Source organism: Pinus tabuliformis, chromosome 3_1, assembly GCF_031772625.1.
Source record: "Pinus tabuliformis cultivar Carrire ecotype Pingquan chromosome 3_1, CPIR1, whole genome shotgun sequence".
Taxonomy (NCBI): Eukaryota; Viridiplantae; Streptophyta; class Pinopsida; order Pinales; family Pinaceae; genus Pinus; species Pinus tabuliformis.
Window position 1 is genome coordinate 34,511,714 of NC_142301.1, and position 144,179 is coordinate 34,655,892.

At 38.3% G+C, this 144,179-nt stretch overlaps 2 protein-coding genes across 3 annotated transcripts; one reads left to right on the forward strand and one right to left on the reverse strand.

Annotated features, from left to right (window-relative positions):
- Window positions 1–27,334: 27,334 nt before the first annotated feature.
- On the reverse strand, window positions 27,335–93,476 carry LOC149185639 (aluminum-activated malate transporter 9-like). 2 transcript variants are annotated; one of them, XM_089410749.1, is made up of 6 exons: window positions 93,082–93,476; window positions 92,796–92,885; window positions 92,392–92,661; window positions 92,083–92,219; window positions 91,758–91,904; window positions 27,335–28,061 (listed from the first exon to the last, which is right to left on the reverse strand). In XM_089410749.1, the coding sequence occupies exons 1-6, from the start codon at window positions 93,392–93,394 to the stop codon at window positions 27,450–27,452; spliced, it is 1,569 nt and encodes a 522-aa protein (XP_089266875.1). In that variant the 5' UTR covers window positions 93,395–93,476; the 3' UTR covers window positions 27,335–27,449. The 2 variants fall into 2 exon arrangements, with proteins under 2 accessions (XP_089266875.1, XP_089266874.1); XM_089410748.1 differs by having other exon boundaries at window positions 92,748–92,885.
- Window positions 93,477–98,899: 5,423 nt separating this feature from the next.
- On the forward strand, window positions 98,900–99,526 carry LOC149185640 (uncharacterized). Its single transcript, XM_089409101.1, has one exon. The coding sequence runs from the start codon at window positions 98,900–98,902 to the stop codon at window positions 99,524–99,526; it is 627 nt and encodes a 208-aa protein (XP_089265227.1).
- The last annotated feature ends 44,653 nt before the right edge of the window (window positions 99,527–144,179 follow it).

Below are 144,179 nucleotides of genomic sequence, written 5' to 3' on the forward strand. Positions count from 1 at the left end.
GATTGAGGGATTGAGAATTGATTGTAAATCCTAGATTAGGAGTCAGTTCATGATTTTAGGAACAAGAAGGAGATTTAGGAAATTTGTTAAGGAATTCATGGATCTAAACCAGGAATTGGTTTTAGAGTCCTTATGTATAAATGTAAGCCTACAGGTAGAGTTGGAATAAAGACCATTGATATTAGAAAATTAGGCCAGAGAGACAGAGATCTCATTCTGTAATTAATTATTTGTATATATATATATATATATATATATATATATATATATATATATATACATATATATACAGAGATAGATTAAATCTGTATAAATGTGTGATTAAGTGTCGAATGATAGATTGCATGCATCAAAGAATTGCATATGTATATTTATGCAGGCGAAGTGTAGTGAACGCAGAGAGGCGGAATTCAGTGAATGCACAGAGAAGAAGAGAGTAATACAGAGGTTTGAAACGGGCCATTGAACCATTCGAAGGACCAATTGGAGGCCGAAGAAGACAGTGATAGAAGAAATCATGAGTTTAGAGCTCAAGCAGAAGTGAAGTGAAGGTGGAAGGAAAACCTTTAGAAAACCCGGAAAACATAGAAACCCTGAAGAAATGCACAAAAATCTAAGTAAAGGAGAAGGGCGGAAGAAATGGAGTACGGGCGAATCGTAGCCATTAGATCTTTAATGATCAACGGTCGGGATTAAATCACATCGGTGATTGGAGAGATCTCGCCATCGGACGATCATCGGGCGCAAAGTGATCGAAGTTTAGTTGAGAAGTCGGACCTGAAATGTATTAGGTTAGGTTTTATAATTCCATCGGGTCTGAAAGAAGTGTTAAGTGTCGGGCTTGTTACCAACCCGAAATGATTATGGACCATTGGATCTGCTAGGCACAAATCAATGGCAGAGAACTGTTGGAGCAACTTTGGAGATCAAGAGCGTTAATGACCGTTGGATCAAGAAAAGGATCAACGGTGGAGATGTGATCGGATCACAATGTTTTATAGACCGTGGCTTTAATACATGCGATATGCAATTGTGTGAAGGGCCGATAGGGAGATGAAGCATCGTTAATGATATTTCAAGTCTGAAAGGATATGCATTATCGCATATCGGTGGAGACAATGGAACTTGTGTTAATGTGACTGCGGAGGATGCAATTGTCGATAGGGATAAAGGTAAACCTTGGAAATTGTGGAAAGTCATACGGAAGGCGGAAAAGGGTATGTTTGCATAGTTTTCCTTTGTAAACGGCTTTATAAGGAAATTGCGCCCAATGAAGGTTTTTATGTGTTATACATATATTAACCGATGTTTTAAGAGGGTGGTTATATATATATATATATATGCAGCCGATAGGTTTAAAAAGGCTTAACTAAGGTTTGGATGGGTTTATAAAGTCTCGATAGCCCCGATAATGAATGTTTAAAGGTTTAGGAGGGTGTATGTGTTCTGATAATATCCCAATAGGAAGGAATTAAGAGAAGGCCTTTAATAAAGTCCAAATTGAAGGCTTAAAGGGCAGATTTACATTCCGATAAGTAGATATTGCCTAAGAGTTAGGCATTGATGGGTTAGTAATGAATTATTCCGCAAAGTTTGAGGAAGGGGCCTTAAACCTTAGAATTGATGATTTAACTCCTTAGTGAGTTAAAACTTCCTAGGATAGATATGTATATGCAAGATCATGCATAATGTGGGTAAAGCAGGGGAAACCCTGCGTCATTTGGTATCAGAGCATAGTTGTTATTAGAACAATTGATAGCAGAACAGAATAAGGGAATTCTGTAGAAAAGGATTTAGAACAAAGTTGTGTTTTAAGATGTATATGCAGGCAAGGAAGGATCAGATTCTAATCTGACAGAAGGTAGACACACAGAGATAAAGTGTAGCAGAACTTGCAGATGCAAGAAACGGAGGACAATCCACTCAAAGTATAGGTAAATGGTGAAACAAGATCATGCAGAGATCTTGGAGGTGAGATGACATGTTTTGTTTGATTTGATTTGAAGATTGGAGGATGTGTGGATTTTATATTGATGCATAGGTAACAGCATAAGGAGGTGAGAAGGTTACAACAATAGCCTAAGAGCAAGGAGTGCTCAAATGATTCCAGAGGAAAGAACCAGAGTGATGCTGAAAGACTGAGCTCAGAGGAGAGAAGCTTAGTGAAGCATATGTAGCAAGGAGGAGACTTGTTACTACAGAGATATTGTTGCAGATCACAAAGGTAATTCCACAAAGGATGTGGGTAGAATTTCCAAGGTAATGAAGGAAGCTAGTAAGACTTTCTAATTGAAAGAAGAAGTGGTCAGAACCAAGTATTTCATGGTGATTGAAATACAAGAGGACAGTTGTGTTCTTGAGGAGGTGCAGATGAGTTGAAGCCTAAAGGAGTAGAGAAGAGTGCTCAAAGGAGGTTCCAGAGATAGAGAACCAATTTCTTGCCAAAAGACTGAGTGAGGAGAGCTTGGTGAGGTAAGTTGCAACAAGGAGGACTTGTTGTTGTAGAGGCTTTAGTGCAACTCATAGTGAATGAGTGAGGAACTCATAGAAAGAGGAAGATGGCTACTGATAGTCATAGTAGAGGTTCTGAGGAAGACCACAGCAGAATGGAGGTGAAGAAAGAGGATGCCAAGGCAAATGGCAAGAGGATGAGTCAAGAGGAGCTTGACAAAGAGATGGAAGAAATGAAAGAACAACTCAATGTATTGATGATGATACTTGAGGAAAGTCAGAGACAAGGTTGGATATTAAAGAAGAAGCTAGTGAGGTGGCATAAACTACAAAGAAGGCTACAAAAGAAGAGAAGTCAGCAGGTGAATATGCAATTAGCAGAAGAGTTGATGAAGCTTGAACAAGTACTGGGTGTTCAAGTGAGATCTAAAGAACTCAAAGAAGCAGAGTTGGAAATGGAAGTATCCATTTGTGAACCAAAGCAGGGTGAAGTTCTGGGTGAAGTGAAGACTTGAAGACTGAAACTTCAAGTGAGGGAAAAAGATCTAATGATTTTAAATCTGATAATTTGTTTATGTTTATAGGTGAGACATGTAAAGAAGGACAATTTGCTGATATTGTCATAAAGAGGGAAGAAGACAGGCAGAATCTAAATTCTGTTTTAAAAGAGGAAGTAGGAAAGGATATCAAGCAATCAAGCAAAGGACTTGATGAGATTGAGGAGAAGACCATCAAAATATTTCTAAGTCATGTAAAGGGCTTGGAACAGCAGGAGGAATTGGTGATTGAATCATCAAATGAGGTCATGATGTCTTGTGGTTTTACAACTGACAGGTTGTGTATGAATGCAGGTATTGCAGAAGATAAATCATTTTATGGAAATGACTTGAATGAAGTTGAAAATTGCCAGGTAAAGTATGATGATGACTATCTTTCAAATGAAGATCAAGTTGAGTTATTACAGCAAAAGGAGTTCATAAATTCCATGCTTAATGGAGGAAATATCTTCAGTAGGGATGAGACAGTTGTGTCCTATGATAAGAAATTTGCTATTGAAGAAAATAACGAGGAATTGATTTTCTTAAATGATCAAAAGGAGAGTGATGAATAGACATATGAAACTATCAAAGGGATAGAGGATCAAAATTTTATTCTAATTGGGAATGAAGAAATAGTGTCAATAAGTTATGCTTGTGACAAAGGAGAAGATAGTGAGGATTGTATAGAGATTTTGGAAGAAATTCTAAGTGAAATGAAAAATTTGTGGCAGGAGTTAAGTCTTTTGGAGAAAAGGCTAGAAGACCAAAAAGTAAGTGTTCAGGTTGTAAAGTCAGAATTGAATGAGAAGGAAGGAGTTCACTACAGTGGACAAAGGTAGAAAGACATCATAGAAGCAGATGGTGTGGAGGAGAGACTAGTTGATAGTCTCATGAATTCTGCTGAGAATTCAAATCAGCATACTGATGTGCTGATAGAGGAGGAGAAAACAGAGCAACAAACTGAATTGTTGCCAAAGGGAGATAAGGCACAGAAGCCTTATGATTTTTATTTTAACAAGTGTTTTATGAATGCAGGTTTAGTTGCAGATGCTGGAGGAATTTTGGTACAGATGGGCAGCCAAATAAAAATGGAAGAAGAAGACTCTATGGAAGAATTCAATCCATGGAATAGAGGTGTTCAATTGCTGGAGAGAATGCTGGACAATCATGATTCAATGCAGAAAGAGATGATCATGAAAGAGGGTAAGGATGTAAGGGTGGCAGTAAGGAACCAACAACTACATGGTGGAAGTAACCAATAGCAGTTTGAAGAATTGGTGGACAGCAGCAACAACCTGAGGCAGAAGGAAACAAATAGCAGTAAGTGGCAAAGTATGAACCAGTCCAAGGATGTGCTGGACACAGAAATTGAAGAAATGTGGTAGCTAATGATGAAACAGGCCATAGGGAGGAGAATGATAGCAGCAGGAAGGATGATCAATCAGAGTATGAACCTGATTGACAAGGAGAGGAAGATAGAGCAGAAAACAACAGACATGCAACAGCAACAAAGGAACAAAGCATTTGGACAGTTACAAACTAAAGTTTGGGACCCTGGAGGGTTTATATCAACATATGAAGAACATGATCAGGAGATCATGGAAATTTTCTACTTTGGGAGTCTGATGCAGGAGCATCCAGCCCAAGAAAACTCATTGTATTCTAGTAGACATAGGGGTATTGTGTTTTCAAGGAAGTTGGGTTCCTAAGAGTGAATTAAATGTAATTATTAATGTTTTGAGTGATTTTAATGAGAAGCTAGAGTAGGGAATTAATTGAATATTGTGAGGCTTTATTGTAAATGTTCTCGAATGTAGGAGAACATGAGAGATTTAGGATAGTTGAGAGATTGAGGGATTGAGAATTGATTGTAAATCCTAGATTAGGAGTCAGTTCATGATTTTAGGAACAAGAAGGAGATTTAGGAAATTTGTTAAGGAATTCATGGATCTAAACCAGGAATTGGTTTTAGAGTCCTTATGTATAAATGTAAGCCTAAAAGGCAAAGATAGAGGTTAGAGAGGTTAGAGAGGTTAGAAAGGTGAGATATTTGGAGTGATTGTAAGCCTACGGGCAGAGTTGGAATAAAGGCCACTGATATTAGAAAATCAGGCCAGAGAGACAGAGATCTCGTTCTGTAATTAATTGTTTGTATCTATATATAGAGAGAGAGATTGATTAAATATGTATAAATGCGTGATTGAGTGTTGAATGATAGATTGCATGCATCAGAGAATTGCATATGTATATTTATGCAGGCGAAGCGCAGTGAACGCAGAGAGGCGGAATTCAGCGAATGCACAGAGAAGAAGAGAGTAATACGTAGGTTTGAAACAGACCATTGAACCATTCAAAGGACCAATTGGAGGCCAAAGAGGACAGTGATAGAAGAAATCACGAGTTTAGAGCTCAAGCAGAAGTGAAGTGAAGGTGGAAGGAAAACCTTTAGAAAACCCGGAAAACACAGAAACCCTGAAGAAATGTGCAAAAATCTAAGTAAAGGAGAAGGGCGGAAGAAATGGAGTATGGGTGAATCGTAGCCGTTGGATCTTTAATGATCAACGGTCAGGATTAAATCACATCAGTGATTGGAGAGATCTCGCCATCAGACGGTCATCGGGCGTAAAGTGATCAAAGTTTAATTGAGAAGCTGAACCCGAAATGTATTAGGTTAGGTTTTATAATTCCATCGAGTCCGAAAGAAGTGTTAAGTGTTGGGCTTGTTACCAACCCAAAATGATTATGGACCATTGGATCTACTAGGCACAGATCAATGACAGAGAACCGTTGGAGCAACTTTGGAGATCGGGAGCATTAATGACCGTTGGATCAAGAAAAGGATCAATGGTGGAGATGTGATCGGATCACAATGTTTTATAGACCATGGCTTTAATACATGCGATATGTGATTGTGTGAAGGGTCGATAGGCGTGGACCCGATAGGGAGATGAATCGCAGTTAATGATATTTCAAGTCCGAAAGGTTATGGGTTATCGCATATCGGCGTAGACAGGGGAACTTGTGTTAATGTGCCTGCGGAGGATGCAATTGCTGATAGCGATAAAGGTAAACCTTGGAAATCGTTCAAAGCCATACAAAACGCAGAAAAGGGTATGTTTTCATAGTTTTCCTTTGTAAATGGTTTTATAAGGAAATTGCGCCAAATGAATGTTTTTATGTGTTATACATATATTAACCAATGTTTTAAGAGGGTGGTTATATATATATATATATATATATATGCAGCCGATAGGTTTAAAAAGGCTTAACTAAGGTTTAGATGGGTTTATAAAGTCTCAATAGCCCCGATAATGAATGTTGAAAGGTTTAGGCGGGTGTATGTGTTCCGATAATATCCCGATATGAAGGAATTAAGAGAAGGCCTTTAATAAAGTCCAAATTGAAGGCTTAAAGGGGCAATTTACATTCCGATAAGTGGATATTGCCTAGGATTTAGGTGTGGATGGGTTAGTAATGAATTATTCCGTAGAGTTTGAGGAAGGGGCCTTAAACCTTAGAATTGATGATTTAACTCCTTAGTGAGTTAAAAATTCTTGGGACAGATATGTATATGCAAGATCATGCATACTTTGGATATAGCATGGGAAACCCTACGTCAATAGCGCATGGGTCGTCTCACGTGAAGTGATATTTCCAATGCAGCCACTGATGCATTGGTTGACCCATGTCAGTGAAGGCATGGTTGACAAAAAACACACTTGTGCAAACCAACAGATGCAAAAGATACAACAACGAAGACAGACACACTCCAAGCTCACAAGCGTCCATAGAACAAAAATGAGTGAAAGTGCATGATATACAGTGTATGGACATACCATGATGTTATGTGACACTATGTGAAGATGTTAAGCACGCAGGTACTCTTGACTGTGACATGCAAGCACACGTGAGGAAGGTATACCACTTACGTTGCGCAAGTGTTCTTTCTGAGTAAGATTCCTCCAATGCATGAGCGATGGTATCGTGTAGTTCGAATGGAGGAAGTGAAATATGAGTGTTGGATTGTTCTTTATTGCATATAGATGAGTGATGAGGAGCCTTGGGTGTTTAAACAATTTCCTAATCAGAAGTGAAACCAACCTCCAGACAGCAAGGACCTGACATAACCATCGGCTCGGGCTAAAGTGTCTCGACAATCTGGGGGGGTTTTGACTTCATTTTCAGAGGGATTGTCATAGACCAATGGCTTAGACGGATTAACAACGAGTGAATCAACATCGTGATCAAATGATGAGGTAAAGATATCATGACAACCAAGATCAGAAAATTCAGCATGTTAGTTGACGTCCTCATGATTCTATGAATCGCACAAAGGGTAGATGAGAAGAAAGAATGTTCATCCTCTGTGTTTCTGGAAAAGATAGATGAAAAATAAAGTGGATGTTCAAAGAATGATTGGTCCTCTCCATTGCCAGATGATGGACTGACATCCGGTGTGTCCTGCGAATGATGAACAATGAGTGCATCCATGGAGGGAGATACACATGAAAAATCCAGAATGGCAGGATCACCAAGGATGCCAGGAAAAAATCAAGGAGGTACGGAAAGACAGGGATGGTCCTCTGTTGTCGGTGAATGTTCAAGCTCCCAGTCATTCTCTTCATGAATGCTAGCGCATGTTGGTTATGCAACACCAACTCCGTCGATGGATCGGTCCTCATTCAAAACAGGTTTAGAATTTGAAACGGAAGAACACAAGACAGTGCAATCCGGAGGATGATCAGAATATGAGGACGGAGGTTGAGGTACAAAATACATGTGAAAAAGGTATGGGACTCACAACCAAGTTTGCATGAAAATCGGAAGGAGTGATGTCAGGAGGACATGATGGTTCAATGAATGTGTGTGCATGTCGTCCCACATCACTCTCCAGTGGTGGTGATGTTTGATGAGGGGACGACAGACAGTCACTTGTGACAGCAACCGTGTCTATCTGGGATTGTGCAGCTACATCACTGAAGTATGTTGAGTGGGGTTTGAGCTTGAACTTCTTCTTGGGATTGACAGATTGGATAATGCAATATTCAAATCTATCCATGAGATACTGAAATTTCATCTGACTTTTCGGGGCTTCAAACATGAATAGACGGAAGCGCTCCAAAAACTCCATAGGTGATTCATCCAGGGCCATCTGTTGTTTTAGCATTTTTTTATCAAGTACTTCAGTATCAAAATGGTGGAAAACAAATTCGATTAGATTGTTGAACTGCTTGAAAGAGTGCACAGAGTTATGAGGTAGTGTGTCGCACCATTGCAATGGGTGGTCGCGAAGTGTGTGTGCGAACAATGAACATACCTCTTTTTCATTAAAATCTTCCATGCCCTCCATGAGCACATGGAAGTCATCTAAGGGCTCAAGCCAGGCCACTTTGCCTTCACCATCATACGTGATTTGTGAAAAGTGATCCCAAAACTCCCTCTCGACGTGAAAGATATGTCCATTAGACAGACATTTCGGAGGGAAAACTATAAGAAACTCCATGATAGATGTGTTAAGACTCAAAAAAGATGATGAGGACTCAACTTGTCATCTAGCTGTCCCGCTCGACGTGAAAGATATGTCCATTAGACAGACATTTTGGAGGGTGAACTATAAGAAACTCCATGATAGATGTGTGAAGACTCAAAAAAGATGATGAGGACTCAGCTTGTCATCTAGCTGTCCTTCTAGAGCTAGAAATGTTGACAGTTTTGGACCTACCAACATGTCAGGGGATCTCCTCAGTAAGAAGTCCCAATTAGACCTCAAACCATTTGGTGTAGGAGTCCCAGCAATGGGTCGTACGGTATTTCCTTGACCATGGTTTTGCATAGAGGCAAGTAAGATGTCCTTGTTGGTAGCAAGGGTGTGACAACCGTGGCGAGTCAAGGAAGGTGCATGAACAGTTCTAACACATGGAAAGTGGGGTGAGTGTGCCCCTTAAAAACTTGTAATAGCAAACAACTTGTCAGATGGCATTTGTAATAAAACTCCGCTCCAAGTTTACATCATTGTCAGATGGCATTTGTATTTGTTTAACAAGATTAAAATTCTGCTCCAAGTATAGCATTTGTATTTTAAACTCCGCTGCTTGGTTACCTTAAGAATTCTTATGCATCACTTTACAAGCTTTCCTTCCTTCGCATGGCATCTTGGTTTCTGGCAAAAAATGTCAGTCTTCAATAATAATAAAAACGCAGTCGCATTTTTATAAAAAAGTAGTAACCATTACAATACGCAGTCTTCAATTAATACAACGCAGTCTTATCAACGCAGTCTTCAATAGATATTTCAAGAACGATGAGGTTCAGCACGCTTCCCTCTGAAATAAACGATGAGGTTCAACTACAGAGATTTCTTCCCTCTGAATTTGGGATGGACCCAGACCGCATGGAGCACGCTTTGGAACCGGGTAACTCCGTGTTTATTGATAAGAGGAAGGTTCGGCGGGCCATTGAAGCAGCAGGCATTCCTGGACCTTTGAGGACGTAGAGGTTAATGATCTATCACAGCAGATTACATAGCTGTCTCATCACAAAAACATGCAACATTTGTTCCACACACAGCTGGCCGTTACTCAGTCAAACGGTTTCGGAAGGCGCAATGCCCTATTGTTGAACGATGACCAACTCTTTGATGATGCACGGGCGTAACAATGGAAAGAAGTTTATGGCTGTACGAATAGACAAACATGCTATGGAAATAATTCATCTCCTTACTGATCAGAACCCAATACAGGTTATAGTGGATGCCATCATAAACAGTGGTCCAAGAGATGAGAAGATGCTACTCGAATGGGAACAAATCTCAGGAAAACATACGTTTCTGCAGAGGATTTTCTTGCGGGCATGGAAGATCAACCTTATGAACATCAGGTCGGTATATTTTGAAACCCAGAATAAAAGGAAATAACCGATACATTCATGGAGGGACAGCGTTGGCAGTGTATGCGCAGAGAGGGGCAGGGTTGACAGTGTATTCAGGCAAACGTTATATAAAAAATCCACAGTCTCCAGGACAGAGGCACGCAGAGAAAACGGATGGGCAGTCTCAGGACAGAGGTTTCATGAGGCAGCAGAAACCTGGCAGAGGCAGGAGTTATTTCTGGGACCTGTGCTCTGATACCATGTCAGGCCAGGTTAACTCCAGATATTACTAAGCGCAAGAGACAACTGGTGATCTTTCTCATTAGACAACTATTATTTATATATACACAAAAACAGATCAGTTCATCTTCTAGATGACTGTCCAGCTTCACCTCATCCGTTTCGGATTAGGTGTCAACACAACTTGGAAGGGAACATACGAGAAAATATGCATCACAAGATGGAAAGAAAGTTAGCAAGCTGTCCAAAGTGATGGTTAAACCAATCAGGACATTTCAATAAGCTTCATACATACTTATACAGAATAGTCCATACATGCATGCGTAAGAAAACAAATACATATATCATTTAGAGTAAAGAAGATATCTAGAATACAATACGACATATGCATGAAATGTGTTGGCTCTGTTATATTAAGAAGTGTAAGTTCCAGTCATACAATACATCCAAGTCCAACCACTATTTCTGATAGTGGAACGTTACAGTCACAATTGCCTACTCCTCCAAAGAGATATACTAGCTCTGCATAGTGGAGAAGCCAAGGCTCGTTACAATACTGTCCAAGCTTTCTCTAAGATACTCCTATTGGAAGCTTGGTTGACCAAAAGCCTCTACAATGAGTTATTAGGGATTGTTTATAGCAAAGGTTGGGGTGACCCTTGACATTCCCCTTTGTGACCATTCATCTATCCTCATGACTCTTGAACTGCTTTATGATTGTTACATTCAACTATCGACACTTGAACTTCCACTTGACAAGATGTTACATTACAATGCACATGTGCCCATGTGAGACAAAATGGCTTGAGCAAGCCATGCAAGACATCACTGACACTCGACCATTGTGGTGAGACCAACTCTTTGATATCCTTGTGATGGTGAAGGTGGTGAGCTGATACCAAGCTTGGTCGTCCATGATGGAGTCCGTGCACTCAGTGGTGACATCTTGCTAAAGCGAACTCTTGCCTCTGTTGCATCTAGGTATACTGATATGGGTCCTCCATCCAACTCATCCAATAGCATGCGCATGGTCATCCTGGGTGTGTTCGGATCGGCAACATGTTGATGCATGGTGTATGCACTGATCTCCCAGCATGTGTCGATGGTTGTGCACATCAACTAGTAAAAATACATGTTCAGCTCTAGTCGGACTTGCTTCTTGTATTCACCTCTATGAGTGTACCAAATGGGTGGATCGCATGCATGCACACAATGACAAGCATGTTGTTGAATTCCCTTACATGCGATCAACATCACTGCTCACCTTGTCTACTCCTTGCCAATTGCTGGGATGGATTCATAACTTGTACTGAAACAGTTTCATCCGTGTGCATGTCGCGCCCCCTACTGTACTAGTTCCTCCTGTAACTCGTTCTCTTATCCGTGGAGCCCCTGTTCTTCCTTGAGTTGTTGCTTCAACACATGCAACTCCTTCTCTGTTTCTCTCGCTACCTTTGCGCAATCTTCATGTCACGTCGTCATCTCATAGCCTTAATATCCAAAGCTGCTTCATCATGAGTGGATCTTATTTGAACTTGCAGCTTTGCTCTGCCTCTATGTTGTCAACGACCTTCCTCTTCCATTCGTCGCTTGTGGGTGTGTTGCCTTCTATTGTTGTTGATAGTGCCGCTCGTTGTGATGTTGCTACCATATCATCTTGATTTCCTTGTTCATGAACAACTTGATGTATTCATAGGTAGGCAAGCTCATAGACACTTGCTTGGTTGCAACCCCCGTTGTGCTCTCAACGGTGTCCTTTGACTCTGCTCTCCTAAAGGCCATTGTACTTGTGCTGATGAGAGACAAAAAACATGTGATGCCTGGAAACATAGTAAAACTCCTAGAAAGCAATCTGTCAGTCGAAAACCAAAACAAGCTTGAGGACTGACTTGTAACATACCTGTGTGATTGATCATGAAGGTTGTGCAATTTTCGCCGAGAGGTCGGGAGACTGACTGCAAAAACAATGCGAGGCATAGTTTGGGATGTCAGGAGGCTGAATAACTGCTGGAACTACACAATGCACAGTCCAACTTGGCCTGCAAAGGATTGAAACTGCGCAATGCACAATTTCAGTCAACAACGACATGTAACCAGTAAACTACATTGCGTAGTTGGGGAAAACAGAACACTACCTCCAAGAATTATGCAATGCAAGCCTAGAGGTCAGTGCTGGGCCAGACTTGTGCAATTTCTGGAGGGAAGGCAGAGCCTTCGCTTCTGGAAATGTGTAGTGCTAGCCGGGCAAGGCACGGTCCGGGCCAAGGCAACCCAGACCAGCCAACGGGTGACCGAAAACATGATAAGTATGAATGCATGATGAGATGAGTGCAAACAAGAGTGAATGATCATACATGCAAACATCAAGTGCAGGATTCATGAAATGGGAAAGCATGCATGTGTGTGAAGCGATTCGCCGCAACGATGATTGTTCATGCAAAAACAGTGTCGTGCATTCGACAGCAGTGAGATTCAAACGAAAAATGAATCACTGTTTCTACAAGATAACATACATCAAAACGACAACAAGCACTCACTGAAATCAAGAAGACAACACTCACATGAAGTGAAACACAAAAAGCGACAGAAACAGAACGCGGGACATGAAAAGCGGGCTTACCCCGAAACTACAAATCTGAATGTGTCAATGACTCCTAGATGTAATGTGGGATGTCAGAGTTGTAAGGTCAATGCGAGGAATGAGCTCTGTAGCGTCCGGTAGATGAGTTTTGATAAAATCAAGGTTGTGACGCACATGCCACAAATCTAGGAAAAGCGACGCTTGGTGGGAGGTTTCAGAAATGATCCTTGCATGTAACCTCTAGCTGATAAAAATGGATCCCTTAATCAAGGGATGCCTTTGTATGTTTCCTTAAGAGGATTCCATGCATGAAAATCAGTTTTGCTCAGTCTCGGAGGGAACCGGTCAACTTGAAGGCACATGCATTGGTCTGCGAGCTTGGGATGAAAATCTGCGCAGTTTCTGGGTTGAGCAGAGATGGTTGTCCTAGAGGGATTACACAATTTCTGAGAGGAACAGGTGATTGTCTCCCAAGATTGCACAATTTCTGGCTTGAGCAACTGTCCTGGGTTAGACCTCGCAATTTTCTCAAGGAAGCTTGTTTGACTGTATCTCGTAATTTCTGAGCTGAGCAACTGTCTTGAGTTAGAACTTGCAATTTTCTCAGGGAAGCCTGTGTGACCGTATTGCGAAATTTCTAAGCCCAACAGGCTGCCTGGCTAGATTTATGCAATTTTTGGTAGCTGTCGGCTCGCTATCCCAGAGGGATTACACAGTTTCTAGGAGCAACAGGTGACTGCTGCCAGAATTGTGCAATTTTTGGGTTCAGCAGTTGTCCTGGGATGAATTGTGAAATTTTTAAGAGGAGGACTCTCAGGAAGAATTGCGCAATTCTAGAGCTCATCCGGGTTTATGCAATTTTTGGAGGGAAGGCTGGTTCCCCTCCAGAATTGCGTAATTCCCAGAGGGAGCTACTCAACCAGCAATTGACACTAAGTCCGGAAAGCAACTTGTGAAGGGAGTGGAAGAAACTTGCATGCACATGCTGACAAGAATCTATGAAACAATTGACGCTGATGTTCTTGATAGTGCAAGACATGCTACTGAGGATGGTCGGTAGGGAGGCTCCAAAATGAAGCTAAGGAAAAATTTTGGAGGGTGGTTGTAGCCGCTACAAGAGAAAAAAAAGAGTGTTTCAAGGCAATAGGAAACCCATATTAGTGAGGTTGATCACTTTTATGCAATCCAAATACAACAACAAGAAAATATGCATGTTGTTTGCACTAAAATTTTTCCCGAATGAGAAAGCTAGCAAAGAACCAGATGATAAGGAAGTTGAATTATTTCATAAGTACTTGGTTTTGCAACAATTTGCAGATATTTTATCGGTGGAAGTTCCTAGACTACCTCCTCATAGAGGGATATATTTCTCTATCGAACTAGTGCCAGGAGTAGCACCAACATCCAAGGCTCCATATAGAATGAGAACCCAAAAGTTGGTTGAGCTCAAATTATAGCTGAAGGAAATGTTGGACAAAGGTTACATAAGGCCAAGTGTGCCTTCCTGGGGAGCACCTATATTATTTGTAAAGAATAAAGATGGAACCCTTAGATTGTGCATTGACTATAGACAACTAAATAAGGTAACCATTAAGAATAGGTACCCACTACCAAGGATCGATGACCTCTTTGACCAGCTGAGAGGAGCAACACATTTCTCCAAAATTGAATTGAGGTCAGGCTACCATCAAGTGAGAATCAAGGAAGAAGATATTCATAAAATTTCTTTTAGCACAAGATATGAGCACTACAAATCCATAGTGGTACCATTTGGGCTTACCAATGCCCCTGCCTCGTTCATGTGCCTAATGAACGAACTGTTGCGTCCTTACCTAGACAAATTTGTCATAGTATTTGTTGATGACATATTAGTTTACTCAATAACGAAAGAAGAACGTGAGAAACATTTGGTTGTTGTAACACCCCAGGCTCCATGAAAGAAGTATTGTGGTTGTTAAACTTAGTTTTATGATTTATTGCATTTATTTCTTTTATGTTATGACAATGAATGAGGCTGGAAAGCCAGATAACAATTTGTTACCTAATTTATGATTAATTAGGAATTTAGACATGTTAATAAAAATAAATTGTTTTCTATAATTAAAAGAAACAATTAACAAGAAATAGTTACACCCCTGCCATGGAAAGGGAAATATAGAGGGGAAAAGAAGGAAAAAGAGGGTTATCCTAGAGCTGGGGGAAAGACCAGTGGGAATTTGCTCATTTATAGTCAAACAAAGTGCAGGACTTGAGGCTAGACATTGGAGTCTTGAGGCCCAAGGCATCGATTGTCGTTGGATATAATCCATGTGTGAAACAGAGAAAGTGCTCGAGGGAGAGCCTAGACGTAATCGCCAGGCTGGAGGTTGGGAGGAGAGACTTTCCAGACGAATCTGGGTTCATATATTGAAAATTTTAAGACAAATAAGTATCATAGACTTTCATTAAAGGATTATTACTTTATAGAAGATTCTTTGATTACAGGAATAGAATCAGCAAAACGATTACGCAGTAACATAAAATAATAATTATGAAATAGTATATAGTAATGTAAAACAGTCAATGATCAAAGAAATCTTCCTCACACAACATTTTCTTTTAAATATTACATATACAGTAGAATATAAACAGCCAACAAAAAACGAGTCCCTTTTAAACTAAATTATTGATAAGTAAAAGATATTTTATTTATGTGTAAAATACTGACCAAAACCCAAAACGATGCAGGAACCATTTATTTTCCTTATGATTTAATTACCCTCTATAAGCTAGAATCTGGTGAAAGAGGTCATTTTGGAGGAAATAAATCAAACCTATAAATATTGATAGAAAGTATAGTAAAACCCTAAGGCGAATTCCTCTTTCGACAAAGGACAAAAACCATTCCTTAAACTACTATATTAATAAGGTTGTGCAAATGCAGTAAGAAATAAAACAACTTCTACGAGAATCAATACCTTAGAAAAAATTATGACAGCAAAGTGAAAATCAATCAAGAATATTCAAGGCGAACTATATCATAGTTGCATTATGAGGACATAATTAATTATTCCAGCAAAAAGATATCAGAGTCAAGACTCTTTATACATATTTAACTGTGTAACAAATTTATGAGTTTTCATAGAAATAGACATACGTATATAACTTAACAAACTTCAGAAACCAAGTAGCAGAGTATTCCAAACCGAATTAGCGTCGAGAGGCCTCTACTCTTTCCCTCAAGATTTAAATACTTCGGAAGGATTAATTACATTCAAACTGGAAATTTAGCCACTGACTTACGAGACTGGTAACCTAGAAATTCTAAATACAGTTCATTACTAAAACTTCCGAAGTGCGGCATCACCAACAAGTACTCAACATAATTAAGCACACTGTAAATTCATGCTAGAATTTTTGCCAGAGTAAACGAGAAACATAAACTGCAAAATGTCAAACATAGGAATCCGGGATGGTAGGTTTCCAACCTACAACAAATTGAAAAAATGTGAGTGCGCATAATCGTTGGAGACACAAAAGCTTAGCCAGGAAAGCACCCTGACTGTTATAACAGCATACCTGCAAAACCCAATTTCAAACATTATTAATTCTAGTGAGAAAGACTTATATCATATCTAACCATAATAAGTAATGTGTGGGAAGATCCAAACCTTATCTAAGTTCGTCAAGTTACAACCGAAGGCCTTCCAACTACCTTGCAAAGAACCCTTCACGGGGTTAGAAAATGCATGGGTAAGGAAAAAAAAGAAATTGTAAGTGCTTATTAGAAATAGAGACTTACCATCTTCAAACCAATGACGGGAGTCACCATTCCTCACAGAGTCTAAGAAGCTAGATGTCAAGCCTGGCCAACAAGAGCATGTATTAACCCTATGCGTTGAAAGAACTCCCAAGAAGATATAGAATATGACTCGTAATGAAGAACTGAAATGGCATAGAGTGAGGGTTCTGGATTGCCTCCCCATGGAGGATGAACAGACAAAGCCATGGATCATGGAGGCAAAGACGAAGAACCAACGGAGAAACCAGGAGCCGAAACGTTGTAGAGCAGTCAAAACCCTCACCTCCAGATTGTAAATTAGCTTCTCTTCGACGGGAGACAGTGATTTGGGTAGTTGAAAAAGCCCTAAACCCTTCTCACCGTCGGATCGCCCAGACCCAATCAACGAACGAGATCCATACCACATGTCACAGCCAGAAAGAAACGATGGACAAATGCCAGCAGTGGAGTTTCCCAGGATCAAGCTGCGTGGAGACACGCACAGAAGGAATTTAATTCCAAGTTAGGTAATAGCCTGGATGCCTCGTGGAAGGCCATGCGAGCCCTTATGGCAGAGCTGGGTAGGTCAATTGTGGGCAATTAATGTAGAATTCAATTAACAAGATATGCCATCAAAACTCATGTAGCCTCTGTGGCACGATATATGGTTTGATTTAATGAATAGACAAATAGGTAAATAATATATATAATTTTTTATATATGTGTGCTTTAGTATTAGTTGTTGCTACAAGGTATCAAATCTCAGGTTTGTACACTGAGACTCTTTGGGAATTTATATATATGTGTGTGTGTGTGTGCAATGAATGTGAGCTTTGTAATTTAACTAAGTGAACCTGTATGTGAACACAGAGATCGCCTCCATACAAGAAGGGGAAAAATGCAGAGGAGCCCAGGACCACCCAATTCACCAGGAACAAACTATGTGAATTCTAACCCTGATATTTGGATTCAGCTGGGCGAGGAGTCTCATCAAGCTAATGCAATCTTACTTGAAACTGTGCAACAACTCCATGCAGAGATGACCAATTTAAGAACAGATAATGAACGATTACGTCTAGAACAAGAGAAAATCCTCAAAAGTCTGTCCAATCGACAGAACCAACGACATCCAGACCCCAGTGCTGAAGATAGGGGGAAGACCCCAACAACTCAGCACGAAGAGGAAAACGCCGAGTCAGCCGAAAAACATGGGGAATATGAAGAAGGGCGCTGGAACAATGTTTCTGACCAACGCAAGACAAAAAGACAGAAATTTGAATTATAAGGAGAATTTAAAAAGATTAAACCATTGCTTTTTGAAGGAGAATTTGAGGAGGCAACGAAACATTGGCTCATTGATATGAGCAAATATTTTCAGATTTGCGAGTACACAGATAAACTGAAAGCTTGATTGGCAGTTTATCAATTAAGAGGTATGGATACTCTTTGGTGGGAAGAAATTAAAACAATGAGGAAAATTGACGAAGAACAAGTTACATGGAATGAATTCCAAAAGAATTTTAAAGACAAGTATCTAACTGAACGTTATTATGACGAAAAATCCAAGGAATTCCACGAGTTAAGATTGGGAACCTTAACCATGGATGAATATGTGGCATGGTTCACTTCCTTACTGCACTATGTTCCTTATATACAAGAAGAAAAGGCTAAGATTCAACGTTTTATTAGTAGCTTACCCAATTTTATGAAGGAAAAACTTGAGTTTGACTACCCAAAAATGATGGATGATGCAGTGCGGAAAGCCCGCATATGATATCAACAAATGAAACAGAAAAATGAAGGATCTAAAGGAGGGTCGAATAAGAAGGGAAGAAGTTTAATTCCAAACAAACACCCAAATTTTTTTAGTAGTAGAAATATATAGCAAAAGCCTCTCAGTAAATTCCTAGCAAGGAATCAACCCAAGGCTACTTATTTCGAAAATAGACAGTCAGAAGGGGTAAATAAATTTAGTAATGACCAACAGTCAAGACCGCCGCTACAATGTTTGGGATGTAGAGAACCCCACTACTACAAAAACTATCTGCATAAGGTAAGAACGGAACACCTAGCAAACATGCAGGAAGCATACACTATTGGAGAAGTGGTGAGGATCATGCCCATAATTAACGTTTCCCTGGATGATCATCAAGCAGAATATCAACCCACCATGATTGAATGTGAAGGTATGATTGCTAAGCAACCTGTTTTGGTTTTTTTTTATCCCGATGCTAGCTTAAGTTATGTTAGTCCTAAAGTGGTAGAAAAGTGTCAACTACAGAGCAGTAAGTTTCCAAAACCATGGCTAGTTCAACTAGCCAATGGGACAAAAAGAAATGTAGTTGCCAAAATAGAACAATGTCCCATAACAATCTCAGGATAACCCATTCATGTGAACCTTAACATTCTTCCTTTGGGTTCATACAACATTTTAATCAGAATGGATTGGTTGGAAAAATGTTGGTCCTTGGTTGATTGCAAACAAAAAACTATCAGTTTTATTTCAGAATCAGGACAAAGAAAGGAACTTCAAGGAATCAAGACCAATACCAAACTGCACCCTATTACTGCTAGTCAGTTAGGAAAATGTATTAGGAAGGGTTGTCAAATATATGCTATTCAAGTGGGATTTACCAACACCAAGAATAAAATGACCTCCTTGGAAAATATTCCTATCATTCAGGAATTTGTTGATGTATTTCCTGAATCCATCCCTGGATTACCACCCAAGCGGGATATTGACTTCACCATTGAACTAATTTTGGGTGCAACCCTAGTATCCAAGGCCCCATACCACATGAGCATACTTGAGTTGAAAAAACTCAAAATGCGGCTTCAGGAGCTTCTGGATAAAAGGTACATCTGCCCCAATGTGTCCCCTTGGGGAGGCCCCGTACTATTTGTACAGAAGAAAGATGGAATGTTGAGATTGTGTATCGATTATCGTCAGTTAAATCATTTGACCATAAAAAATAAGTATCCCTTGCTGTAGGAATTTACAGGGTAAGTTCCTCAGAAAGAATACCAAAAGGACACCGCTCACAACCAGATCTCAAATCAATACACCAGTATTTTTGACGTGGTTAAAACCCTCAGAGTGCAAGGAGGGAAACAGTCCACGGCCTGTCCCAACGTGGGTACAGACAATTTATTAATCAAAGAATGAAAATTTACATAAGCTTCTTTCATGCACGGATTACCCGAACAATGACCCTCCATGCGCTTTAAATAGAACTCATGGACCAATCGGGTGTCAAGCCACGGATCAAGTGTCGATAATACCGAGGTGAGAGTGAACCGTCGGATCACTACATATCGTGACCGTCGGATTGTAAGTTACAATATGTACAACGGTAAAGAAAGACACTTTACCTAACTCTATACCTAACTCTAAACTAGACCAAGTTGATCTTAACTATATCCTATGTGTCGGAATATCCTAACACTTGCCACGTATTGATGATTTATTCAATCAAGTGTAGGGAGCCAAACTATTTTCAAAAATTGATTTAAGATCTAGTTACCACCAAATAAGGATAAAGGAGGAAGACATCTACAAAACTACATTCCGAACTCGTTATGGTCATTACAAGTTCGTGGTGTTGCCATTTGGCCTCACAAATGCCCCAGCTACCTTTATGAGTTTGATGCATGGTATTTTCCAGCCCTATCTTGATAAGTTTGTATTAATTTTTATTGACGACATTTTGATATACTCTAAAAATCAGGAAGAGCACAAAGAACATTTGAGAATTGTGCTGCAAACTTTACGGGAGAACCAGTTATATGCTAAATTTAGCAAGTGTGACTTTTTCAAAGATCAGATCCAATACTTGGGTCACGTTATATCAACAGAGGGAATAGTGGTGGACCCAGAGAAGATCAAAACCATTATGGAATGGACCACTCCAAAGAATGTCGCTGATATCAAATCCTTCTTGGGTTTGGTCGGGTACTACTATCGGTTCAATGAATGATTTTCAAAGTTTGCTTTTCCAATGACCTCCTTACAAAAAAAGGGATGCACCTTTCAATGGACAGTCGAGTGTCAGTAAAGCTTTGAAATATTAAAACACCTACTTACCACTGCACCCGTGCTAAAGGTAGCAGATCCGGAAAAGTCTTTTGTGGTTTGCACAGATGCAAGTAAAGAAGGTGTTGACGGAGTGCTGACACAAGAAGGAAAAGTTATTGCTTATGAATCATGGAAATTGAAAGAATATGAACAATGATATTCCGCTTATGACCTTGAATTAACAACGGTAGTGCATGCACTTAAAATGTGGTGACATTACCTATTGGGGAAGAAATTTTTGTTGTTAACGGATCATAGCAACCTTACCAATTTCTTCAACCAGTCTAGCTTAAATGCTCGACAGGCCAGATGGACAACATTTTTAAGTGAGTTCGATTTTGAAATGAAGCACCTTAAGGGGAAAGAAAATCGAGTGGCTGATGCATTGAGTAGGAAGGTACATTGTATTTATGAGGTTCAGATCAGCCAAGCACGCTCAAACATTCCAGAAATCATAAAGGAGGCATCTGTCAAAGATCCAGAATACACTTTTCTTTGGCAGCAGACAAAGGAAGCTCTATTAAAAGGGGAAAAATCATATTTTGAAATAAATCTTGATGACCTCCTTACCTTCAAAAACAAAATTTATGTTCCCAACCAAAGCTATGTTAAAAAATTAATAATGGATGAGTTTCATCGGAAACCATGTGTGGGCCACCCAGGTTACCAAAAACTATTATCAGCCATCAAGAAAGGGTATTTTTGGCCCAGATTAAGGAAGGATGTTACTGAGTACTTGTCCAAATGTTTGGAGTGTCAGTTGGTGAAGGCAAAACATTAGCATCCCGCTGGTTTGTTGCAACCACTGCCCATTCCGGAATGGAAATGGGAGACCATATCATTAGACTTCATCATCAATTTACCTCACACCAGGAAACAACATGACTCGATTATGGTTGTAGTAGACAAATTGAGAAAAACCGCACACTTCATACTTGTGAAATCCACTTACAAAACTGTGGAAATCGCAGACATATTTATGAAGGAAATTTTTTGCCTACACGGTATACCCAAGGTGGTAATTTTAGACAAGGATGTGAAATTTACATCCACATTCTGGAAAACCCTCTTTTCAGGATTGGGTACCCAGATCCAATTTAGTACGGCTTACCATCCCCAAACGGATGGGCAAACTGAACGGGTAAATCAAGTGTTGGAAGACATGCTACACATGTTTGTGATGCAACAACCACATCAATGGGAGGATTACCACCACCTCATGGAATTTGCATAAAATAATCGACATCATGAATCACTGGGTATGAGCCCCTTTGAGGTGTTATATGGGAGAAAGTGCAGAGTGCCCGTGGATTGGAATAATCATGTTGATAAGCTAGCACTGGGTCCCGACATGCTAGCAAAAATGGAGGAAACTGTCAAAAAGGTTAGACATAATCTAAGGGCTGCCCAGGATAGGCAGAAAATGTATGCAGATAAAAAGAGGACATACAGAGAATTTCAACCAGGAGATCACGTATATCTAAGAGTAAATCCCCAAAAAAGTTCCTTACAGTGGAGGGGTTGTGCTAAGTTAGCACCCCGGTACTGTGGACCTTTTCAAGTCTTGGAACGAATTGGACCAGTAGCCTATAAGCTTGCGTTACCAAGCCACATTCGGGTCCACAACATTTTTCATGTTTCGTTGTTAAAAAAATATGTGTACAACCCACAACATATAATAAACTAGGAAAATATTCAATTAATAAGCTAAGGGAATATATAATTTTTTTTATAAAATGTTTTGAGAAAATTATGACCGTGAATTATGTATGTGCAAGTCGAATTGGAAGGAGAGTTTCTGGCAGAACCTCTTTGTATTCTTGATCAGAGAGAAACCACCTTGCGGAAGCGAGCCATCACCCAGGGTAAAGTGTATTGGGAGTGCTTTGGCCCGAATGAGGCCACCTGGGAAGAGGAGGGATTTATGCAGGAAGCTTATCCGGCGTTGTTTTCTTAAATTAGAAAGAACACTAGGGACAGTGTTCCTCACATGGGGGGGAGATGTAACACCCCAGGCTCCATGAAAGAAGTATTGTGGTTATTAAACTCAGTTTTATGATTTACTGCATTTATTTATTTTATGTTATGACAATGACTGAGACTAGAAATCCAGATAACAAGTTGTTACCTAATTTATGATTAATTAGGAATTTAGACATGTTAATAAAAATAAATTGTTTGCTACTTAAAAGAAACAGTTACACCCCTACCTTGGAAAGGGAAATATAGAGGGGAAATAAGGAAAAAGAGGGCTATCCTAGAGCTGGGGGAAAGACCAGTGGGAAGTTTCTCATTTACAGTCAAAAAGAGTGCAGGACTTGAGGCTGGACAGTGGAGTCCTAAGGCCCAAGGCACCGACTGTAGCTGGATATAATCCAGGTGTGAAATAGTGAAAGTGTTGGGGAGGAGAGCCTGGACGTAATCGTTAGGCTCAAGGCTTGGAGGAGAGACTTTCCAAATGAATTTGGGTTCATATATTGACAAGTTTAAGACATATCAGTATCATAGACTTTAATTAAAGGATGGTGTTACTTTATAGAATATTATTTGATTACAGGAATAGAATTAGCAAAAGAATTACTCAATAACATACAGTAATACTTATGCAATTGTATACAGTAATGTAAAACAGTCAACGATCAAAGAAATCTTCCTCACACATCATTTTATTTTAAATATTACATATGCAGTAGAATATAAACAACTAACAGACAATGAGTCCCTTTTTAACTAAATTATTCGCAAGTAATAGATATTCTGTTTATGCGTAAAATACTGACCAAAACCCAAAATGATGCAAGAACCATTTCTTTTCCTTATGATTTAATTACCCTCTGTAAGCTAGAATCTGGTGAAAGAGGTCGTTTTGGAGGAAATAAATCAAACCTATAAATCCAGACAGAAAGTATAGTAAAACCCTAAGGCAAATTCCTCTTTCGACAAAGGATAAGAACCATTCCTTAAACTATTGTATTAATAAAGTCGCGCAATTGCAGTAAGAAATAAAACGACTTCTACGAGAATCAGTACCTTAGAAAAATTATGATAGCAAAGTGAAAATCTATCAAGAATATTCAAGATGAACTATATCATAGTTGCATTATAATGACATAATTAATTCTTCCAACAAAAAGATATCAAATTCAAACTCTTTATACATATTTAACTGTGTAACGAATTTATAAGTTTTCACAGAAATAAACATATTTATATAACTTGACAAACTTCAAAAACCAAGTAGCAGAGTATTCCAAACCGAATTAGGGCCGAGAGGCCTCTACTATGTCCCTCAAGATTTAAATACTTCGTAAGGATTAATTACATTCAAACTGGAAATTTCCACTGACTTACGAGACCGATAACCTAGAAATTCTAAATACAGTTCATTACTAAAACTTCCGAAGTGCGGCATCACCAAAACAATCCTTCACATAATTAAGCGTACAGTAAATTCAAGCTAGGCTTCTCGCCAGAGTAAACAAGTAACATAAACCACAAAATGTAAAACATTGGAATCCGGGATGGTAAGTTTCCAACCTGTAACAAATTGCAAAAATGTGAGTGCGCATAATCGCTAGAGACACAAAATCTTAGCCACAAAAGCACCCTGACCATTATAACAACATACTTGCAAAACCCAATTGCAAACATTATTAACTCTGGTGGGAAAGACCTGTATCATATCTAACCATAATAAGTAATTTGTGGGAAGATCCAAACCTTACCTGAGTTTGGGAAGCTGCAACCGAAGGTCGTCCAACTACCTTGCATAGAACCCTTCACGAGGTTAGAAAATGCATGGGTAAGGAAAGAAAAGAAACTGTAAGTGCTTATTAGAAACATAGACTTAACCTCTTCAAACTGATGACATAAATCACCATTCCTTGCAGAGTCTGAGAAGCTAGATGCCAAGCCTGGCCAACAAGAACATGTATTAACCCTATGTGTTAAAAGAACTCCCAAGAAGATATAGAATATGACTCGTAATGAAGAACTGAAATGACAGAGAGTGAGGATTCTGGATTACCTCCCTGCGGAGGACGAAATGACAAAGCCATGGATCATGGACGCAAAGAAGAAGAACCAGTGGAGAAACCGGGAGCCGAAACGTTGCAGAGCAGTCGAAACCCTCAGCTCCAGATTGCAAATGAGATTCTCTTCGACAGGAGATGGTGAGTTGGGTAGTTGGAAAAGCCCTAAACCCTTCTCACCATCGGATTGCCCAGATCCAATCAACAGATGAGATCCATGCCACATGTCGCAGCCAGAACGAAATGATGGACATATGCCAGCAATGGAGTTTCCTAGGATCAAGCCGCGTGGAGACATGTACAGATGGAATTTAATTCCAAGTCAGGTAATAGCCTAGATGCCTCGTGGAAGGCCATGCGAGCCCTTACGGTATGGCAGAGCCAGGTAAGCCAACTATGGGCAGTTAATGTAGAATTAAATTAATAAGATATGCCATAGAAACTTGTGCAACCCCCATGGCATGATATATGGTTTGATTTAATGCATAGACAGATGTGTAAATAATAATTTTTGTTATTATTTTTTATTTTATAAATGTGTTGTAGTATTAGTTGTTGTTACAGATGTAGTGTTACAACTATAGAGAGAGAACAAGCTCTATGCAAAACTCAACAAGTGTGACTTTTTCTCTTCTGTAGATACACTACCTAGGGCACATCGTCTTTGAGGAAGGCATACCAGTTTACCCTGAAAAAATCAAAGCCATAAGGCAATGACCAACTCCAAATAACATGGATGAAGTTAGATCATTCATGGGATTGACAGGATACTACAGGAGATTTATTCAAAATTTCTCCGAAATCGGTCATCCCATTACAGTCTTGCAGAAGAAATGGAGAAGAATTGAGTGGACTGCACAATGTGTGGAAAGATTTGAGGAGTTAAAACAATTACTCACTAGTGTGCCAGTGCTAAGAATTGTAGATCTTGACAAGGATTTCGTGGTGTGCACAAATGCATGTAAAGAAGAACTCAGTGGGGTCTTAAGGTAGGAAGGGAAAGTAGTATGCTATGAATATAGAAAGTTGAATAAGTATGAGGAAAATTATGTGACACGTGATTTAGAACTGGTGTCCATAGTTCATGTGCTAAAAATGTGGAGCCACTACCTCCTTGGCAAGAAAGTCACACTCACGTGAGACCATAGTGGACTAAAATATTTGTTTGGACAACCAAAATTGAATGCTAGGCAAGCAAGATGGTTGGCCACGCTTAACGAATTTGATTTTGAGATTAAATACATAAAAAGTAAAAAAAACAAAATTGTTGATACTGAAAATAAATAATTATTTTTATAAATAAATAATATTTAATAATAATGTATTTATTTATTCATTATAATTAATAATAAATTGACCTAGAGGCCAAACTAATTTTTTTTATAAAATATAGAAACTAAATAAAATAAAATAATTATTATTATAATCTAATAAAAAATTGTATGGTCGAAGTTAATTTACTTTTAAGATTTTATGCTCAAATTAATTTACTTAAAATTTTGGTATATAAACCATAATTATTTGTGTCATGAAACCAAACTAATAAGTTATTAGAGGAGAAAACCCAACCGTCATAAAAATAGCGAGACGTTGATTTTGCTTAGTCATTATCACAAAATTTGTTTCCGCTTAAATTATATTGGCTTTCGTACAAGTTCAGAGTTCCGATTTGTCAAGTCAAGTGAATAAATCTTTATATTTAACTTATTTGATCCATGTATATCTTTCTCTCTATCTTTTATATAAACGTTGGCCTTGGCATTTTAGTAATCAATTTTGAGAATATAATAATCCACTTCCAATTCCAATAAAGTTAGGCACTTTATATTGATTGGATACTTGAGAAAAATAACTTTCAACAATTTTCTAACTTGATATGGATCACATAAGCCTAAACTCTATTATATAATCGATTTTTTGTAAAGGTTACATTAAAAAAAATAGATAGAACAATTGAGATCTTTGTATAAGAAGATGGCTCAGGCCTAGTAGCTTTTTTAAAGGTAGACCTCATTGTACAAGATTAATAGATAGAAACATATTACTAATAGATAGAAACATATTTTAACATAGTATTTGTGTTAGTGAAGCAAGTAGATTATACATCTTTTATTTTTAGATCATGATTAATTTAGTTAGAGTTTTTTTGTGGAGATATTATTCAGAATAAATTATTAATTTATAATTCATATTTATGAATATTATTGTAAGTAACTAATTTCTATTCTGAATGGTTCATGTAACACTCATTGCATGGAGTGATATTCTAAATAAATAACAAAAACATTAATTCCATAGTTCCAACATGATTTCCAAAATTGTACGCTTAGTAACTAAGACTAATTAAAAGATTATATATACCAAGTTAGGAAATCCAAACTTAACCAAATATCTAACAACAAACATTCACATTTACTCTGCCTACTTGCTTAAACCGAGTAAAATGGATACATTCCCACTACAAATTTCAAAAATTAATTTGAGCAGAATGTTAGAAAACTAGAAAGAAAAACATGAATTGAATTAACTAGCAGCTCACAAGTGAGCACACTGCACCTAGAGACTGCACAAACTGGAACGTACACTCTCATCTTCAATTAATCAAAGATTAGACAATAAATACATCTCAAAAGAATAAGGAGGTGAGAACAAACTCCTACAACCTCAAAAGTAATCCCAACTTAAAGAATTAAGTTACAACCATGTAACTATTTCTCCATTAATACTATATAATATTAATTTTTTTCAACTCAAAAATAACCCTTCCATTTACGTGTTATTTCCTCGACATACCCATTTGACACAAATGTTGATAATTGATCATAAAATTTAGAGTCACAACCACAAACTATCTGTTTAGATAGATATAAAAACTCCCTAATGGAAAAAAAATGGAAACATTACTTTACACTGGCAATGGCAACTGCGACTCCTCGGCTTGATTTGAGCATAAATTGTTGAGAGGCTCTTTGAAATTTGCACTTACGCTGAGAAGCTGGAAACAATTGACAACATTGCTGAGCCTGGCCACAAATTCTATCAACAGAGATGCAAATGTAGCTAAAGAGAGTTGTGCAGGGGAGCTTTCAGATTTGTTGGCATGATCATTATTATATTTAGATGACCATGATTGCTGCTTTGGCCCCAACTTCCATATTGGTTCGTTGCACTCTTCAATTTCCTTGGAAACAGCGGGGATCCGGTTTCCTCCATCCCTGCGTGAGTATATGGGGAGTTTTGACTCGCTGTGAGATCTTCCCCGCGGGGTCGCCTTCACAATAGCTTCATTGTTAGGGAAATCCATGAGCCAGCTTTCAGAATTGACAAGAAGATGCGATCGTGAATTCAGCTTTCTCTGCAAATCCATGGCAGCTACCTTTACTTTCTCAAGTATGTCTCCATGCTTTAACTTTGTCATATTCTCCATGTTATGCCCCACTTCCCTTAGCACCTTTGCAGCTTCGCTACTAACTCGCTTTAGTTCATCGCTGAACTCTTTTCGTAGCTTAACGGAAGGCTGCATTAAATAGAAACCAACATTAGAATATCTATTAGAAAGCAATCTAAATGCTGTATGAAATGGAAGTTCAACGTAAACAAATGAATAATTATTATTATGAAAAATAATACTAATTGGATTGGTTGCAGTCCATGTGAAGAGACCAATATAAATTACTAATGGGCTTGCAGTCCATGAAGAGAACAATATAAATAAAGTAATTTATGAAATCATACTATATCAAAATTATTGGTTATTCAATATATGAAAAGAAACATGTGATGCGGATAAAATTGGAAAATTAATTTTATGAGATCATTGTTATTCCATGAAAGTATACTAGATAGAATTGCAAGACAAAATTTTGTAAAGAAGGATAAAGATGGAGGAGAAAAGAGCACTTACAATCTTTTAGAAGGAAAAGGGGAGCCATCTAATTATTGCAAAGGCCATGGGATAGAACCCATGGACATGGTCATATAGATAAAGAATTCATTCCATGTCATTATTGCTAAAGATTTTTTCGTTTGGAAGGGATCGTAGGTTTATACACAATCACACAAAGAAATGAGATGATAATTTTTCCTTAAAATAAAATAGAGCATTCCATATGCCTAATATTTTTATTGGTTATATCTCAAATAAGTTTGAAGTTGATGTTTTTTCCTTAGTTTTAGTTGCTTCAATCATGCATATGTTTATTTTTTTATGTTAAAAGTAATTTCAAGAAGATGTTTAGTTCTTCAATTTTGATTATTCTAATCATATGGTACACAAAAATATTTTTTTGTCAAAATCAATGACAAGATAAAATTTAAAAATGGAACATGGAGATTATAAGACAATAGAACTTATAGGAAAAACAACATCGCATATACACATACCAAACAAGGTGACGTAAAAAGTGTTCAAGACTGCATTTTGGTTTTTTGGTATTAAGTATGATCCATTCAATGCAAACCAATTGACAAAGATAAATTAAAAAAATATTATTTAATAATGAAGTTTGTAATGTGTTTTATAAGAATATGTTTAATGAAAGATTGTTTCATTCAAAAACATCATTTTGTTGTGGTGTATATGGAACAATATGTGACATTTTAATGCCCTATGTAGTACAATAATTTGTGAATTTTTTATTGTCATATTCACCTCCATTATATGTTCTTAACCTTTGTTGTTGTTGTGTAGATTGTTTTTCTATAAAGGCCTTGTAATCCAAGAACAAGTCAAAAATATCACTCGTAAATTTTAAGAAATAAGTCAAAGTGTGTCTAGACAACAAAAGTTAATAAGTACTTGAACCTAGAGAAAGAAGGAGAAGAAAGTAGACCACATAAATCACTATGAGCAAGATGCAAAGAAGTTTATGCCTCCCAAGAGGCATGTTTTTCAAAATTGTTACAATGATATTTAACAAAAACACAACCAACACAAACATTATCTCTCAAGAAACAAGAGAAATACGAGTCACCATATTTTGATACATAATTATTAGAAAGAGTGATATCATTCATGCCAAATGAAGTCGGAAAAGTCATTATGCTTATCATATGGAAAATTGGTGCTTCCCTCAAACCAACTATGGGATATAATCCCTTTTTACACATGAATCAAATCATGACTATGGAACAGGTTCTTTTTCAACACCTTTGGTCCCAAAATAGACCACCACATGGGCCATACCTACAATATGTGCCAAAGGGCATGGATCAGCCCTTTTCACAAAACCAACAGATTCAAGCCCTTTCCAATATATAATGTGTCTGCAGGAATAATTTTAATAGAAAAATCACGAGGAAGTATTTACCTTCCACTAACTTTGGCCCGATCCTCCTCGTAAACCTTCTCCTTAGCAAAGCTCTTGCCCAACTCTGCCTTGTGACCACAACATATAACCAATTCTTAGATTCTCGGACCCCAACGTTTTTGTACCAAGATACTTTTGCCTTCCATCAATAGTTTTAGGGAGATAGACTTTCTGGATTCTACATCAATTATCGTTCTGATTTCTCATTTAGTGTTGACCCTAGACCCTCACGATTTGGAAACAAGTCATGCTTGGAAACTTCTAGGGTGACAATCTCCGGGACAAGAATTTCTTTGTTAATGGTTGCACCTTGATTTCCCGTTAACTGCTGAGCCCGGACCCAGACTTTCCACGTCATCCCAACACCTTGACCTTCCTCAATACTTTGGCCTTTCATGGGATAGGAATATTTATGTCATCTGCAGAACTACAATTTGTGTCAATTGCTGACCCTGTACCTCGACGTTTTCAAAGTGTGTGCTCTTATAAACTTCAAAGGTGATTCTTCCAGGGAATTTATTTTGAGATTTATGTCTCAACAAGGCAGTGGTGACAAACTTTGGCTTCTGTCTCTGTAGCCTTAGTTTATTCATAAAATCCGTAGGATAAAATAACTAAGTCCCAACTCTTCTTATTCACTTTGGTCCAAAAGAAAACATAGCTCCACTACATGCTTAACGCCCCTGCAACACCTCTTCTAATATACCTACGCTCCTCCTCAATCCTTTATTGATTCGAGATCATTGATGACATTGTTTTATCAATGATCACTAGTCTTAATCATCCTGAATATAAAGGAAATTTTGCATCCATGTTTACAAGGGTTTTGTCCTCCTTTATGTTAATTCTAACCATGTGTGTTCTCGAATTGATTCCCTCGTGAGCTTAATTGCAACAAGCCTGAAACACAATTGTCCTATTACAAATACAGAGGTGAATTCACATAAATAGAGGACATTTACTAGCTATAATAGAGGTTTGGTTTCACATCAAATAGAGGCATTCATAAAAAATTCTTTCATTAATTAACATATTCTGTACAAATTTACAAAAGGTCCTCTCCTGGCGTGATTTACACTAAATCGACCCTTTTTTGGCCCCTTTGGCTATACAACACCCCTCTTTACTCTCTTCTATCCTCTATGTCTTCTTGATTCCTTAAAAATCCCTAAATATCTTTACATCCACAAAATCCTCCCAAGATATCTTCGTAGAAAAAGATATAATTACATCAATATTACCTTTTTTATAGAATTTCCTAGAAACATAGAAAATTACAAATAATTAACAATTAGAGAACCAACTTCCTTAGTGAATTAAATACCCCTAGGTCTAGTCAAATGTATTTGACTTAGAGTTTGGATACTTTTGCATTATCTCCCAAGGTGAAAATATTCATGGTCTCTTGACCGTGTAATTGCATAGGCTTATTGAAATTCTCCTGGATCCCAAACTTTATGCTATAACTTTCTATTTTCCTTGCTACAATATTCTCTTTCTATATTATCCCACTACATTGTTTGCTGCACATTATCCTTTCCAGGATCCCATTTCTTGCTTTGTTGCCTACTCATAATCCTTCTGACGTAATCACTCTCATTCCACTATAGCTTTTCATTGAATGTACTTTCCACTCCATAGAAAATCCATCTAATTTACTTCTTCCTCTGACTTCATGCTTCATTCATCCTTTGTTGGTATACTTTACTTTGCAAATTGGTTGTTGTTGACTTTCATAAAAAAATTGCATGCCCATTTTTATTTTCAGCTCCTTATGCCTCTGCTCATTCTAAAAAAAAAATTGCATGCAATGTTGCATATCCTTGAGTTGCAATTTTAGTTTACATGACTACTCCAACAACCTCATATTTCGTATCTTACTAAAATGACAAACTTGCCATAATTAATTTATACCTTTATACGAGATTTCCTTCATGGTAATATGCAACTGCATTACAGGGACACTTGCAGGGTACAGATACTGGACTACGAGGGGGTACCTTATCGCTGTCAGAGGTGTCATAAGATTGGACACCTATACAAAGACTGTCGACTCCTCGCATATATCTCTACATCGGTAGCCTAACATGATCATGTTGTTGGTAATCCCGCTGCTGATCAGCGTGGTAAGGAACCTATTCGGCACGAGGAGAATCCAGAGCTGGACGCTCAGGCGGTTCGAGGCACTCACATGGAGCATGTTCGCCCCCCATCCCCACATATCACCATATCTTGTGCAGTTGTGGCGGCGACTGCTATTGCAGGTACATTCTCTTTACCTCCATCTCTCCCTTATTTATCATTTGTTTGTATTCCTTGTTCTGTGAGATGTGATGTTGTTCTTTTTATTTGTACCCCTTTTGTTCTTTGCAATTTGGCCCCTTCTGCCCCCACTTATTCCCCCACCCCCCTACCATTACTGGAGTCCCCAATCCCCTCTCTCATATGAAGCCATCCTCTGAGTCTAATAGGGGTCACAATTACAACCTTCAGTCTCTGACCCGATTTACCCCGGGGGACGATAGTGGTATTGGTATCATCCCCTCGGCCCCACACTCCAAAACCTCTCAGGGTAGACACTCTTACATGTCAAAAGCCATTTTCCAGGCTGGACTAGATGTGGCACAAGGTCGTCAACAACCCATATACAAGATCCTTAGAGAATTAACCTCCCTTCCCCTTGGTTTGCCATGAAGTGGATCTCCTTCAATTGTCAAGGTTTGGCTAGCCCTGCAAAGAAACTAGATATCTGACGGATGTTGGAATCAGAATTGGCGAAATTATTTTTCTACAGGAGACTCTTGCGGGTGGCACATAGATTATTCCCATCCTTGAGGCCATTTCCCCTGCTTGGAATTTTCTTGCACTGGATGCCCGTGGGCGGTCTAGTGGATTGGTATTGGATCACAATCCCAGGTCCATAAGATTATTGAGTTCCTGGGGTGGAGAAGGGTTCATTGGCACTGATATATACTCTGCAGAATTAGGAAGGGAGATGAGGCTTATAAATGTATATGGGCCATGTATCAACAAGGCTCCATTTTGGCAGCAACTAATCAATTATGACTATCTGCAAGTCGAGAGCATCATTATAAGGGGGGACCTTAACTTCTCTCTTGGACATGCAGAATCTTGGGGAATGAATGCTCAATTTGACACACTATCGGATGAGATCCGGTCTCTACTGGAGGATCATCATCTGATTGATATTCCCATGACCCAACTCTGACCCACTTGGTGAAATCGGAGGATAGGTAAAGATGCACTTTCCAGGAGATTGGATTGTTTTCTGGTTAAGGAATCCTTATTGGAACAACTACCCTTATATCATCAATGGGTGGGATTTGGGGGATTGTCAGATCACATGCCCATCTATCTTGAAATTGCAAGCGGAGATCGTAAACCCAAGACACCCTTTAAATTCAATTCTACCTGGATCAAAGATGATAGTTATCTCTAGATGGTCACCAAGCATTGGAATACTTGCACTCCCCAACTGGGACAATCCGCCTCTACATATTTTGCATATAAAATGCTAACCCTAAAACATAAGTATATTGAGTGGGAAAATGACAAGAGGATCAAGGATGAGCAGATCCCGAGGGACACGGAACTGGAGCTTGAACATTTGGGGGACGAGAAAAGTCAAGGGCTTGATACCCTTGATGCAAAAGAAAGACTCTTCAAACTAGAGCTAGATCGGAATAGGATCTTGAAATGTTGGAATTTCTAAGTCTAACCCATTAGAAACCCTTCATGTACTTCACTGATTTATTCCTACCTACTTGTTTTGTTAATTAAAAGTTATTTACCATGTAAATACTGGAAATAAATACAAGTACATGCTCAACACATTAAAGATCATCAATTGAAGGAAACAGAAACAAGCACACAAGTGACACCGTTGTTTTTGGACTAATGTCCCCGGAAAAACCCAATGCAGGAAAATCGGTGCAACTATCTGAGGGTGTGATTTATTAAGCAGTTTCAGAAAAAAAAAAACTGGGTGCCAAATTAGGCTCACCCAACAAAGCAAAATTTTGGTAGTAGTACCTCGCTACTTGGAAGCAGATATTCTGGCTGAAACCAGGGATAAACACTTTGGCAACTCCACAGCTCCAATCTTCCCCACGAAACCTCAGCGTCAGCCTCTAGGGACTGTGTCAGCTTTGTTTGGCCCAGCGTTAGTCCAACATCACTCTGGCTTGGTCTGTGTCAGCCTCTGGAGGCACTGCATCAGTCCTTTGGCACGCTGCATCACTCACGCTGGCCCTCTGAGGCACTGCGCAGCTCCTGGCTACCTTTGCTTGAGCCTTGGCTGGCTCTGCGTGAACCCTTCGCTGGTTCTGCGTCCCTCTCTTCGACTACTATGTTGATCCTCCCGGTGCTATCTCTGACTCTCTACTTCTGTATTCACTGCCCTCAACTGCAATTCTGATCACCCTCTCAACTTTCTCAGCAAACCCAGCCCCAGAAAGTCGAAATCTTGATCTCTTGGTGTGTTCTCCAAGTGACCCTCAAGCCTCCTCTTATACTTTTCTCGTTGACAAATAAACAACCCAGATTAAGTCCTTAATCAATGGCTAAGATTAGATATGGTTTGATACATGACTTTTGGAACATTCTAACACAGTTTTATATTAATTCACATTAATATTTTATTTTCCCTAAGCTTAGACTTAGGGACTCCATTAAAAATATTAATTATTTTAATTAGTGTGGAAAAAATCTGCAAAAAATCCCGATTTAATCCTAAAAATGCGATTTTTTGGCGACTTTTTCACAAAGGAAAAAATCGCGATTTTTCCTTATACTCCCGATTTAATCGGGAGTCGACCCAAAAAGTCTTCCTCCCTTAAATCGGGAGTCGACCCAAAAAGTCTTCCTCCCTTAAATCGGGAGTCGACCCAAAAAGTATTCCTCCCTTCCCAAGTCGCGGATAAAGAGGCCGCAAAGGTGAAAAAACCATAAATTGAAGCTTCCATCCATGCATTTTCAAGTTATTGCAATGTATTGTTTGTCATACTTCTTGCGAGCATTGCAGTCTCATTTGTAATCTGTTATTTTTGAGGTTAAGATATGTTTTTGTTTTCCAAGGAAAAACAAATCTTTATACTTCATATTTCTAGTTAGAAAGCAAAGTATACATTGGCTAAGCCTCTAGGCTTTTAGTGATCCTAACAGCCACTGCCCCTTCAAAAGATTACAAAAGTACCAAAAGGACAGGCATACAACAGTGTTCCGTAGAAATAACCCCACACCATCAAAAACATTGTTACAGTTGTTGAATGCTTCCAGAAGAAACAACAAAGAGGAGATCATGAAGATCAAATAGCAACAACCTGTCCAAAAAATACAAAACCAGTGCCTCAAAAAAGAACCCATTTTTCAGACAGGAACAAAGTACCTGTGAAATCTTGTGACAGCAAAGATCCTTCCTGCAATGAGAGCATGTTTTGAAAGGGAATCTTCTTTAGTGGTGAATTCCCTGTAAATGTGGGGAAAGGTTATGTATCAGAAGTGGATTTTACCTCCAAGAGTTTTTGAATAATAGATGCCAAGGCTGGGTTAATAATTTGACATCTATTGTTTGCTCAGAAAATAAGCAGCTTGGATTCACCGAGCGTTAATTTTCACATCTACTGTGATACTCACTGTTAATTTTCATTGGACCTACCACTTGACACCTTATTACCCAAGCAGATTACAATCTATTGAGTAATGCATGACTTATTTCTTAATACAATTAGCAGAAACAAAAATTAAAAGGGGAAGAGGATCTCAGTGACTGATTACTTGATGACTTTTAGATGACTCATGATATACATTTATTATATTTTTTGTTGATATTTTGACTCTTGAGAGTTAAGACTCGGACAGGACTCAAAATTCAGGAGTTGATTCACTATTTTGACATGTGATGTAGCATTAGACTTCATATACATATTATATACTAGCTTTCTTTACATGTTTATGTGGAAATGCATTTATTTGATGTTGTGGATACTCTAAATGTTAAAAAAAAAATTAAAAAATCAATAATTTTGTGTTTTTTTTAATTTTGCCGACTTTTTGCCGAATTTTTCAAAAAACTCCCGACTTTGAAGAGTTTTTCAATTTTTGGACCCTTGCCGAATTAATCCCGACTTCAACTTTTTCCACATTGATTTTAATATCTTCCAAACTGTTTAGAATCTGCCCAAACCCTTTCTTTGGAGATATCATGTGCCTTAGCCTCTCCACCAATTTTCGTGGCTAGAGCACATCCGATGCTACCCCAAATCAACACTCCCTCTTAGTGAGGATTGTGCTCTAGCAATACTCCTCACTAATTATCACCCTGATCATCCGGCACCGGTCCCTGTGCTGATGCTAGGCCTGCTACCCATCATGTGCACTGCTACATCCTGTAATGCTGCCCATGGCCCTTCCACTGCCAGTTGCATCCGTACTCCAAGTTCCTTTGCATCTGTCTTGCTGCCCATGGCCCTGCCACTGCCACTGTTGCATCTGCACTGCAACTCCTCTCATCATGCTGCATCATGCTGCTCATAGCACTACCACTTCTAACTATTGCACTGCAACTCAGTTATTGAGAAGCAATTGATCTCCCAACTCTGACATCTTTGTCAGGCTAGAAACACCCTTGATGCTGAAACTCCCTCTGTCACTGACAAGTGCTCCCTCTCTGACCTATGCCATGTTTATTGGAAATAATACTTGGGGGGGGGGGGGGGGGGGGCGGCGAGTGAATCAATATTATCAATTTAACAATTTTTAATTTCCATAAACAAATTGATATATGCTACTTCTGTTAATTAAACCTGCATATATACGCAACTGTGTTTAGAGAAAAACGTGTATATCTTGCAGACTTCTAGTTTAGTTATTTGATCTTAATCTATGTATCAAAACCATAAAACAGTAATCAAGTGCAGTAAACAGTACATGAAATCACACACATGAACACAAGATATAAGGTGGAAACCCAATGTGGGTGAAAACCACCTGCTGCAATTCGTCTCTATCTTCTTTTAATAAGACACTTCTTTTTACAATATTTCTGTACTGGTGCAGTATTATACCAGTACACAGGCTTCTACCTATAGAAGGCTACAACCTTCTTTCGTACTCCATCTTCTCCTGGAAGGGAGCTACAACTCCCTTAGCTCTTGTACTAGCTGATGTACTAGTACGTAGGTGCTGACCTGCAGAAGGCTACAACCTTCTCTTTTCTTCCAGGGACCACGTTTAAATTTTCAAACTGGATCCATCAATATCATCAATCAAACATCAAATGTATCTACATCAACCAATCTCCTTTGCACCAACCAAAACTGAATCAAACAATCACTTGTCTAAATGTTGTAACCAGAACACAATAACAGTAACCAGAAACCAATCCTGAACCTAGAACACTGCAGCAATAAACAGAAGTAGCTAAAACATATTTTATAAGACGTACGCTAATTCAATATGTAGAACCTGCATGCATACACTGTTATCTTAAGGCAAACCTGCGTATACGTTGTTTTTCATTACCGAACTAGCGTGTATACGCGCCTTTGCTATGTTGAACCTGATCTATAAAAGATAATTTACCCTTTTCAAATATTCAGACATCAGTTATACCCAGATCTTCAGATTTATAGATCATGCACCAAATATAACAGATCAAAATCACACAAAGATACTTCTCTTTAAGCCTTGAGATCTTGACCCATCAATAGAACTTATCCTCCTTCTAGCACTCAGGTTCCTCCTTCATTCAGATCCGGCTATGCACCATTACCCAAAGACCAGTATTCTAGATCTTGCTCTTCATAAGATATTTGATCCCTTGAGTGCCTTTGCCTAATTATCTCCTGCCTCTTTTATAGTCTTAGGCCTTACTTAATACCATGGTCCAAAACCACTTAGAACCAATACTTGGGACCCAATACCTAGGTTCAACACTTCAGACAAGATACCATGGTCCAAATACCAAGGACTAAATACCATGGACTAAAAACAAGTTTTCCCACATGTACGCGCTTTTCCTTGCATGAAAGTGCGTGCATACGCAAATGCGCCTTTTGATCGGCGATCTCGCATGTATACGCGACTTGGTTAAGAGGGACATGCGTATCTCTTTTTCCTTCATTCTGAGGGCCTGAATTGTGATCTGTCATTTGAGTGAGTTGCCACCAAGGACAACACCTGTGTCATAGTGCCAAACTTGTGTCATAATGCCAACAATCTCCCCCTTTAGACTTGATGGCAACCCCAAGTCACTCAAAGACAACACCTGTGTCATAGTGCCAAACCTGTGTCATAATGCCAACAATCTCCCCCTTTGGACTTGATGGCAACCCCAAGTCACTCAAAGTATTTCTCCCCCTTTGTCATAAAGGGAAAAGGGTTATGCTCCCCTGAGTACGTGATGAAATCTCTGCTCTGCTGTGATGTCCATGCTCCCCCTGACAGTAGGCAAGGTCTGCAAAAAGATGTTCTATAAGAAGGTCTGCAAAAAGATGTTCTATAAGAAGGAACATGACTCTATACATCATAAATGACCTTCTTATCACCAAAGACTCATACATACATCCATCTCCCAACCAAGTGGGGATATACCAATATTGACTCATCCACCCAACCAAGCGGGGATACACCAAAAGTTTACACATGATAAAAAAGAACATTACATCATCCATCCCAGGCATAGTGGGGAAACCAAAATAGGCTGTTACATGACCTTGATAATAAAAGAAATACATGACATAGAGACTAAATATCTCAGACAAGACTATGATAGTCATCAGCAACTATCATCAGCAGCATCTGTCAATCATCATCCAGACCAGCAACCATGATCTCCCTCTGCACTTATTCCACCTTAATCAAAAACAATTGTGAAGTAGACCAAGATCTTCTAAGATAATGCCAACAATGCATTATTAGAAGTAAATGCTCCCCCTGAACCTATGCCAAATGGTCTCTGTCAGACCCATATCAAACTCTTTTCATCCTGAGTCTGGCCCACTGTTTTTCTTCAAATCAACATATACGCGACTGTATCCACAGAAACATGCGTATGTACACGGATGCTCTTCATGAAACTCGCGTACAACCACTTTTCTCTGAAACAGATAAGTTTCAACAACAAGATGATGCATCAACTACTCCCAGCTTCTGTCTGAGGTATTCAAATGTCTCCCTAGGCAATGATTTGGTGAATATATCAGCAACCTGTTCCTTGGAGGTAACATACTCCAATTTGACCTTTTGTTCAATCACATGTTCCCGGAGAAAATGATATTTGACAGGTATGTGCTTGGTCTTTGAATGCATGACTGGATTCTTTGACATACTGATTGCACTTGTATTATCACATAAAATGGAGATAGGTGGAGTACAAGTGATTTGAATGTCTTGCAAAGTTTGCATCATCCAAAGGAGTTGTGTGCAGCAAGATGCGGCAGTCACATATTCTGCTTCAGCTGTAGATAATGCAATTGAGATTTGTTTCTTACTAAACCAAGATACTAATCTGGAACCCAAAAAGAATGCACCACCACTAGCGCTTTTTCTGTCATCCATGCTTCCTGCCAATCTGCATCTGTATATGCATGAAGTGTGAGATCTGAATCTCTAGGATACCATAAGACATAATTTTGTGTTCCTTGAAGATATTTGAAAATCCTTTTAACCACCTGAAGGTGTTTGGATTAGCCTAGAATCTTCCAACTATTCCCACTACATGCATGATGTCTGGTTGGGTACCCATCAGATAGAGCAGACTTCCAATCATGGATCTATAGTTTGGTTGATGTATTGTTGTTGATTCATCATTTACATTGAGGCTGCATCCTGTTACCATAGGGGTACATACTGGTTTCGAATCTTCCATGCCATATTTCGTCAAGATCTGCTTGAGGTACTTGGTTTGTGATAGAAAGATACCATCTTTGTTTTGTTGGACTTGTAAACCAAGAAAATATGTGAGCTCACCAAGGAGGGACATTTCAAATACTTTTTGCATCACCAAGGCAAAGTTTTGACTCATGGCTTCTTCATTGCTACCAAAGATGATATCATCAACATACATAACAAGTATTAGCAATTTATCATTGTCAATTTTTATATATAGATTGTTATTTGCTGATCCTTTTGAAAAACCTTGTTGATGGAGGTATTTGTCCAGACGATAATACCACGCCCTTGGAGCCTGTTTAAGACCATAGAGAGCCTTTCTGAGTCTGCATACAAGTTTTGGATCATTTCCAAGGATAAATCCATCTGGTTGCTCAATATACACTTCTTCTTCTAAGTCTCCATTACTTTGAACTTCTGAAAACTAGAAAGAGCAAGAAACATTCTTATGGCTTCAAGTCTGGCAACCAGTGCAAAAGTTTCTTCAAAGTCTATACCTTCTTGTTGAGCATACCCTTTACAAACAAGTCTGGTCTTATTTCTAATAACATCTCCATTTTCATTCAGCTTGTTTTTGAATATCCATTTGGTCCCTATGACATTCTTATCATTTGGTCTAGGAACCAATTCCCACGTGTTATTCTTTTCAATCTGCTCAAGTTCTTCATTCATGGCCTTGACCTAGCATTCATCTTTGCATGCTTCACTTACATTTCGTGGTTCGACAAAGGAGAGCAATGCTAGATAACTTGAAGCTTCTGTAATAGTTCTTCTTGTTTGAACACCTGCCTCTTTTTTCCCCAAAATTTGAGTCTCTAGATGATTCTTCTATATGTACCTAGATGGAGTCTTTTCTTCTACCCTTATTTGTTCTTCTGGTGCCTCATAAGTTTCTTCTTCAACATTAGTCTATTTTGAAGTTGAAGGATAGTCCTCTTCATATTCAAAATATTCGGTTTTTATCTACGTTGGATTGTCGCCTGCTTCATCAACCACCACATCAATACTTTCAACAATTTTTCCAAGTCTTTTATTGTAACACTTATATCCTTTACTTCGGGAAGAGTAACCAAGGAGAATACCTTCATCTGCTCTAGGTTCAAACTTGCCAAGATTTTCATCAGTGCTTTTGATGTAACATTTGCTTCCAAAAACTTTGAAGTATTTTACCGTAGGATTCTTACCATACCAAAGTTCATGAGGAGTTTGAGTGTTGTTTACCCGAACGTTTGTTTTGTTGAGAATAGTAACGGAAGCAAATGCAGCTTCACCCCAGAAGGTTGCAAGAGCTCCAGATTCATCAAGCATAGCACAAGCCATTTGTTGAACCGTTCTGTTCATCCTTTCCACTACTCCATTTTTCTAAGGAGTCCTTCCTGTAGAGAATTCCCTTCTTATTCCATGTTGTTCACAAAAGTTGAAAAATTCATCCGAGGTAAATTCCCCTGCTTGATCAGACCTGAGGCATTTGATTTTGTGATCTGATTCATTTTCAACCAAGGCTTTGAAATCTTTGAACTTTTCGAAAGCTTCGTCTTTATGCTTCAGAGTCCTATCCAACACATCCTGGAAAAGTCGTCAATGAACAATATAAAGTATTCTTCTCCACGAGGTGACTTTTTTCCTTGATGGACCACATAAATCAGTATGGACAAGTTCAAGTGGTTTACTAGCTGATCCTTCCTTCTCAGGGAAATGTGTTCTGGTTTTCTTACCAAAATTACATGATTTGCATATTGTATTGTTTGGAATTCTGATGTCAGGAAGATCGTGAACAACCTGATATTTACAAGCTTTCCTTATTTGAGGGAAGCTTAGATGCCCCAATCTTCTATGCCATAGACAGTGTTCATCATTTTTGCTTAGATAGCATTGTTGCTATCCTCCCTTGAGTATGTATAAATTATTTAGAGTTCTTATGCCTTTGATCACTGTTTTTCCTATATCAAGCTCACAAACAATACATCCATTTGATTGAAATACTACCTTGTTTCCTTGATCACTCATTTGACTAACACTCAACAGATTATGCTTTAATCCATCAACATACATAACATTTCCAGCTTTGACCTTTTCTTTCAAAAGAACAAAACCTTTATCTTTTATGAGTGCAGGGGTGTCATTTCCAAATGAGACCTTCCTTTCCTTTTCTAAGGCACTATATGATTGAAGTTTTTCTTTATCACCTGTCATATGTTTCGAACATCCACTGTCGATGTACCACTGATTTTCCTGTCCTTCCACATACAAGGCTATACCACCTCTTTCTGGTTGTGGTTCTTTCTTTTTCCATGTTTTGGGACCCAATAAATGTTGCTCCTTTTGATATGTTTGCCAAAACTTACTCCTGCATTCAGAATTTTCATGACTGAAGTTGTTACAAATAGAGCATTCTATTTCATTTTCAAGAGCATAAAAGTTATTGTAGGTTCTCTTCATGATCCCAGTCACGCTCCTTTGATTTCGTGCTTCTCAAGTCATGATGGTCTTGTAGGCAACACATTGAGCAGCTTTGTGTCCAAAGTTATGACATGAAAAACATTGGCCATTTCATCCTTGAAGTATATTGACCCCGATTTACTTGGTGATCCTTGTTCATCCTTGAAGTAGATTGACCCTGATTTACCTAGTGATCTGCTTTATGCCTTTGCTGACGATTGTCAACATCTTCACTTCTCCTTGCTGCATCAAGATAACTTTTGGAGGTGGATGGCTTCTGTGCTTGAGATGCTTCTTCAGTATATCCAAGACCTGTCTTGATTAGAGGAGAACGTTGTACTTTGATAATCTCATCTAAAGTTTTAGATCCTTTAGCAAATCTAAGATTAAGAGCTTTTGTTTTCTCAATATCTTTTCTAAGTCCCACAATTTCACATTCTAAATTTTCATTGTGTTTTTCCCTTTCCGCAAGTTGGAATGTCAGAGTATCTATGATCATACTCTTTTCTTCTAAACAGATTTTAAGTTCAGAAATTTCTTCATAGAGATCATCTTCATCTATAGCATCCAAGAAATCATCATCTTCAAAATCCTTCAAAAGTCTATAATCATTACCATGTTCATCTTCATCACTATTTGAAAGTCCATCGCTATCTTCATGTGTATAATAACTCTTCTTACTTACGTTATGTTTTCTGTTCCATTTAACTAGTTCCTTACCTTTATCAAGCTTGCCTTTATGATGACATTTGGCTGCATAGTGACCGACTCTTCCACAAGCAAAGCATTTGAAAGGTAGCTTACCTCTGAATCTTCCAAAACCCCGTTGAAGGTTCTTGACAAAGTTTTATTCTTCCTCTCCTCATTTATTCTGCCCTGACTCATTGTATTCTCCTTTTCCTGAAGCTTTGAATGCAGCTTCTCTCATGTCTGATGGACCTCCTTTTCTCATTTCGAAAGCAGTTAGGATCCCATGCAGCTGTGACATGGTAATACTCTAAAGATTCTGCTTTTCTTCTATGGTAGAAACTTTTGATTCAAACTTAGAAGACAAAGATCTTAGAACCTTTTCAACTAAAGTAACTTCTTTTATCTCTTCACCCAAGTTTTTCATGCGATTAAAAATATCATCTATATGTAAGAAATAATTAGCCACACTTTCATCATTTTGCATTCTAAGAATTTCATATTGAATTCTGAGATATTGTAGTTTTGCACATTTTACCTGATCGTCTCCTTCATAACTTAGAATGATCTTGTCCCATATTTCTTTAGCGGTTTTGAGCTGCATAACCTTGACGAATTCTGATTGAGATAGAGTCCCCAATAGAGTATTGATAGCCTTTGCATTTGTTTCATACTGCTTTTTACCAGCCGTATCTGTAGGAGTTGCTGATGGAAATGTGTATCCTCCTTCCACGATATCCCAAACTTCTGTACCAAGAGATTGAAGATAGGTTGTGGTTCTTACCTTCCAATAGACAAAGTTGCTTCCATCAAAGATTGGTGGCCTGATGGATGCCTCCCTTTCGTAGTTGCTCATGATGATAGATCTTCCTTCAAGCGATCAAGCTTCTTTTGAAGGACCTGCTCTGATACCAATTGTTGGAAATAATACTAAGAGGGGGGGGGGGGGGGTGAATCAATATTATCAATTTAACAATTTTTCATTTCCATAAACAAATTGATATACACTACTTGTGTTAATTAAACATGCGTATATACGCAACTGTGTTTAGTGAAAAACACGTATATCTTGCAAACTTCTAGTTTAGTTAGCTGATCTTAATCTATGTATTAGAACCATAAAATAGTAATCAAGTGCAGTAAACAGTACATGCAATCACACACATGAACACAAGATATAAGGTGGAAACCCAATGTGGGTGAAAACCACCTACTGCAATTCGTCTCTGTCTTCTTTTAATAAGATACTTCTTTTTACGATATTTTTGTATTGGTGCAGTCTTATACCTGTACGAAGGCTTCTACCTGCAAAAGGCTACAACCTTCTCTCGTTCTACAGCTTCTCCTGGAAGGGAACTACAACCCCCTTAGCTCTTGTACTAGCTGATGTACTAGTACGTAGGTGCTGACCTACAGAAGGCTACAACCTTCTCTTTTCTTCGAGGGACCACGTTTCATAAATTTTCAGACTGGATCCATCAATATCATCAATCAAACATCAAATGTATCTGCATCAACCAATCTCCTTTGCACCAACCAAAACTGAATCAAACAATCACTTGTCTGAATGCTATAACCAAAATATAGTAACAATAATCATAAACCAATCCTGAACCCAGAACACTACAACAATAAACAGAAGTAGCTAAAACATATTTTATGAGATGTATGCTACTTCAATATGTAGAACTTGCATGCATATGTTGTTATCTTAAGGCAAACCTGCATATACACTGTTTTGCATTACCGAACCAGCGTGTATACGTGCCTTTGATATGTTGAACATGCATACAGATCTATAAAAGATAATTTACCCTTTTAAAATATTCAGACATTAGTTATACCCAGATCATCAGATTTATAGATCATGCGCCAAATATAACAGATAAAAATCACACAAAGATACTTCTCTTCAAGCCTTGAGATCTTGACCCATCAATAGAACTTATCCTCCTTCTAGCACTCAAGTTCCTCCTTCATTCAGATCCAGCTATGCACCATTACCCAAAGACAAGTATTCTAGAGCTTGCTTTTCATAAGATATTCGATCCCTTGAGTTCCTTTGCCTAATGATCTCCTTCCCCTTTTATAGTCTTAGGCCTTACTTAATACCATGGTCCAAAACCACTTAGAACCAATACTTGGGACCCAATACCTGGGTTCAACACTTCAGACGAGATACCATGGTCCAAAACCATAGGTCCAAATACCAAGGACTAAATACCATGGACTGAAAACAAGTTTTCCCACATGTGCGTGCTTTTCCTTGCATGAAAGTGCGTGCATACGCAAACGCACCTTTTGATCGGCAATCTCGCATGTATACGCGACTTGGTTAAGAGGGACCTGCGTATATCTCTTTTTCCTTCATTCTGAGAGCCTGAACTATGATTTGTCATTTGAGTGAGTTTCCATCAAGGACAACACCTATTTCATAGTGCCAAAACTTTGTCATAATGCCAACACTGCTACAACAACTTCATGCATATCGCACCAGTGCACACCTCTCTGTGCCATCCTGCACCGATGCAACACTCCCGTGCTTCCTGCACTATTACCTCACGTTATCCTGTGAATCCTACACTGTAGCTCCATACACATCCATCTCTACTGACATCCGCCAGCTGTGCTACTCCTCTTCGGGGCTCCCGTAGAAAGGTATAATCCATGAGGTTGGGTACCTCGAGGACCATGCCCCTCATCACCTGTAGTCCATCTTACTACATCTCGATGTCTCCCTACTTCCACTCAAGTGGTGTGTGTGCACTCATGGCACAATCATCATCTGTATCCACTTCCTTCTCTGCCCTTGCTGGTGCAACCTTGGTCTCAGAGGCCTCTCCCTTGATCTTCTTCCTTGGACATTGGGTTGCATAATGACCCAACTCCCCACAGTGGAAGCACTTGACCTTGGAGAGGTCCTTCTTCCGTTTCTCCTGCTTTCCCTCAGATGGTAGGGCAACATCCACCTCCTCCTCCTTCTCGATTTTGATCCCCTTGTCACGGCTTCCCGCCTTGCTCAGCCTTTTGATCTCTTCTTGGCGAAGAGAAGCCCACATTTCCTCCCAATCTGGAAGGGTTGCCTTGCCTAGTATGATCTAGACAAATACCTCCCATTCTTCTAAGACTGCGTTCAGGGCTGTTCTCGCCATCAATTCTTGATTCGGCATGGCCTCTATGGAAGTTAGTTGATCCTGGATCTCCTCCAATCGATCGAGGAAGGGGTCAATTTGTTCTCCCTTCTGTATCTGGTATGATTGCAGTTGATTTTCTAGTAACATCCTTCTTTGCACAGAAGTATGTTGGTACAATTTCTTTAGGGCCTCCCACATCTCATTTGTCATTTCCTTTTCGATAATATCTGGTGCTACATGGTCCTTGACCCCGTCAAGAATGATGCTCTTGGCCCTCGCCATTGCCTCCTCGTACTTTATTAGTTGGGTCAACTGGGATAGCTATCGTCCTCAAGGCATAATGCTTGACACGATTCCTGTCTAGAATAGATAGGATTCTGGCCTTCCAGACTACAAAGTTTGAGGCCCCGTTGTTACACTAAAAAATGTCACCATGATTATTTACAGTTAGTATGGCTCAATCAACAGTCATGCTACCCTCTTAGGCAAGTCTTATGCCTCTGCTATCCATCTCAAACTCAAAGAAGAGAGAAAGTCTTGTAAAAAATATGTTTATCTCTGGGGACGCAGGTTCTCTCAAGCCTTACCTGCGGGGACGCTCACAATGTTCACAAAAGTTGCGTCCTTGGACGCTCTGTATGTTAAAGGACAGGTGCGTCCTTCTGTAAAAGGAAAAATGCGCGAGTTTCATCTTAAAAAATTTACTTGTGGTTACTTCTAGAACTTTCTAGAGGTCGGTTTGATGATTTGGATGCGCCTCCAGTTGGTTCATGTATCTCTATTAAGGAGGAACTTATCCCATCAATAAGGGAGCTATCCCACCCAAAGAGGGGGATTATCCCATTGATGGTGGACCTGAATAACCTCTTTACAGCACTATAAATAAAGACATTGAGCCAGAGGGAGGAGAGGTTGGAGCTATACATTTTCTTTGGGTAAATGCTGCAGGAATTAGGACTCCCATTTAGAACCTTGTGAGGAGAGATTGTCTTTGCTTGATTCTACTTGGAAGTGGGTGAGCTTTGTCAAAGTAGAGGAAAACCCTTGATGGACCCTGGGAGGAACTTGCACAACACCAAGGCCAGGTTGTAAGAGTTTCTTTGTTTCATTATTAATACAAACTGGTTTATTTTTCTCAATAGCTTGTGTTAATGAGTTATTTCATGTGTTCCTTGGTCTGCATGTTGAATATATTTTTTATTATATGAAATGCAAGTGCTTGGTAATTGTTTGATTGTTTGTGGTTGCAGGAATTGACTTGAAGGAGGAGCTCATCCGGATCGCCAAGGACGGACTACAACAACCGCGTTTTGGAATAAGGTAAGCCTAAACACTTGTAGTTTTCATGTTTTAAAAGGTATATTTAGAGAAAGATCACTCCATTTTGTCTTGTTTGTCGCTAGAGAGTTTAGACTCCTAGGGAGGTCAGTTGTGTCCGCACAAATGACTTTTTCCGCCACGACAAATTGGCGACCAACCTCGTTAAAAAATGAAATAGGTTGTAATGAGCATAGTTCCTTGTCTTGTGTCAAGCTCATTAAAAAATGAAACAAGGAGTCATGAGGAAAGTTCCTTTTACTGTGTCAACCTCATTAAAAAATGAATCAGTGAGTACGAGGATAGTTCTTTTACTGAGTCAACCTCGTTAAAAAATGAATCAGGTAGATTTTAGGTTATGTAGATAGATTGTAGAAAGTAGGGTTTTGAGGACAGTTCCTGTTACTGAGTCAACCTCGTTAAAAAATGAATCAGGTATGAGGATAGTTCTTTTCTTGTGTCAACCTCCTTAAAAATGAAACAACTCCCTTTTCAAGTTAAATATTGAAAGTAAACCTTCATTTCATCCAGCCGGTTGAATGCAATGAAGCCTGGGGGGCATGTACCTCGCTTTGCATCATTATGCTGGGGGCATGCGAACTTTTTGAGCATAGTTCCTTATCTTGTGTCAAGCTCGTTAAAAAATGAAACAAGGGTAGGTTAAATAGGTAGATTGTAGAGTGTAGTCATGAGCATAGTTCCTTGTCTTGTGTCAAGCTCATTAAAAAATGAATCAAGGATTTTAGAGCATAGTTCCCTGTCTTGTGTCAAGCTCGTTAAAAAATGAAACAAGGTTTTTTAGAGTAGAGTTTTTTGTTAGGTAGATTGTAGAGAGTAGTTACGAGCATAGTTCCTTATCTTGTGTCAAGCTCGTTTAAAAAATGAAACAACTCCCACGAGTCTTTCCAAGATCTTGAAAGTAAAGCTTCATTCCATCCACCTCATTCAATGCAATGAAGCTTGGGGGGCATGTACCTCGTTTTGCGTCATTATGCTGGGGGCATGTGAACTTATAACAAGCATAGTTTTTCGTTTCAAGCTTGCGTAAACATGAAACCGAATCCGAGCATAGTTCTTTTCCTGTGTCAAGCTCGTTAAAAAATGAAACAAATCCTCCTCTACTTGAGTCGAGAGATTGACTAGATCTTATAGATGTTAAGTATTTAGGTTAGTTATTTCAGTTTTTTACATAATTTTCTTACAGTTTTAGGTCAAGTCTTTCAAATGATCTCGTACTTGAACCTTCATTTCATCCACCTTAGTTGAATGAAATGAAGCTGGAGGGGCATGCGTTCTAGCAATTACGCTTAGGAGGCATCAAGCACAGTTTTCTCTCTGTTTCAAGCTTGTGAAAAAATGAAACTACTTTGAAGCATAGTTTTTCTTTGTTTCAAGCTTTTGTAAAAATGAAACCTATTTCGAGTCAATTTCAGTTATTTTCAAGACTCGCTAAACTCATGAAAATCCCGAGATTATTTTGCTATCTTTCATTCTCGTAAAACAAATGAAAATGTTGAGTTCTTTCCGTCTTTTCCTGCTCGTAAATTAAATTGAAAGTCGGCCATATGAGTACATTTTTATCCCTTTTTCGAACTCATTAAAATTTATGAAAAAGTGAAAACCGTGAGTACATTTTTATCATTTTTTCGAACTCGTTAAAACTTACGAAAAAGTGGAACCTCAGAGTCATCTTTTAAGCCCTTTTCTGACTCCTAAAATATGAAAAGATTGCCGAGCGTTTCTTTTACACTCGTTAAAACAGAATTAAAAGACGGTCCCCTTTTAGCTCTTTTCTGACCGCAAAATCAGGAAAAGATTGCCGAGTTTTTGTCGTTTCGAACTCGATAAGGAAATAAAACGACGTGTCCTTGATCGCTTTTTACTTTTCAGGTCAACGACACTATTATGAAAGTACTCCTTGGTCGCAAGATCAAGCGGTTCCCCCAGGTATTATTTTATACTTTTTCGGGCTTGAGGGACACAAATATACGAAAAAGTTCAACGTGGAGTCTCCTTTTGTTTTTTCAGACTCTCTAAAAATGAAAAACGCCGAGTTTCTCCTATACTGGGCTCGTTAAACTTTTACAGTAAAGGACCTGTTCAATTACAAACAGGAACGAACCACTCCTTCCTAGGGTTCGAATTTAAACTAGGTTGGACTTGTCCGAAGGATGAGCTTATAATCAAGCATATGTTATCCTCCTCAAGCTTGTTAAAAATAAAGAGGTACTTGCCAGAAATGGTGGGGGAAAAGAGAGAAGAATGAACCTGTTTGTCACCTTTTGTCTCAAAAGAAACTTTATTACCACTCTTGAACACGACACTTTTCATTCACCTGGGTTGGGAAATCTTTTACCTCACAGTTGACCAAACCACTTTGAAAGTCTTTAACCGGGTTCCGAGGATTAACTTTGAGTTATTTGTCACCAAGCCATCTGTCGTGTCGTTATGTGTTCAAGAGGTCTGCAAGCAAAACTTTCATCTGCAAAATACTTGTCATCCATTTGACCATCCCTGAGTCAGTCCTTACAGCAACATTTCTTCAACTTGAACAATGATTTCGTGTTGCGGGCTTGCCTGCAACGGGTCGCTTTCTATCGACATCAACACATTATCTAGAAAGATGACTTAGGAATCGACAGTACCTTGAAGTTTGCATGCATCAATGGCAGGTTTCTCGCCTTTGACGTCAGTTTACATCATTGACTTTCGATCAAAGGATTCCGTGAAGTGTTCGACATCAAAACATCTGTTCACATTTCACGGGTTGTGCTTGGTACTTTGAGAACCATTGACATTACTGGTGGTCTCTCTCACGCTTGTTAACAGTTTACATCATCGACTGGTAATCAAGTGGTTTCTACCATGTTCGACATCAAATCATTTAATCACATGGTTAGAATCGTACCAATTCGGGAAGTAGAAGTGAAGACCCTGGATCTAGTTTCTACCATCCAGGCTGCGAGGAGTTTTGCATTCATTATCTATGTAGACTAATCATAAACAGATGGCTGCGTCCATACTGTGTCTACAAAAGTCTATAAAAATGATGTACTGCAAGATCATTCCTGTATCAGAGTAGTTAGTCCATTAGTTAAAATTTTGAATCTGAGTATGGGAATGCCTACCTCAGTGATGATATAATCTTATACATGTATTTTGTGTTGAAAATTGCAGGTTCCAACCAGGTCATCCACAAGACAATCCTTGAAATGATAAAGCGCTTCACCCTTCCTAGAATTACAAAACCCTAATCTATTCCAGGCTTCGCACTTTAGGGGGCAATCTGTTACACTAAAAAATGTCACCATGATTATTTACAGTTAGTATGGCTCAATCAACAGTCATGCTACCCTCTTAGGCAAGTCTTATGCCTCTGCTATCCATCTCAAACTCAAAGAAGAGAGAAAGTCTTGTAAAAAATATGTTTATCTCTGGGGACGCAGGTTCTCTCAAGCCTTACCTGCGGGGACGCTCACAATGTTCACAAAAGTTGCGTCCTTGGACGCTCTGTATGTTAAAGGACAGGTGCGTCCTTCTGTAAAAGGCAAAATGCGCGAGTTTCATCTTAAAAAAGTTACTTGTGGTTACTTCTAGAACTTTCTAGAGGTCGGTTTGATGATTTGGATGCGCCTCCAGTTGGTTCATGTATCTCTATTAAGGAGGAACTTATCCCATCAATAAGGGAGCTATCCCACCCAAAGAGGGGGATTATCCCATTGATGGTGGACCTGAATAACCTCTTTACAGCACTATAAATAAAGACATTGAGCCAGAGGGAGGAGAGGTTGGAGCTATACATTTTCTTTGGGTAAATGCTGCAGGAATTAGGACTCCCATTTAGAACCTTGTGAGGAGAGATTGTCTTTGCTTGATTCTACTTGGAAGTGGGTGAGCTTTGTCAAAGTAGAGGAAAACCCTTGATGGACCCTGGGAGGAACTTGCACAACACCAAGGCCAGGTTGTAAGAGTTTCTTTGTTTCGTTATTAATACAATCTGGTTTATTTTTCTCAATAGCTTGTGTTAATGAGTTATTTCATGTGTTCCTTGGTCTGCATGTTGAATATATTTTTTATTATATGAAATGCAAGTGCTTGGTAATTGTTTGATTGTTTGTGGTTGCAGGAATTGACTTGAAGGAGGAGCTCATCCGGATCGCCAAGGACGGACTACAACAACCGCGTTTTGGAATAAGGTAAGCCTAAACACTTGTAGTTTTCATGTTTTAAAAGGTATATTTAGAGAAAGATCACTCCATTTTGTCTTGTTTGTCGCTAGAGAGTTTAGACTCCTAGGGAGGTCAGTTGTGTCCGCACAAACGACTTTTTCCGCCACGACACCCGTCCAGTCTGTCTTGGTCTCTTACCCTATTCACCGCCATCTCGCTACTCCTCTACTTCCCTCCTGGAATTCCTCGGTATGACTCCCTCTAAGCCTCGATTTCCCTCTGATGCAACGCTCCCACCATAGGTACCGCCGCTTAAATAAAACACACAATAAAACTCTAAAATCCACAATATAAGAATTTATATAACTCTCAAATATAATTTATTAAAGACATAAAATATTTACAGGAGAACTTCTCATTCCTCACTCTCACACTTCTCTCTCCTCTCATGCCTCATGGGCTCCTCTTAATTTATACAAATGGATTAGAACCCAAGTAGGTTCTAGATCCCTTAACAAACTCCAACAATATCTCTCTTGATCCCTAAAATCTCTCATCCAAATCCTAAAAATCCTCTAATTCCACTTTTAACTCAACTAATCCTCTATTCTAGGATCCCCTAATCCCTAAGATCTCTATGAGATCTTTACAAGTCTATCATCACTCATATTCTCTCATAATTGAGAATATTTACAATTAAAACCTCACACACATATTTTCCACTCAATTTATTAAAAATAAATAAATAAATTAAAAACATCACACCCCCTAACTCAACCAAATATACAATGATTTTCTGAGCAAGATGCTCCTACATCAAACTCCTGATGTAGAAAAAATTCATAGACTCTTGTCTATGAGGTCTATCACTTTTATGTAGTAATGTGACAACCACAAGTCTCAATGACTTGCTACCTCCAGGATTCCAAACTCTATTTTGTTGTTTTCCCTTCAATCTTTCTTCCTGATGCTGTTTACAAGATTGGAATAACAATTCATCGTGATTACATTCAGGTTCCACATTTGGACATTTTTCTTCCATATGTGCAATATGTTCATGTTCCAACAACATTTTCATTTCTTCAGTTTCAACTTTATTATCATTTTCTATGCTTCCATTGCACCAAATTTGTTGATTTAAAGGCATATTGTCACATTCTAACTTTGGATTATCCAACCATTCTTCTAGAAATTTTAATTCTGCTGCAATATTACTCATGTTAACATCTGAAATTATTTGATGATTATCAAAAACTTCAATTAATTGTTCACCTTCAGCATCTTTAACATGTCTTGCATCCACAAACAAGATATCCGTTTTTATAATACAAGACCTTTCGGTCTCATTTGATGCTTCAAGCACCAATCTTTCACAATGAAATTTATGGGTTTCAGCAAATCCTCTTTGTTGTGACTCAATTCCTTTGAGTCTCTCCTTTTCCAACAAAGCAATATGTATTTGTTCAAGTTCTCTGAACTTGTTGATCAGGTTGGCATTCCATTTCTTTTGCAATAGATTCAATCTAACCTGTTTCCTCATTCTCCATCCATGTCTTCGGTCTTCATTCTCTTTTCCTTGTAGCCATTCCGTTAGTATGTCAAGTCGCACTTTCAATTCCTCGATCTCTTTCTTCATCTTCTATGGTGAAATTTATCCTGTACACTATCACTTGCAACAACTAACACTTTACCAAGTTTTTTCTCTGAACTTGGCTAACGTTTCACCTCACTTGAACCTACTCCCGAGCAATCCTTGCTCCTCTTTGCCGCAAGCAACAATTGTAGTAACTCTTCAGATTGCCTTTACAATGAATAGACTTTAGGTGTTGGGCTCCACCGATCATGCACCCATTAGAATCAAAAACTCAAACTTTTTGACTTGACTTTATGACTCTTAATTTACTTTTGACTCCAGACTTTTAATTTCACATCCACTCTTCATTAGTAAATCTTTCCTTCAAAAAAATTCACCAGTCACTGCAAAATTATATTAGTTTCTTATAACTCCATCACTACAAAGAATAAAACATTGCTAAATCCTTATGTCTCCCTTGAAGGCACCTACAATTTAAAAAATGTAAAAAAAATGATTCTCCACTTACATAAATCCACTTTTCCTTTACATTCTTAAAGCTTTTCACATAAATTTGATTTTAATAATAAGTGGAATTTTAAGTGATCCTTATTTAAAAACAAGTGGAAATTGTATCCACATAAAAGTAATAAGTGGAGCATTAACATGATAAACTAAATATGGACTTGCATTCAAATGAGCTCTAAATAGGTCACATGCTACTCTAAACAGATGTTGACTATGTAAATCTTCTCGAAGAAAAGATGGTGCATGTAGATTTTCTCCAAGTCAAATACTCCATTTCTTATTTGGCTTCTTAAATAATGCTCTTCTCATGTTACGATGATCCTTACCGCTAATACACTAATATTGTAGCAGGGTCCATTAAACCTTAAATCACGCACATTAAATCAATATGCAGAACTGAATATACTTGCACGCAATGCTCCATACAACGCTAGAACTGTCGTATATCCAAGACAGATGCAACGTCAAACAAATGCAGCATTTGTAATTGCCTTCCAGTGAGCATATGCAGCATTGAACAATGTTCTTACACGCATTAAACCAACACGGGATGTGCAAAGCTGTATTATGAAACAACACGGAAGGCAACAACCTTTATAGGCCTAGACCGGTTGAAACTTTCACCATAGCAGAGCACAAAAGCCTATCTTCCATTCTGTGGCCTAACACACATGATCCTCCTCCTTAACTGCCTTACTCGCCTTCTTGACCTGCTCTCACACGCAGGCTCTCACGCGATTTATAAAACTAGCTACAAATAATTTCATTCAACTCTCAACCTGCTCTGATACCACTTTGATGCAACACTCCCACCATAGGTTCTGCTGCTTAAATAAAACACACAATAAAACTCTAAAATCGACAATATAAGAATTGTTTAGAAAATCTTCGGCAAAATCACATAATCAAACTTTTGTCGACGCGTTTCGAACCAACCAGTGTGGTTCATCGTCAGGACAAGTTCATCGTCAGTGTGGTTCATCTTCCGTTAGCTTGATAGCTGTTGGAGTCTCTGCACGCTCTATTTATTCAAGCTTTGCCAGTTGGGTTCTTCAACTTGTCCTGACGATGAACCACACTGGTTGGTTCGAAACGCGTCGACAAAAGTTTGATTATGTGATTTTGCCGAAGATTTTCTAAACAATGTTATGGATCACAGAAGTCTAAATTCCCGTTAGCTTGATAGTTGTTGGAGTCTCTGCACGCTCTATTTATTCAAGCTTTGCCAGTTGGGTTCTTCAACTTGTCCTGACGATGAACCACACTGGTTGGTTCGAAACGCGTTGACAAAAGTTTGATTATGTGATTTTGCCGAAGATTTTCTAAACAATGTTATGGATCACAGAAGTCTAAATTCCTTAATATAAGAATTTATATAACTCTCAAATATAATTTATTAAAGAAAAAATATTTACAAGAGAACATCTCATTCCTCACCCTCACACTTCTCTCTCCTCTCATGCCTCATGGGCTCCTCTCAATTTATACGAATGGATTAGAACCCAAGTAGGTTCTAGATCCCTTAACAAACTCCAACAATATCTCTCTTGATCCCTAAAATCTCTCATCCAAATCCTAAAAATCCTCTAATTCCACTTTTAACTCAACTAATCCTCTATTCTAGGATCCCCTAATCCCTAAGATATCTATGAGATCTTTACAAGTCTATCATCACTCATATTCTCTCATAATTGAGAATATTTACAATTAAAACCTCACACACATATTTTCCACTCAATTTATTAAAAATATACAAATAAATTAAAAACATCACACCCCCTAAGTCAACCAAATATACAATGATTTTTTGAGCAGGATGCTCCTGCATCACTCTCCTGGAAACCCTTATGCTAATGTTGAGATGCCCCCACTCCGATCCTTAGTGTAGCTGCACCACTGATCCAGATTTCTTGGCTAGAAACCCTCAGTAGAAACTCCCTCCTCCTTGGTCTTGCCCTGTTAGGTATTGTTCTGACTACAGTACCCCACCATCTCCACTCTGCAACTTACCCAGAGCCTCCTAAACCCTAGCAACCTGAAGGTTAGAGCTCATAGGCTCTGTACAATCCCGGACCGGAAAATCAGCCTACTCATCCAACTGTGTCAGCCCTTCTGGCCTCTCTGTGAGCCTTCCTTTGCCTCCCTCAGCCTCTGCGCTACCTCTTCCTGGCTCAATCTTGATGACGTTGGCACTACATCACCCCTTCCTTGCTGCTTCTCTGCTAGGAACCACTTCTGTCACTCGAGACAGTTGTTTTCTGCTACTGCTTCTCTACTCGGCTGATGTCCTTAGTTCTCCTGTGATCTACAACCACGATCTGATACCATGTTGCAATTTCTAAGTCTGACATGTTAGAAACCCTTCATGTACTTTACTGATTTATTCCTACATACTTGTTCTGTTAATTAACAAGTTATTTACCATGTAAATACTGGAAATAAATACAAGTAAATGCTCAACACATTACAGATCATTAGCTGAAGGAAATGGAAACGAGCACACAAGTGACACCATTGTTTTTGGACTAATGTCCCAGGAAAAACCCAATACGGGAAAACTGGTGCAACTATCTAAGGGTTTGATTTATTAAGCAGTTTCATAATACAATCTGGGTGCCAAATCTAGCTCACCCAACAGAGAAAAATCTCGTTAGTAGTACCTCGCTACTCGGAAGTAGATATTCTGGCTGAAACCCCGGATAAACACTCCGGTAGCTCTACAGCTCCAATCTGCCCCACAAAACCCCAATTCTAGCCTCTAGGGACTGCATCAACTCTGTCTGGCCCAACGTTAACCCGCGTCACTCTGGCTTGGTCTGTGTCAGCCTCTGGAGGCACTGCGTTAGTCCTCTAGCCCTCTTCATCACTCACGTTGGCCCTCTAAGGCACTCTATAGCTCCTGGCTGCCTCTGCATGAGCCCTGGCTGGCTCTGCGTGAACCCTTGGCTGGTTCTGCATCCCTCTCTCCGGCTATTGCGCTGATCCTCCTGGTGCTATCTCTGCCTCTCTGCTTCTATATTCACTGCCCCTCAGGTGCAACTTTGATCACTCTCTCAACTTTCTCAGCAAACCCAGCCCCAGAAAGTTGAAATCTTGATCTCTTGGTGTGTTCTCCAAGTGACCCTCAAGCCTCCTCTTATAATTTTCTCATTGACAAATCAACGGCCGAGATTAAGTCCCTAATCAATGGCTAATATTAGATATGGCTTGATCCATGACTTTTGGACCATTCTAACACAATTTTATATTAATTCACATTAATATTTTATTTTCCCTAAGTTTAGACTTAGGGACTCCATTAAAAATATTAATTATTTTAATATCTCCAAAAATGTTTAGAATCTACCCAAACCCTTTCTAGGTATTGGAGATATCATGTGCCTTAGCCTCTCCACCAATTTTCGTGGCTAGATCACATCCGATGCTACCCAAAAGCAACATGAAAGACCAAGAGGAAACATGGAGACTCCGTAGTAGGGTTATCTGGTTATTGTAGGGTGATGAAAATACCAAGTTTTACCATCATGTAGCTAATGGACATCGGGCTATCAATACCATTTGGCATCTGGCGGATGACGATGGCACACAAGCTAAAACTTTCCATCAATTGGCTAACCTTGGTACTTCCCATTTTGGTAGATTATTCTGAGCCCCCCTGGAGGCTAACCTAGCTAAGATCATCAGGGTTGCTGGACATTTCCCCAGATTTGTGGACCAAGATACAAGAGATGGATTACTCGCACAGGATGGGGGAATTAGAGGCCACTATTAAGTGGTTCAAGAGGGACAAGAGCCCTAGACCAGATGGTTGTTCAATTGAATTTTATATAGCATTTTTTGACATACTTGGGCATGAGCTTATCCAGATCATTGAAGAGTGTCGCACAAGTGGGCGAATGTATGATGCATTTAATTCTACCTTTATTTCCCTCATCCCCAAGACTTATGATCCTCAAACCTTCGATGATTACAGGCCTATATCCCTATGCAATTGTATCTACAATATTATTGCAAATCGCCTCAAACCCATATTATCTGAACACATATCTTCGGAGAAATTTTCATTCCTGGATCATTGTCACATTCATGAAGATGTGGGCACTGCATAAGAGGCCCTCCACTCCATTAAATCCAAGAAACTCAAAGGAATGATTCTTAAGGTTGATTTGGCTAAAGCCTTTGACTGAACCAATTGGCTATATATTCAAATGCTATTGACACATCTTGGTTGTCCTCTATCATTTATTGAATGGATTATATGTTGCATATCCAATGTTTCTTATAGTGTGTTGATCAATGGATCAAAATCATCTTTCTTCCATGCGGAAAGGGGCCTTATACAAGGATTCCCTCTCTCTCCTCTCCTCTTTCTATTGATCATGGAAGGTCTGAGCAGACTCATTACTACGGATCGACGACAGGGTAGATTGGCTGGTATCAAGATTATCCACAATTTCACCCTCACTCACCTACTATTTGTGGATGAAATTCTCATATTTCTAAATGGAACTCTAGGGGACTCCACTGCATTTGCAGCCTCCTTCCGATTATTATGTTCTGCTACTAATATGTATTGCAAAAATCATAAATCCACTCTATCAACCATTGCTTGCACTCCTTATGAGATTCATATGGCACTGCAGTATTTCCCTTTCACCAATTTACAATTTGAGGAGGGCCTTAAATATCTGGGATTCCGATTAAAACCTTCTAATTATTGGATTGTAGACTGGGTCTGGCTAGTGGCCAAAATTTAAAGAAGACTAAATATATGGCATCACAGATGGTTGTCTAGGGCGAGGAGACTGATACTCATAAAATCAGTCCTGGAGGCCACCCCAGTATACTGGATGTCACTAGCTTGGATTCTGAAGGGAATCATCAGTAGGATTCAACAACTGTGTTGTAGATTCCTCTGGAGGGGAAAACAAGAAGGGCACATATTTTCCTGGTCTAGCTGGGAAAAGATCACACTTCCTAAAAAATGGGGGGATGGGGACTGAAAAGACTAGAAACATTTGCATGCGCTCTGGCAGCAAAGATGGGATGGAATGTACTCTCTTCGAGAAATATTTGGGTTGATGTTATTTATCAGAAATACATCTCTCCCCTCCATCTACTTGACTGGCTCAGGCTCCCCACATGGGACAGGACTAATATATCAATAGTCTGGAGAGCGGTTCTCAATTTAATCGAATATGTAAGGGATGGACTAACTTGGAAGATTGGCAACGATAAATTAGTTTGTATAGGAATGGACCCATGGATCGGATGTGGGAATGCTCATCTACTGCCACAAGAGCTGATACATCACCTCTTAGATGTTGGCTACACCAATTTGGCACATATAGTAGATCATGAGCATACTGATATATTCAGGCAGGCATGGAAAGATTCTGACACACTGGGCATCCCCCCCCCCACTGGCAGGATAATTGGAAAATCTATATTAATGCATTGAAGGAATCACATGTTAGGGTAACTGATGGGGATGATGAACTAAACCTGTCCTTCTCACCAAATTGGAAATACTCCCCAAAATTTGGATACCTCCATATCTTTGCATATCACAGACCTTTTGCTATGGACTGGTGGTGGACTGTACTATGGAAGCTGAAGGCAGCACCCCGGGCCAAAAATTTTATGTGGTGCATCCTCTAGAATAAGTTTCCTACAACAGAAAACCTACTTAAACGTACCTTTCATGGACCATCTTGGTGCGTACTATGCAAACAGGAAATGGAAACAATTGATCACCTATTCCTACCCTTCCCTACCACGACCTCCATCTAGGTGGAGGTTACTGCTCAGCTACAGATTCTGAACATTTGGCAAGGTCTAGAGATTGAGGTGGCATGGCACCGTTGGTGGACAAATGCACATACTCACAGGAGTCGGAACCTTCCTGTAATGATCTGTTGGTGCATCTGGCTACAGAGGAATAATATTATATTCACAGACACTGCTCCTCAATGGGCACATGCCATCGCACACCTCATCTCAACATATCACAACTTACCGAAGGAAGCCCGTGAACCACCTACACGCAACATCTCTGCTGAAATCATAGACTATGATACCCCATGGGCTTATTTTGATGGCTCAGCGCAACAACATGGCTGTGGAGGAGGCATACTCCTCCATATCACACACTCCCATTTCTTCAAGATTCAGATGGGTTTGGGGGGAGGGACAAATAACTTTGCAGAACTTATATCCCTTCGTCATTTATTATACTTTTCTCTTGTTAAAGGATGTAGTCGATTGCAGATATTTGGTGACTCATAGATCATAATTAAATGGTTTAATCAACAATCTATTTGTCACACACACACTCTGTCATATTTTGAATGATGCATTGAGATTGGGATCACAATTTGACACTATTTCTTGCCATCACAAATACAGGGAGCGCAACAAAGTTTCCAACCTGCTATCCAAAAAAGCCTCGCACTAGCCAAGGGAGGTCTGGTTGATCAGTGAACAACAGGACTTGGACACTTACAGTTACTACCACAGACCATTCATGGATGAGCTATATTGACAAGGCCACAGGCCCTGATTTTTGAGTATTTTTGGTACAATTTTGATGTAATTATTTGAATTATAGCATATATTATGTCTATGTGTTACTGAACATTTCATATGTAATTATTCACAACAGTCTCCCTTAGATTGGATTGCCATATTTTTTAGACAAAATAGTACATATAATGGCTTAGACTACTGATACATCATATGTTGTCAACATCTTCAGCATGTAATTTTCTAAATTTAATGAAAATTATGATTTTTCCATGGAAAATAAAAAATAAAAATAAATATTCCTCCATGGTTCTACTCCGTTCACCTTTAATATGATCATCTCATGTTCTCATTCCTTCTTTAGCAAGTTCCATGCTTGCTTCTTTGTAGTTCTGCATGACCTCTTCAAAAAAAAATTGTACTTCATCAGCTGAAGTATCTCTAAGACAATTCATTGTTTTCTACACATCTTCATCCTCTTTGTGGTTTTCATTACATGTACTCATTGAATCTGTAGGTCTTCCCTTTTTACTAATTAAATGATAATTTTTTATTCTCTACTAATAGGGCATAATTATGGGTTTGTCTATCCTTACATTCCTCACTACCTACAGACACAAAACACTCATTAGATTTAAAAACATGAGACTTTGGAGTCTCTTTAGATGCTTCCAACATCCTTTTCTCATGCAACACTGAAATCTTCATGTTATTCATTAGACCTTCATTTGCTTCCTTCACTATAATAATTTTCTTTTCAACTTCATCATCTTCGATGTTTGTATACACATACTTAATTAAAAACTTATCAACCTCAGACACATCATCAAAAAACAATAACTTCTCTATTTTAGGCATCTTGTCCAGAAATAATAATAAAAATTCTACCTCGGGATTTTCTTCCATAGTTGTATTTATCCATGGTATATGGTATCCACCTTTATTGCCTTTACAAGAAAATTCTATCTTCCTTCCTCTTCCAAGAAAAGTTAAATTGTGTTCTCTTCCCAAATTTATAACAGTGTCGAGTGATTGTTCTTCATCTTTCACGAGCATCTCATTCAAATGTTGTTCTTTATCCCTACATAGAAAAAAGATAATTTTTTTCCCATCATCTGCAGCAAATCTTGCATCCACAAACCAGTTATCAGATTCAAAATCAATAGGCCCTTTAGCCTCAATAAATGAAATTGCCATCAAACCTTTATATTTCTCTTCCAAACAAATTGTGAGACTCTTAAAAGGTCTCTTCCCAACATCTTCATCACTACCTTCCTCTCCAAGGACTGGTCCCTACTCTAGTTCTCAGTAGTGAACTTTCATCTCACACTCAGTTGCTATGAGTTCTTTCTTCAATTCGGCACACAAAATGTGCTTCAACTTTACTTGCAACATATGCCATTTCACCTTCTTCTTCTTCATTGTTCAGCAATACCTCTAGTCTTGTAACAATTGCTTTATATTACTAAGTTTTTCTTTTAACTCAGCCAATTCCCTCCCAAAATCCTCATAAGACATCTACCTCATGTCAACATTTTTCACAGTCTCTTCCACCTGATTATGACTTCTCTCTAAACCCTTGGCATGAGTATCAATATTCATTCTCACTTCCTTCTTCTGTAAACTCTCCTTTTCCACTTGTGAGCTGTAATAAGCATTTTCCATCTCTAGAACAAGTCTACCTCTTGTCACTAGTACCAAGTCATCATGCTGGTCTCCTCTCTTCTTTTGGTTCTCTACAATAGAACCTATTTTTGAGCACCTCCTAAACTATCAAAGTTGTTATATTTTGTATCTTCAAATCCTCACTTCTTCACTTCCTCCTTTGAGAACTCATGATGTCCTCTTCTCAGCAATATCATCTTGTTGTTCACAATTTCTTCTCATGAGATATCTGGTTGCTCCCTCTTCCTCTATTGCTTAATCTGTTGTAATGGTTGTTCTCAATTTCTTTCTACCTGCTACTTGCAAACATAAATTATTATGACCAAAGTTAGCATGAAACATTTAAATCAATATTCATAAGATTTGTATCAGATCTTATCTCCCATTATGTATATTCCTTGTTGAATAAAATTATTTCCACGAGAACATCTACTCCAAAATTTATCCTTCAAAACAATCCTCCTTAAGAGCGCATCAACTCTTTCAATATGTCATACCTCCAAGCCTAATCTTGGTGTTAGTTTCTACAAACTTTGTCTTGAACTAATTTCCCTAACTTTGTATCTTTAATTGTAAATTTTGTATTTTAGATCATGGTTTATAGATCATTCTAGATCTGATACCATTTTGATGTTAGAAAAATACATTATGCCTATCATATAGTAAGTTGGTGCTTCCGTCAAACCAACTGTGGGATATAATTCCTTTTTACACTTGGATCAAATCATGTCTATGGAACGGTTCCTTCTTTAGTAACCGGAGAACCCACAGTAAAAACCATTTTGCTGTCAACGTTTCAAATCCCAACAGGGATCCCTGTTGGGATTTGAAACGTTGACAGCAAAATGGTTTTTCCTGATGATGGATCCCTGTTGGGATTTGAAACGTTGACAGCAAAATGGTTTGTCCTGATGATGGATCGTTGTTGGGATTTGAAACATTGACAGCAAAATGGTTTTTACTGTGCATTCTCCGGTTACTAAAGAAGATATTAACCACAGAAGTCTTAAATCCAGAACGGTTCCTTTTCAACACCTCCGAACCCAAAAAAAACCACCAAATGGACCATACATACAATATGTTCCAAAGGGAAGGGACAAGCCCTTTTCATAAAACCACCTAATTCAAGCCCTTTCCTATATATAATGTGCACGCGCGAAGAAATTTAATAGAAAAATAGTAGGGTATTCTTTACCTTCCACTAACACTAGTCTGATCCTCCCCATAGCCCTTCTCCTTAGAAAATATCCTTCCAAAATATGCCTTGTGAACACAACATATAGCAAAGTCTTGGATCCTCGAACCCTAGTTTTTTGTATCAAGACACTTTTTCCTCCCTTCAAAATTTCTGGGGGGATAAACTCTAATGACTCTCTGTCAATTACCATTCTGATTTCTCGTCCAATGTTGACCTTGAACCCCAATTATTTAGAAACAATTCACGCTTGGAATCTTCTAGTGTGATATACTCCGAGATAGGAAAATCTCCATTAATGGTTGCACCTCGATTTCTCATTAATTGTCGAGCCCGGGCCTTTGAAATTTCCACATCATCCTCACAACTTGACCTTCCACGTTGCTTTAACCTTCAAGGGGACAAGAATATTTACATCATCTGCAACATTACAATGTGTATCAATTGTCGACCCCAGACCCTATCTTTTTCAAAGTGTGTACTCTTCTAAACCTCCGCGGTGATTCTTCCAGGCAATTGCTTCTGATATTTTTGTCTCAGAATGGCAATCAAGTTATGGACTTTGGTTTTTATCTCTATAGCAATCATTTATTAATAAACTTTTTAGGTTGAAATAACTAAGTATTGACTCTTCTTGTTCACTTGTTTGCAAATGAAAACACAGCTCTGCTACATGCTTAAAGACCCTACAACACCGCTTCTAATAAACATGCATTTCTCCTTGATCCTTTATTGATTTTGGATCATTGATCATGTCATGTGATCAATGATCAATAATCTTAATTTTCCCAACTATAAAGGAAAGGTTTCATCCTTGTTTCAAGGGGTTCTAACCTCCTTTTAATTCGAACGTGCGTTCCCAAACTACTTCCCCCCTGAGCTTAATTGCAACAAGCCTGCATAATAGTTTTCCTATTACAGATATAAAGGTGAATTCAAACATTCATAAACAATTCACTCAACACTCTAATATGGGTGTTGTTTCATTAAGTCACACATTATGTACAAATTTACAAAATTTCCTCTCCTAGCCTGATTTACACTAAATCGACCCTTTTTGGCCCTTTTGGTTGTACTTGGAATTACTTTACCAATCCTCTTGACACCCCTCTCTAATTTATTCTATCCTCTATATCTTCTCGATGCATTTAGCCTTACAAATTATACAAAAGGAATTCGAACTAAAATTAGTTCAAATCCCTGATTTTATCAACTAATAATCCCTAAGGATCCCTTAGATCCACAAAATCATCCCAAGAGATCTAAATGATCCCAAGGTGTCTCTAACTCATTCAATCTCCCAAGATATCTTCCTAGAATAATGTACAATTACATCAATATTACAATCTTTATGTAATTTCCCGGAAACGTAGAAAATTACAAATAATTAAAAATTAGGGAACCAATTCCCTTAGTATGAAAGACTCTTAGGTCTAGTCAAATGTACTTGACTTGGAGGTTGGATGCTCTTGCATCACCAGCACTTGTTCAAGTCATTAGTATGAGAAATAAAAACTAAGGGAAAATGCGATGACCCAAATTGGTCAAAATTGTACAACTCAATAATGTCATCAACTATTTCAATGGCAAGGACATGATTATGATCTATTAAATCCTTATTTACAACTTGTAAGGATAAAAATCTATTATTTTACTTTTACATGAATGAGCGATATGATATATTTATAGAAGGTTGCATGAAAGAATTGGAACACATAATACATCATTAAAATAACCATTATCTACTTGAATTTTTCTAAACCCTACAACACTAAGATAACTATCATCACCAACAAATATTTGCTTGTTGTGGAAATCATTATGAGCAGGAAAAATGGCTTTATCCTTAGCCACACGATATGACATTGTAGAATCAATAAGTCACTCATCACAAGAAGTAGAGGTTGCATTAGATGAGAAACCAAAATTAGAAAGTGCATATCCATGAGAAAACGTGTTAGAAGAAGAATCACGATACATGTTATGTTTTTTCATTACTTCTTCCAAGGCCTTTATCTTTTTAAAACATTTAGAGTCCAAATGATTGTCTTTCCCAATATAATTTCAATGTATATCAATCTTCTTACTCTTTGATTTTGGTACTTTCTCACCATTGGGAGTAGAAGTTGTCTAAGATGGTTTGGGATCCTTATTCTACTTATTGTTATGAATTTGTTTCTTCTTTTGATGCTTGGTTTTATACTTTTTGGGGCCACTTGGGCCTTCTTAGATATACCTACAATGTTGTGTTAGAAAATTAGAAATGCAGAAAGATTTTCTTATCTTGATAATTACTTGTGATGAATTGTTCTCTTCTTTAGGTCTTCTTTAACTTATTTATGTCTTATTTTATCTTCTTATCATTAAGAAACTACCAAAATATAAATACATGAAGATCAAAATAAGAGGGAAACAAGATGTAGGCTCTCAGCCAGAGAAAATCCCTTTTTTAGGGGAAAACCCAACAAAATTCTCTTCTCGTCCTCAAGAACCAAGTCAAATGATACAAACAACACTCTTTGACAATAACAAGTCCTCTTTCAATCCACCAAGTCATCCTCCCAAGAAAATTAGTCAAAATCTAGTCAAGTTCTCTAAAAGTAAACACCAATAAACAAGTCAACAATATTATCGGCCTTCTCTACAACTTCTGAAATTTAGTCTACACCCTTGACCCTGCACCTTCACACTTCTACCTCAGATTTCCTCACATGTGTGATAGAAAATGAGCAGATTTTCGGTCTCTCTCTTCTTCGCTTGGACTCTCCTTTTCTTGCAAAGGAAACACCTTCCTTTCTATGTTTTTCGCACTTCTTTTCTTCACCAAAATTGTAGATCAAGTCACTTTCTTTTATTATGTCATAGTAGGTTGAATGCACTACTTATTTATAGTGGTTAAAGCAACCTTATGAGGTTGACTTGATAGCTCTTGAGGGCGACATGGTGGAGTAACACATTACCGATTTACATGAAATATTTTATCTTTCTTTGGCATAATAAGCCCAAGAAGAGTCTAGAACATAAGAACACTGACAATGACTCATGACTCAACCCTAGAAGCACTCAATGGGTACTTTGACCTATCATTATAATGAAATGAGCATGAAACACGTGCTTATAAAACAATTTTTCTTTTTATCTTTACAAATATTTTATTTTTTTCTTTTTACAAATACATAGGAATTACAACTTGTCATGAGCCAAACAACAATTATTAAGACTGATACTAGTTACAATTTCAACACTCCCTCTTAACTAGGGAGGTATTCATAATTGTTCAACTGGTACAAGGATGACCTCAATTTGAAATGTTCCAAGAAGAGTACAACAACATATACAATGCTAGATATCATCTAGGCCAAAACTGCCAAGGTATCAAATCCATCAAGGTACCATCTAGGCTTCTTGCCAAGGTACCAACTCAACATATCAAAGATCCAAGTGTCAAGACACTAATTCAAGGATCCAAGTGTCATCACCAAGACACTAATTCAAGGATCCAAGTGTCATCTCCAAGACACTAATTCAAGGATCTAAGTGTCCTATCAAGACACTAATTCAAGGATCCAAGGACATTAACTCCTCATCAGGGATCCAAGTGCCAATTACCAATACACTAACTCATTAGGGGCCCTGGTGTCATCCAAGGTACCTACTTATCACAGATCCCTTAGTGTCATCTAGATCAATATATCAATTCTAACAGAGCTTTGAACATCATCTAGGCAAGACAGCAACACAACATGATATCTAGACATCATCAACCACCCTAGAAATGGATATCAATATCATCTAGATCTCCCCCCTAATACCATCATATGGGCTCACAGCCTAAGGTACTCATCTCTCTCTCAAATAATATATATCTATAATTTCAAGCATGTTTATCAAAAATTCAAACTTCTCAGGGATAGATCGACACATCATCTACTTGTTTATTCAACAAAACATATTGTAGCTCCATGACCCCAACCAGTACTAGTACTTATTATCAATATGCTAACATAAAACACGAGGTATTCAACCATTTTTATGTTTCTTATATTATCTCATGATCCGGATCTTTTCACTTCAATGATGCATATAGAATTATATTTAAAAGAGATGTAAACATATGATGCATACACATAAAAGAAGCGGAATTCAAAAACAACCATCAAAAAACAAAGGCACAAACAAGTTGATAACAGAGTTCACCTAGTGTGGGTTACGTCTCTAGGCCTTGCTCAATGTGGGGAGGCCTCTTTCATTAATATTCATCAGAAATAAAAATGCATACAAAATACAAAGACACCTTATACCCCCACTTTCGAGGATGTCCTGAAAATGCATAACTCTGCTAAAGAAATGGACTACATTGTTGAATTCATGGCAAAAAGTCGTGAAAAATGACTGTAAACTTAACCCTTTTCTGCTTTGGTCAAAATCTAGACCCTCAGGAATCTCAAACATTCCTCAAATATTCTCTCCTGGAGATGGGAAAAAAATCCACTGCTTAGATGAAGAAATGGACAACACAGCTGAACTCCTAGCGAAATTATGGTTCAAATGAGTATAAACTTGACATGAATCTGACACCTGAAAAAATTGGCCTCTAAAGAATCTCCAAGATTCCTTATTGATTCTACATGGAAATATTTCGAGGGATACTCCCCTAGAATATACTGCCTAAAAGAGAGGTGCCCATCCTGGGCACGGTTCCTCCTCTGCTCTAGGTTCTGCATGCGATCCTCCACCTCCATTCGGTCCTCCCCCTTGGTGGGCGAATGACAAACTCAGTTTATATAAATTCCATTGGTGGATATTTTAAAGCCAAGCCCACTGGGCGTTCGGTAAGTTTGCCAATTTTTTCGAGGGATACCTGGGTTCAAACCCTGCTACCTCACATAAATGGCACATTTTGTGTTTTATGGAACCACCCGTTGGCCACGCCGGCCAGCTCGACTAGGCGGGTTCGATCCTTGCTGGCCCCGTTTTGGATGGGGTTGGCTGGGGTGGCGGGCTACCACCCCATTCTTTTAATACTTTTGTTTTTAAATTCAACTTATTTAACCAATCACTGAATTTTTTGGGGACATTAGCAAAATTAAGCAGGAAACAAATTCGCCAATTCCAACCACCACACAATGGAAAATTGTCGTTCTATTAGTGGTAGCCAAATTTAGCATCTTTCACCAAATTTAGTCAAACCTTCATATTTGTTGAGCACCAAATTTAGTTGGTTCTCTACTAAATTTAGCCAATGGGTCTAGTTGACCAAAACTTTGACTAGCCATAACTTTCACATATGATGTCAGATTTAGATGTCATTTGCACCATTGGTAATCCAAGGACTTTGATTTTTGAGCTTTTCCTGAGCCCTCTTTGATTTCTAAGTGTTTCTGGATCCACCTAGATCATTCCTCCCCATTGAGGAGATTTTGGTCCTCCAAAAGTATGAACACAACCTGCAATCTAATGTACTCCCTTATCTGCACCACAAGTGCCTTGACAAGCCACACTTCCTTCTCCTTCACCTTTGTACTTCGAAGTCATAAGTGATTAATGGACACCTATGTCCTCTACAAACCTGTAGTACATATTTAAAAAATAAATGTTCTCTTAGAAGACAAAACATGACCCAAGCAATCCCTATACTTGCCAAGAGTTTATAAGACACTCATTGGTCAATTTTACATCAAAATCATAACAGAAACCATACCCAAGCTATCAACGTAAAAGGCCAAACAAATCATCATGTTGCATTTATAAGTGATGGAAAACACTTCATCACTCTTACAATTGTTTCACAACATTTGATTTAAAAAATGTGGCCATGTTTAACTACTTAAAAAAGTGACCCATTTCTTACCCAACTAGGTGAATGGGTTCTCTTCTTGTAGTTGGCTCTATTCATTGACTAGTCTTTCTTCCTTCACAGATTCTTTCTAGTCATGGAGTACCTGACATGTGGATTTCTAATGTTTCATTGACCTTCTTTGAACACTTTTTCATAATGCATCCTTGAAGAGGAGAGCTTCTTGTGGAATCCTTAGTATCACTGGAATGTTATGATGCACTCCCATCTTCTGTTGTTGATTGGTCACTGGTTGTCTTGGAGGATTTTCCAACCTCTTTCTGACATAACCAAGTTCTGCATAATGAGGAAATTCCTCCACTTTGATAGGATTCACAATTCCCTGGCCATTTATGTCGAGGCCCTTTCGTTGATACCCCATTTTCTTAAACAATTTTGATCCAATGTTTGTAGTATGTTTCTTAAAAGCAATGAAATCATCATCATAATAAGAACATGAAATTGAAGAATCACTTTTTACCTCAGGTTTTTTATGCTGCAACTGATCCAGGTGGATATTGGTGGCTACCCGCCTATTCCACTTGGACCCTCACCATTGTTCTTTCAGTTTTTTTTTTGTCAGTTTCCTTAATTGTAGCACAATTTACTACTCTTAGCAGTTTTTTGGGTCCTGAACTTCCGGAGCCTCTTTGAGGTCCTAAACGAAGTTCTTTTTTTTTTTTTTTTTTTTTTTTTTTTTTTTTTTTTTTTTTTTTTTTTTTTTGGAAAAATAGTCAGCAGGTCAGCAGTTTTTGGGCAAATCATGCTAGCATCTATAGTCCTCGGAGAGATCTTTCCAATGAGGTATCATACATGTCAAACAGAGATAATATGACCAAGTTACGACCCTCGGAAGTTGGCTACCCAACTAACCCCAATGGGGCCCATAAACTCTTGGTGTTACATCTCCTCGTGTTAGGGTTTTGGTTGTTTATGGTTTTCTCTTATTGTTCAAATAAAAAGGCCCTTGAGCCTCATTGTAACTCATTTCAGAGGGATGTAGCGGCCACATCTCTTCTCAGAGATAAGCTATCATCACCCGACCTAGTCTTATTTCCATTCTGTTTGTAAGCATATTTCAGTATCTTATATTAATGAAATGAAGTGTTACTTATGTTGCATCTCTGTATTTATAGTTATATCTGTAATTTGTTGCGTTCTTGTTTAAATCTGGATCAGTGGTATCAAAGCGATCTGTTATTTCTCTACTTTTCTTTGCATGTCCCCAACGAGGTCTGGATATAAGGAGTTAGGGCTCGATCTGGTTGAACCTTTGCAATATCAGCCTCGCAAACCCCGACGGCCACCCATGGGGGAAGAAAAGAAAGGCAAGGGAGCAGGAGATCCTATCAAAATATTTCTCGAGGAGGTGCTCGAGAAACAAAGGAACACGATGATGGATAACTTTTCCCAAATCCTTCAACGGTTGCCCACCGGCGGCGCATCCACATCTAGCAGCCACTCTGGAGGCTTCACACCTTTTAAGGTACAAGCTAAGTCATCTAACATGGGGATTCAGGATTCGTAGTATCGGATTCGGACACGTTGACCCCCCGGAACAAGTCACGTAGGATTCATTATATATTATTTTATTAAATATATATATATATATATATATATATATTAAAAATTAGATATTTCTTACACAAATTTTAATTAATGATACAAATTTATTGATTTCAAACATAGATCTATAGCATGCATAGTACATACAAAATTCAAATACATGTCAGTGGTCACATAAATCATGATTCATAATTCATAAATGAAAGACAACTTACAACTACAAGATAGTAAGATAAACACACTGACAACTGTAGTTTTCTCATTAAGTCATCAAATCAAAATGCCAATATGACCAGTTTGGGAGTCCCTGTCAGAAGATATTGGCATTCCAGACATACATAGGTAGTTACAGAATAAGTTGATAAATACCCCTCATGTAAAGTTGTTTAAAGGGGCATATATCACTTGGAACACTAGATTGCTTCCAGTCATCTGCAATATTTCACTGAATGGCCATTGGATCACATTAGACTGTATAAAGTTTAAGCAAGTCAGGCTAGTAACTAGATCAGCTGGATGAGGATCTAAAATAAGAATTGTCAATTAAGCGTGACTCCCATCCAGACATGGATTCACTAAAGAATTGTGAATGCAAAGATGTTATAAAAGTCTTTGGATTGTTTGTTCTTCCCTATGAAGAATTACTGTTTGACATGACACTAGCCATGTCCATTAACTTGGTAACATTATTAGTTATCATTCAAAACCCACAGAATGCATGAATTTTTTTCCAAATGATGTGCACAGGCACTTTCTGTCATAATATTTTTTATCATACACTGTTCAGTGTTAGACATCAAGTTTTCATGCAACTAAGTGTGTCAATATGGAAAGTCACGAGGTTCAATCTTCAGACCATGTGACCCAGCCATCTGTTAACCTTCCTTGAGTAACGGATGTAGATTTGATTTCCTATGCTAAAGCACAGTAGCAGAATTAAACTCTAAATTCTTTCTTTAACACAGCATAATGGATGAAACCTGAGAATGTAAAATCAGTTTACGTAACTTTAAATCTAGAGGTTTAAAAGCATCAACACATAAAATTCACACCATAAACAGCGTGACTGAAATGAGGAAATGCAGCCTTTTTTAACCTGCGGGAGTCCTTTTTCGGCGAAACGAATCCTGGAAATCGAGACACGCAGACAAATCGGGACATGCTGGAAAAATTCGGGACACGTTTGGGATTCGAATAATCCTGATAATATTCAACGAATCCTATTTTGGGACACGTTTTTTGGCCGAATCGTATCTGACACGCCAGATTCTGGTTCGCCAGGCCATTTGGACGAATCCGGTTACTTAGCCTGCAATAGTTTCTTCCCATGGAGTTGACTGCTCTTTTGTTACTTTTTCATCTTCCTGATCAATAGCTGAAGTTTAAAATTATCCAATGACTTCTATAAAATGTTTGATTTTTCCATCATCCTCGAACACCTTCCAATGTATCACATTATCAAGGACAAAGGGTCTGTACCTAACCTCGACGTCAAACCTAAGAAGTGGATTTTTGGGTGGCTTAAAATTGATGGCAGCTACAACAAGTGAGTCAACCATTCTATTCCCTTCCCTAGGTAGGAATTGGACGTTGAATGCTAGGAATAATTTGTCCATCAAGTCCCACACCTCATTTCTATAAGGCCTTAGCCTGGGGTGTTTAGTGTGACATTGATTTTTCATTTTCTTTACCACTAGCTCAGAGTCTCTATCTACAGTCAGACATTCAATATTCATATTCCTTGCTGCTTGCAAGCCAAGTAGTAAGGCCTCATATTCTACCACATTATTTTTTGCTTCAAATTCTAGTTTAAATGAAAGGGGGACCAAGCTACCCTATGGAGATACTAACAACACCCCTACTCCATTACCTTTCCTGGAATTAGCCCCATCGAAGTATAGCTTCCATACTTTGCAACTGTCTTTGAGTTGAGCATTTAATTGGACTACTGAATGTACCTAAGTTTTGTCTAAGATAGATTCATCTTCTTCTAACATTAGACAAGAGAGATCACTCTCTCTCCCATACATAGGAGCATTATTCGAGCCCTCAGCTTTGGTAGTTGTTTTAATGAACCTTGACTCTCTATACAATCTTCTTTCTTCCCCTCCAAAGGTAGGGATGGTGTTATAAGTCAAATCCAACTTGATGGAACCTCCAATATTCGACCCCCAAGATCTGTACAGGAGCATGCCAAAACTTGCAGGGATATCTTCTACCATGATGTCCATAACTATGCTCTTTACTGGGACCTGGGCCAAGTTCACCAATAGGTCCTTTATCATTCCCAATCATTTTACTCTCTTAGAGTCGAAAGAGTAAAGGCCTTTGTAAGGTCTAGTTATCTGCAGGCTGAGTTGATCGATCACTATTAATGGCATAATATTATGAGAGGCACGTGAGTCCAGCATACAATTGTGAAGCAAGAGGTCATCTATTACAAGAGTAACATAGAAGGGTGCAGAGGAGGGATCTTTCTCTTCAACATGAGATCTGAAAACTACCATTGGAATTTCTTCTTGAAGATTTAAATAGTCATGTGATGGGGCTCAATTGGATGGAAGCATAAACTGGAAGAAAGAGCTTCAATACCACATCTAAGTGATCAAAATTGAAATTCTCTGCAAATGCACAAAAGATCTCTATATGTCTTTGTGCTGAGATATCATCTTCTCTGTTGAATCTCGGCAAGAGTTTGAGGTATTCTTGTGGCATGGCACTTAGAGGTTGGGGCAGGTCTAATGGAGCATATTTGTTCGATAGGAAGCCTAGGACAACTATTTGGAGTAATGGAGGCAGTGTTATATTTACCTGGGGTCTCTGTTCTATGACAAAAGATGAAAGAGTAAATAGACTAAGACTTGTGGAATTGTTTATATTGTGAGTCGGACGGCATTGAAGATACTTTTACCCTTTTCAACCTTAGGGGGAGGAGGGAATGAGAAGGAAGGAGTATTAATTGAAACTTACTCTTCTTTGACTTCTGGGGGAACAGTACTTTGTATTAGACTGCTTTTGGAAGGATATATTAGGACTCTAGGAGTAAAATCTGAGCGATGAATGATGGTGTGTTGAGAGTTGGACGAGGAAGCTTCAAGAAACGAGGAGACAATAGCATTAGTGGCAGGGGCTTTTTCCCTAGATTGTCATTAATGTCAATATGAAGCCAAGAAGCTATCAGAGCAGAGCTATCAAAGCAGAGAAGAGAAGCAAGTGTAAGAGTAGAAGATTGAGAAGCCACATCGAAGGAGCCATATCGGGAGTATCGCGTGTAATGTATGCCCAAGAAGAACCGAGAGTAAGAATTCATCAAAAGAAGCAAAGAGGAATCATAATGGGTCTTTGAATCTAGTTGAAGAATCATAGTGAAGCTCAGAGAGAATCAATGATGTAAGAATTCACAGAAGGCAGGCTCAGAGAGAGTTGAACAACGGAAAAGTGAAAGGCCAAAACCCTGAAGAAAACCAGAAACCACAGGAAAAAACACTGAAGAAATGAATAAAAGTCAAAGTGAGGAGACAGATGAAGATTGAATGCACAAGAACCGTTGGATCTCGGAGATCAATGGACAAGGTTGAAGGAAATGATCAGCCAAGATTAAATCGCGTAGACTGGTGTCAAGAAATGAACGAAGGAGATTGATTTAAGCAGTAGTGGAAGAGGAATCCGGAGAAGGCGTCGCAGCTGTCGATGGTAGAATATCTACGGTCATCGAGCACAAATAAGCTCAGGCGTTAGTCAACAAAGAAAGGCGGATTTAAAGCTATAAGTGGGATTTCAACTGAATGTAAAATGGTAAGTGGTATTTAGAGGAGAGCGCACGATTCCATTCAATGGTTGACACGTAGCAACTAGAGGAGAGAGAAAAACCGCTCATTTCGGGCGGGTAACTCTCATGCAAGTAATCCACCCGAAATCGTTGTAGACCGTCAGATTTTGGGGGTTGAAATCTACGGTGGAGAATGAACCCGATAAAGTTAAACCTCGGAAACTGTGTCCGAGTGGGTTACGTCATCACCATTGTAATACGCCCAAATGCTATATCACGTCTGCCGTATCGGAGGTTATGCATCGCAAGATATAAAGGAATGGCACACTATAAACTGTGATTGCAATATATATATAGACCCAACGAAATTATTAAAAACAACTTATAATCATATCGCATCCAGTAGGGGCAATCGGCAATCGACCATCGGCGATGTTATAGGAACGATGTATAAAATACCTCCAGAAACTTGCGATTGCGATTGAGATAGTGACGTGGCTGGTGGGACCACCCATTATATATATCTAACTACGTTAATGGGGTATCGGCTAGGTTGCGATTGTGATTGCGGGATTATTAATGTATATTGTATGAATATTTAAAAAGGGGGGCCTCTGATATTTTCTTTAATATGCAAAATTATTGTAATTTGGCCTCTCTTCCACATTAACGTGTCCTGTGAGTATTGATGGATTCGAAGAGATAGAGGAAGTCGAAGAGTAAGTGCAGAGGAAGCTGAAATATCAAGCGAGCGTTGAGGAAGCCAAAGCTCAAGCGAAGGAGGAAGCCAAAGGTCAGGCGTATCAGGAATATAAAGTAGAGAACAAGGAAAGCTTAGTGCGGATGGTGAAATGTAAGAAAAAAGGAAGTCGAAGTTCTGGCAGAAGTGGAAGGAACAGGAGGACAAAATTAAGTCATAGGTCCAACAGGGTTGGGAGCAGAGAATTACAACCAAACAGATCCAGACAGTTTACAGTAGAGGGTTGGAGCCCTTGAGGTTGGTGCCTCAGAACTGAAAGGATTGGTGTCCTGGGAGTTGGTGCTCATAAATTCAAGGTTGGTCCTTGACAAGACAGAGTTGGTGCTCTGGAGGTTGGAGCCTCACAAAGAGTCCAAGTTGGTGCTTAGCAACTGATTGAAACCATATATATCTATATCTATATATATATATATATATATATATATATATATATATATATATATATATATATATATATATATATATATATATTATTGTACTTGATTTATTGCAAAGATCACATTAAGAAAAGCATCTATTCCTGTTATCTATTTCTGTGTTCCAAATATAAATATTTTTAACTGATAAAAATAATGATTGAAAAGAAATATTGATTCACCCCCCCCTCAATATTTCCAACAATTGGTATCAGAGTGGGCTTCTTCATATCAGCCTAACAGCTTGAAGAAGGATTCTTATTCATGATGAGAAATCAAGAAGTGTCACGAAGAACTCCTATGTTCGATGGCACATATTTTGATTTCTGGAAAAAGAGAATGTCCTACTACCTAATGTCCCTTGGACCTGAAGTTTGGCATTCGGTCTTAAATGAGTACATAGCTCCTTCCACTCTTCCAACATATCATGACGAGAGGAAAGTCTATGTTTCAAATGCAAAAGCTTTAAACTCCATCACTAGTGGAATCACTAATTCTGAATTTACAAAAGTCATGAATTGTAACTCTGCCAAAGAAGTATGGGATAAGCTAATTGGCTTATACAATGGGGACTCCAAAGTCAAGAAGGCAAAGCTTCAAACTCATAGAAGGAAATTTGAAAGTCTGAAAATGGATGATGAAGAATATATTGCATCATACTTTCTCCGAGTTGCTGAAGTGGTCAACTCTCTTAAAGGATTGGAAGAAAACATTGAAGAAAGCACCATTATTCAAAAGGTCTTAAGATCTCTCCAACACAGATTTGACTCCAAAGTAAGTGCCATAGAAGAAATGAAGGATCTAGATACTCTCAAGATGGATGAACTCCATGGAATCCTCATTGCCTATGAGATGAGAAAAGGGTGCCCAAGTTCCAAAGATGCAGCATTCAAGGCCTCAAAATCAAAAAATGGGAAATAATGGAATGTCAGTAGTGATGACTCCCATGTTGAATCCGAATTGGCACAATTTGTATGAAGGCTGAAGAAAGGATCTAAGCTAAAAGGTAAATACCCTCTTATTTGTTTCAAATGTGGAAAAATAAGTCATTATGCTACAAAATGTCCTCATAAGCATGATAGTGATGATGAAGAAAATTCTAAAAGGATGGTATATAAAAAGAAAGGGTTTAATAAGAAGAATTTCCTCTCTAAGCAAGATGAATTTGTAGTCATCAAAAAGAAATCAACTAACCAATTCCCTCACCGCAAAGGAGGTAATGAAGAATCAGATGAAGAAAATGACCATGCTGGAAGCCAAGAAGTATTATTCATGGCATTCACAAATGATGATGACTCAGGGCTAGATGGAAATGTAGATGAATTGTTAATAAGTGCCATTGAAGAAAATGAGAAATTACGGTATAAAATCATTTCTCTCAAGGTAGAAAATGAGGAAACAAAAATAAGGAAAGATCTCTTGAAAAAAAAGCTCAAAGAAAAATAAGAAGCTTGCGAAGAACGTGAAGCCGAAATAGTATCTCTGAGGAAGGAATTGGAGCAAGTTAAAAAGGGTTGGAAAAGCTCTCAAATACTTGACACTATCCTAAATAATCAAAAACCTCAACATGATAAATCTGGAATATGTTTTAAAGGAGAATCATCAAGTACTAAGAATAATGCAAAAAGCTATGCCGACGTACTTTCCAGCAACCCAAAAGTAGAAAGGTTATTTCATCAAAGGCTCCTCCCAGATCCAAAGGATGAAGAGAGAGTAACTCTAAGGAAGAATGTTGATTCGAATCATGGATGTTACAATAGATACAAAACATTATTTCATCAAAGGCCCATCTCAAATCCAAAGAATGAAGCGGGAGTAACTCCAAGGAAGAATGTTGATTCAAATCATGGCTATTACAACAGGTACAAAACTATCTTTTTTGGGCATTGTTTCCATTGTAAAAAATTTGTTCATCAAGCTAGACATTGCATGGCTCGTAAGAATGACATACCAAAACTGAAGGATTAAATAAACAAACCATATGGCCCCAAAGAGCAAGGACAAATCAAGACCTACAATTATTTTGATCCCTTGGCCAAATTTGATCTGATTTGCTCATTATGTAATAATAATGGACACAATGAACAAAATTGCCCACTCAAAAGAGGAAAAGCAAGAAGTGAGAATCCTAACACGGATAAATGTGGCCTAGCTCTATGTGCTCAAAATAGTGAAAATCATTGGTTTGTGGATAGTGGATGCTCCAGACACATGACAAGGGACGAAAGGAAGTTTGTCTCATTGAACAAAACGGAAGGAAATGTATCCTTTGGAAGTGGATCTGCCAAAATTGTTGGAAAAGGATCTATTACTCTTATTAACGGAAAAGGAAAAGCTCAAAATTCTTTGCTAGTTAACGAGCTCAAACACAACCTCCTGAGTGTTAGCCAAATCTGTGATCAAGGACATAATGTTGTCTTTAGCACCAAAGGTTGTGAAATAAGGAACTCTTCCTCAGGGGAACTTGTGGCAAAAGGGGTTAGAACACCAGACAACATCTACATTTTGAACAAGATTCAAGAAGACAAATGCTACTTAAGTCAAACAGATGAAAGTTGGTTGTGGCACAAGCGACTTGGACATACAAGCTTCGATAACTTGATCAATATCAGCAAGATTAAAGCAGTACAAGACATTCCAAAGTTATTCAAACCAAATCAAGGAATATGTGGTCCATGTCAACATGGAAAGCAAACCAAAACCAGCCACAAGACCAAGGAGTTTTCTACATCAAAGCCTTTGGAGATCATCCATGTTGATTTATGTGGACCAACTAGAACTCCGGCACTCCAAGGAGAAAGGTACTTTTCTTTATTTGTTGATGACTATACTAGAATGATGTGGATATATTTTATAAAATATAAATCCGAAGCATTTGAGTGTTTTAAGAATCTTAAAGCTCTTGTAGAAAATGAAAAGGACTCAAAGATTAAGTGCCTCAGAACAGATAGAGGGGGAGAATTCACATCAAAATAATTTAAAGAATTCTGTAAAATACATGGAATTAAAAGAGAACCCTCTGCTTCCAGAAAACCCAAGCAAAATGGGGTAGTTGAAAGAAGAAACCAAACAGTTCAAGAAATGGCAAGAACAATGTTAATAGTAGTTGACTTGCAGCCAAAATTATGGAGAGAAGCAGTCGGGACAGCTTTCTATACCTTGAATCGAACTCAATTAAGACCAAATAATGAAAAGACTCCTTATGAATTATGGAAAGGAAGACTTGCTTCAGTAAAATACTTCAAGATTTTTGGAAGCAAGTGCTTCATAAAAATCAATGATGGCTCACCAAGAAAGTTTGATTCTCGGGTTGACGAAGGGATCTTCCTTGGATATTCTACACGGAGCAAAGCCTACAAGTGCTACAATAACCGACTACAGAAAATAGTGGAAATAAGTGATGTGAAGATTGATGAAGACCTTCCAGAGGAAGAAATTGAAGAACATGAAGTTGATCCTCTCATTGAAGAAGAAGAACCTGAAGAAGAAGGAAAAAATCAAGAAATACCCAAGGAAAAAGAACCATCTCAAACTCCTTCAAAGATGAAACTTCTCCAAAAATATCACCCAGAAGAGCAGATTATTGGCAATATAGTTGAAGGGATGAAAACCGAAAGAAGGATGACAAATGCACCAAAGAAAAATGATATTGCTCTTCTATCCATGATAGAACCAGAAACATTTACTCAAGCAAGTAAGGATCCTCATTAGGTAAAAGCCATGGAAGAAGAAATGTCTCAAATTGAGAAGAATGAGACATGGGAGTTGATATCTCTTCCAAAGCACAAAAACATAATAGGAACCAAGTGGGTTTTAAAAAAAAAATGAATGAAGATGGACAAATCATCATAAACAAGGCAAGGCTTGTTTGTGAAGGCTATTCACAAATTGAAGGAATTGACTTTGAAGAAACATTTGCACCAGTAGCTTGTGTGGAAGCTATCAAGATGTTCTTGGAATTTGCTTGCTCAAAAGGATTCAAAATCTATCAAATGGATGTAAAATCAACATTTCTGAATGGGGAACTCAAGGAAGAAGTCTACATGGATCAACCAGAAGGGTTTAATCTAACAGAAGGAAAAGACTGTGTTTGTAAGTTGAAAAAGGCATTATATGGGTTGAAACAAGCTCCTAGAGCTTGGTACGCAAGATTGGATCACTATCTACAACAACAAGGCTTCAAGAAGGGGGTGGTAGGAAGTAATCTCTACATAAAGACAGATGAGGATAAGTTACTAGTGAAACTTGTTTATGTTGATGATCTGATTTTTGCTAGTAATAATGATGAGATGAGCCATGAGTTTTCTCAAAATATGTCAAAAGAATTCAAGATGTCAACGATAGGAGAGTTATCTCACTTCCTTGGACTACAAGTATCTCAAACCACAGCAGGCATGTTTATATCTCAAGCCAAATATCTTAAATACATGCTTAAAAGATATGTAATGGAAGACTGTGCACCCATGAGCACACCTATGACCACAAGTTGCAAATTGAGCAAAAATGATGACTCCCCTTCGGTAGATGCAACTCATTACAGGTCAATAATTGGAGCCCTTCTATACTTAACTGCTACGAGACCCAACATTATGCAAGCAATAGGAATGGTGGGAAGATTTCAATAAGCTCCTAAACAATCCCATTTGTTGGTTGTAAAAAGAATTCTCAGATACCTGAAAGGAACTACTAATTTCGGTCTTTGGTACCCTAAGAGCTGAACTCTTACTTTGACTGCATACATCGATGTTAATTAGGTCGGAAGTTTCAATGATCGGAAAATTACTAGTGGAAATGAATTCTTCCTGGGAGACTATTTAGTATCTTGGCTCAGCAAAAAACAGACATCCATATCGCTATCTATAGCTGAAGCCAAGTATATAGCTGCCGCAGATTGTTGTACTCAAATACTATGGATGAAGGAAGCTCTAAAAGATGTCAACATAGGTACAAATCAACCAATTACCATCTATTGTGATAACACAAGTGCGATTAGCCTCAGCAAAAATCCAGTGATGCACTCAAAGACCAAACATATACCTATCAAGTATCATTTCCTTCGTGAACAAGTAGCTGAACAAAATATCATCTTGGAATATATCAATACTAAGGAGCAGATAGTTGATATTTTCACAAAACCTCTTCCTCGAGAAGCATTTGAACATCTTCATCAAAATATGGGGGTTATCTCTTTAGCATCACTTAAGTTGATTCATAAAGATGTTGTAGGAAAGGGGGAGCAGTTTGACAGGGGGAGTCCTTGTACACTCCTTTGCCACTGATGTCAAAGGGGGAGAGAAGAAGAATATTTCCATCAATGACAAAGGGGGAGATTGTTGATCTAGATTGTCATTAATGTCAATATGAAGCCAAGGAGCTATCAAAGCAGAGAAGAGAAGCAAGTGTAAGAGCAGAAGATTGAGGAGGAGCCACATCAGAGGAGCCATATTGGGAGTATCGCATGTAATGTATGCCCAAGAAGAACCAAGAGGAAGAATTCATCAAAAGAAGCAAAGAGGAATCATAATGGGTCTTTGAATCTAGTTGAAGAATCAAAGTGAAGCTCAGAGAGAATCAACGATGTATGAATTCACAGAAGGCAGGCTCAGAGAGAGTTGAGTAGCAGAAAAGTGAAAGGCCGAAACCCTAAAGAAAACTTGAAACCACAGGAAAAAACACTGAAGAAATGAATCAAAGTCAAAGTGAGGAGACAAATGAATATTGAACGCACAGGAACTGTTGGATCTCAAAGATCAATGGATGAGGTCGAAGGAAATGATCGGCCAAGATTAAATCGTGCAGACTGGTGTCAAGAAATGAACAACGGAGATTGATTTAAGCAGTAGCGAAAGAGGAATCCGGAGAAGGCATTGCAGTCATCGATGGTAGAAGATCTACGGTCATCAGGCACAAACAAGGTCGAGTGTTAGTCAACGAAGGAAGGCAGATTTAAAGCTATAAGCGGGATTTCGGGCGGATGCAAAATGGTAAGTGGTATTTAGAGGAGAGCGCCCGATTCCATTTAATGGTTGACATGTAGCAACTAGAGGAGAGAGAAAAACCGCTCATTTTGGGCGGGTAACTCTCACGCAAGTAGTCCACCTGAATCACTGTAGACCGTCAGATTTTGGGGGTTAAAATCTACGATGGAGAATGAACCCGATAAAGTTAAACCTTACTTCATCACCATTGTAATACGCCCAAACGTTATATTGCGTCTGCCGTATCGGAGGTTATGCATTGCAAGATATAAAGGAATGGAACACTATAAACTGCGATTACGATATATATATATATATATATATATATATATATATATATATATATATATACGGACCCGACGGAATTATTAAAAACAGCTTATAATCATATCACATCTAGTAGGGGCAATTGGCAATCAGCCATCAGCGATGTTATAGGCATGATGTATAAAAGACCTCTAAAAACTTGCGATTGCGATTGAGATAGTGACGTGGCTGGTGGGACCACCCATTATATATTTCTAACTATGTTAATGGGGCATCGGCTAGGTTGCAATTGCGATTGCGGGATTGTTAATGTATATTGTATGAATATTAAAAAAAAAGGGTGTTGTGTGTGGAGCATGATTGTTCAGAGGTCTTTGTTCCAGCCGGATGTATACCCCAGGAAGTTTTGTACACCCCTCCACGCGGGGGGGTGCGGGGGGGACTTGTCCCCCACGCGGGGGTCCGGGGGGGCCCATCCCCCCCGGCTGGGGGGTCCAGGGGCTAGCGGTCCCCCAACGGGGGCTCGGGTGCAGCGCCCCCGAAGCCAAAAATAAATGTAAAATTGCCTTGTAAAAGTATAGTAATTTCTAGTCAATCTGGGCCATTCATTAGGCGGATGATCTGACGGTAGAACTTATGTTTGTTTAGGGTTTTTTTTCCCTAGAAGGCAACCCCTCTCTTTGTATGAGGGTATTGTATTTGAGGCTGTGTGATAGATGTGTATTCAGTGTGAGCGAGAAACAGAGAGCTGAGACTGTGAGAGAAAACAGAGGATATTACAACGGATTTGCTGTAGGTTATGTCTCTTCATTTTGCTGGATAATAGAAAGGAAGGACTGGCTGTTCGGGGTGGACGTAGCCCAAACTGGGTGAACCACGTATATCTGTGTCTCTCTTGTTTTGTGCGTTTTCTGTGTTTATATTTCTGCAATATTTTATGTGTTCCGTTGCTCCGTAATATATAATTTTCTAACAAAGGGGGCCTCTGATATTTTCTTTAATATGCAACATTATTGTAATTCGGCCTCTCTTCCACATTAACATGCCCTGTGAGTATTGATGGATTCAAAGAGACAGAGGAAGCCAAAGAGTGAGTGCAGAGGAAGCTGAAAGATCAAGCAAGCATTGAGGAAGCCGAAGCTCAAGCGAGCAAGGAGGAAGCCAAAGGTCAGGCGTATCAGGCATATAAAATAGAGAACGTATCAGGCATATAAAATAGAGAACAAGGAAAGTTTAGTGTGGCTAGTAAAATGTAAGAAAAAAGGAAGCCGAAGTTCTGGCAGAAGTGGAAGGAACAGGAGGATAGAAGTAAGTCATAGGTCCAGCAGGGTTGGGAGCAGAGAATTACAACCAAACAGATCCAGACAGTTTACAGCAGAGGGTTGGAGCCCTTGAGTTTGGTGCCTCAAAACTGAAAGGATTGGTGTCTTGGGATTTGGCGCTCCTAAATTCAAGGTTGGTGCCTTGACAAGACAAATTTGGTGCTCTGGAGGTTGGAGCCTCACAAAGAGTCCAAGTTGTTTCTTGGCAACTCATTGAAACCATAGATATATATATATATATATATATATTTCTTGTACTTGATTTATTGCAAAGATCACATTAATAGAAGCATCTATTCCTGTTATCTATTTCTGTGTTCCAAATATAAATATTTTTAACTGATAAAGATAATGATTGAAAAGAAATATTGATTCACTCCCCCAGTATTTCCAACACGGTTGTGGGATCTCCTAAAATCCAGGATGATATTCTTAAGATTTGGATAGTGGAGTCGCCAAGGTGATGAATCTACAACCCATATGTCTTTTCTCACCTCAACAAAGAGTGCACAAATGTCGTATCCCAGTGGACAATTTCTCGGATACGTTCCCCAACAATGGAACCAAAAGATGTTGTTCATCCTAGATACAATCTTTGGATTGCAAGGAGACCAGTGCCTAGGACATCCAGATTTGGTGCATTCTTATTATTCTCTAAAGGATTTGGGGCACCATTTTGATGTCACTTATAATTTGAGTTTAGTTGGTTCAAAACAACTTCGGAAATACACAACTCATAAGTTATTTATACACAAGAGATGCACAGTGATATAAATTATCCATTAATGTAGCCAATATCATTCGAGGACTTACAACTCATTTTCTTAGATGTAGATGCGATAGCAGAAGAAATAAAAGACGAAATCCATCATATAGAGCTTGAGAGATCAAGTATTCTACACATATATGGATTTAGAGAGAAATGACAGCCAAGAAATAATGGTGGATGCTAAGACACATGGAGCGCATTTAAAGATATGACTTCCACAATCAATACAAGCATTCTTCATCAATATTTTGATTTAAATGAATCTGTATTTAAGAGGAAACACATCTAGTAGCTTCTTAACATGAAACATTTATGAAAATACTAAGTAGAAGAGACATAATGAAATCCCAACATGAATGAATCACCATAGATATTGCATTAATATTTTGTGAAACATACATGTTGAAAGAACTAGAACATTTCCTTCACAAAACGATACAAAGTTTCTTTCCAAAATTTTGAACCCTCTATTTTCACTACATGTTGCGATAAGGATTATCTACCGAAAGAGGTTATTCCTTATGAATTTCCTTGAGAGTGATTATTCCATTTTTCTTTGATGAACACTACACTATTGCAATCTTTGGAGAAGCATATTAGGGCTAGAGATAACACCTGGAAAGCTGCAAATTCATTGGTTGGGACCCTTCATTGTTGTTGAATTGAAGGAATCGGGAGTTGTCAAGATTGAAAGTGGATGGTGTCTTACTGTTGGGATCGGTGAATGGTGCACACCTTAAACCTTTCCATGGCTTGAACAATTCTGCACCAAATTTATTGATTATATGAAATGGGGATCGTAGGTAGATTTAGGTAGAGTCAGTCAATTCTTTGTAGTATATCAGTTGTGTCAGTTAATCTAGTTAGTCAATTGTTCTAGTCAAATTCGTTCAACAATAAACTTTCGTTAGATCTTTTAGTTGCAGAAGTATTCTCACCCCACCGTAGCTTCTTGTGGTCAAGGAGTCACATGTGTCAGTAGTTGTATCTGTAATAATTAAGTAATAATTCCCTGTGTCAATTCAAATTTGGGCTAAATCTTTCCCGTAATACCCCTGGCATGATCCATCATCAACTTCTAGAAGTTTTCCATAATAGCACCATAATTACCCATCAACTCCACCCTCCTATTACAATTTTGCGTCATCTAAGTCAGGGTTGGCTTAGTCGTCTTTATTGCTACCACAATTGAGACCAAGTGGGGAAAGTTACCATATTAATTAGTTAAGTGGTCTAATAAAAAACGTCGATTCGGGTTTTTCTATTTAATTTGCATGGAAATGATAAGTTTCTCATAACCAAAAGCCGAGGTGGTTGAATTTCCAAGTCTAGAGTCTGTATCTCACTTTCCCTATTCCCATCCCAAGTTCAAGCCCCCCGTGTTCTTTGTGTATCAACCTTGCTCTGCAGCAATGATGAAGATTGTAATTTTTTTCCCAGAAGTTGAACCAGATTCAAGAATTATGAAGAAAGAGGGTCTTTATGGCCTCTCGGATTCATTCCAGTTTCCAGCACTCAAGCAGGAGGTCTACACAAAACCTATAATCAAATCCGAATAAATCCATTCAATAAAAGTTACAGAGCACTTGAGGGGAATACAGAGGTAGACACTACTAAATTTAAGAAGTCTTCCAATATTTGGCACTCAAGGAGCAGCAATGCAGTGCATAAAATTCCTCATCAGCAGGATGCATGGAGGATCATTATGGCTATATAAGGAATACCCCATCCACGATGTTGACATTCATAAGCTCACAAGGATATTTGTTTCCATATCAACTGCCTTCCAAACTGTGTCTAAGAGAGGAAAGAAAACAACTGATGATAATTATTATAACAGGTATGGTACCCAGCAAGGAGGCAAGGGTGCTCTTATAGAGCCAATGAATAAGTCTAACATCAAGTTTTCCTGTTGTAGAATTATTGGGAAGCTCATGTAACAGTTTTTGCAAGGTGAATGCACATTAGACACCATCTTAGTCACGAAAGCTTATGTGCAGGGCACACAATTGAATTTGTGTAGCTTTCTACTACAAGAATCTTTTGTGCTTGTGAAGATGTGTATAAAAGGGCTACTCACTTCATTTATGGATATCTTGTTGTCACATTGGCCATGTGGAAATGGTTCCCACCAGAGGGCCAAGAGATGGCACTCATTACTGAAGACCAACCACTTGCTCTCAGGTATGTACCACGGCAGACCTATGGGGACCCCAGTAGCAAATAAATCAATGATGCCTCCTTTTCGGATGATATAAGAAGATGTTGGAAGTCACCAAGGCCACATAAAGAATCCCAAAGTCACTACTTGATGACTACTCATAGGGTATTTGGTTCGGCATCAACTATGGCAGCACTTAAATGTGGCTGAAGTGTGTCCATCCCTACACATTTTAGATGCGGGCCTAAAAGTTTATGTTAAATGAAGAATCTTTACATATCGAAGTCTCTTCCTAGGTGGGGATTGTGGGAGAAGTTCGGGAGGGGAGGCATATATACTTGTTTGGAGGAATGGTGCCCCAACCACTACCGAGAGAAACCCCTGCGGCATCAAGGAAGCAGATGGTCGAGGAGACATTGAACCCATTCATCAAGAAGCTGGAGACACAGATGCAATCCTTACAAGAAACAAGAAACTATGGTGAATCTCAGTGCCTCAGTAAGTCCATTCCCCACCTTTTCAGAATTTCACAGTCCAAGACTGCCTCTTGCTTTGACTTATAGCACTCTTATTGCTTCGATTCCTGTAATTGTGCTCCACTCTTAGTCCAAACCTGCAATTCTGAATCCTCGCCCTATTACCCCCAAGCCACCGTTCTGGCCCAAGAAGAATACTAATACCACCTCCACCCTAGTTGTTGATCTCATAGATGAGGAACCCCATTCGCACACCCCTACACCCATCATCGAGTAAAATCTACCTTCCACTTCCACAACATCACCACAGTTGCGGAATCCATTACCTCACACATTCTCCACTTCTGCCACCATCTTTGACATCCTGCCATCTGGAACTATTCTTAGTATAGAAATGGAAATGGGGGTCAACTTCATTATCCAATCAAATGTTGAAAATACAAATGGGGCGCTTACAACCCAAATTGCTACCACAAAGAGCGTTCAAATGTCTATGTTGTCTTTATTGATCAGATCAGGTCCACTCACAGTCACTGGGCAGTTTACTTCCCCTCCCCTTCACAACCCAACCACATTCTACATAGTACCCTTACTAGTTAATCCCATCCCGTCATCACCACCGTGCTCCCCCACGGTTCACATTGATCCAGAGACAATTGAACCCTCACAGAGAGCGACATCTCCCTAGGGGTAATATGAGAAATCAATTTCCAGTGGATAGCCATTACATATTCGGTTTCTTGATCCTTCGACAATGGGTCCCGATGATCTCCAAGGTTGGTCCTGAGCCAAATTATTTACTTTCATTTACCCGGTTTCACGTCAAACAGAGGAGTTGCATATCGTATTGGCTACCGAACACAAACAACAGCAGTAGCAAATCCTCTCCCTTGTAGCAAAATGCGACCATCTCCTCCATAAGAAGTAGAATCTTCAGGGTTAACTTGACCAGGTTCTTGAAAAATCCTAAGTATTATGGCCCTTGGTCGCAGATATCGTGATAGACGCCCCGGAAGATTTCTCCACCTGTACCCTTGTTGAATATTGTGATCACATCAAATCACCCTGCGCTAACCTTGCCTTGACAAATCAAGAGCTTAAGAGAAGTCTTGTTGCCACTCAAAGGGAATTACCAGATCCTGCCACTCGTTATGCAGGTTAAATTGAGTAGAAATTAGCAGAAGTGATTGGCCTAAAAGCCTTGATCATCAACGTTGCGGAAGGAGCTCAAGGCCTTTTGGAACAAGTTCATCACTGGTTTGGTTGTCTCACAAGGAAGAATCAACTTGTTTACCCTCTGCACCACCTCGCTAATCATTTATTTAATCAAGCCATGGGTATCTGAGACAAGATCTAGCAAAAGGAACTTCTGGCACAAGTGGACGACCTCGAAACCCAAATCCATCACATCAAAGATGAATCAGCCAAGGCCAAGCAGATACTTCGAGATCTTCACCACCAACATAGGCTCATTTGGAAACACTGCAACAAATCAGCAAGGAATTTGACACGTGGTGGAATACTCTACTAATGACACATCTAACCCATCCTACTGTTGAACTCATGATGTAGTTCCTTTCTCAAGAGGACACCCTCACAAGAACATGGCAGACAACTCTCAACGCATAAACACAATTCAGAAATGCATGCATCGAATCCATCCCTGAGTTGGGTCCTTCGTTTGAAGGAACCAACCAAGGAGAAGCAACCAGCCAAGGGAAAGTAACGTAGGGAGGAGCACCAGTAACATTAGTAGCACCAATAGCACTGACAAAGGATTCACTTGGGGACAAGTCAATGGACTATGGTCGAGACCTATTGGGTCCTTCGTTTCGGGAACCAATGTGACACGTTGGAAGGTTGACCATATTTTGCAAAAGATAATCGTTGGGAAGTTGTGGAGGATACAATTGGATAAGACGAAGGGATCCGTCAAAGATCAGCATTTGCGGAAGAATGGCCAGAGAAGTCAGGACTTAGGCAGCCACAGTGACGTGGAAAGGAATGCTGACAGCCGAGCAGTAGAAGTAGCCACAAGAGGAAAAAGGTGGAGCAGTCGAGGGAGAAGTGGCATTCCAAGAAAGCGCAGGGATATAAAGAAGGTCGAGGGGAAATACAAAGGAGAGAAAAAAAGGATATTGAAGTGTTGTTGCAGAGTCGTTCGAGCACGCACTAGTTTTTGTTATCTTGGTTGTGTATTGCTCTATCATTTTAGTTTCTTGTTCTGCCTATGAGGCTTTTGAGCCTGATGTAATGTTGTACTGTTGCAAGAGTTAATAGAAGAAGAGATTACAGGGATACACAAGTATTGTGTGTGTGGGTTTATTTGGCTTTTTAAAACTTTAATATGTTTGCACTTGTATGTTATTCTTTCTCTTTAGGTGCTTGATATGTTGCGATTGGATTCCTAAATGGTATAGTTCTGGGTTTACTATCATTGATATCTTCCATGTGATTCTTTTTGATACCGGATTCCAACCCTTAACTAAATAAGGTCATGGCACACCTCGAGTGAGACGCCTTATTCGTCCTAAATAAGGTGAAAATTCTAGCGTTGTGCTAGACTAAAACAAAGCTTTTGTTGGCCCCTGTGCTGAACCCAGGGTCTCAACCCTTCCACTATTTTTCCGCCAACATGATTCTATCATCGTAATGTTGTATATCAAAGGTTAGTTGGCATGTGTGGTTTGATGGGGTGGGATGGCCTTGCCACCACCCTTTTAAATACAAGGAGAGGCAGTGGGGTGGTGGGCCTCTCCCCCCATATCGTTAGCTCTTTATCCAACATCCCAACTGGGGATTCTTGACTTGAATATTAATATGGAAGAGTTTATTCATATATTTTTTTCCTTGGGAGGGAGGCTACTTAAGTTGTTAAATTATTGTGTATTCTATGCTTATAACAGTTTACTTCTTTTCTTTATTATATTCCATAGATTAGCAATCATATGTACATAAATTAAAGTGCAGATAGAACATTAAACGATCGACAAAAAACAAGCCAAGGCAAGAGACACAAGATGTGGCGGCTAGCCAGGGACAAACCCCACAATGTGTGGGGAAACCCTTTGATCAAATCTTCTTTTATCTTCAATAATTCAGCAGAGATAAATAATACAATAAATCTGATTCATATCAGTAGTAGCAAACCCTAGATCAGCAGTATCAGCATTAGCGACTTCATCATCAAACTAGGGCAGATGATATCTCACAAACCGACCGTCGAATCGACTTGATTCCACCACCAAAAGTTGCGGCTTCCAGAGGAGGTTCACATGAACCTACAGCGCAGTTCAGATGAGGAGATCTTCTAGTCCACGTAGGTCAAACTTTACTTATGTAGTTGCAGCTTCAGTTTCAGCAGCTTCCGACTTCAAACTAAGGCAGTCGATATCTTGCAAACCGTCCGTCGGATTGACTTGATTCCACCACCAAAAGTTGTGGCTTTCAGAGGAGGTTCAGATGAACCTACAACGCAGTTTAGATGAGGAGATCTTCTAGTCCACATAGGTCAATCTTTACTTCTGCAGTTGCAGCTTCAGTTTCAGCAGCTTCCGGCTTCACATGTGTGAGGGAGAGACCCTTTTCTGCGCAGTAGAGAGAGAGAGATGTGATGAGATGAGTGAGTCAAAAGGAGGAAAAGTCCTCTTATATTTATACACAATGTTGGTGTTTGAATAGATTCGATTGTTGGGCTTCTTAGCCTACATGAGCTATGGGTTGGCTTGATAATAATTCCATAATCAAAATAAATTCATATCTCCATGAATACTTATCAGAATCGGATGATCTTTATATCAATCCTACACCTCTCGATGAGAGGAATCTAATAAAAATATTATCAGCCATGAATAAGATGACCCACATGAAGTTTTTCCCTAGTTTCCAATTTTAACATAAGTTCATCTCCTTCATGAAATCAACCTTTTCATATACACTTGAGTTGCTCTCCACCTAGTCTTTTGAATTTGTGGCTAAAATGTACTTATTGACCTCTATGTAGTTCTTTAGATTCAAATATGGATGTGGTTTCCAACACTTCTTTGGTGTGATCATTGATAATACAGTGTTCACAATGGTTGATTGGATCCTTCCACTTATATGTAATGGCGGATGTCTTCTTTCCCTCGATGGAAGTACCTATTTGGTCAATCTATTTCGAGTTGTTTGGTTATCCTTTCTTTCTATCCATCTCCAAGTGTGGAAACACAACCATCATCAATAGTCGTAGGTTAAGGAACATCACTTTCCTCCTTAAGATATTGGGGAGACCATACAAATATTTAAGAAATACATATAGACTTTTGGGAAATATTTCCAACATAATATCATTTTTTAACTTAGAGTATACTCTCACAAGTCTCTAAAAAACATGGTTATGCAATGTTTACTTACAATTGAACTCAAAATATAAAATAAGATAAAAGAAACTAAAACAACAAATATTACACCACTTATATAATGAACAGATATTGAAAAACTTTTTATATCATTAAAATATAAAATAAAAGAAAAAAAAAATGAAACAACAAATACTACACCACTTATATAATAAACATAATATATAGAAACAAATTATAAATGAAATAAAAAGTCTGGCTATTTTTTCTCAAATCTTAAATAAATAAATAATAATAATAATAATAAAATAATCACAATAAAGTTGTCAAAATGCTTCAATTTTTACTATTATTACGATATCTCTCCCCCTATTATTCTAAACTATATTATGGAGTTGTCTTTAGTGCGACTTTTTGGAAGCTTTTACGGTGGGTTTTCCTGTCAAATTTCTCTAAAACCCCCCAGGAATTTATTGAAATCACAAGTTTGATGGGTAATCTTGTGCAATCTAAGTGTCCTAGAGGTTTTAGAGGGTGCTGAATCCATATATACAGTCAAAAAACTAGTTTAAATAACGCAAATCAAGATTTCACATCAAGTTTTTCCACCCAATTCGAACACCAGAAAGTCCAAAAAATCGCACTAAAAACAACTCCCTTACAACAAGAATAGAAGTCTTTTACTATTCTAAACTATATCATTACAGCAAGAATAGAAGTGTTTTATTTCGTGATGAATACGTATTTAACATATATGGATAACTGTCCTACATCACAAATAAAGTTTGCATATGCTCCAACCTCTAATTATGGAGCAGTTTTCAGATGCTCCAACTTCTAATTATGGAGCAAATATCTCAATAAGTCAAATATCTCAATTCTTTATGACTAATAGATTATATTATATATCAAGCCAGCACATCATGTAACGTGTGATATTTTTATATAGACAGTATCACTTCTTTCACACGCAAAGGAAATAACATCATTGCACCAGCGCAACTTTTTTTGCGGTTCGAAACTCTAACCTATTCTGGTTGCATTCCTGATATTATTTAATAACATACCAATGTTATTGAATGCGTAATTATAAGCGGTACCTGTATCTCTGACAGTGTGCATCCATGCAATGTTAAGGCCACCGACGCAGAGTGCCTCAGGGCACCGCCAACTTTAAGGAATTCCATCCAAGGATACTTCATCATTTTGTAACACCCGTGAGGAGGCTCCCACCGTGCAAATCCTTCCTGCACACCCAATTCTTAGGATCTTAGGATTAAACTTGCTTATATAAAAAAAATATGTTGTCTACAGTTGTTCTGAAATATAATATGTTACACTATATTTGATAAAATAAAGTTCTGTTTCAAATATTTTTAATTTAGTTCAGCAACTTATATGGTTTTAACAAATTGAAAAACATACCAATGTTTCTTCCGAAGTAGCTGAGAGAAGAGCCGAACTATAACCCTGGAAAAATGGATCTTGAGCTGCTTGCCAAGTCATGACTTCTGAAGAGAATCGTTTGAGTTCTTGTACAGACAAATAATCGTTCACACACTCTGTATTGCAACATCAACAATGTTCCGGGATAAAATAATTAGGACATTTTTATATCAGAACGCAGATTTTGGATTATTTTAAAATCAGATCATTAAACGATAACCCAATTAATTGACTTAGTTCTTTTCCATCAGATTCACCAAACCTATAATAAATTATGAGAGTATATACCTTCGATGGAGTCCGCCAAATTCATGAAATTTTTGACAATCAATTTATGGAGGTCCTCTCCTGCCCAGATGGGGTATATGCACGCGTTTACACCCAAAGTTATGGCAGCGCCAATGCCAATAAGGAGAATCCGGGTCTCTGCTGTGCTAAGAAATTCTCCGGTCTTAGTGCCAGAGTCCAGGATATAACAATAAGTCAACAGCACTACCGTGAAACAATACTCATAAGACTGCAGCGTTGGATACAGTTTTGCAAATGTAGCAAGCGAACCTGCAACCAATATGTTGAAAGAAAAAGAGTTACAATATAGAAAACATGTAGTACCTTCTAATTAGCCAATCGATCAGATAACCGACCAGTGATAAATATGCTGATTATGAAGATGGAATCCTTTAATTTCCCACCATGGGAAGCCAAGGCTGCGACAGCAAGAGCTAAACCAGCCGGTGCAAGTGTTCCCAAACCTCGATTGAAACCCTTTCTCAGTGTTGCACCTGTCAACATAGAATTGTATAAGATTTTACTGTTTTGAAACTGCTCATGGAAGTCGATTGCAGTTTTCCAAAATATTTTGAAAGAGAGAGTCATTTTCTTTATCTTAATCTGCAAATCTACCTAAAGATGTCCATTGCTTTCCACCTGAAATAACTATATGCCATTCTGAATAATAGTTTAATCAAGAAGCCATACCGACGGTGAATTCAAAGACAACAACCACCGTGAACATTGCCCAGCTGATCCCCTGGGAATCTGAGAAATTCGTGAACATAAGCAAGGAGACAAGTGCGAGAGTCATCCCCATCTTCACTGAGAATATACCGTTGCGAGCATTGCGTTTCGCTAATTCGCAGGCAGAGAAACCCCAATCTCTAAATCTATTCTTCAGTCGGTCGATCCAGCCGCTGGTGCAAGAACCTCTGGTTGAGTCCTTTTCCTCTGGATTTGTAGCTAAAAGGGGCTCCCTATTAGTGCCCAAGTAGGCAGAGTCTCCCTGTAAAGCCATGAATTTGTGGATATGCAAAAGAACAGAGAGACCCCTTTGGTTGGAAGCTGAGCGTCGTTGACGATAGGCCAAATGGTGATTTAAAAATGGCATGTTAGTATGAGCGGTACAGTGAATATATTCGTCAATACAAAATTAAGGATAAATTATTAAATAATTCGAAAGCACTATATATGTGTGAGACAATTGTACGTAATTTAAAGTCAAATGACGAGGTGTATATAGATCCAAATTCATATAGACGAGGAAGCACGTTATATAAGTTTTATATATATGATCATAGTATTTTAAATTTAAATAGAGTGAATATATTTAGTAATATAAAATTAAGGATAAATTATTAAATTAGTATATATTTATTTTAATTAAGGATTTAAATTTTTCAAGTGCAATTTTTTTTATCAGAGGATATTATTTAAATGTTTTGTATGGTATATAATTTAAAGTAAAATGATGAGGTGTACATTGATCCAAATTCATATACAGGTTATACATATATATAAATGAGAGACCATTGTATGTAATTTAAAGTGAAATGGTGAAGTCTCCGGTGTCCCAGCGGATTCATAAAGTCCTCTGTCCGTTCTGAGTCGGCCTTACAAGAGAACATCCATCATCTTTTGCTCAGAAGTTTCTCTCCCCCATGCTATTTGACATTTTGACGGTGGGGTTTTGTCCTTCTCTGTCATTCCTCAGCATGCTAGTTGACCCTCGAACTTAATCTTCCTAGTCCTTGAAGCTTCCTTTTTGAGGTTTCGACACCTTTTCCCTGTGGTATCTTTAATTCCATATCTAGCTCTGTCAGTTGTTATCTGACATAATCTAGGGGAAGTCTTCTCGTTGTACTTTTTTCTATAGATTTCCCTTTCTAGTGATCTTTTGATCCAGGTTCAATTGCAGAACGTCCCCTTTAGGCTACGATTTCAAATCGCCTCTGTGCTGTACTTCCTTTCCAGCACCTTCTGAGCATTCCATTTGTTTCTAGGATGTCGGTTGACAGTGACTCTCCTACCACGCAAGCTCTTTTCAGAGCTGCTATCGAGGCTGAAAATGCACGTGAATTTGCCAACCAAGACTCCAGTTGGCATGCCACGGTGGACGAGATGCTTCCTTCTCACTTTCAGGCCTATTCTCTCCCTCCTCGACCAATGCCAGATTCGGACAAAATGGATCCAGACTCTTCTAAATTTGGTAAAGCGCATGAAAAGGCTGAGCACTTTAACAAATCCTGGAACCCGGTCAAAACGATCCCTCCGCCAAAGGTTGTCTCTGTCACGAGTGCTACATTGTCCGAACGCATTGATAGCCTTCAAAAGCTTGCACTGATCGGGAAATGGCATTTCCCGGAGATGACCGAGGAAGAAATGAGAACATGGCTATCTACAAAATGGACTCCTCTGATTGGATACACTCCAGTCATATCTCGGCTGATGAAAGATTGGTTCTCCTTTCACTTCCTAAAAGCATCGGATCTTGAAATTATCCTTAATAGACCTTGGGTGTTTGGCAGGAGTTTCTTGTCATTATCTCGGTGGTTCATGGGCTTCGACCCTCTTAAAAACACGCCATCGAATTGTATGATTTGGGTAAAGCTTCCCAATCTTCCGCTGGAATTATGGTCGGTTGAAACCCTCACGGAGATTGGTAACTCAGTTGGTAAATTTATTTATGTTGACCCCTGGGTCAGAGGTGAGAAGGATAAAAGGATTGCTTGGATTTTGATTGAAAAACCTTACAAAGGTGGTTATCCGGATCATATTGAGATAACATGGGAGGGCGCCAAAATATGTCAAAGACTTGACTTTTGGGGCATCCCCTTTCGATGCTCCCTCTGTCATCGAACAGGACACCTCATCAAAAATTGCAGTCTCCGTTTTAATCGCAAGCCAAAGCGGCGCTCTCTCTATAGGGGTAGAATCTCCGGTGCTGATTCTCCTTCTGAAGATGCAGGTAACCTCGACAATCACGCACCTTCACAGGTCAAGGCCTCTCGCTATTCTCAACTCAACTCTCATGATCAGCCCGATGTTCCGCTCTCATCGGATTTTGAATGTCCTCTTATCCCCGAGCCTCTAGAAGAGAATACGGTGCCCTCTCCTCCTCCCATGAATAAAGGGGATTTTGTGGTGGGTTCTCACCCCATTCTGATAAACTCTTCGACACCCTCTTCTGTTACCCCTCCCACAGGTCTGTCTAGAGGTAAGGAGCCTATGCCATCTCCTACTCCTTTTAATTCCCCGACGGAATCTCCGGTGAATAAATCTGATAGTGATATTGACCTTCTCCTCCAGAGGAATCCATCGGTTCTTGAACCTTTAACCATTCATAAGCCCTCTTTTCCTTCTATCAGCCCCAACTCCACAAAAAATATCACCGTTCGAAAAAAGCAGAGAGGAGGAAGTCGTCACTTCAAGGGCAGAACAATTGTTTCCGATCTTGGTATCACAAACCTTTCCCTAGTTGAAGTTCCAATCTTAGATTCTGCTGACTCCCAGCCGCTTAGAGCATGTATGGCTGGTCAGTCTTCAAAATGACATTCCTGACTTCTTTGAATATCAGGGGATTGGGCGCCCTCCCAAAATTTTTGGCGCTAAAAGAGATTTTTGTTTCGGCTCACTCCCATATTATCTTCATTCAGGAAACAATGCACTCAAGCAAGGTTTCATTAGCCTTTTTCAGAAGAATGTTTCCGTCTTGGCATATGGTTGCTTCCGAAGCTGATGGTATGTCTGGCGGTCTGGTAGTCTTGTGGGACCCGACATGGGTTAAAGCTAAAGCATTTAAATGTTGTGCAGGCATCCTTATCTCAGCTTCTATCAGAGGTCGGCCTAAGATTCTAAACATTTTGAACATTTATGCGCCCTATAGGAACAGATCCTCCTTCTGGGATATTTTGTTTGCCTCAGAAATCCTAGACATTGAATCATTATTGATTGCAGGTGATCTTAACGTCACTCTAAATTCTGATGAATGTTGGGGCAATTGCAGGAAGAATGATTTTATGGCCGATAGACTTCGTCAAGAATTTCTAAACAGGAATCTGGTTGATGTTATTCCTGTCAAAATGTCTCCAACATGGGATAACAATAGATCAGGTCTGGCTTTCATTGCTAAAAGACTCGATCGTTTCATCATCAATGCCAGTATTATCGCTCAATGGGGAATGCCTGTTGCTAGTACAGGTAATGATTATACATCGGATCACAGACCCATCTTTCTTGAATGGAAGGATATTGAATGTAGGCTGGGCTATTCCTTTAAATTTAATAGAATTTATTTGACTGATAAATCCTTCAACGAGGTCATAACAAAAAAGTGGGAGGATTTAAAGCAATCTGAGATGGCTTCTTTCTCCACTTTCCGAGAAAAGATCCAATCTTTAAGGGAGGTGGCCAAGGATTGGCAAATCAAACAGAGGAAGAAGGATAAACAGGAGCTGATTGACATAAAAAAGGAGTTAGGTATCTTCTCAGCCTCAGTAGATTTCGATTGCTTGTCTTTTGATCAAAAAAATCTTATCAGAATCTTGGAAAAAAAGAAACAAGCGTTGCTACTAAAGGAAGAAGCATCCTGGAGGCTCAAAAGCAGAGCGACCTGGCTCAAGGACGGTGACCGAAACTCAAAGTTTTTTCATAATTTTTCAAATGCAAGGAGGTGTAAAAATTAGATCTGGAAGATTGATGATGGTAATGGGGGTTTCCTTTACTCACAGCATGACATATCGGTGGAGGCCACAAGATTCTTCCAGAAACAATACCAGCGGCGACGGAACAAGATAAATGACATTTTCTGGGAGGTTGACCTGGTGCCTATTATGTTTGATGAAGATGCAAATGCAGAGTTTTTCAAGCCTATTACGGAAGAGGAACTACATGGTGCTATCAAGAAATTCAAAAAGGACAAAAGTCCTGGGCCAGATGGCTGTCCGATTGAGTTCTTTTCTCACTTCTATGATATGTTTAAAGAGGATATGTTGGGGATGGTGGATGCTACACGTATATCTGGGAATATAAATAGCGCTCTCACTGCTACCTTCTTAGCTCTTATCCCCAAAAATGATCATTCTGAATCGTTATCGGATTTCAGACCTATTGCATTATGCAACATTCTTTTCAAAATCATCTCTAAAATTATAGCGGAGAGAATGAAACCTGTTCTCAACTCCTTCATATCCAGGGACCAGCATGCATTTTTAAAAGACAGGAACATTCTCGACGCAGTCGCCACGACACAAGAATGCTTATTTTCAGTTTTATCAAAAAACATTGATGCGGCTATTCTAAAGATAGACCTGGAAAAGGCGTACGACTGTGTCGATTGGGGGTTCCTTAGAATCCTACTGGCCAAAATCGGTTTGAGGTCTCAGGGAATAAACTGGGTGATGGCATGTGTTGAAAATGTTAAATACTCAGTTATTATCAACGGTATCCCTTCATCTTTCTTTCAGGCGGAGAGAGGACTGCGCCAGGGCTGTCCTCTCTCCCCTCTCCTCTTTATTCTTGTCATGAATACTCTCAGCACCCAGATCAATAAAGCAGTGGCTGATCAACGATGCATGCCGATCAAGATTTGCAAGAATATATACCTTTCTCATAACCTGTTTGTCGATGACATTCTTATCTTCGCCATGCTATGCAAATCAAGTTGGCTCTGTCTCAACGAGATCTTTCAAAAGTTTCAATCAGCTTCGGGCTTGGTCATAAACAGGATCAAATCCATGTTGTATCACAATGACTCTAATCAGGAGTTAGCTCAATGGATTGCCGCGTTGTTTGGTATTAATCTGGCATCAATAAAGGAAGGCTTTAAATATTTGGGTTTCTTTCTCAAAGCAAAAGGGAACCGCAAACAGGACTGGTTATGGCTGATTGATCGTTTCTATAATAAAATTTCAAGATGGGAGATGCGATTCCTATCTCTGGGAGGCAGATTTATCCTGGTACAGACCGTCCTATCCCATCTTGCGGTTTATTGGGCACATCTTTATTTTCTTCCCGCCTCTATTATTAGCAAAATGGTCTCTTTAGCTGCTAATTTTCTATGGGGAGGAAGATCTTATCATTCCAAGATCCACTTACTTAAGATGGACTCCATCTCAAGACCGAAGAAGGTGGTGGGTGGGGACTTTTACATATGAGGTCCTTTGGCAAGGCCCTCCTTTGCAAATCCCTCTATAGATGTATCTTCGGTGAGGGCAAGTGGAGTAACATTATCAACCAAAAATATCTGATAGGAAGGAGCTTGGTATATTGGCACAGGAGGAATACTCTGGGTACAAAAAGGGGGTCAGCCATCTGGCAAAGTTTCAGAAAGGTTCAGGTTTTCTTCTTGGGATTCTTAAGATGGCAAATCTCTACTGGCTCTAGCATCTATTTTGGTATTGATCCAACTGTGCATGGACTGGAATCACTGCTCACTCCCGAACTGATTTTCTTCTTGCACTCAAAAGGTCTCTTTACTTGGAATAAATTGATAAAATCTTGGTCCTCATCTTCTCCAATATGGATGGACGGAGATGATCTATGTCTGCCTCTTTCTCTTCGTCCCATTTGGTGTTCTGCTGTTAATAATCTTGCAGGTAAAGGTATCAAACAAACAGGTACAAAAGATGAGCTGGTATGGTCTATGCGGAATTCCACTCAGCCTGTTCGCGTCAAGGATCTATATGCTGCTGTTTCTACTAACCTTTCTCTGCTTCCCGCACCCATCTTTCCTTTCAAATTCTGGAAAGCGTCCTGTCCACTCAAGACGATTTTATTTTCATGGTTGATCTTTACCAACAGGAACCTCACATGGGAGGTTCTTCAAAGGAAGGGATGGATGGGTCCGGGAAGATGTCCCATGTGTTGTCAGGCGTCCGAATCAAATGCTCACATGTTCTTTCAGTGTGCTGCATCGTCCCAAATCTGGTATGATCTCTCTTTATCTCATGGTTTTCCTCACCAGGCTTTCTCATTTGTACAGGAGGGCTTCAAATGGTGGAGTGAACAACGCCTAGCATGGCGATCGTTATTCATCCTTACATGCTGGTTTCTGTGGAAATGGAGGAATGCTCGCATCTTTCAGGAGTCCAAGGCGCCCATTGCCACTGTTCTGGTCCATATATCTGCTTTGCTCGAACCTGCTGGTTAACCTCTAGTCATGGTTTTGTCTATATTTCTCTCATCGTTTCCACTATGGTTTATGTGGATCCTTTTTCACATGGATCTTCCTCTCTTTTTTTTGGATGGTTTTTAAATATTGACTTATCATGATATATCTGTTAGATATCTGGACAATTATTTTTGTAAGAGCTCAAAACTTTTTAGTATCAGACCTATCTGTTTTTATCTACAGGATGAGACGGCCATTTTATGTATCAGACCTTTATATTCTCTTAATATAAATTCATGCTGCTTTTCTCTCTGAAAAAAAAAAAAATTATATATATATAATTTAAATGTATGTGGTATAGTTTAGTTGGTTTATTGGGATTTAGTTTTATTGGTTGAAATTTTTAAGGAGAGAAGTTGAAGATAGTAGCTAACAATGAAGTTAGAAAGTTATCATAATACACACATAAATTAGCTATTTTAATATGTATATAAATTTGAGTATGATTTCATTGGTGGTGGTAGCATTTTATAAATAGGTTTATCATTCCTCCATTAACATTGAAACTTGCCATTCTCTATGTTAAATTTATTTGAATAATAATAATAATAGATTAGATTTGGAATTAAAATTATGTTTACAATTAGCTTTGAAAATCAAAGCATAGGACCTTAAAAATTTATTTTATTTTATTAATTATTTAATAATATAATTTTAATTTTATTAATTTGAATGGTTATTAAATGAAAGTAATTGTTATTATTAATTAAAACATTAAATAAGTACATAAAAAAATTTAACTTATAGAACAAAGACCTTTTTAATATAAAATTATTGTTAAATTATACATTAAATTAATATATAAGACTTTATTGTTTACACAAGAAACTTATCTAATTATGTAAACCCATTCAAACTATATAACACTATTATTATTTAGTGGGATATATATGTATATATGATGGATATTAAAAACTTGTAAACCCATTCAAACTATATAATACAGTTATATATCTATATCTATATATATATATATCTATATATATATATATATATAATATTAGTGATATTAAAAATTGTATTAGGTATAATTAATAAGCGTAATGTATTAAAAAAATAAATTATAAGTTTATAGGATTTATATAATAATTATATTATTTTAGTTTTATGAATATAAATTATATAATAGATAGTTCAAATAAAAAGAATAAGTTATTTATAATATAATTAGAATAATAAAAATATTATATATATATATATATATATAAATATTAAAAATATATAAAATAAAATTTCCTTTATACAATTTATTATTTTTATATATAGTTTTCAATTTATTATAAAAAGATTAAAAATTTTATTAAAATAAATTTATTTTTTAATGTTAATTTATAAATTATAAATATTACCAATATAAATATATTAATGATTTGTGTAGAATATTATTTTTATTGTTGTAAAAGTCGGATTCACATCCATCAGATATATATATTGAAGTTGAAATGTTCCACTTACATCAGCTGCAGCCGGAGAACACTGAGATGGGGACAAGATGGTAGGCGTGATTGATCAAATCACAAGAAAGTTGAAGTCGTCACGGCTATCACAAACTCAAAAACAACATTGTTAATAATTATTATTCAGTTTAAAATTAATATAATATAATCTAATATTATTATTTACATGTAGGTTAGTGGGATTATATTTCTTCATTGCACTCATATAGTGTTAAAGTAAACTTGGGTTAGAGGAACCAAATATGTAATATAAAACTCTAAAGTGGTTACTGATTGGATGATTATTGGTTGTAATATAAAAATATGTGTTGTTTAGTGATCAAGTTTAATAATAGGTTTAGTGATTAGTTTTAAAGTGGTTACTGATGGGATGATTATTGGTTGTAATATTTATATATGGTGTGTCAGTGATAGGTTTAATGATTAGTTTTGATTTGATTGTGTTGTTTAGTAAATTTCAAGTTTGTGTAATAATTGGTATATTATATTTTGAATATTTATTATTTTATATTAAAATAAGAAAATAAATAATTTTATTAATTTATGATGTTTAAATTAATTTTTATATTTACAATTAAAAAAATATTAAAAATCATTAAAATTGAATAATAATTATTAATTAAATAAAAGAATTCAATAAGTCAGAAAAGTTTTTACTAAAACCCATTTCCATGATATGAAATCTATTGAAATTGCTAATAAACCGATTGTTTTTTTCCTTTAACATGTATAATAGAGAGGAAAAGAAATGTCATAGTCAAGAGGGGCTCTCGAAGATTAGTTTGTCGATATGTTCGAAGTACTTGACATATAAGATACGGTACAGTCAATCCTCAAACCGTGATTATTTTCCTTCTCTTTGATTTGCCACGTATGCTATCGATCACTCTATAATCAATTGTTGATTAAATGGACAGTCACATAGACACTTTACTAAAAAAAATTAATGGTTACTTTGTATAATTTTTCTAGATAAGCCAGTGAGATTATCAAATTGTTCCAAGTCAACTCTGTTAGTGAGATATATATGGCCACATAGGATGATATTACTAGGTCTATCGGGACTTGTTTTTTCGGCTTAGTGTATATTGCTCAAATTGCAAAAGATTAGGATATTGAGATGTTTTAGTTATTTGTGAATTTAAGGTTTCGATCAGATTTCATTTTTAAATATTTTATTGTGTTTAAAGATGTTTTCGAGTTTAGTAGAATAGAGATGTTGTAATGTCTAGAAATGTCAAGCTTTGAGACAGGGCATCTAGCAAAAAATTGCTCAAAAGCCTCTGAGAAAAATTTTGCTAGAAAAAACTATCACAGATCTACATGGTGGGAAGGAGCACAAAAAGAACACTACACTGTCATCAAAGAATAATACTCTAGAGAAACTCTGAATCACAAGAAATCGAGCAAAAAAGAAACAACTCTCAAGACAAGCAGGGAGAAAGCCCCACCCAACAACAAAAAAGTGAACTCAACAACCCCTCAAGCATCAACAGTGATGAGGATTCGAATACCACACAAAATAAATCTTCACTTAACAGCAAAGCAGATCTCGTAGACCAAACTTGTTCTCCGACTAACTTCAAATGGATGAACACAATATATCGCGAAGCTAAAACACCGATGTCCCAAGAACCAGAAGAGATGAAGGAGATGCAAGATAAAGGAAGTTGGAAGACCGTAGAGAAAAAAAAGAAAGCTACAACACCACTCTCGCCAAGAAAGACGAGGAGCCAGATAATTAAAAACTAAGAAAATTATAGGTCTGATAGACCAATTTGGTCTCAGTGGATGTTAACCATCATCATCATCAAACATTGTGATTAAGTTAAATTACATTAAAATTAAATTAAAAATAAATAAATTGATTAATTAAAATTATTAATAAAACATTTGTACTCAATCAAATTGCATAAAAAAAAAATAAAAAATAAAAAAAAAAATATATATATATATATATATATATATATATATATATATATTATTATTATTATATTGATAATTATAATTATAATTATAGTTAATAACTAAATCATTATATTTTATCTTAACTCTAGATTTATCAAGGGTTTAGAAGGATCAAATCTCTTGACGCACAAACTTCTTTTATAATAAAAAGACTCAAGAAAATTGATCCCTCTACTACTTAGTAGACCCATAGTTAAGACAAATCTAGACTAATTTACCATATGAGAAATATATATATATATATATATATATATATATATATATATATATATATATTAAAATTTTAAATCCAACTTAGCATTTGAATCAATCTATTTTACATGTGTATAGAGAGTCCAATCCAAATAGGAAGTTGTCTTTTCCTTTGTGTTTTGGGTTACTTTGTTTTGAAATTTTTTATTATTATTTTGTAATTGTTTCTTTGAGAAAGGTATTATAATTTAAATAAGTTTGTTGTTCTTTATTTTTTCTTTTCCTTTTTTTTTCTAACTATTTTGTAAGATTTGTTATGATGTGTATATGAGAGAGATAAAGAGTTAGAGGGGGAAAGGAAACTAAGAAATTATAAGGAGGTGATCAACTCCAATCTTGAAAATTAAAAACATCTCTTTATCTTTACTAACTTCAAGAAAAAAATGAACATTGCTAAAATTGTTGGAAATAATACTGAGAGGGGGGGGGGGGGTGAATCAATATTATCAGGTCAATTATTTTTCATTTCATAATCAGATTTGTATACGCTACTTCAATTAGTAAAAACCACGTATGTACGCAACTGCAGTTAAGGAAACCAACATATAACCAGCAGACTTGTAATTTAAATTATTCTTCAGATGTTGATCATTAATCTGTGCATCAAACCATATAAACAGTAACCAGGAACAGTGAAACAGAACAGGCAGTCACACATAAGAACACAAGATATAAGGTGGAAACCCAATGTGGGTGAAAACCACCTGCTGCAATTTGTCTCTATCTTCTTTTAATTAGAAACTTCTTTTTACAATGTTTATGTACTGGTGCAGTCTTATACCAGTACGCAGGCTTCTACCTGCAGAAGGCTACAACCTTCTCTCATTCTCCAGCTTCTCCTGGAAGGGAGCTACAACCCCCTTAGCTCTTGTACTAGCTGAGGTACTAGTACGTAGGTGCTAACCTATAGAAGGCTACAACCTTCTCTTTTCTTCCAAGGACCACGTTTCATAAATTTTCAGACTGGATCCATGAATAACATCAATCAAACATCAAGTCTATCTGCATCAATCAATCTCCTTGCACCAACCAAAACTGAATCAAACAATCACTTCTCTGAATGTTGTACCCAGAAAACAATAACAGTAACCAGACACCAATCCTGAACCTAGAATACTGCAGCAATAAACAGAAGTAGCTAAAACATATTTTATGAGACGTACGCTACTTCAAGATGAAGAACCTACGTGCATACGCTTCTGTATTAATGCAAACCAGTGTATACACTTCTTTGAATTACTGAACCAGCGTGTATACGCGCCTTTGCTGCACCGAACCTGCGTACAGATCTATAAAAGACAATTTTCCCTTTTCAAATATTCAAACATCAGTTATACCCAGATTATCAGATTTATAGATCAAGTCATGCGCCAAATATAACAGATCAAAATCACACAAAGATACTACTATTCAAGCCTTAAGATCTTGACCCATCAATAGAACTTATCCTTCTTCTAGCGCTCAGGTTCCTCCTTGATTCAGATCCAGCTATGCACCATTACCTAATGACCAGTATTCTAGATCTTGCTCTTCATCAGATATTCAATGCTTGAGTGAATACCTTTGCCTAATGATCTCCTTTCCCTTTTATAGTCTTAGGCCTTACTCAATACCACGGTCCAAAACCACTTAGAACCAATACTTGGGACCCAATACCTGGGTTCAACACTTCGAATGCAATACCATGGTCCACAACCATAGGTCCAAATAACAAGGACCATGGACTAAAAATGAGTTTTCCCACATGTACACGCTTTTCCATGCATGAAAGTGCGTGTAAACGCATACGCGCCTTTTGATCGATGATCCCGCGTGTATACGCGGCTTGCTTAAGAGGAAATGGCGTATATCTCTTTTTCTTTGATTTTGAGAGCCTGAATTGTGATCTGCCATCTGAGTGAGTTGCCATCAAGGACAACACCTGTGTCATAATGCCAAACCTGTGTCATAATGCCAACAATCTTCCCCTTTGGACTTCATGGCAACCCCAAGTCACTCAAAGTCATTCTCCCCCTTTGACATCAAGGGCAAAGGGTTCTACTCCCCCTGAATACATGCTGAAATCTCTGCTTTCCTATGCTATCCATGCTCCCCCTGACTATAGGCAAGGTCTACAAAAAGATGTTCTACAAAAAAGAACATGACTCTATACATTATAAATGACCTTCCTATCAACAAGGACTCATACATACATCCATCTCCCAAACAAGTGGGGATATACCAATATTGACTCATCCACCCAATCAAGTGGGGATACACCAAAAGTTTACACATGATAAAACAAGAACATTACATCATCCATCCCAAGCATAGTGGGGAAACCAAAATAGGTCGTTACATGACCTTGATAAGAAAAGAAATGCATGACATGGAGACAAAATATCTTCAACAAGAGTATGATAGTCATCAACAACTATCATTAGTAGCATCCTTCAATCATCATTCAGACTAGCAACCATGTTCTTCCTCAACACCTGTTCCACCTAAAAACCAAAAACAACTGTGAAATTGAACCAACATCTTCTAAGATAATGCCAACAATGCATTATTAGAAGTATATGCTCCCGCTGAACCTGTGCCAGATAGTCTCTGTTAGACCCATATCAGACTCTTTTCATCCTGAGTTTGGCCCACTGATTTCCTTCAAACCAACATATACACGGTTGTATCCACTGAAACCGGCGTATGTACGCGGATGATCCTCATGAACTCGCGTACAACCACTTTTCTCTGAAACATATAAGTTTCAACAACAAGATGATGCATCAACTACTCCTAGCTTCTGCCTGAGGTATTCAAATGTCTCCTTGGGTAGTGGTTTGGTGAGTATATCAGCAACCTGTTCCTTGGAGGGAACATACTCCAATTTGACCTTTTGTTCAAGCACTTGTTCCCGGAGAAAATGATATTTGATAGGTATGTGCTTGGTCTTTGAATGCATGACTGGATTCCTTGAAATACAGATTGCACTTGTATTATCACATAAAATGGAGACAGCTGGAGTACAAGTGATTTGAAAGTCTTGCAAAGTTTGCATCATCCAAAGGAGTTGTGTGCAGCAAGATGTAGCAGCCACATATTCCACTTCAGCTGTAGATAAAGCAATAGAACTTTGTTTCTTGCTGAACCAAGATACTAATCTGGAACCCATAAAGAATGCACCACCACTAGTGCCTTTTCTATCATCCACACTTCCTGCCCAATCTGCATCTGTATATGCATGAAGTGTGAGATCTGTATCTCTAGGATACCATAAGCCATAGTTTTGTGTTCCTTGAAGATATTTGAAGATCCTTTTAACCGCCTAAAGATGTGCTTCTTTTGGATTTGCCTGAAATATTCCAACTATTCCCACTGCACGCATGATGTCTGGTCGGGTACCTATCAGATAGAGCAGACTACCAATCATGGATCTATAGGTTGGTTGATGTATTGTTGTTGATTCATCATTTGCGCTGAGGCTGCATCCTGTTACCATAGGGGTACATACTGGTTTCGAATCTTCCATGCCATATTTCTTCAAGATCTGCTTGAGGTACTTGGTTTGAGATAAAAAGATATTGTCTTTATTTTGTTGGACTTGTAAGCCAAGAAAATATGTTAGCTCACCATGCAAGGACATTTCGAATTCTTTTTGCATCACCAAGGAAAATTTTTGACTCATGGCTTCTTCATTGCTACCAAAGATGATATCATCAACATACACAACAAGTATTAGCACTTTATCATTATCAATTTTTATATATAGATTGCTATCTACTGATCCTTTTGAAAAACCTTGTTGATGGAGGTATTTTTCCAGACGATAATACCAAGCCCTTGGAGCCTGTTTAAGACCATAGAGTGCCTTCTTAAGTCTGCATACAAGTTTTGGATCATTTCCAAGGATGAATCCATCTGGTTGCTCAATATACACTTCTTCTTCTAAGTCTCCATTTAAAAAGGTAGATTTCACATCCATTTGAAATACTTTGAACTTCTGAAAGCTAGAAAGAGCAAGAAACATTCTTATGGCTTCAAGTCTAGCAACTAGTGTAAAAGTTTCTTCAAATTCTATACCTTCTTGTTGAGCATACCCTTTACAAACAAGTATGGCCTAAGAAATGGCTCACATTCCAGTAGGGAAATGCCTTCTTCCATTAGCGGAATTCACTCACTATATTATATATGAGGTTTTCCAGATGAATCACTTGGCTTGGCCTTCAATGAGTGGGAAAATGACTGAGTTTATTAGCGGAATTCTGGAAATATATTCTATAATGTGCAGTGGTTTTTCAGATGCATGAAAATGAAAATTGATCAGATTCCAGCCATCGATGGGTTTACGGGGAGCAGAGTTGTTTGGTGCGTTACCTTTTTCCTTTCCTGCGGTACCTTCTTTGGATCATTCCTGGGGCAAGCGGTCTCGATCAACCACGCACCACCAAAAAGGAGGCAAGCAATAATTCCAATAACATCTCCATTTTCATTCACTTGTTTTTGAATATCCATTTTGTCCCTATGATATTCTTATCATTTGGTCTAGGAACCAACTCCAAAGTGTTATTCTTTTCAATCTGCTCAAGTTCTTCATTTATGGCATTGACCCAGCATTCATCTTTGCATGCTTCACTTACATTTCATGGTTCAGTGGAGGAAAGCAATGCTAAATAGCTTGAAGCTTCTAAGATAGTTCTTCTTGTTTGTACACCTGCCTCTTTCTGCCCCAAAATTTGAGTTTCTGGATGATTCTTCTGAACGTACCTAGATGGAGTCTTTTCTTCTACCCTTATCTGTTCTTCTAGTGCCTCATGGGTTTCTTCTTCATCATAAGTCTGATTTGATGTTGAAGGATAGTCCTCATCATCTTCGAAATCTTCAGATTTTACCTGCCTAGGAATGTTTCCTTCTTCATCAACCACTACATCAATACTTTCAACAATTTTTCCAAGTCTTTTATTGTAACATTTATATCCTTTGATGTGGGCAGAGTAACTAAGGAGAATGCCTTCATCTGCTCTAGGCTCACACTTGCCAAGGTTTTCATCAATCCTTTTGATGTAACATTTGCTTCCAAAAATTTTGAAGTATTTTAGCGTAGGAGTCTTACCATACAAAAGTTCATGAGGAGTTTGAGTGTTGTTCACCCGGACGTTTCTCTTGTTGAGAATAGTAACTGCAGCAAATGCAACTTCACCCGAGAAGGTTGCGGGAGTTCCAGACTCATCAAGCATAGCACAAGCCATTTGTTGAACTGTTCTGTTCATCCTTTCCACTACTCCATTTTTCTGAGGGTTCCTTGCTATAGAGAATTCCCTTCTTATTCCATGTTCTTCACAAAAATCAAAAAATTCATCCGAGGTAAATTCCCCTCCTCGATCAGACCTGAGGCATTTGATTCTGCGATCTGATTCATTTTCAACTAAAGCTTTGAATGATTTGAACTTTTCGAAAGCTTCGTCTTTATGCTTCACAAGTCCTATCCACCACATCCTGGAAAAATCGTCAATGAAAAATATGAAGTATTCTTCTCCTCGAGGTGACCTTTTCCTAGATGGAACACATACATTAGTATGGACAAGTTCAAGTGGCCTACTAGCTGATCCTTCCTTCTCAGGGAAATTAGTTCTAGTTTGCTTACCAAACTGACATGATTTGCATATTGTATTGTCTGGAATTCTGATGTCAGGGAGATCACGAACCGCCTGATATTTGCATGCTTTCCTTATCTGAGAGAAGCTTAGATGCCCCAATCTTTTGTGCCATAGCTAGTGTTCATCATTCTTGCTTAGATAGCATTTTTGTTGTCCTCCCTTGAGTATGTATAAGTTATTTGGAGTTATTATGCCTTTGATCACTATTTCTCCTGTATCAAGCTCACGAACAATACATCCATTTAATAGAAATATTACCTCATTTCCTTGATCACACATTTGACTGACACTCAATAGATTATGCTTTAAGCCATCAACATACATAACATTTCCAGCTTTGACCTTTTCTTTCAAAAGAACAAAACCTTTACCTTTTATGAGTGCAGGGGTGTCATTTCCAAATGAGACCTTCCTTTCCTTTTCTAAGGCACTATATGACTGAAGTTTTTCTTTATCACCTGTCATATGTTTCGAGCATCCACTATTGATGTACCACTAATTTTCCTGCCCTTCTGCATATAAGGCTATACCACATCTTGCTGGTTGCGATTATTTCTTTCTCCATGTTTTGGGACTCAATGAAGCTTGCTCCTTCTAAGTTGTTTGCCAAAACCTACTCCTGCATTCAGAATCTTCATGACCAAAGTTGTTACAAATAGAACATTCTATTTCATTTTCAGGAGCAGAAAAGTTATTGTAGGTCCTTTTCATGATCCCAGTCATACTCCTTTGTTTTTTAGCTTCTCTAGTCATGATGGTCTTGTAGGCAACACATTGAGCGGCTTTGTGTCCAAAGTTATGACAAGAGAAACATTGGCCATTGAAGAAATTCCTTCGATTATCAAACCTACCGACCAAACGATTGTAGTTTCCATTGACATCCATTCTTGAGGCAAATTGAGAATGATTTACCTGCGGTTGGTTGTAGCTTCTGTTCATCCTTGAAGTAGATTGCCCCCGATTTACTTGGTGATCTCTATTCATTCTTGAAGTAAATTGTCCGTGATTTACCTGGTGATCTGCATTATGCCTTTTCTGTCGATTTTCAACTTGTTCACTTCTCCTTGCTGCATCAAGATAACTTTTGGAGGTGGATGGCTTCTGTGCTTGAGATGCTTCTTCAGTATATCCAAGACCTATCTTGATTAGAGGTGAACATTGCACTTTGATACTCTCATCTAAAGTTTCAGATCCTTTAGCAAATATAAGATTAAGAGCTTTTGTTTTCTCAATATCTTTTCTAAGTCCCACAATTTCACATTCTAACTTTTCATTGTGTTTTTCCCTTTTAGCAAGTTGGAATGTCAGAGTATCTATAATCATATTCTTTTCTTCTAAACAAATTTTAAGTTTAGAAATTTCTTCATAAAGCCCTTCTTCATCTATAGCATCCAATAAATCATCATCTTCAAAAGCCATCAAAAGTCTATAATCATTACATTGTTCATCTTCATCACTATTTGAAAATCCATCACTGTCTTCATGTGTATAATAGCTCTTCTTACTTACATTCTGTTTTATGTTCCATCTAACTGGTTCCTTACCTTTGTCAAGCTTATCTTTATGAGGACACTTGGCTACATAGTGACCGACTCTTCCACAAGCAAAGCATTTAAAAGTTAGCTTACCTCTGAATCTTCCAGAACCTCGTTGAAGGTTCTTGACAAAGTTTGATTCTTCCTCTCCTTCTGACATATGTCCTGACTCATTGGATTCTCCTTTTCTTGAGGCTTTGAATGCAGATTTTCTCATGTATAATGGTACCCCTTTTCTCATTTCGAAAGCAGTTAGGATCCCGTGCAGCTGTGACATGGTAATGCTCTGTAGATTATGCTTTTCTTATATGGCAGAAACTTTTGATTCAAACTTAGAAGACAAAGATCTTAGAACCTTTTCAACCAAAGTATTCTTTTATATCTTCACCCAAGTTTTTCATACGATTAACAATCTCATCTATACGTAAGAAATAATTAGCCACACTTTCATCATTGTGCATTCTGAGATTTTCATATTGAATTTTGAGAGTTTGTAATTTTTCACATTTTCCCTGGTTGTCTCCTTCATAACTCAAAACGATCTTGTCCCATATTTCTTTTGCGGTTTTGAGCTGCATAACCTTGACGAATTCTGATTGAGATAAACTCCCTAATAGAGTATTAACAACCTTTGCATTTGTTTGATACTGCTTCTTACCAGCCGTATCTGTAGGAGTTGTTGATGGAAATGTGTATCCTGTTTCCATGATATCCCAAACTTATGTACCAAGAGATTGAAGATAGGTTGTGATTCTTACCTTCCAATAGATGAAGTTGCTTCCATCAAAGATTGGTGGCCTGATAGATGCCTCCTTTTCGTAGTTGCTCATGATAATAGATCTTCCTTCAAGCGATCAAGCTTCTTCTCAAGGACCCGCTCTGATACCAATTATTGGAAATAATACTGAGAGGGGGGGTGAATCAGTATTATCAGGTCAATTATTTTTCATTTCATAATCAGATTTGTATATGCTACTTCAGTTAGTAAAAATCATGTATGTACGCAACTGCAGTTAAGGAAACCAACGTATAACCAGCAGACTTGTAATTTAAATTATTCTTCAGATGTTGATCATTAATCTGTGCATCAAACCATATAAACACTAACCAGGAACAGTGAAACAGAATAGGTAGTCACACATAAGAACACAAGATATAAGGTGGAAACCCAATGTGGGTGAAAACCACCTGCTGCAATTCGTCTCTATCTTCTTTTAATTAGAAACTTCTTTTTACAATGTTTATGTACTGGTGCAGTCTTATACCAGTACGCATGCTGCTTCCTACAGAAGGCTACAACCTTCTCTCATTCTCTAGCTTCTCCTGGAAGGGAGCTACAACCCCCTTAGCTCTTGTACTAGCTGAGGTACTAGTACGTAGGTGCTGACCTACAGAAGGCTACAACCTTCTCTTTTCTTCCAGGAACCATGTTTCATAAATTTTCAGACTGTATCCATGAATAACATCAGTCAAACATCAATTCTATTTGCATCAATCAATCTCCTTGCACCAACCAAAACTGAATCAAACAATCACTTCTCTGAATGTTGTACCCAGAAAACAATAACAGTAACCAGACACCAATCTTGAACCCAGAATACTACAGTAATAAACAGAAGTAGCTAAAACATATTTTATGAGACGTACGCTACTTCAAGATGAAGAACCTACATGCATACGCTTCTGTATTAATGCAAACCAGAATATAAACTTCTTTGAATTACTGAACCAATGTGTATACGCGCCTTTGCTGCACTAAACCTGCGTACAGATCTATAAAAGACAATTTTCCCTTTTCAAATATTTAGACATCAGTTATACCCAGATTATTAGATTTATAGATCAAGTCATGCACCAAATATAACAAATCAAAATCACACAAAGATACTACTATTCAAGCCTTAAGATCTTGACCCATCAATAGAACTTATCCTTCTTCTAGCGCTTAGGTTCCTCCTTGATTCAGATCCAGCTATGCACCATTACCCAATGACCAATATTCTAGATATTGCTCTTCATCAGATATTCAATGCTTGAGTGAATACCTTTGCCTAATGATCTCATTTCCCTTTTATAGTCTTAGGCCTTACTCAATACCACGGTCCAAAACCACTTAGAACCAATACTTGGGACCCAATACCTGGGTTCAACATTTCAGATGCAATACCATGGTCCACAATCATAGGTCCAAATATCATGGACTAAAAATGAGTTTTCCCACATGTAGCGCTTTTCCGTGCATGAAAGTGCGTGTATACGCATATGCACCTTTTGATCGATGATCCCGCGTGTATACGCAACTTGCTTAAGAGGAAATTGCGTATATCTCTTTTTCTTTCATTCTAAGAGCCTGAACTGTTATCTGCCATCTGAGTGAGTTGCCATCAAGGACAACACCTGTGTCATAATGCCAACAATAAGAACAAAATTTTATGAGTTTCATAGAGAAATTGAGCAGTAATCAATTCCCAAAACACTATAGGATAAAAAATTGGCACATTTGTGACGCGGGAGCTCAATTGAACCACAATTGATCAAAAATTGATCCTGTGTTAACTTTCCCCATATGTACAGGCGCTTCCGCTGCACCACTGATCTCCTTTCTCCAAGTTCGACAACTGATAGTTCACCCAATCAACAAAGTTGCTTGGTGGTCCTGCGTCATACATCACAATCCATTTGATCCGACGATCCACAACAATATTGCAATCGCAAATCGCAAGTGCTTAGGCCCTAGTACATCCACCATGAAATGTTGCGATGCGAATTAATCGTCGATTGCATCGGACATCGCACATCGCGGTTTCTTAAGGCACGAGGTCCATTCACTTAAAAATGAAATCTTGGGATGCGACTAATCGGTGATCACACATCACATTTCGTTAATGCTTGCGGTCCATTCACTTGCAAATGAATTATTGCTATGTGATTAATCGGTGATCACACATCGCATTTCCTTAAGGCCCAAGGTCCATTCACTTACAAATGAAATATTGTGATGCAGGGATTATCCAACGGTCAGCGTGATATCGCACAAGGATCCTACACAAGTGTTTGGAACTTAGATCGATGGCTAGGATTAGCGCAGGGCTTCAGCCACGGATAAGGAATTTCATACTCTCCTACCCCTGTTGTTAACACGAATTATCGCAATTAGCCTTTAAACACTGAGATTTACAATATAAAGTATGAGACAGAGAAAATGCTTGATTTCATTCAAAATGCAAATATACAGAGGCAAACGAGAGTTTTCAACAGAAATGACACATAATCACACACGGAATCAATTCTTCACTACAATAATAGTTACAGAGTCTCGACCCTCTGGCTCGATTACAACACTTAAAAAAACCCCTATTTCAATCTCGAAACCATCTCTATCACTCAACTCTCTCCCTCGCTCAATCCTCAATCAACTTCGCTAATCTCTTTCTATTACCCTTTCTTCACTTTATGAGTCGAATCTTATTCCAACTGTGCTAACAATTCAATCTCTATTTTAATCATCCTAACAACTCAATCTCTATTTTCAAGCTCCATTACACACCTATGATAACAACTTATCCCTTAATCTAAAATAAGACAATTTCCTCACTATTACAATAATGAAGTACAAATCATTTTTGAGAGATCCAACCCTCTCAATTAAAATTGATTTTTCTCTTTTTTGACCACTCAGGTCAGTGAAATTCAACTCATTTAGCCACAACATGTGAACAAACTTTCACATTACTGGCTAAGTCCAGATGCTCCTGCATCAAACTCCTAGGGAAGAAAAGAATCATCCCTGAGACTTTCAGGGTTTACTCCATACTTTTTCAACTCTGTTATTGTCAACCAACTAGCATTCTCCACTCATTTTCCTTTCCATTTGACTAGATATTGAAAATAAATATGTCCTCTCATTCTTTTGGATACTCTTTTCTCCAAAACAGCTTCCACCTCTTTCTTAACTGTCTTTGGCATTTGCTTTTCCCAGTTAAAAGTTTGAACTTCATCTTTTGTAGTTTCCTCCTATAGCTCTGTCTCTGTCTCTGTCTCTTTGTATGGATAAAAATCTGCAACATTGAAGATACGTAATATTCCAATCCCTTCTGGCAATTCAATTTCATAAGCATTAGTTGAAAACTTTCTTACAATTCTACATGGTTCTATCTTTTTCATTTTTAGTTTATTGTAAGTCTTAGCAGGAAATATTTATTTTCTCAAATACATCATCACTAAATCTCCCACTTGGAATTCTTTCTCTCTTATTTTCATATCTACTCTCTGTTTGTATTTGTTATTGCTTTCCTACAATCTGCCTTTGACATCTTCTTGTAGTCTCTGCATCTGCTCTACAAACTCTTCAGCTTTTGCACTTCTTGTCTCCTGTTTACCCAAATTTCTGAGCTCATACACACCTCTTGGATTCATCCCAAAAACAATCTGAAATGGACTCATTCCAGTACTTCAGTTTGGAGTGTCATTATAAGAAAACTTAGCCTGAGCTAGTGCTAAATCCCACTAGTTAGGATTTTGATACACTAAACTTCTCAATATGTTTCCCAAGCTTCTGTTTACTACTTTAGTCTGTCCATCTGTTTGAGGATGGTATGTTGAACTGAAACTGAGGTTAGCTCCTAGTTTCTTCCAAAGAGTTCTCCAGAAATTCCCTACAAACTTTGTATCTCTATCAGACACAATACTTACAAGCAATCCATGTAATCTTACAATTTCTGAAAAAAATAGATTAGCAATATGTGTTGCATCGCTAGTCTTTTTACATGCAATGAAATGTGCCATCTTGGAAATTCTATCTACCACAACATAAACGGAATCATTCCCTCTTTGAGTTTTTGGTAATCCCAAAACAAAGTCCATGCTAACTGCATCCCATGGTTGGTCTGGTATTGGCAATGGCTGGTACAATCCTGTATTCTGGCTTCTCCCTTTAGCATGCTGACATATCCTACACTTCTCAACAAATCTCTTAACATCAGTTTGGATTTTTGGCTAACAATAAAAAGCATTTACCTGAGCAAAGGTTTTGTCTTGTCCAAAGTGAGCACACAATCCTCCACTATGTTTCTCATTTATTATGTTTTCCCTCATAGAACATTTGGGAATGTGCAACTTGTTGCATTTAAACAATAAACCTCCTTGGATAAGATAATCTAACCACTGACTTCTGTTATGAACTATTGGATTTTGTACTCTTATATAAATATCTTTGAAATCTGCATCCTCTTTGTACATTTCAACCATTTCTTCAAATCCTGCAACACCAACTTTTAATTATTGCACAATGAAATTTCTGGTTCAATTTTGGTTGGTTGTTTATGAACTGTAATGCATGATTATCATAATACAATATAAACTCCTTTGGCAGAAAATAATGTCTCCATTCTTTTAAGGCTTGTACAATAGCATAAAATTCTTTATAGTAAGAAGAATACTTCTTCTTCGCTTAATTTAATTTCTCACTGAAGTACGCTACTGGTCTCTGTTCGTGACCCAAAACTGCTCCAATTGCAACTCCACTAGCATCAGTTTCAACTTGAAATACTTTTACAAACTCGAGTAAAGCTAAAACTGGTTTCCCTGTGATTTACCTCTTCAGCACCTTTAAATTCCCGTTTGCTGGTTATGTCCACTTGAATGTTGATTAGCCTCCTTGATTGTTTCAAGAACTGGTGCACAAATCTTACTAAAACCTCTGATAAATTTCCTATAAAAACTTGCAAGACCATGAAAACATCTTGCCTCAAATATATTCCTGGGAGTATGCCAGTTCCAAATTGCTTGGACTTTCTCTGGATCCATTTTCAACCCTTCTTTAGAAACTACAAACCCTAAGTAAATTAATTCTTCTTTCATGAAACTACATTTCTTCATGTTTATCAGTAGTTTCTCTTCTTGCAGAATTCTTAAAACCAATTTAAGATGCTCTAGATGTTCTTCTTTATTTCTTCTAAAAACTACAATATTATCAAGATAAACAATGACAAACTTATCTGCATATCCCTTCAAGACTTCATTCATCAATCTCATGAACGTGCTAGGTGCATTAGTGTGTCCAAAAGGCATCACTAACCACTCATACAACCCACTATTTATTTTAAATGCAGTATTCCATTCATCTCCTTCTCTAATTCTTGTTTCATGATATCCACTCTTCAGATCTATTTTAGTAAAATACTTTGACCCACTCAGACAATCCATCAAATCATCCATATGTGGCAAAGGAAATATATACCTAACAGTGATCTTGTTTATGGCTATGGAATCTATACACATACGCCATTCACCTCCTTCCTTTGGACTGAGTACTATTGGCACAACACATGGACTAAGACTCTCTCTAATTAGTCCCTTATCCATCAGTTCTTGTACTTGTCTTCCAACTTCTACACTCTCTTGAGGAGTTAATCTGTATGCTGCTTGTTTGGAAAACTTGCTCCTGGTATTAGATCAATATGATGACTAATACTCCTGATTGGTGGCAATGCATTTGGCAACTCATCCACAATAATATCAACAAAATCATTTAACAAAGTTTTGATTTCTTCAGGTAAATCATCTAAGTTTGTGGAAGTTAAAATTACCTTAGGTCTCCCTATGACAGCAAAATGCATTTCTTCACCTTTTCCAACCTCTTGCAACAGCTCCTTTCCACTCATCAGCATAACACTATTTCCAAGTGCTCCTTTGTTAGTGTCATCCTTCAATGGTAGCAGTGTATGTTTATTTCCATCCTTCTCCAGAGTATAAGTATTTTTCCTCCCATCATGAATAGATTTCTGATCAAACTGCCACGGTCTTCCCAGCAATACATGGCATACATCCATTGGCATTACATCACATAATATCACATCCTTATACGTACCAATCTGTATCTCTACCTTGCATTGTTTTGTCACAATAATCTGATGTCCTTTCTGCAACCATGACACTTTGTAAGGGGTAGGGTGTATTGTCTTCGCTAATCCTAGCTTGTCCACCATCTCTGTAGAAACAAGGTTATCAATGCTTCCACTGTCAATTATCACTTTACAACATTTACCTTTGGATTTACATGTAGTTCTGAATAAACTCTTCCTCTGCACTAGTTCTTCAATCTCTTTCTCTACCTTAAGCAATTCCCTTTTCAACAATAGGGATTCTCCTACTTCAGGGGATTCTTCATTTTCTATAATTCGAGATGGTTCTTGCTTTTCCTCAGCCACATTCACATTCCTTTGACTTGTTGTTTTATTATGAGAGCAGTCCCATGATCCATGTCCCCATTCTCCACATATGTAACACCAGATTTCTCTTCCTCGGCCTCTTCCTCTGGTTGCAAATCTTCCTCTATTAAAATCTCCCCTCTGTGGAGGTCTACTACTTGAACTGCCTGCTTCATGCTGATGTTGTTGACCCCTTGGTCTGGTAGTTCCTCTACCTCTTACTGGGCTTCTTCCTCTATTCCTTTGATTTTGTTTTCTCAACGTCTTCTCTTCTGCCTTCAAACCTACTTGATAGGCATCTTCAATGGTCTTCAGACTTAGCAAGCTGATCTCATCCTGTATGTCATATCTTAAGCCATTGATATATCTGGCTACCTTCTCCATGTCATCCTCTACGTTTCCTGCTCTAATACTCAATCTATAAATCTATTTTGTATATTTTTTAACAGAAATTCCTTTTTGCCTTAAATTTTGTAACTGTTTAAAAATATTTAACCGATAATCTTTAGGCATAATTTTTTCTTTCATTTTACTCACCATTTTTTCCCATTGCTTGATCTTGGACTTTCCTTTTCTTGTTCTGGATGTTTATAGTTCATCCCACCAAATAGATACATGACCCTTCAATCTAGTAACTGCAAATTTCACCTTCTTTTTGTCATCAATTTCCTCTTCATAGTCAAAATATTTGTCTAATGAACTAATCCAATCCACTATCTCTTCTGCATTGAGACTCCCTTCATACGTAGGAATTTCCACCTGTGTTTTTCCTCTTACTTTCACCAACATCTTAATAACTCTGGTAGTTTCATTTTCCTCCTCTTCTTCTTCCTCAGAAGATTCTTCTTTAGCACTGTCAACTCCTTCATCAAGTGTTCTTCTCTGAGCAGTCTCAATTGTTTCCATCCTCGTACACAGACTCTAGATCTCTTCCAGCAGAACTTCATTTGCTTCATGTCTTCCTTGACCAATGCCAACTCCTCTCCTCGACGACATGTTTACTGCAATCAACCTTAATCTCTGTGCTCTGATACCAAAAATGACGCAGGAGGTCAATTGAACCACAATTGATCAACAATTGATCTCGTGTTAACTTTCCCCTTATGTACAGGTTCTTTCGTTGTGCCACTGATCTCCTTTCTCTAATTTTGACAACTGATAGTTCACCCGATCAACAGAGCTACTTGGTGGTCCTGTGCCACAGATCACAATCCATTTGATCCGACGGTCCACAAAAATATCGCAATTGCAAATCGCAAGTTCTTAGGCCCTGGTACATCCACCATGAAATGTTGCGATGCGAATTAATCGTCAATCTCATCGAACATTGCACATCGCGGTTTCTTAAGGCCCGAGGTCCATTCACTTATAGATGAAATCTTGTGATGCGACTAATTGGTGATCACACATCGCATTTCCTTAAGGCTTGAGGTCCATTCACTAGCAAATGAATTATTGCAATGCGATTAATAGGCGATCACACATCACATTTCCTTAAGGCCCGAGGTCCATTCACTTACAAATGAAATATTGCGATGTGAGGATAATCCAACGGTCAACGTCATATCACACTGGGATCCGACACAAGTGTTTGGAACTTAGATCGACAGTTGGGATTAGTGCATGGCTTCAGCCACAGATAAGGAATTTCATATTCTTCTACCCCTGCTGTTAACACGAATGATCTCAATTAGCCTTTAAACACTGAGATTTACAATTTAAAGTATGATACAGAGAAAATGCTTGATTTCGTTTAGAATGCAAATATATAGAGGCAAACGAGAGTTTTCAATAAAAACGACACATAATCGCACACGGAATCAATTTTTCACTACAATAATAGTTACAGACTCTCAGCCCTCTAGCTTAATTACAGGACTTAACAGACCCCTGTTTCAATCTCGAAACCCTCTCTATCACTCAACTCTCGCCCTCGCTCAATCCTCAATCAACTCCACTAATCCCTTTCTATTACCCTTTCTTCACTTTATGAGTCGAATCTTATTCCAACTATGCTAACAATTCAATCTCTATTTTAATCATTCTAACAACTCAATCTCTATTTTTAAGCTCCATTACACACCTATGCTAACAACTTATCCCTTAATCTAAAATAAGACAATTTCCTAACTATTACAATAATGAAGTATAGATCATTTTTGAGAGATCCAACCCTCTCGATTAAAATTGATTTTTCTTTTTTTGACCACTCAGGTCAGTGAAATTCAACTCATTTAGCCACAACATGTGAACAAACTTTCACATTGTTGGCTAAGTCCAGATGCTCCTGCATCAAACTCCCGGGGAAGAAAAGAATCATCCCTCAGACTTTCAGGGTTTACTCCATACTTTTGCAACTCTGATGTTGTCAACCAACTAGCATTCTCCACTCGTTGTCCTTTCCATTTGACTAGATATTGAAAATAAACACGTCCTCTGGTTCTTTTGGATACTCTTTTCTCCAAAACAGCTTCCACCTCTTTCTTAACTGTCTTTGGCATTTGTTTTTCCCAGTTAAAAGTTTGAACTTCATCTTTTGTACTTTCCTCCTATAGCTCTGTCTCTGTCTCTTTGTATGGATAAAAATCTGCAACATTGAAGATAGGTAATATTTCAATCCCTTCTGGCAATTCAATTTCATAAGCATTAGTTGAAAACTTTCTTACAATTCTACATGGTCCTATCTTTTTCATTTTTAGTTTATTGTAAGTCTTAGCAGGAAATCTTTATTTTCTCAAATACATCATCACTAAATCTCCCACTTGGAATTCTTTCTCTCTTATTTTCATATCTGCTCTCTGTTTGTATTTGTTATTGCTTTCCTACAATCTGCCTTTGACATATTCTTGTAGTCTCTGCATCTGCTCTACAAACTCTTCAACTTTTGCACTTCTTGTCTCTTGTTTACCTAAATTTCTGAGCTCATACACACCTCTTGGATTCATCCCAAAAACAATCTGAAATGGACTCATTCCAATACTTTGGTTTGAAGTGTCATTATAAGCAAACTCAGCCTGAGCTAGTGCTAAATCCTACTAGTTAGGATTTTGATACACTAAACTTCTCAATATGTTTCCCAAGCTTCTGTTTACTACTTCAGTCTGTCAATCTGTTTGAGGATGGTATGTTGAACTGAAACTGAGGTTAGCTACTAGTTTCTTCCAAAGAGTTCTCCAGAAATTCCCTACAAACTTTGTATCTCTATCAGACACAATACTTACAAGCAATCCATGTAATCTTACAATTTCTGAAAAAAATAGATTAGCAATATGTGTTGCATTGCAAGTCTTTTTACATGCAATGGAATGTGCCATATTGGAAAATCTATCTATCACAACATAAACAGAATCATTCCCTCTTTGAGTTTTAGGTAATCCAAAAACAAAGTCCATGCTAACCGCATCCCATGGTTGGTCTGGTATTGGCAATGGTTGGTACAATCCTGTATTCTGGCTTCTCCCTTCAGCATGTTGACATACCCTACACTTCTCAACAAATCTCTTAACATCAGTTTTCATTTTTGGCCAATAATAAAAAGCATTTACCTGAGCAAAGGTTTTGTCTTGTCCAAAGTGACCAAATAATCCTCCACTATGTTTCTCATTTATTATGTTTTCCCTCATAGAACATTTGGGAATGTGTAACTTGTTGCCTTTAAACAATAAACCTCCTTGGATAAGATAATCTAACCACTAACTTCTGTTATGAACTATTGGATTTTGTATTGTTGTATAAATATCTTTGAAATCTGCATCCTCTTTATACATTTCAACCATCTCTTCAAATCCTACAACACCAACTTTTAATTCTTGCACAACGAAATTTCTGGTTCAATTTTGGTTGGTTGTTTATGAACTGTAATGCATGATTATCATAATACAGTATAAACTCCTTTGGTAGAAAATAATGTCTCCATTCTTTTAAGGCTTGTACAATAGCATAAAATTATTTATAGTAAGAAGAATACTTCTTCTTCGCTTCATTTAATTTCTCACTGAAGTACGCTATTGGTCTCTGCTCGTGACTCAAAACTGCTCCAATTGCAACTCCACTAGCATCAATTTCAGCTTGAAATATTTTTACAAACTCGGGTAAATCTAAAACTGGTTTCCCTGTGATTTACCTCTTCAGCAACTTAAAATTCCTGTCTGCTGCTTCTGTCCACTTGAACGTTGATTAGTCTCCTTGATTGTTTCAAGAATTGGTGCACAAATCTTACTAAACCCTCTGATAAATTTCCTATAAAAACTTGCAAGACCATGAAAACTTCTCGCCTCAAATATATTCCTGGGAGTAGGCCAGTTCCAAATTGCTTGGACTTTCTCTGGATCCATTTTCAACCCTTCTTTAGAAACTACAAACCCTAAGTAAATTAATTCTTCTTTCATGAAACTACATTTCTTCAGATTTATCAGTAGTTTCTCTTCCTGTAGAATTCTTAAAACCAATTTAAGATGCTCTAGATGTTCTTCTTTATTTCTTCTAAAACTAGAATATCATCAAGATGAACAATGACAAACTTGTCTGCATATTCCTTCAAGACTTCATTCATCAATCTCATGAACGTGCTAGGCGCATTAGTGTGTCCAAAAGGCATCACTAACCGCTCATACAACCCACTGTTTGTTTTAAATGCAGTATTCCATTCATCTCCTTCTCTAATTCTTATTTCATGATATCCACTCTTCAGATCTATTTTAGTAAAATACTTTGACCCACTCAGACAATCCATCAAATCATCCATATGTGGCAAAGTAAATATATACCTAATAGTGATCTTGTTTATGGCTATGGAATCTGTACACATACGCCATTCACCTCCTTCCTTTGGACTGAGTACTGTTGGCACAGCACATGGACTAAGACTCTCTCTAATTAGTCCCTTATCCATCAGTTCTTGTACTTGTCTTCCAACTTCTGCATTCCCTTGAGGAGTTAATCTGTACGCTGCTCTGTTTGGCAAACTTGCTCCTGGTATTAGATCAATATGATGACTAATACTCCTGATTGGTGGCAATGCATTGGGCAACTCATCCACAATAATATCAACAAAATCGTTTAACAAAGTTTTGATTTCTTCAGGTCAATCATCTAAGTTTGTGGAAGTTAAAATTACCTTAGGTCTCCCTGTGATAGCAAAATGCATTTCTTCACCTTTTTCAACCTCTTGCAACAACTCCTTTCCACTCATCAGCATAACACTATTTCTAAGTGCTCCTTTGTCAGTGTCATCCTTCAATGGTAACAATGTATGTTTATTTCCATCCTTCTCCAGAGTATAAGTATTTTTCCTCCCATCATGAATAGATTTCTGATCAAACTGCCACGGTCTTCCTAGCAATACATGGCATACATCCATTGGCATTAGATCACATAATATCACATCCTTATACGTACCAGTCTATATCTCTACCTTGCATTGTTATGTCACAATAATCTGATGTCCTTTCTACAACCATGACACTTTGTAAGGGGTAGGGTGTATTGTCTTCGCTAATCCTAGCTTGTCCACCATCTCTGTAGAAACAAGGTTATCAGTGCTTCCACTGTCAATTATCACTTTACAACATTTACCTTTGGATTTACATGTAGTTCTGAATAAACTCTTCCTCTGCACTAGTTCTTCAATCTCTTTCTCTGCCTTAAGCAATGCCTTTTTCAACAATAGGGATTCTCCTACTTTAGGGGATTCTTCATTTTCTATGATTCGGGATGGTTCTTGCTTTGCCTCAGCCACATTCACATTCCTTTGACTTGTTGTTTTATTATGAGGGCAGTCCCATGATCCATGTCCCCATTCTCCACATATGTAACACCAGATTTCTCTTCCTCGACCTCTTCCTCTGGGTGAAAATCTTCCTCTATTAAAATCTCCCCTCTATGGTGGTCTACTACTTGAACTGCATGCTCCATGCTGATGTTGTTGACCCCTTGGTCTAGTAGTTCCTCTACCTCTTACTGAGCTTCTTCCTCTATTCCTTTGATTTTGTTTTCTCAACATCTTGTCTTCTACCTTCAAACCTACTTGATAGGCATCTTCAATGGTCTTCAAACTCAGCAAGATGATCTCATCCTGTATGTCATATCTTAAGCCATTGATATATCTGGCTACCTTCTCCATGTCATCCTCTGCATGTCCTGCTCTAATACTCAATCTATAAAACTCTTTTGTATATTTTTTAACACAAATTCCTTTTTGCCTTTAATTCTATAACTGTTTAAAAATATTTAAATGATAATCTTCAGGCATAAATTTTTCTTTCATTTTACTCACCATTTTTTCCCATTTTTTGATCTTGGACTTTCCTTTTCTTGTTCTGGATGTTTATAGTTCATCCCACCAAATAGATACATGACCCTTCAAACTAGTAACTGCAAATTTCACCTTCTTTTTGTCATCAATTTCCTCTTCATAGTCAAAATATTTGTCTAATGAACTAATCCAATCCACTATCTCTTCTGCATTGAGACTCCCTTCATACGTAGGAATTTCCACCTTTGGTTTTCCTCTTACTTTCGCCAACATTTTAATAACTCTGGTAGTTTCAATTTCCTCCTCTTCTTCTTCCTCAGAAGATTCTTCTTTAGCACTGTCAACTCCTTCATCAGGTGTTCTTCTCTGAGCAGTCTCAATTGTTTCCATCCTCATACGCAGACTCTAGATCTCTTCCAGCAAAACTGCATTTGCTTCATGTCTTCCTCGACCAATGCCAGCTCCTCTCCTCGACGACATGTTTACTGCAATCAACCTTAATCTTTTTGCTCTGATACCAAAAATGACGCAGGAGGTCAATTGAACCACAATTGATCAACAATTGATCTCGCGTTAAATTTCCCCTTATGTACAGGTGCTTCCGCTGCGCCACTGATCTCCTTTCTCCAAGTTTGACAACTGATAGTTCACCCGATCATCAGAGCTACTTGGTGGTCCTGTGCCGCAGATCACAATCCATTTGATCCAATGGTCCACAAAAATATCGCAATCGCAAATCGCAAGTTCCTAGGCCCTGGTACATCCACCATGAAACGTTGCGATGCGAATTAATCGTTGATCACATCGAACATCGCACATCGCGGTTTCTTAAGGCCCGAGGTTCATTCACTTATAGATGAAATCTTGCGATGCGACAAATCGATGATCGCACATCGCATTTCCTTAAGGCTTGAGGTCCATTCACTAGCAAATGAATTATTGCGATGCGATTAATAGGCGATCACACATCGCATTTCCTTAAGGCTCGAGGTCCATTCACTTACAAATGAAATATTGCGATGCGAGGATAATCCAAAGGTCAGTGTCATATCACACAGGGATTCGACACAAGTGTTTGGAACTTAGATCAACAGTTGGGATTAGTGCATGGCTTCAACCACGGATAAGGAATTTCATACTCTTCTACCCCCGTTGTTAACACGAATGATCGCAATTAGCCTTTAAACACTGAGATTTACAATTTAAAGTATGATACAGAGAAAATGCTTGATTTCGTTAAGAATGCAAATATGCAGAGGCAAACGAGATTTTTCAATAAAAACGACACATAATCGCACATGGAATCAATTCTTCACTACAATAATAGTTACAGAGTCTCATCCCTCTGGCTTAATTACAGCAGTTAACAAACCCTTGTTTCAATCTCGAAACCCTCTCTATCACTCAACTTTCGCCCTCGCTCAATCCTTAACCAACTCCACTAATCCCTTTCTATTACCCTTTCTTCACTTTATGATTTGAATCTTATTCCAACTGTGCTAACAATTCAATCTCTATTTTAAAGCTCCATTACACACCTATGCTAACAACTTATCCCTTAATATAAAATAAGGCAATTTCCTAACTATTACAATAATGAAGTACATATAATTTTTTAGAGATCCAACCCTGTCGAATAAAACTGATTTTTTTTTTTACCACTCAGGTTAGTGAAATTCAACTCATTTAGCCACAACATGTGAACAAACTTTAACATTGCTGGCTAAGCCCAGATGCTCCTGTATCAATTTTCCACACTAAAAGGGTTGAAGATGAAAATAACTTTCTCTTAAATTTTCCATCTCATACTCACATTGGATCTAATTTTCAAAATATGCGTCACATTATCAACCTTCTTACCTTTTAAGTCAACAAAACTTTAGTGATCTTGGAGTGCTTCTCTTAATGTTTTTTGAGCATAGAAATAAAATGTTAAAGAATTATGACTAATATGTTACCTTCTTAAATTACAAGACCATAAAAATCTTAGTAGATAATCATTATATATATATTATTTCCATGTATTTTTGTACTTTTGTAATGTGAGATCACTTCGAAAAAGCTCTTAAAATGCAAACATCATGTGAAATATGTATTTGTATTTAACAAATTAATGAATTTTACTATTTTTCCAAAGAAAAAGAAAAGAAAAGATAATGATTAAATAATATTACAAGAAAGAAAGAAAAAAATAGATAGATATATATATAAAATATGTTAAGTCAACACAATAAATTAGTGTATAATTTATGAATGCTCTTTTTACTTAGAAACACATGTTCTCTGCCCTTAGGCCCATCAAAATATGTCATTATTATTAATAATATTTAATATTGGATATCTTGGAGAAGATGTGTGTAAGGAGATTTCATGCTCACTTCTCTATTTATCTATTTGAGCTAGTCACTATTTCAATAGAAATTGTTTTTCTAAAGATGTTATTAGTCATTCAAAAGTTTGTGCTAGAAATGGTAATAAATAAGCTCCAAAAAGAACATAGTGAGAAAATGAGATTCTATCTTTTTGACGTTAAACCAGTGATTACTTATATATATCAACAATTTACTTTAACTCAATGATTGCTTATATATATTTCAACTTAAATATTACTCACATAAAAATATAATAACACCCATAAAAAAAATAATAACTCCCAGAGATCATTGATATGTATAATAACACCTCCCATAAAAAAAAAATAACACCTCCCACAAATCATTGGTATGTATATGATATTTACTTTGTTAATTCAATATATGTTTTCATTGTTGAGAGTATGAAAAAATAATATAAAATTAATCAATTCAATAGGAATATTTAAAAAGTGTATATAAATCTTGATTTTTCTATATATATAATATAATGTTTTAAAATATCACAAAAATAATAATTAATTTAATGGGAATATTTAAAATATATATATATATATATAATAAATTAATTAGCTAATTAATGTTCCAAAATATCACCCAAAAAATGAATACGTTGAAAATTAAGATATCTTTCCCATACCGAGCATCAAAAATGTAAATATAAATTTTTAGATATCTTTCCCATACCGAGCATCAAAAATGTAAATATAAATTTTTATAATAGTAGGATTTATAGATCCTACAAAATCTCCCGTAAACATAACATTACAAAATCTCCCGTAAACATAACATGTTATTTAAATAGTAGGTATTCCCAGTTACGTAGTTAGCTTTTCCACCTCTTTGTTCTTCATTTACTATCTTCGAATCTAATAAGTGACTAACTTTCAAGGTGTTAAACTTGTATCCTCGATTTGTTGTTATAATTGTATCCCTAATTTTTCTGAACTCGTATCCTCGATTTGTTGTTATAATTGTCACAATGGTAGAAGATCTGTGATATGCCATGTGGCTAGATTAATGTAGAAATTGCTAAACTTGGGTGGAATATGGGAAGAAACCATTGGGAAATGGATTTGTAATGAATTTGTAATGAGTTCAAACTTGGGTTTTCAAAATAATTTGGAGGCAACCAATCTTAGAGGTTATTTGCAGATATGAAAGATGAAAAGGAAACCTTCAAAGTCTCAAATAGAGCATCTTAAAGATGAATTACGCATATGAAAAGGAAACCTTCAAAGTCTCAAATAGAGCATCTTAAAGATGAATTACGCATATGAAAAGGAAACCTTCAAAGTCTCAAATAGAGCATCTTAAAGATGAATTATGTATAAACTTATCAGATTGAACACATGAGCATTAGGATATCACATTTATAGAGCATGTATAATAAATTTCCATATTAATGCCATTCCATTTTGATACATAATTAAAAAACACATTAATGACAAATTGAAAGAAGTACAAAAAACTAGAAAATGGACTACAATAATGACACATGAATCTCTAGACAATATCTTAATGCATCTGTTGATACAGGTGGATATTGGTGGCCATCCGCCTATTCCACTTGGACCCCCACCATTGTTTCTTTTAGTTTTTCGGTTTCCTTAATTGTAGCACAATTTACTATTTTTGGTAGTTTTTTCGAGTCCCAAACTTTTGGAGTCATTTTGAGGCCTTAAACGACGTTTTTTGCAAAATCACCAGTGGCTCATATTCATTTTCAACTTAAAATCTATTGTCAACAGTTATAGTCCTCGGATAGATATTTCTAACGAGGTATCGTGTGCATCAAACAAAGATCGTTTGCCAAAGTTATGACCTCGAGAAATTAATGTACCAATTTACCCCAACGGGGCCCATAGTTTGGTGCTTCATCTCCTAAGGTTAGGTTTTTGGATGTTTGGGGTTTTCCATTGTTTCACAATAATAAATAGGCCTGCGAGACTCATTGTAACATAGTTTAGAGGCATGTAGCCGCCACATCTCTTCTTAGAGATAAGCTACCATCGCCCGAGCTAGTCTTATTTTCATTCAGTCTGTAAGCATATTTCAATATCTTATATTAATGAAATGAAGTGTTATTTCCGCTGCATCTCTATATTTATGGTTATATCTGTAATTTGTTGTGTTCCTGTTTAAATTCAGATCAGTCGTATCAGGGCACTCTGCTCTTTCTCTTTTTTCTTTGCATGTCCCCAACGAGGTCAGGATATAAGGAGTTAGGGCTTGAACTAGTCGAACCTTTGCAAGACGAGCCTCGCAAACCTTGATGACCTCCCATGGCGAAAGAAAAGAAAGACGAGGGGACATGAGATCCTTTCAAAATCTTGCTTGAAGAAGCCCTCGAGCAACAAAGGAACGCGATGATGCACAACTTCGCCCAGATCCTTCAACGACTACCCAAGGGAAATGCATCTACTTCCAGCAACGACTCTAGAAGTGCCACACCCTTTAAGGTACAAGTTAACTTTGAAATTCCCATATTTGAGGGTAATATAGATGTGGACGTTGTAGATAAATGGTTACATATGCTAGAAGCATATTTTTATGTTCATGATTTTTCCAGTCAGGAAAATATTACTTTTGCTCTGCTCAAAGTCACCACCCATGTCAAGGACTGGTGGGAAACCTACTGTGAGAAGAAGGATGAAAGTACGCCCTCACTATTTTCGGACGCACCCACTTGGGATTCATTCTGGGACGCCATCAAGGAACAGTACTACCCCGTTGGGAGCTATGAAGATAAATACATGAAGTGGACCATGCTGCAACAGGGAAGGGACCAAGACGTGTTAGAGTTTACAAATTTTTTTCATACCCTTCGCACGAAGTTGGGTATCAGAGGTTCTAAGAAACATTTGGTACTCAAGTACCGCAACTTCCTACATAGGGATATCCAGGATGAGATGGAGTTCTTGGACATCTCCTCACTCAGCACGGTGTATCGATACACTGTCAAGATTGAGCAAAAGTTTAAACATAAAAAGTGATACTTTGGATCTGTGAATCTGAAGCAAGGGAAAGGCGCCCCCAAACCACAGATCAAAGGGCAAAGCCAAGGTGGGGTGACCCAGGATAACCCATCGAAGTCACAAGCAAAGAACAACACCACAAAGACAAAGGATATGAGAAAGTGGTGTGAGTTTCACAAGAGATCCACTCACAACACAAGTGAGTGTCAGGCCAAGTAGTTGTTGGTGACCAGGCTGAATGCTTCTGAGTCTAACACATGTTCCGAATTCGAGTCAGAACCCACTAGGGGGAATGATAAAGCGAAGCAAATCATTGACGCGGAGACCGACACCACTGTGGTAACCACTAAGATACAGAAGATCGATCCTGAAGATCTAGAAGCGGGGGAACACCTATTCCACTCACAGATGTGGGTGAAGGGTTCTCCGCTACAGTTCATTATCGACAACGAAAGCCAAAAGAACCTCATTTCAGCAGAGGTCGTGAAGCGGTTGATCCTACTGGCTACATCACATCCATGGTCATACACCATCAAGTGGCTTCACCAAGGATGTGATCTCCACATCAGGGAGTAGTGTCGCCTTCCCTACAGCATTAAGCCCTTCACAAACAAGGTATTGTGTGATGTTACTCCTCTTGAAGTGTGTGATCTATTATTAGGTCAACCATACTTATGGAAGCGGCAAGTTGTATATGATTCTAAACCCCGCTTTGTTATTATTTCTTTGGGTACTAAGTTATACAGGATACCAGAGGTAGCCCCACCTACCACCATCTCTTTGATCTATGTTAAGCAATGCAGTAAGGTCATCTCCTAGACCGGGAAATTTTTTTCTTTCTGATTCGCTCTCAAAGTAAGGGGAAGGTCGTAACTATATCCATGGTCCCCAGTAGGGGTTCCTGTTGTTGGGAAAAGTATCCAATACGGAATGACCCTATCCCACTCTAAGGGTGATAGTACCTCAGCAACAATCAAAGTAAAGCTATTCGAGATTACTTCTTTATGAGATGTTAGAGAGGGGCGAAAGAGATCCACTAACCGTTGTCTTCCGCTAATGATTGATCCAATCTTCTCTCTTTGCTGCTTGCTCCCAGCTCCTTGCTCTTTCACTGGCCCAGCTACACCAAGATCCTGCAAAATGGCAAGAGAGGGAAACTACAAGAAGCATACATTCATAACTGATTCAAGGATTAGAATAAATCAAATACACAAGTATAACAATACACCATTGAGACACATGCATATAGAAGAACCTCAAATGCTTTATTAATGGAAGAAGTAAAGTTCTGAGAGTGTTACAACCATAAGAGGCCCAATCCAGCAACACCTCCCAGCAGAAAGAAATCTCCTCTTCACCTCCTTCAAAGCAATCACCCAATAGTTCTATACTCAAACCAACAGCACTTCCTTACATTCACAAGATTCCAGCCTCCCTAGACCTCATGAGAGAGCTCTATATATAGGAGTTTTGGAGAAAGGATGAGTCAGCTTGAGGCTGGCTTGAAGCTGACTAGTGTCCTCTCCCACTTCATTTATTCTTCAGTTCTTGAGTCCACTTGGAGGTTCTTGCTTCCACTTGGAGATCTAGATCCTCTTACTCATCACAAGGTGAATTCCTTGATCCAAGTGTCATTTTGGAAGCTTCCTGGGCATTTGACACATTGAGGAATGACTGTGCCACTTGGCCAATCTCGCCCAGCGTAGGTAGCCTTCATTACTGTTGACATTCAGCGCAGGTACAGAGTGGAGCAGTTGACATTCAGCGCAGATGCTCAGTGGAGCAGTTGACATGATCCAGAATTAGCTTGTTTTTGAGTGTTTTCAGGTGGAGAACTGATATTTAATGTTGTGGTTTGCTGACCTTGTTCCTCTAGGGGCAGGAACAACATGTTTAGGGACTTTGGATCCCTCAGATTATTGACATTTCATGCTTCATGCTGTAAGGCACAAAAATGTCTATAACAGTTGCCCCCTAAAGTATGAGGTCGTTTATCGGGTGAAATGCTTTATCAGGAGGATCCGAAGTTCATTCAATCGCTGAGAGGTGACCTGTAATAAAATACAATACAATACATTATGATTCATTCTGCTTTCATGATCTAGCTGAGGCGGGCATTCCCATGCTCAGCTTTATAAATTCATTTTGGTACATAGAACAGACGATCGTCTAATGGTAGACTGATAATTCTCTGCTGAAATTATCATCCTTTGAGTAGGATGATCATCTGCTGCAATGATGTACATATTAAATGTCTTTATTTTTCCTGAATATATATCGCAGCCTGGATGGATGAAACTAGATCCGGGGTCTTCAAACTCGTTCGATCTTCACTCTAAGTACAAGTCGATCCATGTGAGAATTGCGCTGAAGTCGAACATGGAAAGACATCGCTTGATTACCGGTCAATGATGTAAACCGTTAACAAGCGCGAGAGGAATCACCGATAATGATAATGACCCTCAAGGTACTGCAGTACAATTCACGTGGTGTGAATAAAGGACTTGGCGTCGAACACCACGCAAAATCTTCTAGTCGAAGGTCATTGATGTATACCTGTCGCCGGAAGTGAGAAACTTGCCATTGAGGCATGCAAGCTTCAAAGTACTGAGGCGGGTGTTCCTAGATCAACTTCTTGGATAATGAGCTGAAGTCGACAAGAAGCGATCCGTCAAAGGAGGGCCTTAATGAATCCCACATCAGTGACACGGAACGGAGCTAATGATTTTAGTGGAGGTGAAAACAATCTGTGACATATGATTCAGGGTAGCGATCATGGGTGGATGAAGGATAATGTATGGCCGTGGATGGGACATGGTTGACTCTTTCTGAACAACATCTCTTGAACATATAACGACACTGATGTGATGGATCGGTAGCATTACCCCAAATGTGGATGGTTTGGCGAAGACCATGGTGATGAGACCGGTGAATGAAACAACCCAACCCGATGTGATACGGAGGACAAAGTGTCATGTTCAAGAGCGACTTGCTACCATTAAAGCTTTGAGGTTCTCCCAATTTTTCCCCAGTCATTTCTGACCAGTACCTCTTTATTTTTGTCAAGCTTGAGGAGGATAACATATGCTTGTTCTATAACCTGCCCTTCGGGCAAGCCAATCGCTATGTTTTAACGAGCCTAGCGATAGGGAAACTCGTTCTCGTCTAAAGACAAGTTTGTCGCTATTTAATCATTTTAACGAGTCTAACGACAAGGAAAACTCGGTCCTTTTCATTTTTAGAGAGTCTGAAAAGGTACAAAAAGTTAACTCCAAAATTCCTTTTTCGTCATCTAATCCCTTAAGTCCGAAAAAGTATAAAACAATACAGAAGGGATGAGTTTTCGATAACTTTAACGAGCCGAATAAAACAAGCGCTCGACCTTTTTGTGTAATAATCCCTCAGGTCCAAAAAGATTAAAATCTAGAGGAGGGATAGCTCTTCCGGTCACTTTAACGAGCTGGAAGGCCAAAACTCGGCAAACTTTTCATATTTTACGAGTCAGGAGAAAAGAGCTCAAAGAAGACTCGTCTTTTGAGGAATGAGTGATGAATAGGGATAGCAGCAGATTCCAGGTACAGGTTGGAATTTTCCAATCACGGCAGTGTCACAAGGATGGCTAGGTGAAATCACTCTTCGCAGCTGTTCCTCAAAATAGGTAAACAATCATATGGAGGTGAACGATTGGCCAAATGGAATGGAGGTGGCGGGTGCAAACATGACCAAGGCTTTTCATGGCTAATAAATTTACGATCACAATGGTTATTTACCGGAATAGGTTCATTTTTTAATGAGCTTGAACTCTGGAGGAAACTCTTGCTCACGCTTTTCTATTTTTTAACGAGCATAAATTCCACGGTAAAACTGCTCGATCTTATGTTTATTTTTTAACGAGCATGAACTATGTGCTAAAACTGCTCGGATCTCGCTTTTCTATTTTTTAACGAGCATAAATTCCGCGGTAAAACTGCTCGATATACCAGTCATAAGATAAGAAATGTCTCCTGCAAGATTCCATTTTTTATAGAGCTCGCACCTCACATAAGCTATGCTCCCTCTCATCCTTTCTTTATGTAAGTTCGGAAACGACTAATTCAAAAAGCAGATAAATAACCGCTCTTTGCTTGCACTCAAAAAGGTTTGCATGCCCCAAGGTATAAAATACAATTTCAAGGCTGCCCCTCCTCTCCCCCACCTCTGTTTTTCTTTGGGTGTTCACAACTACTTGTCGTCTTGCCAGTCTAATGTTAACGATACTTGTCTTCTCATTATTTTTAACGGGTCTTACGCGGTACTTGTCTTCCCGTCGGCCCAACTTCTGACAGCTCTTTTCCAAGATCGCAAGAGAACAGCTACTTGCGACAAGAGAGCAGCTACTTGCGACAAGAGAAGAACACTACTCAAAGACAAAACATTAATGTTATTGAGGGAGGCTTGCCTCTTTCTAGTTACCCAAGGATTGTTTTGTTAACACCATCAAACGAAAACATCTCCTCGGCACTGTCTACCGAAGTAGACAATGGTGAATGACCTTTGTCAAACAAGTAACCTTAACAAAAGAATCCTGTTCCAGAACAACCCCTCTTCCATCCACGGACGGGGTACGGACTAGTCATATTCTTTCGCGGAAATTCTACCCTATACCCAAGGTTTCCTCTGCCCGAAGCACCAGGATGCATGCCCCCTGGGTTCCAGTCCCATCTTTCCGAATCACTCGCACTCATCGGGAAGGAGGACTAGGGGTGGAGACATTTCTTGGGTGAATAGACCATTCAGGGTTGGTATTTGACTATTTGCGATGCGTGATCCCGGAAATGAAAGTTGGTCTACGAGCTTGACCATTCTTCCTTCGTGTGGAAAACACATTACTCTAAAGAGTGAGGAGACTATAGCTCCCATGCAATATATATAGTCTCATCCAAGGAGTAGGTTATAATCCAAGGGTCCTTGAACGACCATCACGTTCATTTGAACGGTCTTCCCTTTCAATGTAACAGGCACATTGGGGAGGATCCCTAATGGTTGACTGGTTCCTTTATCAAAACCTGAGAGATTTCTTATCTCAGGAAAAAGCTTCGGGGAACCCAGTGCTTTCCAAGCAATAGAGGAAAGGATACTCACAGATGCCCCTTCATCAATGATAGTTCCAGCCATTACCATTCTGTAGATTTGGACTATGATTCTGAATGGTATACTGGCTGGTAACCGGGGTCTGCCTAGTTGGTTCCAATCAAAGGACACAACCAGGTTGCTTGGTGGTGGGACCGAATACACGGCCGGATATGACCCTGACGATGTTCCTTCCTGCGATAAAGGAATGGGCGCATTGCCCTGATGCTCATCAGAGTCGGTGTTGATGAAAAGAATCTGGATGGTGTCATCCTTATTCTCTTCAGTGAGGGTGTCATTTGAAGATGAATCTTCAGTGACGGTGTCATTTGAAGATGAAACCTCTGAAGGCGGAACCGGGTCAACTGCCGTATCGACCTTTAAACTTTCGACTGGTCTGGATTCAGTAGGTTCATTTTCAATGACTGGCGCTTCAGCTGACCACTTGAGCGGGGCAGCTGTATTTTCAACCAACGAAGGACTTGGCACGAGTTTTTTGTATCCAGGAGGAAGTCTCAACGGTGAAACCGAGCGATCTTCCAAAACTCTCTTCGCCTCGTCTAAGAAGGGACAACGGTGGATGGCGTGATCGCCTTCACACAGTCTGCAGGGGAATCTTGCTCCCCCTCTTTGTCTTGAACCTTCACTTTCGCTGGTTGACGGTAAGCATTCAACATGGCTATCAGAGGTTGATGCTCCCGAATTGTGCAACTGAGGGGACCAGTCCCTTAGTATCCGGGGAATACAGGGACAATCTCTATGGAAGTGGTCTCCTCTACATATGACACATGGCGATTTAGGCCCGGTCTGTGCTGTGTGTGGATTTTTGTCAGATGTCTTTTGCTTGCCCCCAGTCGCCTTAGGCTCCTTCTTCTTCTTCTTTCTCTTCTTCTTCTCCTTCTTCTCCATGGGAGCTTGGCTTTTGCCGGCTCTACCTTGCGAAGATGAAGGATTGGAGGAAGAGTTATAGGAAGTAGAAGGCTGGTGGGCAGCTCTAGACTGATCTAACTGTTGACTCGACTGTTCGGGAACCATGGTGTTCTGAACTACATTAGTTGAGAAGAGCCAAATAGGCAGGCCAATTGTCAGTCCTGGAAGCGACAACGTGGCCATGTGGGGCGCACCAACTTCTCCCCAAGAGGAGAAAGGACTAGGATTTCCATCATGTGGAATTCCTTGGTTGGGGCGTTCCATGTTCTCAACCTAAAGATCAACGCGGGAATAGGAGGTGATTATGTTCCATTTAAAATAAATTTTATAACGACGCTTTAGACACAACTTGATTTTTCAGTTTTTAAGAGTCGAGAAAAAGCTAAAGATGACTCTAGTCTCCTTCGATGTTTTAACGAGCCCGAAGTGACAAATGCTCGGATGGACTTTTTCAGTTATAGAGTTTGAAAAAGGCCAAAAGAAACTGCTATGGAGTTCTAGGCAGAGGGTGTGCCAAACTTTTCGCAAAACCACAGAATACGTTTTACGGTACGAGTGGTCGATCTTCGTGAATGCTGTGTTCACTGCATTGCAATCAGTAGGGCGGCCGACACGGTTTCCTATGGATAAAGGCTTTGATCCTATAGGGGTCTCCCAATATATACGCGACGGTACGTGGGAGCACAAGTCCATATGGATACTTATCGCTTCACCGTGGAGGAATCACCCAACCACTCAACGCTAAGATATCACGTTTAACGACGCCGGAACACGTCTCTAGCTTAGACCTCTATGTGTTTGCGTTATGTTTCAATGCGTTGTTATGTAAATTCAATTTATTTTAAGGTTGATCTTGTTTAGCAGTTTGCCTTTATGGATCACCACGAGATGTATAGTAACACTCCTAAATGCAGTCTAAGATGATAAGCAAGCTTTTCAATCTTTCAACTTTGAAAATCTTAACTACTGAGGGAAAAGAAAGACAACATCTTTTCACACAGATCATAGAGCACACACTAATGCACTTTTTCCTAAATCAACATGCAAACCGTCATAATGCACATGCACAATGCAAGTATTTCTTTTCTCTTTCTTAATGTTTGTGCGATACAAAAAGAAAGCTGTTGTATAACTTTGAATTCAATTTCAAGTGAAAGCAAACAAGTTTGTCCAAAATCAAAAGACACCTTAAGATTTACTTGTTTCGACACTAGAAATATATAAATTCAAACCATATGACGAAAGCAAAAGCTCAATCAGCTATGAACAGCAAACAAACTAACTCTTAAGATCAAAACGACACTTTATCACAGGTCCAGATCTAAGAGGACACAGCACGACTAGTTCACTTTCGTTATGGGAAACTGCAAATGATATAAGAAATACACAAAGAACAAATACAGTTTCTTTATACAACCGAGGCAGAATAGTGGCAAGGAAAGTTGGTTTCAGATAGGTACATTGACTGGTAACAGGCTGCAAAAACAAAGGTGAAAACAGGGCAAGAAACAACAGGAAACCCCAGTAGCACAAGGCAAGACTGGTTCAACGCAGGTAGTACACTGTCACTTTGACATTCAGCGCAGGTAGCCCCTTCGGGAACTGCGCTGAAATGCAGACAACCTTCACACAGCCTGCACTGAAGAACGAAACTTTCGTTTCTCTTGGTTTCCGGGTCACAGATTGCTCAAAAATTCACAGTTTTTGGCCAAATCAGAAGCTATCAGTCAAGTACACACTAAGGGATGAAAAGGAGGATGAAAAGCTATCACTAAGAGCTTATTAGAGTCCTTGTGGATCAGCTCTTCAAATCATAAACTTGCCCAGAAACTGAGCTAGAGTAGCTGCCCTCTACTTTGCATTTGAAAGATTCAAATGCAGTTCGATTCGGTACTCCCTTTGTTTATGAAATGAATAGCAAAAAACACAAACAACCAACAAGATATGATCCCCAGCGGAGTCGCCAATTTGTTGTTGGGAAAAGTATCCAATACGGAATGACCCTATCCCACTCTAAGGGTGATAGTACCTCAGCAACAATCAAAGCAAAGCTATTCGAGATTACTTCTTTATGAGATGTTAGAGAGGGGAGAAAGAGATCCACTAACCGTTGTCTTCCGCTAATGATTGATCCAATCTTCTCTCTTTGCTGCTTGCTCCCAGCTCCTTGCTCTTTCACTGGCCCAGCTACACCAAGATCCTGCAAAATGGCAAGAGAGGGAAACTACAAGAAGCATACATTCATAACTGATTCAAGGATTAGAATAAATCAAATACACAAGTATAACAATACACCATTGAGACACATGCATATAGAAGAACCTCAAATTCTTTATTAATGGAAGAAGTAAAGTTCTGAGAGTGTTACAACCATAATAGGCCCAATCCAGCAACACCTCCTAGCAGAAAGAAATCTCCTCTTCACCTCCTTCAAAGCAATCACCCAATAGTTCTATACTCAAACCAACAACACTTCCTTACATTCACAAGATTCCAGCCTCCCTAGACCTCATGAGAGAGCTCTATATATAGGAGTTTTGGAGAAAGGATGAGTCAGCTTGAGGCTGGCTTGAAGCTGACTAGTGTCCTCTCCCACTTCAGTTATTCTTCAGTTCTTGAGTCCACTTGGAGGTTCTTGCTTCCACTTGGAGATCTAGATCCTCTTACTCATCACAAGGCGAATTCCTTGATCCAAGTGTCATTTTGGAAGCTTCTTGGGCATTTGACACATTGAGGAATGACTGTGCCACTTGGCCAATCTCGCCCAACGCAGGTAGCCTTCATTACTGTTGACATTCAGTGCAGGTACAGAGTGGAGCAGTTGACATTCAGCGCAGATGCTCAATGGAGCAGTTGACATGATCCAGAATTAGCTTGTTTTTGAGTGTTTTCAGGTGGATAACTGATATTTTAATGTTGTGGTTTGCTGACCTTGTTCCTCTAGGGGCAGGAACAACATGTTTAGGGACTTTGGATCCCTCAGATTATTGACATTTCATGCTTCATGTTGTAAGGCACAAAAATGTCTATAACAGTTCCTCCAAGTAGCAGAAGCAGGTGGATGTCGTCGTGGAAGAATGCAGGGATGTCTTCTCCTCACCCATAGGGCTACCCTTGCATTCTCAAGTCAAGCATCCAATCGATCTGACTCCTGAAGCACCTCTACCAAATGTATCGATATATCGTTGCTCCATTCTATAAAACAAAGAGATCAAGTGGCAAATCCAAGAGTTGCTACAAAAAGGGCACATCTGACCAAGTTCCTCACCTTTTCGTTGCCCGATTGTACTTGTACAGAACAAGGATGGGACTTAGGGGCTCTGCATTGATTATCGAGCACTAAACAAAATCACTATGAGGAACAGGTATCCAATTCCACGGATTGATGACCTGCTAGACGAACTCAAGCGGGGCAGGTATTTCAGCAAAATCAATCTGAAGTTTGGTTATCACCAGGTTCCAATTGAGCCCACGGATGCATGGAAGACTGCCTTTAAATCCAAGGAAGGCCTTTTTGAATGGTTGGTGTCAAGTCAGGAGGTAACTCCTCAATGCAAATTGTTTATTGCTTAAGATTACTCATGGTTATATATAGGAGGGAGAGACTCTTGGGCTTCACCTCCCGATGTCTCTTCATTTTCCATTATTTACTATTTATATTATTTACAAATGTTCACCCAATCCTAATGGTTAGGTGTCACATTCCCCCCTTTAATCTGAAGAGATGTTGGTGAGTCCAAGCATCGTTTTGAATCTTTCGAACTTTTCTCTTCCAATAGATTTGGTGAAGAAATCTACAATCTGCTCATTAGTGGAACAATGGCGTAGATGGATTGTCTTGGCCTCAACATGATGTCGAATCATATTGTATTTTGTATTGATGTGCTTCGTTAGATAATGGAACTTTGGGTTCTTGGCCAACTTTATTGCAGAGGTGTTATCAATCATGAGTGGAGTTGAATGTACTTATTCCACCTATGAAAATTCTAGAATTTTCCTAAGCCACACAATTGCTTTTGTTGCCTCAATTGTTGCCACATATTCTGCCTTTGTTGTGGAATCTGCAGGAACTGATCATTTGTGTGATCTCTAGGAGACAACTCTTGATCCAAGCCTCATAGCATAACCTGAAGTAGATACCCCAGTTTCTTTGTCTCCATCGAAGTATGAATCAGAGTATCCAATCAAGTTGAAGTTGCCTACTTGTGTATACTTGAGTCCAAATTCTTGGATTCCATTCAAGTACTTTAGAACTTTTTTACAGCAGACCAATGTCCCTCACAAGGATTTTGCATAAACCTAGAGAGGATTCCAACAACAAACAAAATTTTTGGTCTGGTAGTGGTCAGGTGGTTTAGACTTCCTACAAGTTGTTTATACTTTGTTGCATCCTCAAATTATTTTCTTTCAATGGATGTGAGCTTTAAGTTTTGTTCCATTGGAGTAGTCAGAGGATTGCACTTAGTCATGCCAAACCTGCTCAGCAGATCTCCAATGTACTTCTTTTGAGAGAGGAATATAGACTTCGGATGTTGAGTTACTTCAATACCAAGATAGTAGTGAACATAGCCCAAGTCAGTCATTTCAAAACCTTTCCTCAATTCCTTCTTTATGGATGCAATGTGGCTCTCATTGTTCCCAATCATCAAAATATCATCTACATATACCACAATATATACAATTGTTTTTCCAACTTTCTTGACAAACAAAGTTGCATCATCAAGATCATAAAGTTTGAAGTTGAGTTTCAGAATATGCTCATTTAACTTTTCATGCTAGGCTCGCTGTGCTTTCTTGAGGCCATACAAGGATTTCATAAGTTTGGATACTTTATGTTCATGTCCCTTGACAACAAATCCTTCTGGCTGGGACATAAAAACATTTTCTTTCAGATCTCCATTCAAAAAAGCAGTTTTTACGTCCATTTGATGGAATTTCCAACCATTCTGAGCTGCCCAGGCAAAGAGTGTCCGGATGGTAGCCCATTTTACTATGGAGGCAAACGTCTCCTCATCGACCCCTTGCTTCTATGCAAGACCTTTTGCCACATGCATGGCTTTGTGCTTGTCAAGTGAGCCAGTCACTTTATACTTGCTCTTGTAGACCCACTTGCAACCAATTGGTTTGGTTCCTAATGGAGGATCAGCCAACTTCCAAGTGTCATTCTTTATCAAGGCATCATACTCCTTTTGCATCGCTTCTTTCCATTCGTCATGAGAAGCTTCTTCTTTGAAGGAATTTGGTTCAAAATATGTAGGCAAATTCAGTTCACAATCAGAAGAAACATACATATCAACAGGTGAATTAGAATCATCTACATCACCTCCATTTTGCTTGGTTGAATTTCTTGTTCCTGTCTTTCCAACCTCATCAGGATGAACACTTTCAAGTGTCTTTGTCAGCCATTTTGGGGGACCTTTCTGAGATGGTCCAAGCTGCTCAGTTGACTGAGTTGGGACTAAATCAAGATTGAGTCTCCCAATTCTGTCAATCACATCACTCAAAGTATCATCAGTGGTTAGAGCTTCATGAGGGGGGGAGAGTGCTTTAGAAGAAGATTCCAAATATCGATCTAGTATAGGAATCCCCCCTTCAAGATGTGGACGTTGATTATCAAATTCTTGAAACAATTTTGCATGTTTGAATCTATCCAAGTGATAACGTTGTCGCTCAAAAACATTGTCATCTTTGGAAGATTCAAGAAATATTACATCTCTAGATACAACAAAATTTTATTAACTTCATCATAGAGATGGTATGCTTTGGAGGTATTTGAATAACCCAAGAAGATACACTTATGACTCCTTGCACCAATTTTGTTTCTTTGTACCTTTGGTATCAATGCATGACAGGAGGAACCAAAGACCCTGAGATGCTTTATCAAAGGAATGTGGCCATACCACATTTCATAAGGAGTCTTGTTTCTAATAGCATTAGATGGACATCTATTCTTTACATATACAGCACATAGAAATTCATCAGCCCAAAACATCATTTTTACATTCTTGAAAAACATCATGGAATGTACCATATTTAAGATTGTCCTATTCATTCTTTTAGCTACTCCGTTCTGTTGTGGATTATAAGGCATAGTTGTTTGATGTTTGATCCCATTCTAGTGAAGGTAGTTTTCAATCTCATTTGAAGTGTATTATTTTCCATTATCAGTGCGAATAGAGCCAATATGAGATTGTGCATAATTTTCAGTCCATGTATGAAAGTTCTTGAATGTTTGAAAAGCATCAGATTTGTTCTTCAATAAATAAACCCAACACATTTTGGTGTAGTCATCAATAAATGTCATCATATATTTATTTCCATTTGCAGAAGGAACAGGCATTGGACCATGCAAATCTGAATGAATGAGTTCAAGTTTTCTATGTGCTCTGGAATGTGAATCATGAAAATATTGTTTGCTATGATTTCCTAGAATACAAGCATCACATTTGTTAAATTTCCTAGGAATTGTAGGCAAACCAGTGACACCATTTTTCTTCAATAAGCGAACGATGTCATAGTTCAAGTTTCCAAATCTAGCATGCCATAAAAGACTTGATGAGAAATTTTGTGCATGAGAAGGGGTACCTTGTAGCTTCAAAAGTCTTCATTCTTCTATCCCTCTCATGACAAGTGAGTGATCTGATGCTTTTCTAACCTCAACCTTGCCATCAAAAATATGAATGGAGTGTCCTTGCTGGCGGATGTGGACCAAGGATAGCAAGTTTCTCCTCAGTTGTGGGAGATATAAAACATCATGTAGAAGAAAGTCTGGAAGACCGGGCAATTTGAGACTGATTGTGCCAACCCCCGATGGCTTGAGTTTTGATTTGTCTGCAAAGTGTATTGCTTCTCAAAAAAATCTCTTCTAAAAGTCATGTTACAAGTTTCTCCTAAATCAAGCAACCAATCATTTTTCCATGAAGCAAGTGAAGAATTAAACAAATATTCATTTACTCCACTATTACAATGTGCCACAACAATAGTGAGCGGATTCAGGTGCTTTACCTTTATCTTTGTCATTGGTTTTACCTTTGGCTTGATTTCTTTCCTACTCAATTTTGTCCCAAGGCAACTTGCATGTAGATGAATCATGTGACCCATCTCTATTGCAACGTATTCAATGAAGATCAAACTTTTCTCCTTGAGAGTGTTTTCCTCTCCTGCCTCTGAAATTTCTTCTTCCTCTTCCTCTTCAACCACCTCTTCCTCTAGAATAATATTGACCATGATCCTTCTCTCTATGTGCAAGACACACAACTTGTTCAGAAGACTGAGGGGCTATCTTTTTCCCAAAATCCTTCTCTCTCTCAACAAAATTTTTCATAAGGGAGTCAAAGGTAATCTCTTTGAGGTTTCCATTTGCTTGCAATGACTCAAGATAATTTAAATAAGTGGGATAAAGTGCCTTGACAAAAGCTATAAGAGGAATGTCTAGTTCAACATTAGTGACTTTGATATCATGCATAATAGATCTTACTTCTAATGCTAAAGCAAGAGGATCATCATTTTTCACTTCCAGACTAAACAATTTAATCATCAATTAGACAACTTCAAGTTCAGAGTGTGAGTCATAGAGTTCCTTCAATTTCTGTAAGGCTTCAAAAGCATTTGAAAATGGTGAAATATGATGACTCACCTCTTCAATTACAGATAATGCAATCAAGGCATAGACCTTATTGTTCTTGTTTTCCCAAATGGTGAATTCCTTGTCTGAGGTAAGATTTTCAGGTTCATTGTCTCCTTATCCTACACAAACTCCTTTCCACAACTCATTGAAAATGAGAGTGTGTTTTATCTTCCTTGACCATTCAGGATAGTTCTCTTTTCCTGAGAGAACTACTCCAAAAATAGATATCAATGAATGCATTTTAAATATGTGTACTCTACTGCCAATATAAAAAATTGTACTTCTGGTGGAGAAAAAATGCAGTTCTGGTTTAAAATTTGTAAAAAATTGCACTCTGATATTAAGGACATGAGAGGTATTACTTTAGGGAGTTGTAACTTGGGGGAGGTTTTATATGGGGGAGGTTGTATGAGGGGAAGGCCGATGATTGGTGGGGGAGCTTATATTTGGGTGATATAACAATTGTGATACCATTTATGGCATAAAAACCAGAAGCGGATAGGTGTGATTCCGGTGAGGGTATTACATGGAGTATGGTGGGAGGTATTACCATGAGAGGTATTACCATGAGAGGTATTATATGATAGAGGTTATTATATGGTAGACACACCAAAGTGGTATTAGTTGTATACAAGTAGAGACTTTAACTGAAACTATGGGAAAGACTTTCATTAAATGAAACCTAGTCTAGTGATGTGAATATACAGCTGGCCGACTTTTCTGGCTCTTCAACCACTAATGAAGAGTCAAGGATTTGCACCACAAAAAATTTATTAAGATTTTTGTATTGATGCATGCCATTACTGCAGTTCTTTTGCGGTAGAAATGATGGAGAGTGATCTGGGTTTCCTGTCTGATTCCTTCACATTCCAGGACCATCGAGGTTACCTAGAAGTTCAAGTGCTTACCCTAAAATTTTGTCTGATCTTCTTGTGTCTTACGACCAACTCTTGAACAGAAAATAGGTCTGGCATATGATTAGTATCAGTTAACACGCGAGTTGCATTGTTTAAGTGGGTGGGACAGGTTACATTGTTTAACCAATAGGCAGGACTATGACTGCAGGATGGTGGAGGGGTCGCGACGTATGCAAAGGGAGTAAACAGTCACCAGAATGCAATAGAGGTTTCAATGTCAAGCAACGTGGAGTATTAAACAACGTTTTTGGTTGCGTAAATACCAAATGCACAGTAAACTAGTGGTGAGGGAGTGTTAAAAAAAATGTGAATGTACACCAAATTATAAAACACGTATAGGACAGAGAGAAAAGGAATGGAGAATATGGAAGATTGTAGAAATGGAAAAAGGGA

Excerpts from the sequence above, each read along its gene's own strand:
- LOC149185639 (XM_089410748.1), bottom strand. The coding sequence starts at position 93,394 with ATGGCTTTACAGGGAGACTCTGCCTACTTGGGCACTAATAGGGAGCCC. Across the intron at positions 92,662-92,747 it reads AATCAGCATATTTATCACTG|GTTCGCTTGCTACATTTGCA; the intron begins GTCGGTTATCTG and ends TATTGGTTGCAG. Across the intron at positions 28,062-91,757 it reads GCACACTGTCAGAGATACAG|CCTTCCGTTAAGCTACGAAA; the intron begins GTACCGCTTATA and ends TATTTAATGCAG.
- LOC149185640 (XM_089409101.1), top strand. The coding sequence starts at position 98,900 with ATGGACGGAGATGATCTATGTCTGCCTCTTTCTCTTCGTCCCATTTGG.